At 40.5% G+C, this 144,179-nt stretch overlaps 4 protein-coding genes across 7 annotated transcripts; 1 reads left to right on the top strand and 3 right to left on the bottom strand.

Moving 5' to 3' along the window:
* Positions 1 to 13,878: 13,878 nt before the first annotated feature.
* On the top strand, positions 13,879 to 54,100 carry SLC7A10 (solute carrier family 7 member 10; the record flags this gene model as incomplete). Its single annotated transcript, XM_084294791.1, has 11 exons — positions 13,879 to 13,978; positions 37,437 to 37,641; positions 43,581 to 43,732; positions 44,376 to 44,501; positions 45,690 to 45,843; positions 47,523 to 47,646; positions 47,742 to 47,845; positions 48,961 to 49,057; positions 52,191 to 52,340; positions 52,677 to 52,854; positions 53,910 to 54,100. 11 exons carry the CDS (start codon positions 13,879 to 13,881, stop codon positions 54,035 to 54,037), a joined length of 1,518 nt encoding a protein of 505 aa, XP_084150917.1. The 3' UTR covers positions 54,038 to 54,100.
* Positions 54,101 to 59,436: 5,336 nt separating this feature from the next.
* LRP3 (LDL receptor related protein 3) lies at positions 59,437 to 86,044 on the bottom strand. Of its 4 annotated transcripts, none has more exons than XM_084294933.1 (8): positions 85,688 to 85,815; positions 84,367 to 84,429; positions 80,874 to 80,921; positions 74,911 to 75,049; positions 67,079 to 67,287; positions 65,721 to 66,807; positions 64,680 to 64,812; positions 59,437 to 63,784 (listed from the first exon to the last, which is right to left on the bottom strand). In XM_084294933.1, the coding sequence occupies exons 2-8, from the start codon at positions 84,371 to 84,373 to the stop codon at positions 62,972 to 62,974; spliced, it is 2,436 nt and encodes an 811-aa protein (XP_084151059.1). In that variant the 5' UTR covers positions 84,374 to 84,429; positions 85,688 to 85,815; the 3' UTR covers positions 59,437 to 62,971. The 4 variants fall into 4 exon arrangements, with proteins under 4 accessions (XP_084151059.1, XP_084151060.1, XP_084151062.1 ...); XM_084294934.1 differs by having other exon boundaries at positions 84,351 to 84,429; XM_084294936.1 differs by lacking the exon at positions 84,367 to 84,429 and having other exon boundaries at positions 85,688 to 86,044.
* A 20,147-nt stretch (positions 86,045 to 106,191) lies between these two features.
* Positions 106,192 to 121,939, bottom strand: WDR88 (WD repeat domain 88; the record flags this gene model as incomplete). Its single annotated transcript, XM_084294822.1, has 12 exons — positions 121,820 to 121,939; positions 121,096 to 121,206; positions 119,692 to 119,780; positions 117,822 to 117,885; positions 117,212 to 117,350; positions 116,715 to 116,844; positions 114,325 to 114,509; positions 113,069 to 113,151; positions 110,671 to 110,739; positions 110,168 to 110,260; positions 108,860 to 108,991; positions 106,192 to 106,590 (listed from the first exon to the last, which is right to left on the bottom strand). Exons 1-12 carry the CDS (start codon positions 121,931 to 121,933, stop codon positions 106,192 to 106,194), a joined length of 1,608 nt encoding a protein of 535 aa, XP_084150948.1. The 5' UTR covers positions 121,934 to 121,939.
* Positions 121,940 to 123,028: 1,089 nt separating this feature from the next.
* GPATCH1 (G-patch domain containing 1) lies at positions 123,029 to 138,191 on the bottom strand. The gene is made up of 20 exons (XM_084294552.1): positions 138,084 to 138,191; positions 136,144 to 136,278; positions 135,782 to 135,867; positions 135,166 to 135,326; positions 134,710 to 134,807; positions 134,475 to 134,533; positions 133,902 to 134,144; positions 132,865 to 133,012; positions 132,044 to 132,123; positions 130,822 to 131,026; positions 129,945 to 130,232; positions 128,983 to 129,161; positions 128,542 to 128,669; positions 128,157 to 128,290; positions 127,586 to 127,809; positions 126,778 to 126,982; positions 125,647 to 125,757; positions 125,059 to 125,183; positions 124,531 to 124,676; positions 123,029 to 123,328 (listed from the first exon to the last, which is right to left on the bottom strand). The coding sequence occupies exons 1-20, from the start codon at positions 138,160 to 138,162 to the stop codon at positions 123,307 to 123,309; spliced, it is 2,856 nt and encodes a 951-aa protein (XP_084150678.1). The 5' UTR covers positions 138,163 to 138,191; the 3' UTR covers positions 123,029 to 123,306.
* Between the last annotated feature and the right edge of the window lie 5,988 nt (positions 138,192 to 144,179).

A 144,179-nucleotide genomic window follows, 5' to 3' on the forward strand; every position in this document is an offset into this window, starting at 1 on the left:
CAGTTCATGAGTTTGTTTTGAGACTTTGTTCCCTTGAGTTTGCAGATGAACAAAGGCAAACTAAAGGGGAGAGTCAGAGCACAGACGTTGCTGACTATTAAAACATCTCTTGGGATGCTGTCAGGAGTACAGCAGCACTGGCACTTGTCACCTTACAACACATACCAGGCCACTTCTCTCCCATTTGCTTTGGGGACTGACACACTAGTTAGCTGAGTTGTACCAGCTCTCCTGAGTGACTCCATGGAGGCATGGTGAAAGAGAGGCAAAAAAAGGGTGAGCAACTACAGCTAGTGACCATGTATCTCCACCTCTGGTTCACAATTCACCAACAAGGAAAAAAAATTAGACAGTTGGATAAGACAAACACTGCTGAATCTTTGCTATTAAATGAAACCAACTCTCATTATTTCTGCACCTGCCTTGTAATTGTGACAAGCAGGGTAAATGCAAATGCACTGTGGTTAATTTTAGTTTTCTGAAACCACATAAAAATGAAGCAAAATGTGGATTTGGAATATTATCCATGTTGAAACAAAGCTTTATAACACCTTCTGAGACAGCCATAAAACTACTGCTGCATATCAAAACAATCAAAAGACAGCCCAGTGGATGTTAATGTGGCAGCTTTACAGTACATTACACCTCTTAGCTATTTTAATAGATTTATAAGAACTGAATTTCCCAGTTGTTCTGACTACCCACAGGCACCACTGCCATGGCTATGCACCACTGCCACGGATGTAAGTCATTCACCCACTCATTGTGTACAAAATATTAGATACTGAGTGCCCAGGACCTAGACCGATTGCTCACAGAAACAGAAGGACCATGAACAGCTACTCTGTGAGGCAACACCCAGGTCCAAAAGCTGTCATTTTCTTCCCTTAAAACTACGCTTTTTTTCGGAAATGCAGAAGCTCTGACAAACCACAGAAACAGAAAGAGCACAGCAGACAGTATTTCAGTTTGATAATATATCCTAGTATAATAACTCTAAACCAAAAAGGTGGACATCAGAGACCGCATGAACACTTTCAGAACATCACAGTGAAAGGTGCCTGTAATGAGCTTTACATTGGTACTATGAGCAAATCCATTATCCAATATCCTCAACAGTACTTGTTAGATCTCATGGATTAGGAGCTTTTGTGAAGCCTTTGTAACATGTTTCTCCCCATCTCTATCTCTATCTATCATTAGTTTTCGTTTCCAAGGGAGCTCCCTAGGCATTAGCCTTACAAAAGTCACCTGAATTACTGAGAAACAGGGAATAAAACACCTGCAGGAATTTCACAGCTGTGCCCAGAGGTTTCAACCATTGTATACATTATTTTCAGACGATGCCCAGTTTCCAGGCATTTTGGTCCACATGGGGCTATGCTTTTGATCTATTGTATCTTTCAAGAGCCAGTTTCTTGGTCTATTGGGTTTTTGATTACCTGACAGGAACTTCTATTTATTTCCTAGCAGTGAAGCAGAAAATGTCTGATGATTTAATGAGTCTACAGGTTAAAATCATTTTAAAATACATGCCATCCTCAGAGATCAAGTGGGCTCGCCACATTTTTAGATCCTGTATGTTTTACTAAGCAGAGAATAATAAATGTCACAAAAGACATTCAATAAACCAGAAGAATACTATTTAAATGATTTGTGGATGGTCAGTCAGGGAACATTTATTGCATTTCTGATGTTGGAGGATTATTTAATACATGTCCAGAAACAGACAGAACACAATTTATACAAAAAGACCACAGGGAAGTCATTCACCACCACAACTCAACACTAGACAGTTCTTGGGTGCCCTGTGAACTGCAAATTTGGTGGCATCACAGTTTTATATGACTAGAAGCCCACATCACAAAAATCACCTGTTTGACCAGTGCCTCTATGAGAAGCTTCAGAAGAAAGCTACAGCACATCTGTAATAAAGACTTCAGCACCTTCTCCACACAGAGTAAGTAGGAAGCCAGCTTCTGACTTAATCTGCTCAATCAGGGCTTCAGGCTGTTGTCTCAGAAGCACCTGCTCTTCCAAAAGCCAAAAGACATTCAGATGACCTATAGATGTGTGGCAAGGATGGGAGAAAGTAACCTGCACTGCAATAGAGGAAGGTCTTGAATATCAAACTACTCCTAGAGTTCAGGCTGGGCCACACCAGTATCTGAGACATTTTTTTATTTTTGTTTTTTAAAAAGGGGCCTTTGGAAACTGTAGCCAGAGATGCAGGGAGGGATTGCTTTATTCTGGTATGACACCAGACTCCAGTGTAGCATTGGTCAAGAACTAAGCATGTGTACATTCAGCTGCTTTTTAGGTAGAGAGTAAGTGGCACGGAGCATGTGATCTGTAAGCAAGGAGTAGTGTGGTCAACAAGTATGCCCTAAAAGTAAAGATGAAAAGGGATTTCTCAATCAAGATACAAACTCTTCACTATACTAAGTCCTAGGAAGAAAAGGTGCTCCAGCCATTTTCCAATCTACAGAGCTTAAATATTTATTAAAAACATGGTCTTGCAGATTTTTCCTTTTTCAGTAGGAACAATTTACTTTTCTAATTAGTAGCTATGAACAAGCCTTCCCATCCCTACTTTCTTTTTTCTTTGTTTGTTTGTTTTTTTTCCTCCAATCTCGTCTTCTACCTCTTTGTGAGAAAGGCTTTTCATTTTTTTCTGGGGATAGAGCTGGCATTACAACTGCAGGGCTGAAAACTATTTCATAGTTGTTTGATAAAGGACAGTAGCTCATTTCAGGTGTACTTTAAACAACAGAGGCCATGGGCTAGAGCACTAGGTATGAGACTGTAGAGAACTGGATCTGACCCCCTTTCTGTGAGTCGTCTTCTGCAAACTTGCCTGGTCAACCTCCTCTGTAACACCACCTACCCCAGAGGGCTCCTGTAGGGCAGCTGTGGTAAAGACTGAGGCACGCTGAGGACATGGGAATGGATGCCAGCAAGGAACTGCTCTTCTCCCCAAGCACTGCGCTCCTTTCCCTTTGACTTAACAGGGATTGGAGCAAAGCCTTTTGTAATGAACATAACAAAAGACGATGAGTTGGCCTCAAAGCAGTAATAAAAAAAAATTTAAGAACTCGTATAATAAAAAACACATTCATATAAGTGGGTTTTATTATTTCCCACAGTTTTATTTTAATATGTGACTCAGGGTGTGGAGTCAAGGTGTGATTCAGAGCAGTAATGGAACTTTAAGTTTGTGCCACCAGGTGGGCCAGGCTCTCTGGTTGCCATTTCCAGGAAAGCTCCGGTCAAACAAAACTCCTACCCAGGTCCAGGTATGCTTGGTCAACACATGGTAAAATGGACACGATGTGTGACGGGTACACTGGGAGAAACAGACAGGAGAGGTGTATAGAATACCATGACTAGAGACCAGACAAAGTGAGAGAGCACCAGTCTGTAGCTAGTGTTACGTGTTGGTAATACTTAATATTAAGTACCCAAAAGTATACCTAGACGTTCCTAAGCCTTGCAGAGTATTTAACCATGCCCTTTAGACTTCAGGAGGCTGAGTGCCCTGAAATACATTCACCTAATGGCACCACCAGTAATCAGTGCTGGGTAAGCCAAGAGAAACAGGTACAACAGATGTATTCAGCCGTGGCAGCACACAGGTGTTCATCCAGCACACTTGGCTTTGACTTCCTGCACACATCTGCAATTTCTCTGTTGAGAATCACCAGCGTTTCATCCAATTAGCCTTGCTCTCTTCCTTCAAGAGCTCATCTTAGGAATTGTCAGTGAAGAGAAGCAGATGTTTTTTGTGAATCAGAGGAGTATGTATACCAAGTCTCACAAGGATGTACAGCATTCAGCCATGGCCAAGTTAAACAAGGTTCTCTGATTTGTCACTGGCTTCCCCAAAGCCCCAAAGATTTGCTATGAGCTCAGCTTGAACAGCCAACAACTCAGGTAGAAAAACACCAATTTGTCCAAGCTGTCAGCAGCTCCTTGAGCTATTCCTGAAACACTACAGGACTTGACTCTACAATTTGAGACTTTCCAATTGAAAATAGTCCATGTGCCACAGGCTGACTGTGGTTCCAGTTCAACAAAGCACTTAAGCACATGCTTCATTAAGAGCACTTGCACAACTGTCTGCTGTCCTATAGTTCATAGGTGATACAAGGTCTAGATTATCACTATTTTCGACGCTACAGTCCATGTAGTGCTGAACTTCTGCACCTCACTGCTTTGAAACTCGATGTCTTTAAAAATGTTGCTCTTTTCAGCAAGATTTCCCAAGAACACAAGGTTTTGCAGTCATTCCGTAAGTGTCTGTCCACATCTTTCAAGCTTGAAAGAAGGACGGAGATGTTCCTGAGGTACATAGGCACATACACAGACAGTCAAGAAAGTACATTGTGCAGAGCTCTGAAGGGAGGCAGAAAGAAGCCACCAAAGTTAGGTTGAGCTGCAGGACATGCAGCAACGTTTATTGTGTGAACAGCCAGAACACTACTGGAAGGGAGGTCAGTGGGATTACAGGAGTGAGCTCTAAATGCTGGTCCTCCTCTCTGTTAGACACATGGCCGTTCACTAGCTTACAAATTCCCTTTCCATTTCCTTAATCCTAATGTGCAGACAGCAAGTGAATACCAACACCTGGCTTAAACTGAATCTTTCCAAGAGGTTTGATGTGTTCACATGAAGGATGATCGGCCAAATACACACAAAAGAGAAGAGCCCAGCTGTTTTCCAGCATAATCTCCTTCTTTATTGGCAAGTTGCTCCAGGAGGAAGAAATGCTGCCTTGGAGAATCTTCTGCCTCTAGTTGCATTTGTGCAGGCTGCTCCCTGTCTGCATTGAGGGCCCTTTGCACTCTGGGTAACCCTACAGAGAAGTGCAGCCAGAAAATCACACCGCACCCACCCACCTCCTGAATTTTGTCAGGCAACACCCAAAGAGTCTAGCCCCTTTCTAGGGAAAAGGGCAAGTAGGAGAAAAATCCGATGCTATCATCAGAAATGTTTGGGATGATGCACTGAACAGCAGATCCCCTACTCCTGTGATGATGATATCAAAGCCTAACAAAGAAAAGGCCTCCTGTCCCTCCTCCACTTGAAAAAGTCTACCAGTGATAATACCAAAATATAATACAACACATAAGACTAAGTCTCAAGGCAGATTACAATGGGAAGAAAACATCTGTTTTAGAGATAGGCAGCCAAAGCTAGAGAGGTACAATTGTCCAAGATTACAGTAAGTTTGAGTATCACTCGCTGTTTCCCAGTCTAGGGCACAGAGCAGATGTGAGCAATGGGCTCACTGGCAATCCTGCCTGTGCGTAGCATCCCTGCTCTCAGGAACCTTTTCTCTACACACAAGTTATTTTGACTGGGAACCATCCAGGGCTGGCAGGTTATAAATGATGATCAAGTACTGAAATAAAACTACCAAAAGTGCTGCAGTGCTCATGTAGTCCATGTTCTTCAAGCAGTGTAAGGAAAGAAAGGTTTGGTGTTGCTCAAGTGCACGAGACAGGTGGCACGAGACTCAAGTCCACGAGACAGTGGACACTATCCACACCTCCCTCTTGCTTTGCCTTGTGTGTGAGCAAAGCTCAAAATAACCCAGTCCTTCTGCTGGAGTGCACCTGTACCCTGCAGCAACAGAAAGGAGGGGTGGACGGATGACCCCATGTACTTGCGAGAGCCTGTCATCTCTGTCTCAGCAATTTCTGGGGCCAGAGTTTGTCATTAGTGGGGAAGCCAAGCCCAGAGTTTAACCTCCTTGCAGCTCTGTTTTCCCTGTTTACCAATGAAAATTATTTAATAAAAATTATTCCGGCAGGTTTACAGCGTAGTTTCTGTGAACTCTTTTAATAGGTAAATACTGGAGGGGATGTGTATGAACTTTAAGCACAATGCACTGATTACTGCCGAAACCAAATATACATTTCTGTCTGCAAGACAGCTCTCTATCTTGCGTATAATCTATTTTATTTGTAGTAAGTTTGCTGTGCAAACTTTCACCAGTGTGGTAAATGAAGAGCATGATGCATGTTCCAATTTGTTACTCTCCTCAGAATCAATATTGTACAGATGTTATGAGTTCCTTACTATCACATGATACAATAGAGATGCCAGCTTACTAATAAGGGGAAAAGTGGCTTTTTTGTGTGTTTTTGTTTTGTTGTTGTCATTTTGTTTTTCAGATCTTGAAGGCTGTTAGATAATCTGGTGCGCTGAACTGGCTTCCTCATTCTCTGAAGCAGACAATAAAACAAGGCTCTCTCTACAAACGACTCTGTCCCGAGGTGCTTGCAGCACACCCGCAGAGCAGTGGGTGGGCGCACTCAGGCACAGCAATCCCATCTACAGGCAGGGAACACACCTTTGGAGGATGAGATGCTAGCACTAGCCAGCATCAGAGACTGGCTGGCTTCTTAAATCACCTCTCCATTGACATGGGCCATAGGAGCTCACCTTGTCTCTTTCAGGAAAAGCCAATAGGCTCATGTAATGCCTCTCACCCTGAGTACACAGTTCACAGGCCATTTAAAAGCTGTTCCTTTCTGTTTCTCAGCTGCAGGTTAACACCTTCCAGCTGAGACCCAGTAACTGACTGCGTAAGCACTTCTAGTCTGTTCTAGGGCAAAGTCAAACAAGTTGGTTCAAACCACTGCCAGATGGTGATGGCTCAGCTAACTTGTTTGATTTTGTCCTGGAAGAGTCAAAAGTGCTCACGGGTCAGGGAGAGTTGAGAGAGCTCCAGACTCCTGGATTAATGGAGCTAACTGACACGGTAGGCATTAGCCCCTTACAAGGCAGAGCTAAGGTTAGGCTAGGCACCACTGACTCTGCCTTGAAACAATCAGTTATCAGGGAGAGTATCAAAAAGGTAAGAGGCTGCATCATGTCTCAGTGGGAAGTGTTTGGACTAGCAGCCCTGAGGTTTCCTCTGGCAGTTGACTTACACCCTGCAAGAAGGCAGCTGCCCTGCGTGCAAGCCCACAGCACACTGACACACATCCTCACAGACACAGCTCACTCCCTCAGTGGTGTACTATATCAAATTGTGCTTTGTAGATATACCCAGAAGGATTATTATCTTTTTTTAAGACTATGTTAACCCAAACCCATGTCAACAACACTTTTACTTCAATAGTTAGTTTAATTTTAATACTCCCACAGTAATTTTAATTTCAATCTTAGAGGCCAGACTTTGAGAAACGACTACTTAAAATCATCAGCACGGGGACACTTGTGATCACTTTAAAATACTGAGTTACAGGACCAGAGTGCCATCTACTGGGCTTCACAGAGGATGACAGGGGTGCACAGCATTTCGAGTCACGGTTTTTGTGTCCGATGAGGATGGAATTAGTGTTAGCGAGTAAAGGGGAGAGTGGACACAAACTAATTACCTTTAGAAAGTAGAGCCTTCAACTCTGCCCAAAGTATTATATTCATAAGCAAGATAATAAGAAATAAAAGCCAAGTGAGAATTGTAAGTTACATGTGAAACTAGTTTGTGAAAAAAAAAAAAAAAAAAAAAAAAGCTCTCTCAATTGTTATTCACAATGTACTGACAAATGGGAAAGAAATTTCGAGGTAAGTCCCCTAGAATCTACCCAGGGACAAATATTATTTATTTTGAGTGACCAGAGACCAATAATTTTTGGGTGCACCAAGCAGAGAGCAACTGAACTGAAAGAAGAAACATGGAATGTAATTCTGGATAGTCTCAACTGATACGGAGATATCATAGGGCAATTATATTCAACTAATGGACTGGTCCAAGAAGAACCAAAGGATCTAGCACACAGATGCAGTATAGGGATGGACAGGGTAAGTAGCAATGTAGAGGGAAAAGAACATGGTGGGACTTTTCCTTCTGAAAAGGAAGCGAAACACGCCATGGTTAACCTCAAACCAAAAACCTGAGCCAACAGAACAACACTTGAAATGCCACTTGGAAGAAATGCAGGTGACTATTTCAACCTAGTTAGCAGTTGCAATGCATTAGCTTCAATGCTATGTCCAGCTTAAGCCACCATCTTCAGAAATTGAAGCCAGTCCAGACGAAAGCAGTAAGAACAGGGTTTCGAAACCTTTCTTGATAAATAAATAAATAAATAAATAAATAAACTAAAGCATGCTGTTACAGAAAATGAGTCAATTTCCTCCTGACCACCAAGGAAGAAAAAATAGAATTATGTTCATTACAAAGAAAAAATAAATTGATGGTTGAGAAAAGCTTTTTAGTCATTACAGTTAAAATACTACCGTGCTGCTAGAGATCTTTTAAAAAAAAATCAGAAAACAAATGTTTGATCCAAAATTGATCATCCTCTCAAGTCCCCTACATGACTGCATCCCCATGTACTCCAGCACATGCTAATTGTATGAGCGCTCAACTGAAAGGGGGTTCTTTCAATAACCCTGGCTCTGGAAACCTAATTCATCAACAACCTACAAACAACTCTTTACATAATCTCCTTACACTCATCTACTTATGAGCCATCATGAAATGTCTTTCAAACAGTGATATAATTTAACATACAATGGCCTGTTTTATACAGCTGGATATGTAGAAATACAAAGTCTTGCTAGGTGTCCAGCAGTTCACACTTGATGAATAATTTACCTAAAAGACAACAAATATTCTGGTTACCAGAATCTAAGGGTGAAAGCCTGCTACTCAAAGTGAGCTGATTTTTGGTACATTACTGTCTTTTGCAGGGTCTTTGGCAGGAGTTATTAATGCTAGGTGAGCCTTCACTGAGTACAGTCACATCCCTCCTACAGGAGCTCAAAACACAGTGATATGGCCTGAAGAATCTCCTGAACTTTCTAAATCACTGGATTCAAGTTCCCAGATCTTGCAAAGGACCATGAAAGAGTGAAACTAGTCAGTCCAGTCAGCCTTACCAACTAAGGTGTTCCCAACACTCAAATAATGCAACACGTTGCAGAATTCAGAAGAGAGCTTCACAGACGACCCAGTTCTCAGCTTACTTTTCTGATCATCTTATCCAGATCTCCATTCAGCAAGCCTGGAACACATTCTTAAAGCTCAACCCACTCAAAAGTCCCTGTTGTAAGCCTGAAGACCATGTACTTGCTAACTCCAGCTCTTGGTGACAATCCTGTCCCTTACTGAAGGGGATGTGACTAGTCTCAAAAACTTCAGATGAGAGGAGACAATCAAATGCTTGATTACATGCAGAGACCTCTCACCACCTGCATGCCACAAGATCTTTTTGGCTAACGATGGTTGCTGGATTCCCATGTATAGCTCTGTGTTCTCAGCACCCACACTAACCGTTATGGAGCAGAAAACTCCACTTCTTGGCACACCACATTTGAACTGTTCTGAAGCTCAAGTGTAGGGCAGTGTCTGGTGCGAAGGATCTTCATACTTCTTGGTAAAGAATGCTCCCCACATCCTGGTTACTCAGCCCTCACTTAATCATTTAGGAAGTTACAAAAGTAAAAGGATGTTTCTTTTTTATAAATAAAATTTGCAATGATATGAAATTTGTAACAATCAAGCAAACATGGCAAACCTTACTTTCAAGTTTATTAGCAATTAAGATTCACTTTACAATCCCATTGCTCCCCAAATTGCCTTTTGCTAAATCAGTCAGCCTACTGCTTTGTTTAAAGATTCACTACAAGATACTTTATCCTTCCATGTAACTATTTCCCAGCTGCTGTTTATGGTGACCCCATTAAATTGAAAGTTGAACAACTATTTTCAGCAACAGTCGTAGTATGTTTCAATTTTGAACAGCTGGATATCTTTTAAGAAAATAGAAATTTGTTTGGAAGGATACAAAAAAAAAAAAAGTCAGATTGGAAAGAGTATAATCTCATAGACAATCTGTGCATTGCTTTAACCTAGTTCTCTTCTAATATGCTCCATGTACGTTAAAGACTATATTCATTTGAAAACTCAGAGCATCCCTTCTTAGCTGTCATATTAAATTCCATTATTATTTCTTCCCAAAATACAAACACCAAAATGGCAATGTTTGCCCCTGCTTTTTCTTTTTTCTTTCTTTTTTTTTCTTTTTTTTTTTTTTAAGAGTATAAGTAGCAATGAATGAAGTGACTGGTTCCAACAACTTTAATAATTTCTGTACATTTCAGAACATTGAGAAAAGGAGGACCAAAATAGCAACAAAAGAACACATGCAAGCTTCATTGCATCCTCTCTGTGCAGTTGCTATGCAGCAATTGCCTTCCTACAAAGAACTTTGGCTTTTTTGCTTACTAACATTTCGTCATTCAAGTAGATACAGTACGTTCAGATCCAAAACAATTTAAAAGAAGTCTTTGCACTGAAAGCTGTCTCAGATAACTACTAATTAGAACGTACATGCCCTCTGACTTGCTTATTTTGGAACATTACTAGCCATAGGACAGAATGCACAACTTAAATAAGCAGCCAATACTACCACAAAAAAAGTGATGAGCAAAATCCTCTCTTCACCCTCATGCAGAAAGCACAGTGAAACAGGCAGGCACTCAGCCTAAATAAATAAATAAATAACTCTTTTTTGGCAGCTAATGAGGGCAACCTTTGTCATTGCTGTCTTTTCCAACAGGTTTCTGGACCACTGCTGTTTTACACTCCTGTGTTTTGCTATGGATATTGGCTTATCGAATGCTCATGTCGTAAACTGCCACCTGCTTTCTCCTTCAGCAACAGTAAAACACTTAAACTTTAAAAAGGGAAGTCATTACTTATGCACACACTGGGAAAAGAAACAGTAAATCAAAGTTCTTTATATGGATTTAGGTAAAGAATTTATCTTCTTTCCAAAGACAGAGGAGAAAATGAAGTAGCATACAAGGATCCAAGGCTACACTCCTAAATTAAATTACCCAGATGGGTTTCCTGGCTGTATCCCCTTGCCTATAACCACTTTCCCACACACCATGTGCTCAGCCTCAAACAGCGCAGAGAGACTGCGCCGCTACTGCCCAACAGCCATCCTCAGCCTCCATCACCAGCACAGTTGCATCCAACCTTGTTTGCCTACCATGTTTGTTACCCCCACAACCAGGTAATTAGGCTAAGCTTCTTACAAGCTTATTGTCTGCAGTAGGAAGTACATTCTGGCAGACATCACAAATAAGCACCTACCAAAAAATCCTGTGCATATTGAGAAAAGGACTATCATATACCTTTATCTGTGCAGGTCTCTTCAAATGGATGTTCATAAGATCCTTCTTTGGGTGGGCAGCTGAGGGTTTAGGTCTTTCCCATAGGAGGCTCAGAGAGAGCAGCTGCCCTGGGAACCCACACTGCCCAGCAGCCAAAGGCCTCCTGGTCCTTCTGGGAAGAGGCCCACACAAAGGCAGGGGAGTTTGATGCCCTCAAACATGGAACTCCCAAAACAGGATCTGGTGCTGAACCTGCAAGGTATAGTCCGTGACTTCCTTGCCTTGCTGAGCCACTATCAGATGTGCCCGTTCATTAGCGTTTCTGTTGCAAAGTCTTCCTGGCATGGAGATGAGATTCCACCCTGTGGTTCTCCTGTGCCAGCACTGTTCTTTTAGCCTTGTTCAAAATGCACCCAATATGAAATCGAATGGGAAGAAAGAATGTTCTGAAGGTTCCTCTGCTTTTTTGAGTTTTAATGTTTTTGTTGATTTTTTTGTTGAGTTTTAATGTTTTGTTGCGTGCCTCCCCCAGTGCTTTTCTGTTAGGTTTTTCCAAACTTAATACCAGTAAAATACTTAAAAACATATGAATCAAATCACAGAGATGTGCCTCGTGTCTTTCAGCAAGGAGGAACAGTCATGGAACAAGATATTTATATCAATAAGCAGAGCATACACGTGTATGATTGTTTAATATTTTTATTTTCCTTGGCGGAGTCCCCTAAATTGGTCAGAATGTTAAAGGGTAAGGGTGAGAGGAGTCAAAAAAAAAAAAAAAGAAAAAAGAACTGCAGCTACTGCACAGTAGAGTTAGAGAAGATTATTAGAGTTAATTTAATTCTAGTATTTGTTTTCATCATCCCACAGCCAGCGCACACTGTTTCTTGCTAATCACCATAAGAGGGCTGACTGGGATTTTTATCTTCCGCACAAAACCACAAAGATTATGCACATATTTCAGAGCAAACCAACATTTCTACCACAGCAAAAGAAACTGTGTGTAGTGTTATCCTTCTAAGTGGTCATTCGCTTAACAGATTTTGTGGTTGATCTGTAAAGGTTAAATGGTCTTAAACTTCATCATCAGGCTCTTAGAACTCAGTAATGCAGTTAGTAACTGTTAACAACAGATTCATTCTTTATTTCTTGATTTTTGTACTTTGATGAAGTTCTATCCGATATTCTTTTTATCTTGAACAAAACAATAGACTGTCACAGATAAATTTGCACTGAGTTAATTATAATACCTATATAAGATTAGCATATAGAGACTTTCAGAGGTACTAGAAATAACTTCAGTTGCTGCCAGTGAAAAGCATAGCTCTGAAATGATCATTTAAACCACTTAGGAGAAATACGTAAAAGATCAGGTTGCTTTTGAGCATCTGAACTTTAATTTGTAGCCTTCACGTTTCCCTGTCTTTAAAATGAGAACAGTACTACCATTTATGTAGTTCAGAAAGAAAATCTTCCTGTAAAATGCTTCCTTACAAAAAGTACATAGTAATTCAATAAAAGAGCATTTTAGAAGTAGTTAGTGAGGCAATTCGTTTAGAAACAACAATTCTGTGGAGTGATAGATCAATTTACGAAACAAGTCTCAGTCTCCGAAAAATCAATAAATCTTTCTATAAGAGTGGCGGCATAAAGCAGCTTTATGAAGCAAAATCACTTACGATTATCAGCTTTGTGAGAACAGTCCACTGATTCCCTCAGATGACTCACCAGTTTCCAGGCCATACTTTTCATTCTAAAGTCAAACAAAATCAGACCGATGTCAGCATAGAAACTTGCCACTTTTCTTTGCCAAGGTCTTACAATCCCAGACCTTCCTCCTCCCATCGACACCAGTGCCCCATGACCAATTTCCATCTCTCTCTTGGCCACTCCACTGGCCCATGCCTACCTTCTTCCTACATCTCCTGGAGAGCACATTTTCTTGTGAGGAAATGTTTCTGCCTCTGCACTTTCAGAATAGGTCGCCCCCAGGGGGATACTCCCTTAGGTGCGGAGGGCCCACACGATGAACGCAGAACTGCTCTCAGAGTGGCATTTACCTTGGCTTATATGCAAGGAGCGGGAATTTCCCTCAGTAAACCCTGGGCAGTCACAGCTTGAACAGAAGAGCTCTCAACCTCGGGTTTAACTTTCTGACTTCATCTGAGAGCACAGAAAACGTGAGCCACTGTCACTCTGTGAAGCAGCTTGTTCAGGGAGTGATGTGAGTTACTAAGGGACATTATCTCACCTAAATTTACCTCAGCATTAATTGCTGTCCGAGGGCACGGCGGCAGCAGGTGAGCCCCCAGGACCGAGGCGGTATGGACAGCGGCACACACGGAGCCGCTGTACGGGGCTTTTTGTGCGCTTTTTCCCCTCAGCCCGGAGACCGGGAAGGCAAACAAAGGCAGAAACACTTCGCACCTCCTGCCGCCGCCTCAGTGATGTTACCGATGATGAGGCAGACAGTGCACCGACACGGGTTGTGCCCACAGCGCACCAGCGCGGGTCGGGGCGGCTTTTTCCTTCAAATCACCGCACTGTGTGACTGAAGGAAGGCGGCGGGACAGCGGCTGAGCCGGGGCTGCCCCCTCCCTCTCGCTGCCTGCCGCTAACGCCTCGCCCCGCACCAGCCCCAGCGCCCTGCCCTCAGCCCCCCTCAGCGTCCCCTCAGCGGGGGCGGCGCATGCGCGGCGCGGGGCCGAGCGGGGCAGCGCAGCGCGGCGCGGGGCAGCGATGGCGGGCGGGGAGCAGCGCGGGGAGCGGCCCGGCGGCCCGGCGCGGGTGGCGCTGCAGAAGGAGATCGGGCTGGGCAGCGCCTGTGCCATCATCATCGGTAAGGGCGGGACGGCTCGCCCCCCGGCTCGCCCCCCGGCACCGGTGGCTGCCGCCGAGCGGAGCGGGAGGGAAGGGGAGGCTGGGTTGGGGGTCTCGAGGCGCGAGGCTGCCGGGCGGCTCGCAGGTTCCCTGCCCGCTAAAGGTAGCGCGGGGAGGGTGTGCAGAGGGCTCGGGCACGGCGGCAGCCCCGGGCTCCCGAGCCAGCCCCTGTCCCCGCGTCTGGGGCAAAACCCTTTTTCCCTTCTGGGGTTTAATTATCCAAGCCCGGCGCGTCCCATGGCAAAGGCGGATTGCTTGGAAACCCTGGGAAAATGCCGCCTTTGAGCTAAACCTCTTCTTGCTCTGCGTGGAGTTAGTGCCGTTTCTTTTTCGCTAAATGTTCTGGCAAGTTTTCTTTATGCCAATAGTGTGGAGAGGTGCTGCGGATACAAAAATGTAAGAGGATGGTTTGGCGCTGTGAGATAAAGTTAGTTTGATGCGGTGAGCTGTAAGCTCTCCGCCAAGCGTCCCGTTGTAGCTGACGGCTGCAGTTCCTGCCAGCCACAGGTTGGATGTAGGGAATGAAAATCTTTGCTAATTAGTAAAAGGAAGGGAAAACATGAGGGGGTGTTTGGGAAATACTGTGAATATCAGAGTATAAACGTGATTAATAAGCTTGTGATTGCCAACTGTACACTAATTCTGCTAGTTTAAAATAAAGCATTCTATGACTTGCAATCGAAGGAACAAATCGGATTGATTTCTGAGCGCTCCCCAGCACAATGCTGCAAGGTGAAAGAGAAGGCACTGAGGTGTGAACATCAATACCACTGTGTTTGGGAGCACCCCAGTAACATCAGAGTCTCCCAATACTTCGTAGCCCATTACAACCCCAGGAAGTTTCACAGTCGCACCCGTGGAAATAAGAAGCGTCTCAAGGTACAGGTGCACCGCTTCATCCAGCTCAGGCTTTGCAGGCTTCCAGCTGCTAGAGCCAGCAGCAGCGCCCCAACTGCCCTACGCCACGGGACGCATCCTGGCTCAGGGAGCAGGGGCAGACCCAGCCTGTGCTAACGCCCCGCAAAGAAACTGTTCCTCTTCCATTGTCCTTCTGTATGTTCAATTTTAGGACAATTTTCTTACTACTTTTACAAGTGAGGTATTTGTCAATGTCATGAAAACTGCTATGCCATCTTAGTAGATTTACAAAACAAAATGTTATCCTCTCTTTATAGAGTTCTGAAAAACTTTTTCCTAAAAATACTGGTCTCGTAACGGAAAATATTCCCCCAAAAAATGGCAGAACAAAGTATATCAAGTTAGGAATACAAATATGCCTATTCTATAGCCATCTCATGGCCCCTGACTTCTCCCAGCAGCCTAGCTTTCTCACATCACTTAGGACTTTGTTACTTTAACATCTTTAAGATTTGTGTGCAGACAAGCCTACTCAGAGAAGAAGGCTGTTTCAAATTAAGGCAAAAAACACCTCTTAGGGGTGTCCTTATATAAACACAGGTACTAAATATAAAAACTTGTTGTTTTAATGCTAAAAAGAAACTGATACTTAATGACTGTAAAACTGAGCACTGTGTTTAGTTTAGTAACAAATCCTTCTGGCAATTCATCTCTGCTACAGAATTTTGGAAAGTGCCTGAGACTTGCTGTAGGAGCACCCAAACTGCTTCATCTTAAGTATGGTTACAGACAGTGAAAACAAATCTCTCATGCTATTAATAACCTCCTAACGTACTCAATTACACTGCAAATTAACCTTGCCAATACTCCGATGAAGTGGTGCAGCTTAAAAAGTAGTAGACAATAAAGCATGTTACTAAGTAATAACTTGTAGATACTATCTAATTGCATGAAAACCCAATTACTATTTATTTAGGAGACACACAAATCAATGTCATATTTAATTCAACGGTTATTTTATGCATGTTCTACGTAGCTGGTTATACATTATTTGTAGAGCTCTATGTGGGATTAAGATTATTGCATGCCTTTTCTATGAGCACAGGCACATGAGCTATACAGAGAAATTCTTATCCAGTGCCTTCAATAAGAGTTGTGCCAATGCAGATGAAAACAGGGTAAGAAGTTCCATGACTTGGCTCTGTGTGGCTCCTGCCACATTCCACTGTTCTTTAGAAAAGTACAAGAATTACAAACAGCAGCCTGATTAAGGTCTGATACCAGCCTGATACTTTCGGTCTGAGTTACAAAATTACCATTCTTACATTAGAAATGTACATGAAACTGTATGCACAAGTTGCATACATGAGATGTTTAACTGTTTAATAAGAGATGTATGACTGCTTGTTTTATACAGATTAAGTGGTTTTATACATACACATATATATGTATACCAGTTAAACTTCTCAAAGCATTTGTTTATTGGGCTTGTAAAGCTGCATGCAATTCGGCATAGGGTCACACTCACATTTTGGTGAAGTCTGTTGTATAAATCCATACATCCATATAGCATAAACCAGGCTATATAAGACCCACTAGAAGACCTTCAAATTGAGCCACAATGCAATATGCCAGCTAAAACTAAATACATCTCCTTATATTGCTGAGCATAGGTGGAATTTATCTGCATCAGCCGACTTTCAGTTGGTTGCTTGAACACGTTTGAAGTACTTATTCTGTTCACACCTAAGCTTGGCATAAGATCTCCTATAAACAGCTTCCCAATTCAAGCCCATCCCACAGTGATATTATCAGAACTGTTATCAGATGGCCTGTGAGCAATACGTTCAGCTATTGCTGTTTCTGGAAATAGCTTTCTGGAATTGGTCTGTCAACATCACCCAAAAACCAACACTCACTTTGTCCCACAGGTGATGTTAGCCAGCCACCTTATTGATGGTCTCAGCAGAATATATATGAGCCGAAAAGCCTCCTTACATCGCAGGTGCTTCCTCCTGTCAGGACTGTCATAACACATAATGGAAAATATTATCTGCATGATGCTAATGCATCAAGAAAACCACCAAATAAATGTCCTTGATTGCCACTACACCTGCCTGGCATTGTTCTCATTAACTAACAACGACGCATCCATCTACAGGATCTACAGGAAGTTTACATTTGCATAAATACCACTTCCAAGGACAGCGCTCTGAGACACCAAGAGCTATAATTGCACTGGATGTGATTTTTCCTCCTTGCCCTTCACAGAAAACTCTACTTACCAGCCTTCCTGCGTGCTTTCTGTCATGTTAACATGCCCTAAGTCCCACAGGCTTTTATACAGAAATCTACTACAGGATCCAGCAGGCTGCTCGCTTAACACTAAGCAAGGAGAACATGAAGAGCTAGGAATAGTTTTTATACTTATGTTTTTTAAAAAATACAAGAACTTAAGTGGTAATGGATAGGTATTAATGCCAGCTACTTGGTAATGTTTCATGTGCCATTGTTGCTTGAGGAAACTGCTTGTTGGTCATTGAATCAACCAGCGCTGGTCAGATCCACCTCTTTATCAAGTAGCCTAAGGAATAATTAGGAGATCATTCCTAGACAGGCCAGGTGGACTCTCCTGGAGCAGTATCCAAGTCACAGGACTGTAGCAGAAAGAAACATTATGAGAGAAAGATGACAAACACCCACATCTCGAGGTGATTTCTTTCTACTTCTGTGATCCTACCTGGAATCACAGAAAACAATGGTGTTGCAGCAAGGAGCTTCTCCCTCTCTGAGCCTGTGTGTGAGCAGTGCACTTCCATAGCTAGCTGAAGTTTCAGGACACGCTTTTGTTTGCTGGCTTGTGAGAGCAATACAGATTACCTCAGTGGTTCTGTCTCTCTCTCTCTCTCACACACACACACACAAAGATGTTTCTAAAAAGAAAGAGTCTTCCTTATCTCCGTTACACTTGTTGCTAACTTATATTTTGAGCATTCAGTTCCACGTGGTGCTTGCTGGCATAGCAGACAATGTATTTAAACCTACATGACTACTTTTTTTCAGGACAATAGGACAGACCTAGACTGCATAGAAATGTAATTCATTATCTTGTCCTCTTATAAATGCAAATTATGGTTAAATAAATAGAGTCAGCTTTTGTTCAAGATAAATGGTACATCTTCCCTGGTAATAAGAAACCACAAAGGTACTTTTGAAGTACTTGAGAAGGAATTTTTCCACACAGTCCAGAGTCATAGGCTGAGCTTCCTAACTACTGAAAATTCAACGTCCAGGTTCCATATGTAAAGAAAAGCTGATAGGTGTCCTCAGTTGGGTGATACCCAGTATCAAAAAAGGTGTATGCTACTGAGAAAGATCATATATTACATTTTGAGAGAAAGAAACCTAGAAAGGTCCATCCAGAGTGCTTGTACAAGTTACATTTATAGGATGATATATTTTAAGGGACCATAGTGCGTTCTCATGTTTTTCAAGGTGGTGCCAACATAGTTCTCCATCAGGATCCTTTGGAGTAAGCCTTCATGTGCATTTAGGGAGCTGAAAACATGCTGTTGTTTTTACTTGCAAGTAAATCCATGGCAAAGTGCAAATTCAGCTTGGTAAAATTCCAGGGAGGTCCTGATGCTTCTCAGGGCTAGCCGGCTACCTCGCAGGCTGATTTCACAGAGGGAAGCAAAAAAGAGCTCTAACTAGAAATTCCTGGCATAAACATAAGTTAATTAATTAATACAAACAACTTTATATTTTTCTTAACTGAGTCATGCCAGAAATGGGAAACTGTTTTGTTTGTCCACAGATGTGCCTTTCTGCCGCAGTCTGTATCCATGAGGACTCAGCACATGAAGTCCCCCATGTACAATACCGAGAGCAAGAACAGCAATAAAAAAAAAAAAAAAAAAAAGTTAATATCAGTATGAACAAATCCTTCCAAATCCCTCCATATGATCTTCAGAAACAGCATTAGTAGACAATGAAAACTTTTTCAAAGAATAAAAAATAAAACACACACAAGATTTGTACTTTAGGAAGTTGTCAGTACTTAAGCGAAACTTGCAACGTTTGTAACAGTTCTCCTTGCTAGTTAGTAATTGGCAGATGTTCATTGACTGGTGGTTCGGGTTTGAGTGTTTTTTTTTCCTTCTGTTTTTCTAAAAAATGGAAAATTCTGATTAGGCAGACCACAGCTGCTCTGATCAGAAGGCTGAATTGATGGACTTTGTTACGGACGTCAATACTGCAGATACCCTGCAACAGAAACTCTCCTTCCTTGACAGACAGAAAAACAAAGGTAGCATCTTTTAGTAGTGTCTTACTCCTGATCTGGCAGTACAGTGCCTGCTTTCAGTGGCGCCATAAATCTCCACTCGTGTTCCCTTTTCCTGTGCCTTGCAGCTCATTTCCTTCTAGTATAATGTAGCCTTTTCTGTTGAGAAAGTCTGTTCTGCTTTGGCAGGCTCACAACAAGCAGAAATGGTTTGGTGGAGGTTTAGCTTTTTTGTGTTTGGAGCTTTTTGTGTGCCAAACTTTTCCTTTCAAGACCCCGTTTTTTTGTTGGGCTGCAGGGGGAGTTTCTATTAGCTGCCACGCTTTTTTGTCATCTTGATTGCTGCATGACAAAATGAGAAGGCATTTGTCAGTACCAAAGTGCCCCAAATATAAAATATCCTAACAGTGTTGTTTTTTCTTCTGGTCCTGAAAAACCCAGAAGTCTTCCAAAGACTTCTTTAGCAGATATTCTATGGTGAAGAACCAGCAATCCAGCATGGACTGAGCATCTCGGCATCCTAATTCCATTTTAAATGCCTGTGTCCCTCTCTGTATAGTGAGAAAGCATAGAGAATACGAAAGCCCTGTTCTCCTGCAGAAGAAAGCCATATATAATGGTAAATACATTTTCTTCGCATGCCAGCCTCAAAAAAAAACTCCTTATGCAGTAGTAGTTTATTCTCCTGTCGTGTTCTTCTGGCACTGGCCTCTGGTCGTTGGGGCTGAAAAGCAAGATTAGAGGAATGGTTCTCTACAAATTGTTCCCATCTTCAGGAACTCATACGTTCTATTTTTCTGATTTCGGGGTAATGAATGGCCCACTCTCGTGTTACCATGAGCTGATTGAATTCTTGCTCCTGGACATGCTTCCTCATTCCTTTCAGACAACAGGGACAAATTCCACTGGATTTCAGAGAAAGAAAGGTGGAGAGGCATTTACTGGTGATGTTTAAGTCTGAGGAATGGCTGTATCATTGAGTAATGGAATAACCCCAACAGCTGAATTGCTCCAATTCATTTCCAGCTTTCTTTAGAATAGTACTAAACCTTATGAAGAAATAAACCATTTCGGCATTTGGCAAGTTGATTTTTTTTTACTTGATCCTTAAATACTGTTGTAACTGCACATCAAATATAGGACTTCAAGATCAATAATGTAAAACATAGCATTAGAAATCAGGAAGACTTCAGAAAGGTTACTTCTGACTCCAAGAAATAGGTCAGTGATCTGGATGAGCGGCAGTTTTTCTTCTGTGAAGAACAATAGTTCTTTCATCAGTTTCATGAAGCCACATAATCTAGATCAGGCCAAACATCTTAATATAATAAACCAAAAAATATATATTTAAACAATAAAAAGACCTTATTTAGAGTCACAAAAGCCAGGAAAAATCAACTTAAGAAAGAATCTCATTCTTTGATCAAATACACTAGGTCAGAGAACTAAAATCTACAATGTTATATGATCTATGTCACTTCATGTCATGAGGCTGCCTGTTACATTCACCTGTGACACCAGACAAGTCACAGATGCATTAATAATGCTACATTAAATCTGGACCAGATAATCACACAGGGATGGGCAATACAGCTAGAAAAAGTTGCTTTTCTTTTCTAGATCTCTTTAGTCCCTACAGAGAAGCATTCAGACTGTGGACAACAGAAGTTGAGCTCACATATGGAAGTGCCTTCTCTACAAATTAAGCAGTTTTCCAGGAAACTCCTTGCAGTTGAATATTTGTGCATAACATAATAAGCTAATGGTTCGGCAAAGAAAAGCATCAATAGTTTTCTAGTGTTTTGTAGTTCCTGAGCATTTTCCATCTTTTTGCTGTTACATTGTGCAATTACTGTGAGACAGTGAGAACCAACTATTAGCACACATCATATAAGATGGGTATTTCGTAGTCCCATATACTGCTGTGAGATCATTCACTCCTGCTCACACCCTGTGAGGAAGGTTTATGAATTCAGAGGAGCATTCCTTTCCTCCCTGCCAACCCGTGCCTTGGAAAGGATCAGTATGTGCATCTCCATAAAGTTAAAGATAATGATTTTCAAGGAATACAAGGACTTACGGCTTAAAACTGTATGCTTTCATACCACAAAAAAAATCATCCTTTAGTACAAAACACTCCTGGGATCAGTTTTTGTTAGGGAATAGCAAGGAATGGACTAGAAGGATGAAAACAAGAGGCTGAGTTCCTTCTCTGAATTACTTTCAGAATTCTTTAACAGTTCTCCCGAGAGCTTAATACAACGGGGCTTGCTTGCTTGTTTTCAGGGAGGTCATCTCAAACTATATTTCATTTTCATTTCCTTCTGACTTATTTCTTCTGCTCAGATTTTGTCCTGTTTTTATAGCAGACCTGTCTCCTGGGTAGCTGGAAACCTGGGGGTTCGAACCTTGTTTCATCACTAATTTTAAACAACATAGACAGTTCTGATGTCCTTGAATGGCAGACCAAACCATTTCAGAAACACCGTCCTAGGACTTCATAAATGCAAACTGACAAAATGAACGAGAAATCTTGGAAATAAACAGTGCTACTGATAGCAGATTAACTCTTCTAAATGGTGAGGGGGTGCAGACTGGTTTGGTTTGGCTTTCCAAAGAAGTAGTGCTGAGCTTGAACTCTGGTAAATGCTTATAAGTTTCATTGTTTCCGATTTTCTTAATTTCAGTCTGAAAACTTGAAAAGCCATGCACTTTGGAAACATAAATAATCAGCTCATTTTATTAAGCATCTTGAAAATAGTAATAACATGAGTTAGCATAAACCAGCAAAGTACCCAAGCTTGTTACTTCCAAACACTGTGCTTAGACTCAGCTAAATTAAAAAATAGCTGAATTGATATTTTAAGAAAAGGGAAAGAAATATTTGTTTCTGGGTGGTGTCTTCACATGCCTAGCCTTCAGCTTTGAAGAGATTTCTATTTTTATCACAGAATTAAAATACTTGGAATTAAAAATAAGCCGACAAACTTTTTTTGTACTACTGCTAGTAGATCTTGTTGCATTAAAGCAATTTCTTACAGTAAACTCTGCCAGAGACCAGTAGGATATGTCTGTGTGTTTGTTCACTGTGGACACAGCTAGTTACCAAGCAACACATTAAGATTTAAGCAGACTATTACAAAAGGTACCGAAATCCTGTACATATTTTGAGTACATACAGAAGGAATGCCTCCCCTTAGCGCTCGGGCTCCCAACAGAAGATTAAAGACCTTTTTCTTAACTGGTCCCAAGCCATTGTGCAGTAGTTGTGCCCACCCCGGGAAACATACTTGAATACCATTTTTTGCTTTTAAATTCCACATGAGTTTGTTGACTTTAATGAAACTTAAGGATATCTTTGTATTTGCTAGAACAGAGACAAAGCCATTTAGAGATGTAATGACACTGTGCTAATACAGGTAACGTTAACTACAGCAGAATTTTGCTAGCACAGATTTACAACCAGAATGTAAACTTGAGTGCCTGACTGATTTCTGATCACAGAGCTGTGAAACCTACAAGAGCAGCAAACTTTGTGCATGTCCCGTTTATATCTGCATCCAAAATACAGTTTGTGTAAGAGCACAAGCAATGGCAGTAGAGCTTAAAGGAGATTTCTATTCAACCTCTTCCTCTAACCTGACATATACCACAACAGTTTTTGGGTAGCTTGTTGCTATTCCTTTCATATTTTCTTGTTTTAAATATGCACTGCCAGCTGTCACCCCGAGTCCCTTTGCTGCTACAGAGTCCTGGGGTAAGCACGACTCACTTGCAGGTTCTGGCAGCCACAGCTGAGAGTTGAAAGGGCCCCAATGCATGTAAAGACATTTTGAATTCACAAAATTCACTTTGCTGAATGTACGTGCATTAAAGGAGGAATGTTTTTTGCAGCAAAAAGCTGCAGAATGATCCCAGGCGAGGTGAGCAGGGAGGTGCCACAGCGAGGTGGGGGTCAGGCAGCCAGTGCCAGCTTCCAGGCTGGTCTCTTCCGCTGGCACCATCTCACAAAGAAGTTCCCTCTGTGCCCTTGGACGAGTGTACTGTGCAACTCCTGAAATTGCATACCATTGCATCTTTCTAATTAGGCAACTGGGCAAATGATGATACCTCCATGAAGACTGACAACTTTCAGGAACAGACAGGAAGAGGCTTTCCTGCTGGGCAGCAATTGCTGATAAATTTTCCAGACTGTTCAATAAATCTGTTCACCATGCTCATACACAATGAGCCAGACAAATAGAGATTTAAAAATATATACATTTTTTCCATGACACAAGTTATGCTCGGTGCAAGGGTCCCTGCCACTGGACTGAGCAGGACTGAAGAGCCTGGGCTGGCAAAAAGCTGTATTCGTCATATTGTCCTCGTCTGACCCACAGCATTCCCCAACACAGCTGAACTCTTTGGCTGGTATTAAAGCTAGGCTGGTGAGCTGCAGAGCAGCGTTTTGTAATTGCTTTTCTTCTTGATAAATACTGAAGATTATTGCAGGTGCAGAGGGCACGGGAGAGCTGTCCCAGAGGCACAACTGTCTCTAGTAAGATTTCTCAGCCAAGGAACAAACATTAAACCAGTTGCATGGTCTGGCATCTGCCTCTTGAGCCACAACTGGGATGTCTTGTTCTACTATCAGTTGCTTTTCAGAAAATCAGGAGTTTTCTGCTGGTGATCAGGCAAATGGTGTGCTAGAGAAGACCCCCACCCTACCCCCAGCATGCCTGCAGGGCAGGGCGTTAGGACCTACATCAGATTTAACAACACCTCTGTGCTGCTTTCAGGTAAACTTCCAGGTCTGGATACTGAGGCCCAAAAAGCAGAGAAAACAGACATAAGACAGTCAGATAACAAGGGCTAATACAGCACAAAGCTGCACTATTTATAGTGTGCAGTGCTGCACTTTCTTTCCAGGGCAACCCAGGCATTTTAGAAACAAGAGGGGTTTCCTTTCCATCCCTCTCAGAGCACCACAGTAGGTTTGGGGTTCAGTTTCTCTTTGGAAATTAGAGGACAGTGCAAAGCCTTCTCTTAACACCACATTAGTGTTCTGCTTCAAGCGTCCTTTATATACTAAATGCCCACAGGCAAGGGGCCCCCTTGTCTCATCTGGCAGCACTGCCCTACTGTGAATGCTGCTCTAGGTGCCCAGGACAAGAGCAGAAAGGGAAGGTGGAATGTGAAGCTCCAAGGTGGCTGGTTGTAATCCCTGCATGGCCCCAGCCCTGCCACCACACACGCTGCATGGCAGTGTGCTGGAGCTCACACTGTGTTACTCCTGTGACAAACTCCCCAGGAAAATGCCTCCTACTCCCTAGCAGAAGGCTTTTCCCAGTATTTCTGCCTTATCTGCGGTATTCATTGCAGCACATAGAGGGGGCAAGGCAGGCTGAGGTTTGCTCACCAGGGTAATGAAATGCAGCCCACATATCCCCACACTGGCAAGAGAAGAGGAGAACAAGTCAGAAGTTAAGGAAGTAGAGAAATCAGACCAAGTACAAGAGTCAGAACAGAGGAGCAGAAAATAAAGCAGTGGACTGTGAGCTTGAAAAGAGCAGACAGAGCCTGCAGCCGGTGAAAGGATTAGCAGAATAAAAGGAGTTCTCAATTCAAAACAACAAAAATCCTATCATACAGGCTTTAACTTCTCCTTTGATATAAACACATTGCAGCAGCACTACTCAAATAAAATGGAACAGAACCAAGCACTAGCAGCACGCCCGTCTTCTTTGTTACTTACATGAGGCCGCCTCCCGGCCTCCCCTCACCACGTAAGGACCAAGGACCATAAGGACCGTAGTGCAGGTCTGCCCTCCGCACAGGTCAGTGCAGGAAGGCGCCGTGTGGGTGGGCACAACCAGCTCTCCTTCCCAGTGCTAAACAAGGCTCTGCAGTTTTGAACAATTTGTAATTTTGAGCAATTTGTAAATTAATTGGTCATATCCAGTGTGTGCCCACGTACATACTCAGGACAGTTCCCAAATGATGCTTGTCAGTTACAGAACTGGATCAGGGTGTTTGCAGGGCTGTTTTTGGTTGAGGTAGCATTTGCATTTGCCTGTAAGTACTATACTGATCATAGCCCACATCACATCTTTTGCAGCGAGGTCATTTACAGTCCTGGTGCACCCTTCCTGCAAGTACAGTCAGTACCTGTCAGTGTCGCCTCCTTTGAATGTTATTCAAGTGACAGATTATTTTGTGAAGACTGTTAGCAAAATGGCTTTAAAAGCTTGAAGTTTTTCTTGTTTAACCCTCTTCTGTATAAGAAAAGAAATTGTCACATTATGACTAATTTTACAAGAAGATAAAAGTGCATCCTTTTTCAGAAAGGGATAATTTTAAACTGCCACATTTTCTGTTTTTAAACTATTGGGCAGAGGTTGGACTATTAATGGTTTGAGCGTGGTCAGCCTTGTACAGCAAGCAGCAGCATGCAGGTAAACAGCAAAATCTGCAGCCCCAAAAATGCACCTTGCAGGTTTCACAAACACTCCTTGTCTTTGAGGCTACTAGTGGAGAGTAATTCCAAACTAATCATCTTTATCAAACAATCTGCACAATTTAAGCTAGAGCCGAATGTGCAGCTTGTATCTTTTGAAGAACTTTTCCAGTGGCCCCAGAGCAGCAAGAGGCCTGGGATGCTCCACACTGTGGGTTGTGCCTCCTCCACAAGGCTGAGGGGCTGAGAGCTCCCCGCACCACCAGGCTGCAAAAGCACTCAGCTCAGCGAGAGCTTTTAAAGGCTGAGGATAGAGGTTTTCACAAGTTTGCTCTGACTGCTCCCCTCTAGACCGTGAATTGCAACGCGGCTGCCTACCGCCCACCAAAATCAGCCCCGCGCAGCGCAGGCAGCACCCGAGAAGAGCTCCTTGTGCTCCTCGCTTCCCTCTCGACCCAAGCAGGCGGCCTCGCATCCACCTAAACCCGCGGCGAGCGGAGGGGGGCTGCTCTCGGGGAAGGCTCCGCGCCGCCGCCTTGCGGACGGGGCGAACCCCGGGTAAGCCCGCGGGCAGCCGCAGCGCCCGGCCCGAGATCGCCCGGCCCGGGGCTGCCGGGGCACGGCCGGGCCGCTCCGGCCGCCAGGGGGCACGGGAGGGCCGGCAGCGGGGCTGGCAGCGGGGCTGGGAGCGAGCCCGGGCGGCGGCGCCCTCAGGGCCCGGCTGCTGCTCCAGGAGAGCCTCGAGTCCCGCAGAGCGGAGCCGTATTTTGGTTACTTGGGAGGCGAACAGCTCCCTTACCAGCCCGCGATAGGCTGAGGGGAACGCTTTTGCCGGTGTTTTTGAGCAGCCTGGTTTTAAGGAGCTTTAAAGTTGGGCGTAGGGTAAGCAGATTACGAGTTGGTAACCCAGCCAAATCCACCTGGAATGCTGGAATCAGCTTGTGATCGCTGGTCCTGTTCTTACTTGCTAGGAATTTGAACCAGTCAGGTTTTAAGATCATTTAATTTTGTTAAATACACCGTAGACATTAAATTACCACTGTTATTTTATAGCCATTTTTCATTTTTTTCCAAGTGTATTAGCAGAGGAGCCATAACTCATTTTCCACTGGTACAACAGTTATATCTTTTTCCTCACATATGAAATTAAACAGTTATTAGTTTCATGCCAAGCTCTATAGATTCTTTTATTCTTCAACCATTCTTCATTAAGAGTTTTCCGAATGCTATTTAAAAGCAAAGAAGTTCAAGGCTGTTCCATGAAATCTGTAAAACACTGCCACATCGCCTAACTTCATGCTTGACAAGAGGTCAAGAAAAGGCATGCTGTGCTGTGTTTAATTCAGCAGCATCCCTATACTTAGTAAATTCTTGAGCCTGGATGCTCTGTTGATTCAGAACTTCACCCACCCTTTGTATTTCAGAAGCGGGGGCATTTATGTATTAAAGGCTGCACTGCTGCCAACGTGCTGGAGAGGAGCAGGGCAGAAGCCAAGCAGCCCCCTGTGCACATCCGTAGCACATCCATACCATTACATGGCCTGAGGCCAGCCTCAGTGACCCATCTACCTTGTGCCCAGGGCAGAGTGGCACGGGTATTCCCTGGAACCACAGGAGCCCACAGGACTGCCCGTACCGTGACAACATTTCTGGTTAGCACCACAACTGTGAGCTACGCGTGTCACTTCTTGGCTGGTTGTGTAGGTGTGTCATGTCCTGAGCTCACAGACAGCAATGATGATCCAAACCAGTCACTAATGTCCTCAATTATGAGTGCTTAACTCCTCAGAGCCAATTAGTAGCTAACAATTATCTGGACTGGAGGCTGCTTAGTGTAGTGGTTTTCTGCGAAATAAATAAATAACCCACAGTGAGTTACACCATCACCATTACTGATGCAATCCACGTCATATTTAGATTCAATGTAAATTTGTAAAGCACAATTCCTCTCATCTAAGCCTTTTTTTTCTTTTAAACAGTAATCTCAAATCTTTACAATATTCCTTATTCAGGTAAAACAGGTTTATTAACTCAAAGGAGAAGGCAAAGCTTCAGCACTTGTTCCTAAGAGCTCTCTCAAGCAATGGCAGACGGTCGTCCTGTTGGACTGAGCAATGTCTGCTTCGACCCAGGAGTCCTGAAAGGATGGGCAGGGTTTCAATTATTCTTCTATTCACAGCTGTCAATGAACACTGTCTTAGTCTACCATCAAGGATATAGTATATCAATATATCTAAAGAAAGCTGTAACTGAAACCAGATTGGTTTCAAACATTTTATTTAAAGTCTTTAAAATGTCATTTTCCATGACTCCATATAAAAAAAAGAAGAAACTGATAATTAATGGCTTACATTCCCTACCTCAGCACTGGGAAAGGATGCTGGGTTTGCCCTTCATAGGCGAGACATCCAGACCATCTGTTACAACTATGGCCATGGAGCACCCAATCTACAGTTGGGGAATATAATCCTTAATGATGTTGACTGCAGCGTTTGAGAAGAAATTGCCTCTTCCTAATTCCTGCTCTGATTCAATACCCGTGGGACATGCCTGCACAACAACACCGAGGGAAGCAGGATGCCCAGCTGATGCCAGTTTCCGTCTGTCAGTGCTACCTGCTAGAGGCTGCGTTCGAACGCTGCATCCTCGCCACTTCTTCACCTGCACCACGCTGCTGAGCGCTGCACTACCCGCGCTGAGCTTGGATTATGCTCTCCTGACAACAATAAGCAGCACTCAGTGAAAGCCAGAGTCTGGCACGATTTATGCTTGTGAACCATACACGATTTTTCAGAAATGCTGCCTGCTGCAATCTTTCACTGAAAAACTAGTCACATAGTGATTTACCTGACTGCAGCAAAAAAGCGCAGATTTTTTTCCCCCTTTTTTTTTGGATAATATTTCACTTTTTAGAGGAAAGAACTGCTTATACAAATTTCTAGTTGACTTTACAGACCCATTCAGAATTTCAGATATATAATATAGATCCATAATGAAAAGCACAAGCAGTAAAAATGCACGAGTGATATTTTCTTTGGTAACCACACAGGAAATTGCTTAGTTTTATCAGAAATATGGTCTCTAAATACAATCAGTAAGCTCTTTCCTAAAGAACTGCTGAATACTTTCAACAGGCTGCAAGATCCATTATTTTTACAGCCTGCATGGATTGTGTGCTGCAGATAAATAAAAGATGCCCTAAGGACTTTGCACTCTAAGTAACTGCACAAAGTATCCCAGATCCCTTTATTTCTCACAAGGGCTGTCACATTTAGGGTTTTATTTCAACATGAAGTTCCTGAAGTGTTTTAATGAGAATTCAGCTTTTGTCTAAAAGTTGAGTTTCAGCCCCCATAGTTACATGGGAAAACATCAAAACCCGATCACAAATTGACTCTCGTAGTTCAAAAGCCAGAGGCACAAAAAAAAAAAAAAAGAAAAAACTTGGATTTTCCAGTAGAGTCCCTTGCCTTAATGTCTAACCAGCACCATGGTTCTGGAGCACTGCACATCTGGCACTTTCATTCCTTGTGTGGCACTGCAGCAGCAGCACATAACACATTGCCCAGAAGTCAGTGTTAAACACAGGAAAGATCCCCTCCATGCACTTGGACTAATACTACCTAAAATCACAGACCACCCCTGAAACCATTAACACACCAGTTCAAAACCCAGTTTTAAAGGCAAAGGGGATTGCCTTTCCTAGACTACTAGCAATATCTACCAAGGAGTGATTCCCTTTAGCTGTTTGAAGACCCACAGCATTATCCCATCCCAATGAGCCCCCAAAATGCCAAGCCACAACGTGCACAGCTCACGGCCATGCTACAACAGTTGTTTTGTTTTCAGCAGTACTCCACTGGGCTTGGTGTCACCAGCAGGCCCCCTCGGTCACCGTGACTCTGCCCGCCTGGGCTGTGAATGCCCCTCACAAAGGACAGTCAGAGTTCTGCCATCTCAGACAGAACTCCCCAGCAGCCGCTTACAGCACTGCATTCAAAGTGCAGCTGGGAAAAGACTTTCTCAATATTAAAAAGAAAAAAAAAAATCCTATATTATAGGGCTTATTTTTCCCCTCTATCTGCATCCTATTACATCACTATAGCCAGCTGCAGCAGTATGCATTCTTTCCCATATACAGCATGTCATTTTGTCATCTCTCATATCTAGGTTGTTGCCTTTTTTTTTTCCTTTCACAATAATTCTTGAAGTGATGTTATTCCATAAGAACCGCAGCTTTTGTTTAAGAAGTATGTCCCTAACCCTCATGGGTGTTTTAGAAAATTTCCTTAATCTGAACCATGAAGCCTTAAAAAAAAAATACAAAACCCAGAAGGCAAGTAAAATAGCCTGAAATAAAACTTCTTTAAGATCTTATGATTCAATCCAGTATCACGATGTTTTGTGTTGTGTTGTTTGTTTTTTTTTTAAACAATACTGAGAGTGGTTTCCATATCCTAGAAAAATAGGAAAGAAAAAAAAAAGAAAAGAAAAGTGGGAAGAAATGGCTGTGTTTCTTTACCTCTCCAGTCAAGTTAACGCATCTCAGCAGTGCTGCGCGGGCGAGTGAAAACAGCCCCAGGGCTGAGGGGATGCATGCGGATCAGCAGCACTGCAGCAGATCACCCAAGGTCTCACTGACTTTGGCAGTGCTGCAGGGGTCATTTTTTCACACAAGTGAGCAGCTCCCGGCCAATTTTATGGGCCAATTTCTCTAAGTTAAGAACAGAAAGGCTTTTCTTTAATGTCAAACAGGCGTAGCTGTGAGGTCTACCTTTCTTCTCTCCCCTATCACAGAACATTGTCGTTATGAATAAACAAAAAGTAAATTAATGGAATTTGTCAAGTTCAGAGCTCACAAAATCTCCTTTACAAATTCGCAACTGACTCCAGAAAGAGGATTTTGTTCCAAGGGTTGGTATTTTTGCAGGATGTCCTTTCACGACTCAGTGGTACTACAGAACACAGCACTGGGCTGAAGGCAGTTTCTGTCCTGCAAAAAACTGATGCTTGTTTAAGGTTAGGAATTTGAGAGAGCTGAGCAGGTAACTATCCCTTCTTTTTTTTTTTCCTTTATTATTAGTAGAAATATTTTCACAAATTAGTGTTCTTTTTCTCATTTTTGTTCTTCGTGCCACTTACTCTTTACTTGAGGCTGTAATCATTTTTGGTACACCACCTTCTGTCATGCTTGAGAAGTGGATAATTTCAGTCAAGACTAAAGAACAAGATCTTATGGAACTTCAGCAAATACTTTTTTTTCCCTTGTAAAATAATACAGCAGGAGGAAGCATTTTATTATATGGAAGAGGCCAGAATTGTTCCACTCAGTCCCAGCAAGGCAAGAGGAAGAACAGGCAAGTGCTCAGCCCAGCTGACCCAGATTCACCTCCATCATCTAGTACAAGAGTGGATGTCAAGATAAAAACCCTGGGAAAGCCAAAGCAATTGCCAAACACAGTAACGGGTCTGAGAAGAGACTTCACTTGGTCTGCTGGTTCATACATGAATTATGAACTCTGTTAGCCTCAGTCAGGATTTTAACTTGAGCGAGTTTCAGAGCATGCTTTTGATTTGTGGCCAAGACCAAAAACTTCTGTACTCTTTGCCTTAAGCCACTAGTGCCACTCACAGGGACAACGGAAGGTCAGAGGCCGAGAACATTAACAAAGGCACCCAGGTGTGGTGGCAGGTACCCAAGGCAGAAATGCTGGATGTTATTTATATATTTCTCTGAAGGAGTTTCTACACTTAATGTAAGAACTACAGAAGCAATACAGAATCAGAGCGTTTAGTGCCAGGCAGTCTTTCACTGGTTTGGGTGACAGCAGAAGTATTCCTGTTGCACATGTTGGAATCGTCCTGTATATGCAATATCACACTGCATAATATGAAAAAAGGCTAAAAATATTTCTTCTGCTATTGCCACTGCAGTAACATACATGCCTTACCCTGAACAAAGCAATTAAACAGAAGTGCTACATTGTGATTGTCTTCTGGTATGTTCTTTATCATCATTTGTCCCTTCTCAATAGTCTGCCCCTGCTTCTTCTCACAGCATAGCTCAGCAAGTGCAAAAAAGCCATCATCTCTTGCACTTTTTACTCAAATTTCAGCTCCTGGCAAATCATACCTGCTCAGTCACATCCTACGCTCCTGGACACATTCAGGGGTAAAGTCTTCCTTTCAGACATGTTTGCTGTAAGTCCCAGCCCTTAATTTCCATCACACTTCACCTACCCCACTTCAAATGGCTCAGCCTCTCTCTATCCTCTACTTTTGTAGCTGGTGGAATGCACTGAACACCTGTAGCAAGCGAGAGGTGCACAGCAACACAAGTGTGCATTCACAGGCTTTCTCCAAGGAGTTGTGCTGCGTGAATGCATCAGCCCCTCTGTTGCCTTGATCTGAAGGTGGGGGGCACATTGCCCACATGGGAAGCTCATGATTCAGCCTTGGTAGTTGAGGTGGTGTTTGTTGTGGTTGCTTAGTGCTGGTTTGTGGGAATTGGTCACACAGCTTCCCAGTACCTGGCTGATATCTCCCAGTCAGGATTAAGGCTGTATTACTTCCAATAAGAGTTTATATATATAAACATATATATATATATATCCATGGATCTAAATATCTTATTCTGTATTATAAGATATAGCCAAGACATGAATACATGTGATTTAAGCATTAGTTTCCTTTAGGTTTCAATAGGTAGTTTTGCTGCAAGAAGTTCTAGCAAAGGCCACAAAGGAGTGGAAAGAGTGACTGTTTTACAAGAAGGAATTCCTTTTTTTCACATATTCAGTTCTTAGAAGAAAAATAAATAAATAAATAAATAAATGTAGTGAGTATCAGGAATACCAGCAGTAGTAAAGCTGGAACAAATTATCCCTGACACAGTGAGCTCAGTAATGCCTCTCTCCCGGCACCACACAGCCAGTTTTGTTCTCACCGTGGAATTGCTCTCCAAATTCCCTTCAGTTCTTGCTGACCAGGGTTTGCTTAGAAATACCTATTTGTGGGTAAAGTGTTTGCCTTACTGCTAAATCTACTGGCCTAAGAACAAGGTACCTCCTTAAAATTCTGCTTCTCATCAGGCAGTTTCTGGCATCTCATCTTCTTGAAGCATTTCAGCATCTCCACCGTATCTATTTTTAAACACATCTACACTGAGTGAAGCGAAGGTACTTCCCAGGCACATTGCCACAGCCATGGCACGTTTCCATAAGAACATTTTGTTGTCAGAAGGGGCGTAGCACTTCCACTCCGGCTGATACAACTTTCGCACATGTTGCGTGAGCAAAATAATAGGAAATCCTAATGAGTTTGGAGCAGAGTTTTGCCTTATAACATACTCATTGATGAAGGACATTAGATTTTTAAATATAACTACTTAATTTAACCAAAAAATTCAGTGAATGTTTGCATGAAATGAGCCTCCAGAAGGCTGCCAGTTCCTCCTGTCCTGCTCCTACAGATGGCTATACCTCAAATTAACCTTGACTAAATGACATACTGGCTATTCCTGGTGTAGCGCAGCCTCGTGCACAAGGAGGGCTGTGTTGGAGGTCTTGCCGTAGCAGGAGGGTGTTACTCCAAGATGTGCTGTGTCACAGATCTCTCCTCTCCTCAGCTCTTTGGGTCCAAACCACAGTTTTTTTCTGTCAGCAAGCCCTCTGCCACCCAGTGCTCAGGCTCACGGTGCTGAGCAATGCCCTCTCCTTGGGATGGAAACCCAAAGCACAGAGCGAGTCAGGGCTTTGTCAAGGCCAAGTGCACACATCTAAAAGCACACCGAGCTGCCAACTTTCTGTCTGTGCATTTAGACTGCACTTTATCACTGCTGCCACCTTGTCGCTATGGTTGCACCTCACCAGCACTCAACTCTCCCTCCCTTGGGTTCAGTGTCATGGCCTGATAACACTGCTTCCAGCCACTGATCTCTCCATTTCCCCACTCTTTCCAGCCCACCACAGATTTTCCCATTACAGCCAAAGTACCTGAGCAGGTAGAGAAAACTCAGGCATGAAAACAGCCTGAAAGTGCTCAGGGACCTCCAGAGATGGATACTGCACTACACGTGAGCTTGAAGATTTTCTCAATTTCTTGTCCGTTACCAGTTGGAATACCATGCTGTGGTGGGATTTTCTCCTTTCTACACGTAATGACACAATTATAAGGTGACAAAAATCATACGGAGGTGGAAACACTTGCACACAGCTTACTGAAGGATGGGCATTTGCATTCACTGCTTGCTACCAAAAGGCGCAGGAGCTACCTGAACACGGGAGTGCTGGGCAGGGGCAGGCACAGGGTGGGTCAGGGGCTCAGCTGTGGGGTGTTCAGGCAGTTCAGCACTGGGCTTGCCAGAGCAGGAATGCTGTCCCATCCCAAGCAGGAAGTTAAAACCTACAGGTCTATCGGGGCGAGCAGCAGAATGTCCCCAATTCAATATATTCCCCAAAATACCACTGGCTTCCTCCAAAACTGCATTGTTTCCAGGTGCATTTTGAAAAGTAGAGAAACACTGGCGTTGTGCTGGCAGGTAGGGGATCACTTTTAAGTGTCCTTGTAACTTAAGGTCTTCCTTCATACATATGAGTAGTATGCAGTGCTACAAGGGATTTCATCAGGACAGTTTTTAAGCTCCTAGGCAGTTATTTCTTTTTCAGCTTCAATTCAGGGGTTACTGCAGCTCTTGAACAGGGCACAACTAGTCTTCCAGAAATGCTTATTTGTTTTTAGAGAGTTGTGACACTTCAGTCACCAGTAGAAACTATGACCAAAAAAAAACACATAAAATTTATCAGGTATTATGTATGCTTTAGCAATACATTAACTCTTCATCTGTCTTCTTGAAAGGTTTGCCCACTCCATTCCAGCCATGTAGGTTCCCAGTATGGAAGGCCCAGAACAAATCTGTTAACTCTGAAAATCATGGGGCAACTCAATCGCATCAGGACATTCCTTCAGCACAAGCTGCTGTGATTCCTCATCTGATTTTTTTTAATATTTTTTTTTAATGCATAGAAAGCACTTCTGGTCCCAAAAGCAAACCCAAGCACCCACCAAGGGAGGCTGTTTCCTCATACAGAATCAGGGAGGAGCAGAATTATACAAACCAAGAAAGATGTCCGTTCTAAAACTCGTAGGTCTCAGAGGGAAAGGAAAGGGAAGGGCAGGGCAGATGTGCCCGTACCAGTCCTGGCACTGCTCCTGCCTGCATCCCATCTGAGTGACCTCCAGTTTGTGATTACTCCCTTCCCCCTGTTATTTACACAAGAGTTAAATTTGGACATCCTCCTGCTCAGCCACCGGAGCAGCTCGCTGCAGGAGGAAGCAGCTGGCCTGGCCCCCCACCTTTCTTTCCGCTCCATTACTGGCCGGGCACGTCCTCCTGCCGAAGCCCTCGCTCTCTGGAGGGTAAGGAAGGAAGGAAGAGCATAGACAGGAAGAGGTGGGTGTTGTATTTCCCTCACATAGCTCCCTGCGTCTTCCCAGGTTGTCTTATTTGTTCCCATCTCTCCATACACAATCCGTGGTGCCAGAGGAGGGTCCCTGCAACCCTCCCTGGGGCGGGCTGAGGGGGTTCACACGGCTGCACTTGTTACCCAGTATCAAAAGGACAGTGGTACCCAACAAGTGACAACAGGATTGAGCATCGTTAGCAGGCAGGTGAGCCAGCTAGAGACATGGCTTGCTAAGCCCTTTAACAGTACATCAGCAAATCTTTTCTTCTTTTAACGTGGCTTTCAGGTACCTCATAAGATTTAATGACATCACTTCAAAGGTGTTATCAACATTTTGGTGATATTTAGTGTTTTTCTTCAAAAGACGGCTGTGACTCTCAACTTTCATCTAAAGAGAAAGTGATTGTGGCCTTCCTCTGGCAGCAGAAGGACTCTTTAAAAGGTGAACAGGGGTATCCTTAAAGCTTACTGATTAAAATGAAAACTTGAAAAGAAGTCTGGTCAATGTCATGACTTTTTAAACTGATTTTACAACTTGTGGGGTGTCTGCATCAGTTTATTTAATTTGCACCAGTACTTCCTTTCTACTGAGCAGGGACAACGCTACTTTCAGCTGCTGCACCACAGATGAAGCAGCCTGGGGGCACTTTGTAGCTGGGTTCAGTTGTAATGTTGAAAAGACTGCTTTTATTCCTGACATAGCACCAGTAAGGAGCTGTGCCCTTCCACAAACTGACACATCAGTGAATAGAAAAGGCACAGCAAGCGTCCAGCCACATCATCCCAAGACTGTATCTTTGTTGAATTATATATTATTGCATTTAGTTCGATTCTCTGGTTTGTCATTACAATGCTACACTAACACTTTATTACCCAGGGAATAGTTTCACCCATGGTGAAACCCTCAGGCAACAAGCAGCCTATTGCTTCATGAAGCCTGAAACCCTCTGGGTCCTCCAGCAGGGATCTGCAAGCTACAGAGCTCCCCCATGGCCACTCACCCTCCCTCTTTTTCCAGGAAGCAGCCACCTGCTTATCAGTTGCAGGAGATGTCTATTTTCTACCCTAATTTCATTTTAAACCACAGATAGATTATCTGCCTCAACACACGTGCTGCAAACCCATAGCTACATACAAGCACAACCAGCTGGGTTCTCTGCACTCACAGAAGCTGCTTTCAGAAATGCAAGAACAGAATTGAAGCAAAATGCAGCAAAATTTGGAAAGCCTGGATGCGTTTATGGAACGTGCTATCCGCTGCGAGCTGAGAAGAACTTACAAAGCAGAGGGGAGGAAGCAAACTTAGATTTGCTGACACACAGGTTCAAAGACTGCAGAGAAACTCATTTAGATGCCAATAACTCATTAACGACTGGTATCCAGTTCTTGGTTTGGATTGACTTTTTTTTTTTTTGTAACTGTACTGATAAGAAATGCAGTTCAACAGCATAGGCTGAAAGTCAGTTTTGCAAGTGAGGCTTTTAACACCAACTCATAAAGGAAGAAAAGTCTCAGCTGAGTTCTATGACATAAGGTCTTCACGCCCTTTTGGGAAAGAGTGTTATTTAGATATTGCTCAAAAAATCCCCAGTCTGTCCAACACCAAGAAGTCCCCCTCCATAATCTGAGCAGTTATGAGACCTCGCTTCATGCAGGGCAGCTCCCGCTGCTCCTGGAGGATGACCATGCCCTGACCCCACACACACAAAGAGTGTCTGCGACACCCAGCACCCCCTCGGCTCATGTGCTGACCGAACAAAATCAGAAGGACAAAGTCCACATTGTCCCACATTGCAGTCACACCACAATATCCCCCTAAGATCTAGGGGCAATGACTAAGCAGCATATGTATTGAAAACATTAAATGTTAATAGATTTCTAATATTTCCAGACTTTGAAGTGACTTTTCCAAGCACAACCTTTAATTTGCCCTTGTGACGAGAGCCCCTCTTAGCCCCTACATTATAAATAATCCTACTTACAGAAAAAAAAAAGTGAACTCCCATCCTCAGAAGGAGATGAAAAATCTTTATCAAAAAGACATTTTTAACTCCCTTCAATAAAATATTTGGGCATAGCAGGTGGCAGCAGGCAGTTTTTCAAGCTGCCTGAATTCATGCCACAAAACCTCTAAACACAGATGTTCACCATATCTCTGAAGTGCTTCAGCAGATCTGAGTACGCTCTTACCCTGCCTCATTTCTGATAAACGGCAGCGTTTTCCCCAGAGTTTAATCAGATAAAATAAGCAAGTGAAACCTGGTAAAGAGGTGTTGGGGTGGGAGATGGGGTGCGATGCTTGTTTGCCTTTACAGAATATAAAACAAGTTTCTCACTCACTTATCTCACTGCAAACCCTTGTTCCTTCCAGGTAACATCATTGGTTCTGGGATCTTTATTTCACCCAAAGGGGTTTTGGAGCACACCGGCTCGGTGGGACTCGCTCTCATTATTTGGGTGCTCGGCGGTGGGGTCGCTGCCCTTGGATCACTGTGTTACGCTGAGCTAGGAGTTACAATCCCCAAGTCAGGAGGGGACTATTCCTACGTCACTGAGATTTTTGGTGGGTTAGCTGGGTAAGTACCATATCTCTTCAGTCATTTAAAAACACATTTGCATTAAGTATTTAGTGAGGAAAAGACATCTGATGTGGAAGAAACAGAACATTTGTCAATAACATGCTTTTGTAACGTCATCCTTTCTGTTCTCACTTGAAACACCCCATCGCCCCTATGCAGGGCTCCTGATTCTGTCTTCAGACTGAACGCAATGGATGCTTCCACTTTCCTCTCCGACTTAATCAAATCAATGACAGTGAACAATGCTATAAGCAAAGCTGTGTCCACATGACATTCCTGTGCGCAAGCCAGGAGTGCAAGCACATTGTGTTTGAGGAGCTTCGCACACCAGGGTTACCAGGCTGGAGCTGCTTCCCATAAATCAAAGCCCTCCATTAGCTGGTGGTGAGAAGGCAGCAAATAATGCTATGGCACTACACTGCAAGACCTTCCTGCAGCAGAACACAGAGAGTTCCTCAAGGAGGAATTTGGCCCACAGAAGTGGCCTGGGCACAGATGCCAGCTTGTAGCTCCGCTTCCTCAGCTGCAGCTGCACAAAGCACAAAGCCTTGTAAACGCAAATGGGGGGATGCTAACTCAGGGAATGGCTTCTCTTTGAAAATAGAAAAAGCTAAATGGCTAAAGGAGGAAGGGACAAGTGAAAAGAAGTCATCTTGTATATTTTACTGTACATTTCATTGTGTGTTTAACAAGGAAACTTAAATTGTCTCCCTGTACTGGCAGCTCAGTAAAGGAACACCAAAATGTTGTGGCCAGTTCATTAATTCTTAAGTAATGAGGCCATGCAATGTGTTGGTGTTTCATTTACAAAAAATAAAATAAAATAAAATAAACACAGTAACTGCAAACTAGAGAAAGCAAACCATTAGAAAACAAGCTCACCGCAGTTTGGCTAGCTGCTGAAGATTGGGCCAGGCATAATGCAAGCAGGAAGTCACCCTGTCCCACAAGCTGTATCCTTGTTCATGCCTGCCATGGCGCAGCACCACCTGCACACCCTGCAAAGCCAGCACCTGAAGACCTGCTGGATGACAAGGCATTTTCCTGATGCTTGTCAGACTTGAGCCACTGCCTTATACTGGTTCAGCAGCACTATCACAAGCACTCTGTTTTCTACTCCAGAATCGCACGGGCCCCCAGCACTCATCAGCAGGTCTGAGCTGAAAGCAGGGCTTTGGGAACCTGCACATCACCCCCCAGAAAAAGAAATGCTCCGTTCTCCAAAGTTCATTTTTGTCTTCTGATCCAATCCTCCTATAGCAGAGTAACCAATTTAGCACACACAAGTTTAGTCCATCTGTGGAAGGAATTTCTGAGACTCTCCCCCCCCCAACGACAAGTCTGTCTGGTTTGGTCTATTCAGGCAGAAGACATTTACCACAGGAGCATGAGATGTACCCACCCAGACCCCAACACCTCCTCTCACTTTTCTTGCTTATCCCTAACCTTCCTGCACACAAAATCCACAGCACCACCCCAATCCTGTTTTCCCTCATTAGGTATAAGGAACAAGGAAGAACTGTTTGATCATAGCAGCCTTCAGAGTACTTGGTGCCGCATGTTCTGTGCCTGGCAGTACTGGCGTTTGGTTGTGCAGGGGGCAGGAGGTGGGGATGGAAATTGTAATGCTGCTAAGTGGGATGTAAGAAGATGAAGAGAATTAAAGAGACACAGGCGGGAGAGAGGCACTCCCAAAGTGCAGAAGCTCTGGCTGCATGGCTGGGCTCCACGTCAAAGCACAGTGCATGAAATGCTGTGCAGCGGCAGGGAAACGCATGCGCAGGTTGTTCTGCAGTAGGGACACAGCACCTACCCCAAATGCAGAAGAAAAGGCAATGAGAAAGTCTGGGAGCACATTTGGAAGACCAGATTAAAGACCCAGAGGTCTTTAAAAAGGGTTGGAACACGCACCAGGGCTGCACCCATGAGTTACTGCTAGTACCCCAGCAGCACATGGGAGCCGGGGGCCTTTGGCTGCTCTCACCTCTGCACAAGCTCAGCCTTCCCAGCAGCATGTCCAGGGAGAAGGATGAGACAAGCTCCTCTTGCTCCAGGCTCTGGGCTGGTACCAGAGAACAGACTTTCCACTTTTAGCTTTGTTTGGAAGCATGTTTGGTTTAAATAGCATTTGTACACGGGCAAACTAAGCGCAGGGAACTTGTCACATCCCATGCTGCGGAGCAGTGTAACAGCACAGTTCATTTGCTTGCATAGGTACTTGCACGGTTATGCAGGTCAGAAAACTAACTTTACCCAAAATAGTAAGTAAGTTTAATAGGTGTACTTCCAGAAGAAAACAACAAAGTTCAGCTTTATGAAAAACCCACTAGTGTATTTCTGATAAATACAACTTCCTTTTGGATGCTCAGCAATAGCATTGCAACTAATGTAGCTTTCACCAGCACTGATTGATGACTGAACATACACCCTTACTATAAAATCATTAAGTGTTGAAGTCAGCAGAGAGCTCTAACCCAAAGCTTTGATAAATGTTACTTCAAACCACAAGTAAAACACACTTCAAATGTATTTCTGTATTTCCTTTTTGTTGTTGTTGCACAATCTAAAGTTTCCAAAGACAATAATTCTTTCAGCAACATGGGATAATATGAATAATGTTCAAACTAGCTCAAACTGCCTTGAACTTATTCAGCTTCTCCTACAATAGGCTGATCTGAGCAGCAGTTTCTAACACAAATTGTATTCTTTTGTTAATAACACCCAAGTACCATACACTCTGCCTTTCTGGTTTTATAGGCTGCTCTGACTCTATGATACATCTAATGTGACATCATTTTGGGAGCACAGGCACATCCCAAATATGTATTTGAGAACTGGTTTCACTAACTCCACTGGACTCTATTAGAGATGCAGATCAATCCGTGCTGTTCATTGCTTTCCACGGGTGAGCAAATTAGCATACAGGGGTGTCTGCGTAAAACACACGTCTGGTCCAGGAAGGATTGGCACTTCCAGAGGAATACCACTGCTTCCTAAAAGCAGGAAGCCCCACAACAGATTGTCACTTATTGCAGAGCGTTTCTAAAATGAGGGGGGGTAAAAAACATCTAATTAGAGACATTGTCTAGTACACATCCAAATTGATGGGAGGATAGCCATTAACTTCAATGGACTTTGGACCAGATTCAACACCAAAGAGCACGGCGGAGGCCGTCCAGCTAGCATTTATGCTCATTACGTGAGCAGGGCTTGCTCAGAAGCACGCAGGCAGGAGGCTGCTTTAGCAGCCCTTTGGCCATCAGCACACGCAGCAGCTCAGATTTCCCACGCAAACTGCAACACTCAGACTTCCCGAGCAGGAGAATCACAAGAACAGCTACATCTTCCTTTTTCTGTACATTCAGCTGTCTTGAGCCTTTTTCTAAAGGTCTGGCATCCTCTTAGTCAGAGATGAGGGAAAACAACTTCTCAGGTTCTGGTAGTACTGTAAATTACTGAGTAATTGGGAAAGCTTATCAGAAAGGGCTCAGCCCCAATGCCCTCAGCCACAACTCAGGGGACCACCCTTTCTGTTTGAACAGCCAGGCTGAGCTACCCTGCAGGTGCCAGGACATTTCCCTGCTTCAAACTGGGCTTTGGGCTTCCAGCACCAGGCACGCTACCTTTGCACACCCATCCAGGACTGCCATGGACAGAAAGCACACCCTGAACCATGGGGCTTGCAGCTCAATTTGTCAGCTTGTGCACACTCTGATAGTGAGAACATCTGAAACTTAGGGCTGAGATTTCTTGCAGACATAACTGCGTTACCTTATTTAATTACAGCAGATCTGAAACAGTTGTTCTTCACTAGGGAAATCCTGTTCTCAAGTCTTCCAACACAAGGTAGGAATAAAAGATGGTACTTTAAAAGCAACCATTTCCTAGCAGGCTCCAAGGGTTGGGTATTCACATCCATACTGATTCCTACCCACCAGCCATAGCACGCCCTGGGTCATGCCACCAGCGTAACACCAGGACATACAGCCCCAGACAGACGGGCCAGCCATGGCAGCCTACACCTGGGGCAAACCACAGGAACAAGGCGAGGGCACAGCAGAGTTGCCCAGCTCCAATATCATCTGAGAGACCAGCATTGATAGCTTTTTATCAGAACTAGGCTTTGCTTAAGACTTACCTGACAAAATAAGATAGCATTGGGCTTACATCTTAGACAAGCTTGCTTCTTATTTTAATGCCATCTCTCATCCGAGCTTCCTGTTTGACAGTGCAACTTTGTGACCCTCTGCTAAAATTCTGCATTTACTTTAATTGCTGTTATCAGTCCTGCATGTATTTCAATTCAGCATGAAACAAACTGACTGTCAGAAATCTACTGAATTATTCACATTCTCATTAAACTGTATTCCACCAGATACCAACTTTAATGCACTTTATATTACAACATAGAAGTAAGTGCCAATTTTGGCTGAAATACTGTTTTCAGAATAATTCTTCACACTGAACATTTTTAACTGAATTCAGCTCTCTGTTCTACACAGACTGTACGGGAAGAAGACAAAAGCCATAGGGAGGAACGAGGGGGTTCTACCCCCAAAAAGCCACCACCTGTGTGGCTCTGACAGATCCCAACCAGCTGCAGGTGATGCCTCTGGGGCACGCACAGCTGGGGCTCATTCAAGGGCAATAAGGTCTGAGCTTAAATTCACCCAGCACCACCAGAACACTATCACAAATGATCATTGCAGTCTTTAAGACAACATAGGTAGTCCTCAGTGATGTAACCAAGCAGGTTCCTGTGCTGTCCCCAGCACCCAGGCTCCTGCTGGGTGAGCAGAGTCTGCAGAGCTGCCCCAGCCTGACTTTGTCACCCTTCTCACTACAAGACCAAACTAGTTACCAGAGGAAGCCACTCTGAACCACAATAAGAAGCGTTAAGAATTGAAAAAAGGAGTCTCACGTACACGCACTGGATTTTAAAAACCAGCAGCACCATTTGGGAAGTACTTGCATCATGGCAATTTACCAAATTAACTCTCTGAAGTTAATAAGAAAAGGGAAGTGCCAGCTTGCCCCATACTTCTCAGAAACAACAAGGCAAGGCAAAGGAGAAGTTTGAGAAACACTCACCACCTTAGCCACGAGCACCAGGCACAGCCCTCCCACCAGGTCAGCTGCACCAGCAGTGACCTCCCCAGCTGCACTAGATTGAGGGGGCAGGCAGCAGGCAGGCATGCTGGGAGTGAGCAGCCCTTAAAAGAGCAACACAGCATCATCTAGACATTATGCTATTTTACCTGGAAATGTCATTTCTGATCCTCATTTGTGCCAGACACCCCTGCACACTGTACTGGTGCATGAATAGAATGAATTAATGTGTGTATACATCTGTAGTTACAATTATCTATGTGTATATGGCAAGAAAGAGTTCACTTTCTTGCAATGACCATTTTTCTCTACAGAAATTGTAACACTTCAAATATTTTAAAACACAAACTGGGTCCGCTGCTGCTCCCGGAGTGAGAACAATTTTGTATCTGCCAGGATTCCTCCTGGTTTGGTGCAATCGCCTTCAGCCACAGCTGAGGCCGGGCACCAGGCTGGGTGAACGCAGAGCACTTCTGCATCAAACTGCCCTCACGGTGCGGAGCTGACCTGCCAAGAAAGCAGCCAGTACCTGGCAGGGAGGCGGCAGCAGCCCAAGCCCCTTGGAGATGCCTGAAACGTGGTAACACATCAACCCAGGAGCAACAGAGCCACCTTCACTTCAACATGCAAAGCTAAATCTAAGGGTGCCCAATGATCTTAGTGCTCACTCTTAACACATTTCTAAACTGTGCTTTGCTTAGAAATGCTTCACTTAAAATCTAGATTGTTCTGAGAGCATGGGAAAAGCGATGAGAACCACAAGCAGGTGACTCCAGCTCCTCCAGCACACCCTAGCCCTTTTTTCTTGTGCTTTTTCTTGTTTTCAGGTTTCTGCTGCTCTGGAGCGCTGTGCTTATCATGTACCCTACCAGTCTGGCTGTCATTGCACTGACCTTCTCAAACTATGTCCTGCAGCCTGTGTTCCCTAACTGTATTCCCCCCTATAATGCCTCCAGGATCCTCTCCATGGTGTGTTTACGTGAGTATTTCCTTCTCGCGTACACAAAGCTTGCCTCAGTTTTGCACAAGACCGCTCAAGGGACTGCTCCAGCAGGGCTGGGCATACAGCCCCGCTGTATGGGGGCACAGCTGCAACCCAAAAAGCAGGCGGAAAGGTCCCAGAACAGACACTGTGCCCCATGTGGGACGTTCAGTCCCTCCTCACCTACCTGCAAGGAGCAGGTCCTGGGGAGCTCACCAAATGCAGGTTTCCCACCACCTTTTTTACATTCACAAATACAAGTATGTAAGAAGTGCAGACCGCCACCGGCTCTGCATTAATTACTTACAGTGCTGGCAGGAGTGAGGTGGAGCTTCAGGGAAAGAAGACGTTCACCGGTTCCCGTGAGGAGGCAGAAATCCTGGCGCAGTCGGCACGTTGGGCTCTGACCAGGCACAGTTCATCGAGCTGGGGGAGCCCCAGCAGCAGAGCCCCACAGGGGAAAGCTGCAACAGGTGCTGTCTGCAGCTGGGTGCCCCTTAGGGCAAGACCGTTCCCCTCCTCACAGCCAAGCCAAGCTCCCTGGGGGAACACATGCAGCAGTCGGTGTTTTGCAGTGCTTTGACTGTGTTCTTAAATAAACGTAATTTCGTTTCACTGAATTCAGTCTTTTGCTCTCCAGTACTCCTGACCTGGGTGAACAGCTCCAGCGTTCGATGGGCAACACGCATTCAGGATATATTTACAGCAGGAAAACTCTTAGCCTTGGCCCTTATCATTACTGTGGGCTTCATACAGATCTTTAAAGGTACTCTGTGAGACAGCTCTAACACGGGTATGGTACTGTTGCTAGACTTGATTTTTTCTACCCTCCTTACAGAGCAACCCAAAGGGGTGACAGGTTTTAGCTGAGCAGCAGGGCCTGGTTGCGCCCCTCGGAGCAGCCCCTGTGCTGCAAAGGGCTGTGGTGGCTGCGGATGCTCTCTGGGCTCAATGGAGCTGTTTTCAGGTCAGGGCACCTGGACAAAGACACCCCCATACAGCAGATGTATGTGACCCAGTGGAAAATCATTCATCTCAGGTGCTGCTGAGGGATTTCTTCCAAGCACAGGCACACTGGAGGTATATCCTCTGTATGACAATAGTGTACGGAGTCATGAAAAGATGGCGCAACAGAGAAATCAGCTGTGTCCTTAACCACATTTCTTTCTGCCCTGCGTTGTTGATTTTGACAGAATAAAGGAGTGCATCTGAAGATGTTTTACAGTAGTTACAGAAAATTTATGATCTATTGTATGCTCCTCAAATTTTAGGTTCATAGACTGCTGGGCCCAGCTCAGGAAGACACCTGATTCACTTGGGGCATAAGTCTGATTTCCTACAAAAAGTCTCTTGTAAGATTAAAAACTGGCAAAAAATGTCTTGCTGAATTGCCACCTTAATTGAAAACAGAGAACACAAAAGGCTCATGATGTTTTCATCATGTGTATGATGAGTCACGTAAGGAAAGACGAAACAGGGCACTTACAGAGCAGAAATTGTGTTTTCTCAGTGATAACAGTCCGACAGTCTTGACAAATCTTCCAGCCCCATAGACATTTTATTTTTCCAGTATTTCTACTAAACAACATTAAACTCTTGCAAAAGAAAATTGCATTAAGAATGGACAGGATTCTATCCTGTCAAGGAAGCATCCTCGAACAGTGCAAGTTGACAAAGGGTGCTGTATGTTGCAGAAGCTGGTGCTGTTGCAGAGAGCTGCAGAGCGATGCCTGTGTGTACAGCCCGAGCTGCCTCCCCAGGATGCCGACCCCTAGAAAGCACTGCGAGTGCAGTGTCAGCCCGTGGTGACTTGTATAGAACATGATGAGCATGAAGTCTCAAATCCACTCGAGCAATAAAAAAAGAATAAAAGATCACCCAGTTCCTGGTGGCTCTGGGGGGTAGCACTTCTCTCAGGGGAAGGCTTAACCTCTTGTTTGTGCTTCCTGTGCAGGAAACTATGAAGAGCTGACACCCAGCAAAGCATTCAATTTTTGGATGACTCCATCCGTGGGGCATTTAGCGTTAGCTTTCCTTCAAGGGTCATTTGCATTCAGTGGCTGGAACTTCTTGAACTATGTAACAGAAGAGTTGGTTGATCCCCGCAGGCAAGTATCCATTTCCGTGTCATCCAATTTTTTTTGAAGTGCTGAGACTTTGGGGCCATCTGATAATATCATTCATTTAATAAGCTGCAGCAATGTCGTTATATGTCCACAGGACTGGCGTTTCTAGAGGAGAGATTTGTTGTTTAGAAAGGATAACAGGCAAGTTAAAGAAACACAATGCTGAAAATTAGAAACAGATTGCACAAAGCATCAACTCAATCAAAACAGCTGATGGACAAAGTATTATCATTGTGGTACTGTCAAATCGTACGGTGAATCTGTAACAGAAAATTAACCACTGATGAGATGTCACACATACCTACAGGGAGAGGTATGCTTTTAGAGAAGCTGTCTGCTTTTAGAGAAGCGTTGAATTATTCTGCAAGTTGCTTTGCTTGTTCACCCAAAGGGATCTTGCACAAACACCTGAAAGAGAAGATTGGAAAGTTATTTAGCAGTGCAGGTAGCACTCTCAGCTGTGCACCTGTAGCTGCAGCGCAGCTGCGGGCACCCACCCTCCAGGGTGCCACATGTCATGTCCCTGGGGATCGTGCGTGTGGGAAGGGGCTTTGAAATGATTTATCACCAGCAGGCTGGGAAAGCCAAAGGGAAAGAGATTTTTAGTTTAGTAAAGCAAAGCTCCAAAGTTTCAAAATTTCTGAGATGATAAAGTGGAATGATGAATGCCAAAAGCAGCTCTCGGAGCATCAGTTATTTCTGGGCATTCAATGCACACAGCAATTAAACTAGGAGAAGTTTAAGCTCTCACACAGCCTGGATGAAAATGAATTAAAGCTGCAATCTCACAAGCAGCCCTGCACATGTCTTCACACAACTGAGTGTTAAAGTGCACACCCAGAGATCTTGGCAGGAATAAAGAAAGATCAGTAATGTGTTCCCTCATTAAAATACCAGCATTTTAATGGGCCACCACAATTTCAAAGCTGAACAATGAAAAGTTATGTTTTAAATAAGGCAAATATGGTCTCAGTTGAGAAATAAAAAGGGAGTGGATGGAGTTTTTTTATTATTATCATTATTTTTGCAGCCTCTGGGGGGAAAATAAAATATAAAAGGTTGTTCAGTAACCAAAAATATCTTCCAATTTTTACTAAATCCAATCAAAATCACAAAGGTTAAAGCATTGAAAAATGCCTTTTTTTCCAAATCTGATGGACAGAAGAAAAAATGCATTATTGCATTAGATGCAGAACTATTTAGCTGTACACCTCTAAAGAGGTCTGTGGATTAGCAATTTAGCAAATCTTCACTCTGGTAGGTTACCATTGGCATTGTATGACCAAATAAGCTTTATGGGATGGGATGGGATGGGCCAAGGTAGCTACCTGAATGACAGGATCCAATTCAGTTCCAGAGTAGATGAAGCTAAAGCAAACCAAGGCATTTTATTTTGTAACATGCTGCCTTAATCCAAATAGCCCTATGGAAACATGGGGCATTTTTTAGCACATGAAGCATGACAAAGCTTCATAGAGTTTCAACCTTCTTAAAATCACGATGGGTAGAACAGGAAATAGAGGCGGTGCTCTTTCAGTCACAGCCTGAGAAACAGCAGAAAAAAAACATGTGGCTGGACGAACACCCCAGGCTGTACAAGGCTGTTGTGGTCTCACTGTGTATGACTCAATTCTTATCTACCTTCCTAATTCTTTTATTAGGAACCTACCTCGTGCCATATTCATATCCATCCCATTGGTGACATTTGTGTACACGTTCACCAACATTGCATATTTCACTGCCATGTCACCCCAAGAGCTCTTGTCTTCCAACGCTGTGGCGGTAGTAAGTAAACCATTCCCTGGATGTCTAAAATACACTTTGATTTCAGTTCTGTGCTTTGCAGTGTATTTCAGTTTCTCTGCCTTCTGTTGCTTTAGACATTTGGTGAAAAGTTACTGGGCTATTTTTCCTGGGTTATGCCAGTCTCAGTGGCCCTATCTACATTTGGAGGAATAAATGGATACCTTTTTACCTCATCAAGGTTAGATGGAGTACAATTTTATGAACATTATCTGATTTGGGGAGGGGCTGTTTTAATTTAATTTGCTAAAGAAATGCTAGCTAGACATTTTGGATGTTATAGCACATGAGATCATTGTTGGGCATGTTGGATACATTCAGTTATGAATTGCTCTGTTTCAATCAGCAAATGTAATATTGAATCACAGAATCTCTTGCAAAATAACCCTTATGAGCTACTAAAAGTGTCTGCAGATGTGGAACAACTCACAGTAAGTGCCAAACACAGCTTCAGTACGGAAACAAAGTAATTTTACATCAATAAAGCTCTAGTAGCTACAAGCTAAATTATGCTTAGCTGAAAAAGGAGTTTTCGGGCCTGGTTCTGTTCCCAGTTACAGACATGTCATTCTCGTGATGAAGAAACTCCTTCCAGGCAAGATGCTTTGCATGTACACTGCTGATAGCAGGACCAGAATCTGTAAAGTCTATTTGTATTAATTGACCTGTCTGAACTCAATTTTAAAGTTATAGACAAAATTTGAGGAAACAATCCAACTCTTAAGTACCTCAGGAAAGTTATTTATCTTAGCACTTACACAAGCATAATAAGGTACAAATCTGAGTACATATGTAACAGGTTAAGCATTTAAAAGTGAAATCTTAAGGCACATGAAACCTTATCCAAAACTCTTCTGACACTAGAAACACTATCTGAGAGATTTTTTGTGCCTTAGAGACATATGGCTGCTCACCTCACAATTTGCACTGTATTCACCCTACCCTGGATAAAGAGGCAATGCCACTGGCAGACAGGGACTGAACAGATTTCAGTCGTCATCCTCAGAGGTAATTAGGCATCTCAGACCAATTGGTTTCACAGATGACATTTAGCCACTAAAGGCCTCATATAACAAATGGTCTAGTTTAAACAACTTACGCCAGGTTATGCATGAGTCTCCTGTGAAAGTAAGAAACAAGCTGTGGTCTCCCCAGCCTCAAACCAGCATCAAATGAGAGCAGGTTCCTTCCACTCCAAGACCCATGAGGGCAGTTGAGATTAGAGACCCTGTACAGCTAGATACTGAAAAAGCTGTTGTACATGCAGTGGATTAGTGTTCCTATTCTCATTTTCAGGTTATGTTTCTCTGGTGCCCGAGAAGGCCATTTACCAAGTTTGCTTGCCATGATCCACGTGAAGCACTGCACGCCCATCCCCGCCCTGCTCGTCTGTGTAAGTTTTGCCGCCCCTGCCCTGTCGTCCTGTAACCTGCTTGGACCGGGGCAAGCTCTTAGAAATATTGAATCATGGAAAGGAGAGCTAGAAAAATCCTGGAGAGGTCATTTATATTCCTGAGGAAAAACAAGCTGTCCAGGAGGACTTCTGGTGGGTGCTGCCTGAGGAGCTCTGACAGCTCCAGGGGGAAGCAGCCTTCAGCCTCCTAAATAATGTCACTCACAACTACCCTTGCAGTTTGGAGTGATTCCCTAACATCTAACTTGAGCTGCAATTTAAGCCCATTATCACTTCTCCTACCCACAAGGGTGACAGACTGTGTCTTTGTCTGGAAATGGAGATACCTCATTTAAGAAAATATTAGCTTTCCCCCCCCCCCCTCCAAATTCCTATTTTGCCTGCTTTTTGCAAACATTTAACACAGAGGAAATCCCCGTGCTCACTGCTAACTCCACTCTGGCAGGACTAGTTTAGATCCTGTTGCCAAAGCCATAGACATGGCAGGTCCCAGGGAGAGGACAAAGTGCTCCAAATGTTACACACAATGAGCAAAATGTATTGAGAGGGATGAGACCGCAGTGCTCTGAGGACCTGGAATATTTATTTTCTGTAAAAACAAGCAAGTACAGTCAGGCATTACAGCAGCACTGAATAAAGTATCTGCTGAATGAATACATCAGGCATACAAGAGGGCAATCCACAAAGAGTAGAAAACACCAGTCAGAATGTTGGGAAGCTTTGGGCTTGTTGGGTTGCTGTTTCCCTGAAGGAAGATCTCTCTATTTTGCTTAGACATTGAAAATTTCCATGATGCTAATGACTTATGGAAGTTGTTACTTGAAACAAAGATCTTTATACACTTTTACAAAGAGCTGAGTTAGAATATTTGGTGTTTTTTACTGTGGCAAAGACAACACTAAAGAGGAAGAATAACCCCTGATACTGCACTCCCTGACTTCATAGCCCAAGCAAGGGTATTCTCCCAAGGGCATCTGCTTGAAATCTCAGTGGCATCAAAGTCAACTGCAGATTTGCCACTGATTTCAAAACAATGAGGATTTGACGCAAGATGCACTAAGAAGGCACACATTCACGTGACTCTCCTGGCTCTAACAGCAATTCTGGCACAATACACTGACATAATTTTATCAGATAAGCCTTCTGCACATATACCACTTTTATGACAAAATACCTGTGTAGTTGAGGCTTTATGGCATTCCTGGGGCTTAGTGCTTGACAACAAACATCTCGTGCATTGCCTGTACAGGGTTTTGGGGTAAACCATATAGCCCATCTGTCCTGTCTCAAGCAAACAGAAAGCACTGGCTCCATCCTGGACTCATGCCAGGCAGCTGAACTTGGCTGATGCCGATGAAGCAAAACTTCTTTGCCCTTAGAAATACATCAGCTCAAATAACGTGCTGAGTTTCAGAGGCTGTTTCACTGGGAAATAGCCACAACACGAGCAGGCTGCCTGCACAGAGCAGGGCTGATAAATCAGGCGTATGCCAGCCTCCCAGTCTGCTCCAAACATTTCCCTTAAATTACAGTGCAAATTACAGAACTAACACTGCATATCAATTCATCATTGGAGGGTACTTTAATGCAGCACAGGGTATACCAAATGCTGCTATGAAATACTAATTTCTTAACAAATAAATATAAAAATAATATAGTGTAGGCAGCTACAATAGCAAATTAGGTCAGACTTCAGGCAAATCTAATTAATACATTAGGTTCTCTTTTCTTTTGCAGTGCATAACATCTAGCAGCTTTTTGCACGGAGAAAGGTTTCTTTGTACATAAAGGCCTTTTTAGCATCACCAGTGAGACCTGTATTATTACTAATTCTTTCAAAAATGAACAGTCCAAGCTAAATGCAAAATAAACTGACTTTTTTTTTTTTTTTTTTTTTTGCAAGACAGCAGAGAGTGACAGGCTCTCACGCCTGCTGCGCGAGGCTGTCGTCAGGCATGGTAATCAGGGGAGGAAACAGCACACTCCTCTGCAGCCCAGTACCTCTCAGGAATTACGCCCACGCAGCAAGCAGCTCTGACACATTCATGTCACCTACGCAAGAAACCTCATCGCCCTAAGTGTCTTCAATGCAAAATCTGCTAGGGACAGGAAAGGGTCAGATGTATGTCTGACACTGTCCACCTTTCAGAGGGAAGCAGGAAGCATGTCATGTGACACCAGTGTACAACACTGCCCTATTTAAAATGAATTTTGTGGTGAGACTGCTCAGGATGTTGAAATCCCCTCCACCCCTGCATAGCCTGCAAGGCTTTTAACAGGGGAATGGAGAGACCAACGGGTCATTTGATTATGGTGGTGCGTAATTACTGGTGCCAGTGGTACACAAATCGTCCTTCCCTAGAGGCCTTTGCTATTAAAACAGCCAATTAAGAAAAAAGGACATAAGCAAAAAGAGAGCCTGGAGTGACACAGAACCAAGTCCTGAAAGCTCTCTGGAGGGATTTGGACACTCAGTTTCCCTTAGGTTTTGGCCACCAGCAGACAACATTTACAGGATGGGTCCATGGCATGAGGGGTCTTCATACCATGTGGTACCACTGGGCCGGGGGGACAGGATCTGAGGAGCAACCCTGTGAACCCTGAGTCAGCTCTCCTAACTTTACAGAGTTATTCAGAAATAAAGTACAAACAAGCAAGAGTCTGCATGGAAATTTCCATCATCCATCTGCCAGTTTCCTAACACGAGTAATGTGCAGGAGATTAATGATGGTGGTCATCTGCAGCATGAGCCACGGGACAGCAGGGAGAAAGGGCAAAGCTTTTATTCTTTATAACATACAGGGCACTTGCAACAAAGTCGTGTACTGACAACAAAATATTAGTCTACCAGAAATCCTTTTTTTCCTCATAATAGACAACCTGACCTTTGCCAGAAGTCCCTATTATAGGGTCCAATAGCTTTTAAAATGAAAATTGGTGGAGTGCAGTCATTGAAAGCAGGTACAGAAATGTCCTGTTCTGGCAACACAGCAGGACTGTAAACACAGGAGTTTAACTGCTTTTATTTATTTATTTTTTTTTTGCTTGCCTTTGTTGCTCTTAAGCTACCTTATTAGTTATGAGTCATATAAGACTATCTTTCTCTCTACAGTGTTTGGCCACTCTTATCATCATGCTTGTTGGAGACACATACACACTAATCAACTATGTGTCATTTATTAACTACCTCTGCTATGGAGTGACAATTATAGGCCTGATTGTGTTACGCTGGAAGAAACCCAAAATCTTCAGACCTATCAAGGTAAAAATGTTAAAGCTAAATCCCTTGGCTGCAGTAGCAATGCAAAGGGCAGGACAGGCAAATCAAACCCTCTGTCCCCCAGCTTTGAAGATCAGTTCTTTTGGTGATGTAATGGTAACATTTCAGGGTCCCAAATCATGCCACACAGTGCCATTAGTATAAAAATAGGATACAAAGGCTTCCAGAACTAAACTTGATGGGATGGGCAGAGAGGATGGCAGTGGCAGAAGGAAGGGGGATGAAACCCAGGGGACTCCAGATGCCTTGGCCCCCACTGCCAGCCAGCCACCACTGTCACTCTGCACAGTCATGCTCTGCTCTATTCTCTCCCCACAGGTGAACCTCCTCATCCCTGTCACTTACCTGGCATTTTGGGCATTTCTACTGATCTTCAGCATATACTCTGAGCCAGTTGTCTGTGGAGTCGGACTCATTATCATTTTAACTGGAGTGCCAGTGTTTTTTCTTGGAGTCTACTGGAGAAACAAACCAAAGTGTGTAAATAGGTTAACAGGTAAGCAACACCGCAATGACTTGGTGCACTCCTTGTGGCCAACACTCACAGTGGGGTCTGCAGTGCTCTACACAGCCTCCACGCAGCCAGTGCCAAGTCCTCCAGCAAGCCCAACCATCACTGCCAGTCATGCACACCCCTTAGACTCCTCTACAAAGCAGGCCATGTGCTGCTTGCAGATGGAAATTGGTTTTAAATCAGAAGTAATGACAAGCTGTCGGGCAGTCAGACATGGTGTGGGTGACTCCCCGGACATGAGGAAGCGGTTGTATTTTTGTGGCTGTGCAGCACACTCACGTGGGCAACTGCTTTCCTCACTCCTCAGCATATGTGCCTCCTTTTGTGTCCCTGGGCATCCCCCCATCCACCCAGCTTGTTCACTGCGGCCTCAGCCACAAAGCAGATTCACAAGAATATCACTTTAAGCATGTAAAGCCCAACTGAACTATCACAAAAAGAATGATAAAAAGCCCTGTCTGTCCCTCAATCTGCTTTCCTCCCACCAGCACTACACAGTGCCTGTACAGCATGATGAATTATTTCACGCTCAAAAGATAGGAAGGCCTTACTTTATCACTCGCATAAAACTGCACAAGTCGTTTGGGATTTAGCTGTGCTTGGCTTGAAACTGCTTTGCTCTGAGAAAAAAACTTCCCATGAGGAGAGAAGGGAAAAGGAGCCCTCACCTCAGGTGAGATGCTGCCTGCAGCCGGGCTCTCCTCAGGCTCCTCAGGGACAGCGCAGCGCCAGGCCCGGCCCAGCTCCCCTGCCTCACGTGCTGGCTCCACAAGCCTCTGGGCAGAGTGAAGGACCCCTCACATCAAAGAGTCGTTTCTAAAACAGCCCAATTTTAACCCACCTGTGCTTTGCGAACACTTCTTTGTCACTTCGCTAGAGATAAAAGCTGTTGGAGGGCTGGGGGGCAGCGCAGCAGGGTCAAAGGCCTCAGCCAGGAAAATGGCCGCCACGTCAGGCATTACACCCCTCAGGCGCCACAGCAACGTTGAGGAGCGCTCGAGCTGCCGCGCTAACCGCTGCACACTTGCTCTCTGCAGAGTCGGTGACATGCTGGGGACAGAAGCTGTGTTTTGTGGTCTACCCCCAGGATGGGGTGCCCGAAGAGGACGAGGTGCCCGCTGCCCGCTCCCAGGTGCCGGCCAGCGAGACCTCCCTGAGGAAATAATGGAGCGGCCTCTGGGGCTGAAGGGGCTTCTTGTTTACATGCCGATTTTTGCAAAAAGTTTTTTCTGGAATTAAAAAAAAAAAAAATGTTTTTAGAGATCCAATAGTGAGCTACACCCTTTATGGCATCTGTATCTTTTAGTTTTTCCCTGAGGAAAAAAAATGAAAAAAAGGAAAAAAATAAAATAAAATATAAAATAAGACACCAGTTGTTTTTATTTCTGGTAGCACGCTTGCTCAGCAGGGGAATGCAACACAGCTACAGCCCTGAAATACTTATTTTAGCAGACATAAGGGTCTATCACAGACAGATTTGGGCATTTCAGAAGCAGGTCAGTTTCCTGTTGCAAAATCAAAATGGAAAAATCAAGAGGAAGAGACGCTGGGACAATATGCCAACATAAAAATCCTATTGCTGCCCCTGAGTCAGGTGAATCCCCACAGAGCATGACGTCTGAGGTCTTGAAGTTACAGTCTAAAGATCACACTTGCATATATATACCTGAAAGAGCAAAAGAACAGGTCATTGGAGCATCCATGTGACCAGGGCTGGAAGGGGCAAGGAAATCACGTTGGACAGGAGCTAGCCTGAGTGGACATTGGGAGTAAATTGTACAAAATCAACAGTCAGATTGAGTCCAGACTACATTTGGTGACACAGAGGGAAAAAAAAAAAAAGCAGTAGTGATAAAATCTCAAATATCTACATTTTTGAAGCATTTTGCAAAGAGGTGTCTTGTACCCCAGGCCTGAGGAAGAGCTCAGTGTCCAGCCCCAGGGGGAAGGAGATGTGCAGGGGTTTGCACAGCAGTGGGAGCTCGAGGGAGACCCAGGAACAAAGCCTGGCGTTCTTTGTTACGAACCAGGCGGGTGATGCTCCACATTGATTTGGAGACAAACTCTCCATTTTAACTGTGCTCAGTGAAAGAATGAGCCTAAATCATTCTCACATCAGATGCTCTTTAGAAGGTGTTTTGCATATTTTATTTGTGCCAAACACTTTTTAAAAAAATGTAGTTCATGTATTTAATTAATTTATAGAGATTTGCTGCTGTAGCAATATGGCCCCTTTCACACCAAAGAATCTTTTGAAAATGAATAATGCAAGAATAGCTCTAAGCAACATTCTGAATAGCTACTGTTCTTTTGCAACTTTTGAAAATAAATAGTATCGTATTCAGTAGCCTTGGTAACAGCCATAAGAATTTAATTTTAAAAGTATTAATTTTAAAACTATCTTTCTGTGTGTCACAAGCCTTTTTTCTATGGAAAAATTAGGGGTTCATTAATCCCCCAGTTTGCCAAATACCATATGCTATACAAAGATATAAGAATAGACTCAAAATATTGGGCGAGTTCAAGGAAAGTGTCTTTCCACTATAATTCATTATTTAGTATTTTTGTTTTTAAATATCTATCCATCTCTCTCCAAACTTTTGGATGGTAGACACTAGAAAGAAACTCAGTTTATACTCCTCTTCTGTATAAGGCAATTAATTATAAGAGATTAAAATACGTATTGAGCTAAAGAGAAGTGTGGTTTTGTGTGTACATTTACACACACACAAAGTGATATCACATCTTAAATAACAGTAAGAGTATATGAAGTCTGCTAATAAAAATCATATTTTTAGCTTTTTTTTCTTTACCATTCAGTGTATACCTACCACATTTACACTGGCTAAATAGCATGCAAACAGCCTGTTGTCTGAGGCCCTTGTGACTAAGTCTTATTTTCCGTAGTTCAAAATCCACTGTGACAATTTCTAATGGATTAATATCTGCTTTAACTTTATTATCTAGTGGGCAAATTAAACATACTACAGCACCTTTAACAGTGATTGTTTTCAGAATTGCCAAATTTTGGTGTGGTTTTATTTTTGTTTGTTTAAACAATTAAGCCATGGAAGTCAGCCATCACAGAAACTTTGCAGTTCTTGAGACAAGTCTGTACAGTAAATGAGAAAGGTAATAACAATAATATTCTGTAACCGCTACCCAGGCATTCTTTGAGTTTTGTTTAAGGAAATCAACGAAAATTAAAGGACCAATTGCCTCATAGGTGTTAACTAGTTCTGGCTCAAGTTTTCCCTGATTGTATTTTAATGCTTTAAAACAATCAACATTTGGCCTGAAAATGGAAGGCTGAATTTAGAACAGGATGGTTTAGTAGAACTCATCTTTGAATTACATACCCATTCCCAAATGCTGTTCCAAGATGTCTTATTTCATTTTTAGAAACAGCTTCATCTGTGCTCCCAACATCATGCATATTTTTTAAAGGCTTTGCAAAAGCCACTTCATAGAGCATACAATTTCTAACCACAGAAATCAATGTAGAGAACTAGTAAGACAAATTCATATGCTGAATGAAATTTAGAGGCGTGCGCAACTGTGTGAGTATGATTTTTCCAAAAGATGAAGCAAAAGGCCTGAAGGAGACATAACTGCTATTATTTTAAAGCCCACTGAACAAAAGAAAAATCCCAAGACAGCTGACACTACAAGCACGTCAAGAATATCATGCTACTTGATGCAGAAAAGCAAGTCCCTTCCAAAAGGAAGATTCTGCTTTTTGAGATCCTTGTAATTTTGATATATTTGCTGTAGCAATTACAACTCTTGCTGATTTTTGTTTTCTGCAGCATTTCAACCTTACTTTTACTGACAGGTAAATCACGATAACCTGTGCATTAGCTTTTCTGCTCTGAAGGAGAAACTCCTAAAACAAACAGAACAATGCATAACTCTACCTCAGCTGCAATATGTGCACCTTCTCTCAGTCCAGGTCATTCTCTGAAACGAAGTCACACAATTTTACAGCTATCTTCATACAAAACAGACCAGTGCTACTTTAACTGAATTAAACTGGTATGAACAGTGGTGTTAAAATGAGTTTAAACAAAGCTTTAAAATCAATGTATTGCTATACAAAACTATATTATAAACTATTATATTTATGTATCTGTATATATACATATAAAATAGTAGAGGCTATAATGCAGAAAAATACTCTGAGCTGTTTATTCTTCTAGTGCTGGCAATAATACATCATTCAGAGAACCTCAAAGGGGAAACAGACATAAGGCAAATACTTAAAGAAGCACTACCTGAAATTAGCTTTGGACTGAAGTCAGTAGAAGTTGTATTGGCTTGTTCTTATCCACATTATCACCGTATGATTATCACAGACCATGTCATCATTGTGCTACACACTACTAAACAACAGGAAGACAGTCCCTCTCCTAGATAAGACTGCATTCAATAGGCAATAGGAGCTGTGTGGGCACAGATGAGAAAACACAAGGGTAATGAGCCAAGGCTGCCCAGCACAACCTCTGCTGACCTAGCCACTCTGAAGTCTTTTCTTAAACTTGGTGCAAGAATTGGTTGTTTTCAATCCGTATTAGTACATAAAGCAGACCACCTTGACCTCAGCAGGGTCAAGGTAAGAGACTTATCAGTTCAAAGCTTTCACCCAACTCAGAAAGGATTAATGAGTCATTGTGTATTTAACATTATATGTGCAAGCATATTAGTTGGAAGTATCTTTACTAAAATGCATCAAAAGATAGGCAAACAAGATTTTACCAGCCAAGCTCAATCACATGCTGTCCCAAGCAATTTTCAGATGTCTTCAACAAGGTAACTCTCATTTTTGTCTCCCTTATTTGTGAATTCTTGAAACTTTGAAAATAAAACACATTTGGTTTCTGACTCATTTGCACCAACCACTACATGACAAGAAGCTGGCAATTATTGAGCTGCTGAGGAGTTTTAGAAATACTGAACTATACATCATAAATGAAAACTTCATTACAAAAAAAAATCAGGGTAAACCTTGCTTGGAGTTTTTTTCCTTAATCGTCAGAATCCTGACTGCTGTCACCTTGCTTGGGAGCAGTTACCAGCATGGAGCAGTCTCCTGCTAATAAAAGCAAAGCCTTGTTGTTAGTTTGTTTTTTACACTTTTCATTCCTCAGTGTTTCACACCGGTACTCTAGCTTCAACCATATGAGAACCTTCTGCTCTTGGACAAATGAAAAAGGAAAATACAAGGAAAAGGATCAGAAAGTAGCCAAGCGATGTTGTTTGTATTAGAGACCAAAAAGAAAAGTCTTAAAGTCCTGTGGTAAGAGATAGTAATAGAAGGGAGGGAAACTTGGAAGGCATAACAAGGCAGGAAACATAGAATAAAGAGGGGGGGGAGGGGGGGGGAAAGTAAACTTCCACCACTCACACCAGCCCTCATGACCATTTAATCACTGGAGCCAAGAACACAAGAGACAGCATCTGAAAAGAGAAGGACGGCTTATTTAACAATTTGCTATGTTAACAGGCTAACAAGAGACATAAGATTATGCTTGCTACCTGCAAGGTTCAGGTCACAGATGGAGAGTTTGCTTCTAAATCCTACCTCCTGCTTGGGAGGATTAAAGCTGCTTCCTGTGAAGACCAAAAATCTTAAATAAGCAAAAGCAGTGCACTCTCTCAAAAGTCAGATTAAAAAAATACATAAATCCCTTAAGGCTTTTCAAGTTAACTCCTTGGTTTGTCAGAAGACACATCTGTTGTGCTACACAGGCTGTCAACAAACACTGCTGCAAGTGCATGGGTGTCATTTATTACTTTATTTCCATTTTATGGGCTATATTCATTTCAGCCTTGCTTACCTCAGTTATTAGGTTTGTATTAGTGCTTGTGCCGCTATCATTGCGGCTGAATCAGCACTTCGTGATGAAGCGAAGCAAACACTTCCTACCAGGTGAGGTGGTACTGTTCCTCCAAATCAAGCTGTGTCCTCCCATGCCTTTTGATTATGGATATATCTGAAGGACCATGAAGTCTGTCCAATTCCCTCCCACACAGGTAAAGATTTCTAAGCCTGTAAATTTCTAACAACACAAAAGAACTCAGTCCCAAACCTTCTACCAAAAAAAGCAGCAGGATATAACCAGTGGTTCCCTCCAAAGATGTAAGCAAAAGCTGGTGAGGAGGAAGCATCAGCAAAACAAGCACAGCCCCCAGCTATAGGAAATGAAGTGCTACATTTTAGGAGTGGTTTGGGGTTTTTTGTTATTTTAACCCCTGTAATAACACCTAACCAGTTGTATGCTTCAGGGCTATGTTTTGTTACTTGGGGCATGTGTATATGTGTCTTTTAAAGACAGTTGTATACAACAGGGAATTGCTAGTGGTAAGGTTTCACACATACTAGCTAGAAAAAGCAATGCAGGTCCACAGCTTCAACTACCAGCAAAAAGTACACAGCCAAGAAAAGAAAAAAAAAAAAGATCTTTAGATCTCACACTGAAGGTTCATAACCTACTCAACATACAAGTCTTTGGTAGTGTTTACAGTTTAAGCACCCTCAAGTGACAGTCAGAAACCCACAGTATCTGGACGCATGGAGTTTTATTAAAAATTAAGAGATCAAAAGCAAGAGCAAAGTATGATGATGCCCAGCATCTTACTCAGATAGTATCATTGTCCAGGAGCCAGCAAACACTGGTAACCATGATGCCATACCTGAACCATACACCTGTACATACATTACAGTAAAATGTCATATTTCAGTGAATGTATACAACAACAAAACAAAAAAGCAGAGAACAGAAAAAAACAAGTACATTTAGGGGATGTCACAGAGTCATACACAAGCTGGTGCCAAAATTTCAGACAGAAATACACCCTGGGTTTTAATGTCAGAGAGCATATTTTCCTTTGATGCTGCCTGTGAGCTTTTGTTCTTCTTAGATCAAGGAAAGGCTTAGGTATTCCTGTCTAAATAGAATGGTTTTTTTTAGGAAGTTTTCTTGAGGGAATTTGGATAGGGGAGTTTTGTAGGTTTTTTGTTTTAAAATAAAATCTTAAATATTTTGTTTCCCTTCAATGAAAATCTTTAAAAAACGCAGAAAAGCATTCTTAACATTTAGAAAAGAAAAATAAATGTATTAGTTGATTAGGTTGTATAGTCATTAAAGTATGATGATATTTTCCACTGAGCAAAGAAATGGAACAATGAGATTTTCCTGTTTACATTTCTGGCATAGTAGCAGTTTTCCACATTTTTTTTTTCTTTTAAGTAAATTCTGAACATAAGGAGGCAGCTTACATGAAACAGAAACTGGATGATCTTTGATGATGGTCAGTTCTCTGCTTAATGCTTACAAGCGCTGGAGAAAAGGCAGACTTTGTGGTTTCCTTCATTTCAGGACACTGTGATGCACTTGTTTGTGCTCACAGCACACGTGTGCAGGTTTCTTCTGCAAAATTAACAGCAAATCTGTGGCTCTTGACTCCAAGGAATGAGCTGGGGAAGCCAGGAGAGAATACTGTATTGCAGAATACAAAAGTTAGGTGCTCACAAAAGCACCAGGCTTGTACGTCTCATTTAAGCAAGGCTGTAAGTTTCAATAGTGACGGCTGTGAACATTTCTATACACTTCAAGCATAAAATTATCATTAACCTGGATTTTTGTAAGTTTCTAAAAATAAAACCTTCTCACTGAAATTTCCACTGAGTTACCAAATGGATCAGTATGCAAAATATCCACAATATAGTTAAGAAATTATGTTAAGTTACACATCTTAAAATAAAATACAGTTGTAGCTGTTCAGGGTTGTTCCCAGAATATAGCAGTATTTTGAAGCATATATTTCAGCTCTAAGATTTCAATGTATTTCAATTTTAAGAGCCTTACAGTGGTGATAATTTAAGGCATAGTATGATCAAAATGATTTTATTATAGAAATACATTTCTGTAACACAATTAAATATATACTTATTTTGAAGGTCCTTCATATCATCACAACCTTGAAATATAATCTTCCTCCCCGTTAAAATTAAGCTTCCTACTTTACAAATACAGCTCTATATATTTTAAATTAAAAAAAAAAAAAAAAAGATACTAAAATCTCTAGCCTTTGATGCAAACAATCCTGGCAGTGTGATGGCTACAGTATACAGTACATGGCCTTGCAAAGGTGGAACGCACCTGAAATGTTTACAAATGCTATGTTGTTAAAATATCTTTCAAAGCTTCATTTCCCTTGACGAAATGAATTCTGATCACAAAAGCACTTGGAAAAAAATGAGTTAGCAGTACTTATTTAATGTAACTACAACTCTTACTCATTATGCATTTTGCCACAATCCCTTCTATGCTCTTAAAGACTTTGAATCTTCTGCCTCTGGACACACAGACCAGAAACCAATTTGCAACTGAAGAAAAAAAAATCACTCCAATTTAATTCTCCCACATTACTTTTTGATGAAGCCGAAGTCCTATTCCTTGTTTTAAGGCACTCCCAAGGGGAGTTCTTAGCAAAAGATTCAGGGCAAAATATAGCCCATTTAAAAGAAAAACATCTTTGACATTTCAATGTAAACTGAACTGTTCACAGCAAAAGACTGTGTGTTGCTGCAGCCAGGAGGATCTGTGGACAGCAGAGCCCACTTATTCAGATGCCAAAGTCTACCTCAGCTTTACAAGTTCAGTTATTAATTTTGGGCAACTTGAATTCCTACAGCAATAAACAGGCATCAGAGCACTCATATTTACAGGGGAGCAGCAGCAATAACTTGCTTGTTAATTGCTATATATAGCATTTTAGTTTGTCACTACCTCACCAGGGATTGAAGCAGAGCTCCTGTAAGGGTATGGGGAAGCGTGGCCAACACCAATTCATGGCTGCATCCTATCCATCGCAGAGAGGCCAAACTATCACGCCATAACCAGCTGTCATCCTGTACCAGGTCACTCCTGATTAATCAATGTCACCCTTCTTCCAAGTAAATAATTTGTTTGCTCCTAATTGCACTCTAAAAAAGAAAAAGGCACCAGTTTAAAGAAGCATACAATCCACACAGTGTCAGCTTTGAAACTGGCACTGACCTATTTCAGTTCTTAAAAGAAAAAAAAAAAAGCAAACTTCTAAAATCCTCTTAAAAATATACAGTTGCACCTAGGTAACAGATTTATAAGCAAACTTGTGAAGCAGAATTTATCACAAAATAAAGAGTCTGATGTTGACAGTTACCAAGTGTTCAGTGCTTCCTATTGTGGCCAACAGGAGCTGTGAAGCCTCAGTAACCTTCAGGGTATAACCAAAGTGATATAAATCATAAAAGTCCCTGAAAACAGGACAGAAGAGAGGAGGGGAAAAAGAGCGCAAGGAGAAAGCAAACAATTCTTCAACCTTCACAACATTGCTATGAATGTATGACTACATAAATAAATATTGCTGCAAATGGGGTTCAAAGAACTCCACTTCTACTGAACACTGCTGATTTCTTACTACAGTCATAGCAGATAGGAAACCTGATATTCTGCATACTCTATATAGAAACTTTGGTTTTAGTGGATACTTTAAGGTACATATGGCCATCAAAACATTTTGGAAGGGGGCAAAGGAAACAAACTTCTATGAAGAGGGAGCTACAAAGCATTTTATTACCTTCTAAATATTTTTAATTAAAACTATTAAACTTTAGTTAAATTATGATGTCTAAAAAGACGACGTTATTTCTTGTATAGTACTCAGTCACATCTGGTGCCTGCCCCAGGTTCCAACAGAGCGCTGATTTCAGTAAGACCACTTGAAAAGCAAAGAAACACAAATTCCCTGAATGCAAAGTGAATAAAAACACAGAAGAAATAAGAGGATGGAGATGCCTCCAACCTGCAATGGCACATTCTAGCTCTCCTAGCCCCTGACATCACATACTGGCCTACTTCTGCCCCACTGGAGTTTCAGGAATAGCAACAAAGACAGAAACCTGTCCCATTTAGTCCTGCATTGTACTCCCTGGGGATTAAAGCACACTGGTTTTGACAGGCAAAGTTGAGAGCACTGGCCACCTAAAATCAAAGTGCACTGTCATATAAACAATGAAGTTACAAAGTTTACAGGGCCAAAACAAAAGACTTTATTAGCAAACAAGTAAAGATTCATCATCACTTGTATTGACTTCAGAGAGGGGGGTAGAGGACTCTAACATTGGCACTTCCACAGAATGGCAACAAGCCGCATGAATACCCAAAGGCTCCTCCCGATGAGAATTAGGGCAACACCGGTTTTGTCCTTCCACTTGGATATGAACATTCACAGGGCTGTCTGAATAAGCAGACTCCCACTTTTTTAAGGGTAACCTACATGGCTCTTCACTCAATGGTTGACTTCTACTTAAATTACTGCCCTCAGGGACAGTCCTCCTGGATGCTGACCTGCCATGGATCGTTTCTGTAACACTTTCAGACAAAGGATCTCTGAAAGCCTTTCCTGAATCCACTTTACTGGGCTGCTTAAGCTCACTGCCAGAGGTCTCAGCACCTAAAGATTTATCAGCGTGTCCAGTCTCAGGCTCTGTGTGTACAGCTGTGCAAGTATTAGGTAAGACATTTGAAGGTGATGGCTCTGTGATTTCAGTCTCTGGCTGCAAGCTGCTACATCCAGCTTCTTGTAGGCCCCTGGCATGGCCATGGGCATCTGCCTGTAAATTAGGTCCCTCGGGTGAAGGTGGAGGACTCCTGGTAGTCCCTTCAGCATGGTTAATGATTCCATCACCCAGTGTAGTCTGTGAAGTGCGGGCAGGTGTCAGGAGTGGGATCTGTCCTCTCACCCGAGGTCTGTGGAAGAGTCTGTTCCAGAGTCGGCCAAGGCGCCGCCGAGATGAGCTTCGTCTTGATGAGTGACGTCTCATCTGTCTCCTCATGGCTGTTCGGATGTTCTGCAGCACAGAGGCCTGTAACAAACAGAAACTGATTTCACACACACTCAGAAGACTTCTCCTAAAGCTTGTTCACTAATATCTTACCAGAATTCTCAGGCTTGATCCACATGCATCCTGGTTAAATTTATATTTTAAATGAACCATTAACAGTGCTCTGCCTCTACCAAAACACTCTTCCTTAAAGAGTGTCCATAATGAGTTTAATCTTTACTTGTTTGCCTCAGCAAAATGCTCCACACCTGCTATCAGATCACCACCAAAGAACCAGACTACCGCCACCAAGTCCTCTGTCATCAGCAATAAGCAGAGGATTCTCAAAACCTGATGACAACAACAGAGAAGACAGACTAACTCAAATACTTCTACAACTTAGTAACAAACTACAGGTGCACTAGGAACTGTACTATCTAGGAACTGAATCACAGTGGGTTACTTTTGACAAGGCAAAGAAGATTCTTGAGAAATCAGCAGTGAAATATAATGTAATGGTTTCCCAGTTTAATGTATTTCTAAGTGAAAAATAAGTGCAGAATTTCCCCAAAATACTGCTAGAGACCTACTTTCTTAACACTTCAGACAGTTTTACATTTTCAGCATGGAAAGCCTTTTCTTCTGTTGACTTTCTGACCTCCGTCTCTGGTTCATTCTCGATATACAGCAAAACATCATGTCCTTATCTCACTGCTGTTCCCTAGCAAACACATTTAATGTGTTCAAAACTACCCACAGCACCAAGATATGCAACCGTGATTCTTCACCTCAAAGTAAAACATGCATTTTTGTAAGAGCACTTCCATATAATGAGCATAGCTTCATTCCTATTCAAAGAAAACACTTGCAGGTCAATTCTGTCTAATTTATAGTAGTTTGGCTACTGCTAAATTCTTTGGTACTCATGTCTCCGTACTTGTGATGCATTGTACACGGGGAAGTCTTCAACTGGGGGGATGAGCCCTTGTGCAATCAGCTGCCCATAGGAAGGTGGAGCTTCTCGCCGCACAAACTCTGCTTCGAGTCGTGTCATCTGTGTCTCAAATGCTCTGGAAATGAAAACACAATGGGGAAAAAGAAAGAAGAGCAGTCAGTTTGTCCTGCCTCCCCTCACGTTAATGCACAGAAACAGCGCAGAGTGCTTCAAAATAGCAGCTAAAAGGCAAACCTTTATCTGGGTTCTGTGACAATCTTATCAGGATGATAAAATAAACAAAAGGAATAGTGTTAACACTTCAGTACAGTCCCGGTTTGAAGTCTGTGGTAACTGTAGGTTTTCCATATAGGAAAACATACACCAGTAAAAGAGTTAACTTGTTCAGCTAGGACCCAAAGGTTATTTTTGGAAAATACAACATTTAGCACTGGAACAAGCACACAGAATGGGCAGGCCTGCAGCTGCAGACCTGTGGCTGTCATGCCAGAACTGAGGTCCAGAGGTTCCCAACATAGCATGGTGGCTTTTTCCAGCTCCTTCATCAGGCACATTTGATCAGGAAAGAACAAAAAGCACACTGTGCTGAAAACACTGATGTTGTCAGCAGCATGGCACAAAGCTGGTGCATGTGATGAGAGACAGGCATCAGAAAGCCCCTCACGACTTTCTCCCAAAGGGCAAAACCACTGTTGCACAAACATACAAAACACGGGCACAGGCAGGGGAAGGAAATTTCTCAGAACAGTTTTGATTTGTTTTAGATTCAGGTTCTGCCAGGCTGCACTATGAACACATATTTCCCATAGATGACAAAAGAGCTGATATTCCCCTACTTCTGAAAATCTTGACTACTCTTCCCTAAGCCTAATGTGGTGCCTACTACTTAATTGTCATCAGTTTCTCAGATTGATTTCACAGAATTTTCCTGGTTAACAAGTGACTTTCCTTTCTTTGAAAGTAAAAAAAAAAAAAAAAAAAAAAAACTCAGCTACTAAAGCATCATAAAAACAAGATGCTTACCTGTATTCCCTGGTCCTCAGAGAGTACAATTTAAATGCACAACCCAGTGCTATCACCAGCAGCAGGCCACAAACCAGACTCCCAATCAGAGCAGCTGTGATGACCTTCCTGGGAACGATCACCAGGCAGTTATGTTCGTCACTTCCATCCTGGCAGTCTTCTTGGCCATCACAGCGCCAAGTCTCAAAGATGCACAGATTTGTACCACAATGGAAGTTTCCTGGCTGGCAAGAAAAGCAGTTTTTTTCATCTGAGCCATCTGGGCAGTTCTTTTGGTTATTACAGCGGTCAAGTATTGAGTAGCAAAGCCCACTGTTTCCTTCACATGGGTACTCATTCTTCTGGCAAGCTGGACAGTTCTCCTCATCTTTGCCATTTGGACAGTGCCACCAGCCATCACAATGCTGCTTGTCCGTGAAACACTCCTCATCACTTCCACAGGGGTGTTCCCAAGGGAGGCAATAGCCTTTCACCTGATAGGTTGCATTGAACCCGTGACCAGTGCTCTTGGAGCGGGCATGATACGAGACAGTGAGCTGGCCCTTTGATGACTCCACGCTCACCGAATGCCTGTTGTTGTGATACGAAAATGTTTGCAATAATTTATCACCTCTCTCTCCAATGCCATCATACACCTTTACGTAGTCATTGTAGCCTAACTGTAAGTCAAACTGCAACAAAACATGCCGATTATCTTGTGTGTCCACGTACCATGTGCAACGAAGGTCTGACCTGCTGTGATCAGCACGGAATAAGTCTGGGGAAGCAAAAGATCCATAAAAATTACCCAGCCTTTTGCCACAGGAAAGATCAGGACAATTGTCTTCATCTGAACCGTCACTGCAGTCCTTAACGGAATTACACCTCAGCTCATTCATCAAGCACTTGGTGGAGTGGGCTACGCTGCACTGGAATGTTCCTGAGGGACAGATGCTGGATGGAGGCTCTGTCGGAGGGACAGTGCAGTTCCTCTCATCTGAGTTATCCCCGCACTCATCCATGGAATTACACTTCCAAGTACTGGGAATACACTTTCCGTTTGTGCAGTGGAATTCATCTGACTGGCACACAGCCTGACCGATCTTTCCTGTAAAAGAAGACAAGGAAAAAAAAAGTCAGTATCGAAACTTTTGGTACCATCTGATGTCACTTTTTAAAATCTACACCCATGTGTCACAAATCAGTCGGTCAGGCCAGCAGCTTTTAACAGCGTTCCTGAAGTCTAAGTGGAAAAATTAATGTTTCCTTGCTAACAGTCATCAAGATTGGCACGCAAATCTTGTTAACAAAAAACACTACTGTCTTCAAATTTTACCAGAGGGAGCGTAAGTGAAGCCAACAAAACTGTAAGGTTTTACCTCTAATATAAGAAAGGCGAAATCCCTGAGCCTGTCCTGAGCTTGATGCATCTGAGTGAAAAAATATCCAAACATGATCCCTTGCAGAGATGAAAGATGGAGGGATGGAAGATCCACACACTTTGTACTCCTCTCTCTTGGAAGATGGGCCAATCATCAGCCAGTCTACTGCACATTTCTGAGAGTCTTCCAAATCAAAATTCTTAAAACTGTTGGGAACAAAAGAAAACAAGTAACAAAATTTGGAACAACCTAAACAGAGGAAAAAAAAACAGACAGTAGCAATTGAGTTTCTGCACCAAGCTGACATAAAGAAATCACATTCAAACATAATGAAACACCTACAACATCTTGAGTACATATAAACATAGCACTCAAATTCCCCCAGTTTGGAAAAGCACCCATCTCAATGGCATAAACTGCATGCCACGTGGCTCCAAAAGCTGAAAGGATTAATCCTCTTCCACTCAGAGCCCTTAAACAAAACTGCTTCCTAAAACACCAATCCAAGTAAAAGCAGAAGTCCAAAATACATTGTATGGAAGGCAGACTAAATCATTTCAGTTTTTTTCTGACCTTAAAATCTATTAAACAATGGAATGAAATGGGAAACTACTGTCTTGGAAAAAGAGCAATAGGGAGCAGTACAAAAAACCCTAAAGGGACAAAGAAGTGAGTCAAAAATCATTTTTCCAAGCTGTGGTTAAGCAGGAAGACGACAAGAAGAGATGAGGACAGCAAGCAGCGCAGATGGAACAAAGTCTCTCTAACACTACCATTATTTACAATTATTTCAGACAAAAATATTCCCTTTCTGGGAATGCAAACGCAGAGGGATTGAGCCTATAACCTCTCAGAGTCAAGCATCCACCTCTTCTGCTGACCCAAGCCCAATGGCTAATCAATAGCAGCTTACCTAGGGCAACGAGGTGCCCAACTGTTTGCAGAACACCGAACACAAACAAATAATGCTCCCTAACCTGTAGCTCAGGAACCACACGGGGTATTTGTTCAGTCTGATGGAACAGATTACATTTGCATTCAGTAATCTGCAGTGGCAATAGCTTTGCACAGAGAAGCACAGCTTATTATGAAAGGGCACACTGTTCAGGACACTTAGAAATGTATCTTGTTCCTTTCACCAAACTCAGCTACACACAATTAACTTAGTAGAAGCCTGTGCATACTTGGTACAAACACCTGGACAGAAAATCAGAAAAACTGAAAAGCTACTATGAAATAGGGATCTTCTTCCACAAAGGATTTCTCACAAACATAGAAGAGGAATTATTTGAAAAAGATAAACAGATGATAATTTTCTGTTATCACGGGGTATGTACAAAAGGCTGTATATGCCTCCCAGATCTTGCTCTTTGATGGTGAAAGGGAAAGAACAGCAACTGTGTGATCTAGGCAGTTCATTAATTCATTTAAGCAGGAGTTCCAGCCTACACACACCTGAAGGTTCTGCCAAAACATACCAACTTGAAAACTGCACAAAGAAAAGTTATCAGGATTAGAATGCCAAGTAAGAGAGCCCTGAAAGTGTTAAATTAAAAGATGTCCCAACAGCTTGTCAGACACAGATCTGTCCTTCCTCTTTGCTAACTCTTTTTCTTCCATCATGCTCTATGTACATTCCCAACTTGGAAGAAATATTGCTTATAGCAAAGTATTAAGTACTGTGGGAATCTCATCAAGCTTTTGAAATCAGCAGATTTTGCAAGGAAGTTTTACATGACAACAGTCAGAATAAAAAGATTGAATTATTCAACCACGTAAAGGTAAACTAAAGAACACCTCTGTCCCAGGCGTTCTGCAAAAGCTTCTTAATGATCAAGTGTACAAACTGGCACCACAGCATGAAAAGGAGTTACACAAAGCAGCTGTGAAACTACTGCTTTGCACTTCAAGTCTTTTGCAAGAGATTTGAGACAGCATTAATGAGCTACCACAGTGGTTTCACTTTCTTTAACTTATTTCGTTATCAAGAAGGGTTTCTATCATTCACTTGGAGAATTATTTGTAGGGTTTTCTTCTCATAAAGACTTCTTTGGCGAGTATTAGAAATATCTATCTTCCCAACAAAATTTGGAAGTAAAGGGAACAGTCAGTCACTCACCAAATCAAGTAATGGAAACTCACAACTGGGTGGGTGGGGGAATAACCAGAAAAACTCATGCTTGTGCAAGACAAATAAGATCATTTACTACATCTTTTGATCTTCTATAGAGATTTCAAATGTACCAGGAACAACCTTACAGAGCTAAACAATTTGTTCTCCTACCCTGCCCAGCTCCCAGCACTCCTGCCAGGTCTCACAGCTCACTCATTTTCACCACTCTGCTGAAAAGAGCTACTTTTACTTTTTGCAGGTAAGTATCCATCAAACCCAGAGGAGAATTTGCCTATATAAGAAGTTGTTTGCATCTTAAAATGTGGGCCTTTTTCCTAGAACAAAAAGAAAAGGATTAGCACTTCTAAGATTCACGATAAGGAAGAAAAAAAAGTCAGCTACACTGGCATGCCTTGTTCACAATCTCTTTTGCAAATGAGCAATATATCTGAAGAGCTTGTATTTGTAAATAATTAACAATACATCTGTTTGCACCTTGAGAACATCGTATTGTACACTGCTAATAAAGGAGAAGGACAGTTTATTACGAAGGGTAAGGAAGAGGTGAGGACGAAGAATAAACTTTCTAAAGTAAAAGCACAAGCATATAGAGGATAACTGATTTTCCTGAGCATCAGCTGTGGATCTGAGATTCAGAACAGAATCCCAAACTTCTCCACTCAGAAATCCAAGCTTTAGCCACAAAACCACCTGAGTACATGGGTGATGAGGCAGAATATACATGCAAGAAGGTAACACCTTTAACAGCCTCTCTGAAAACACCAACACAGAGCAATGCATGAGTTACTGAAACAAATGTCTTGGTATTCAAAAAAACGGTGATACAAATTATTCACAAGAATGACCTTTTCCTAAAAGTTTCTAAAAGCACTTTTCTAAGGTGCTTACCTTAAACACAATGGTGCCTAGAAGTTAGAAACACCATTGAATAAATGCAATTTCTCTGAAATATGTTCTAGTTTCGATGTAAAGTTTTATATACAATAGATGCCATAGCAGTTACAAAATTTCTGAGGGCAAAAGCAAAGTCAAAACAATTGTTCTACTTCACACAGACTATAATCAAGAGACTTATTTGAACAACTTGTTCTTTGATTAAGGCATTGTGACTCTATAACAATTTTGCACCAGCATCCTTTTAAGTTATATTGTTGTCAATGGAAGTCAATTTTGCCCCGTCTAAATTGATGGTGATTTCATGCAAGTCCAAAAACATAATATATTTGAATGAGCCATCAACCAACCTCCCAAGAAAAAACACTCCTTTATGACAAAATATGAAACAACATGTATACAAATGAGTGCATGTAGAAATATAGCAAATTGGTTTTCACTTTATAACCCATTTGCAACAAGGTTTTGTGTCAGAAGTTTCTCCCATATTAATCTGACATTAAATAGCTCACTGATTTATTTTACCTAAGAGTTCTGAATCATGCATTCAACCTCTGCTACTCCACTTCTTTCATCATCTGTAATTAGATCTAGTGCTGCTGTTACAGTCTCCTGAAGAATAATTTAATTCTGCTACCCACAAAATAGAGCACGGGAACATTTACTTATTCAGTTGAACTTTCTCAAACTGTAATGCAAATTTTTCTGCCAAAAGGATCAGCCCAGCAGTTGAATGATTGATGGTGTAGAGTAGAAGTAAGGGAGAAAATCTCTTCTGTACCTAATTCCTTAAAAAAAAAAAAAAAAAATGTATACAGAAGTACAAGAATAGTCCATTAAACATTGGGATTATTCAAACCCTGAGTATCAGAACAACTCAATGTGAACTGACAAATAGCACGATCTGCTTTTACAGAGTGGCAGAAATAGGTAAAATCACCTCATTTCTCTTTCAGTAGTATGTTACTGAAAAAAGGTTACCTCCCACACTGAGCAGGACTCAGGAACTTACAGTGAATTACAGGACTGGTTGCTTATCAGATCCGGCCTACAAATATACTCAAATGCAGCAACAGTAGCCTACAATTATATTTTCCTATTAACTGTCAAGTATTTGTACATTTCTGAAAAGAATTTCACTAAACCAACTTATCATAAATAGTCATTTATGCTCTGTAAGAAAGAAAAAAAACACGTCACCTGCAAAACTAATGCTAAACAAAGCTAAGCTTTTTTTGCCATCTACACTAAAAGGAGCAATAGCAGCTAGAAAAAGGAAAGTACTTCTATAAATAATGCAAGGAATTTCCTACAACTCTTAGTAATTTAAGCATGAGCAACTACAGATTAAAGCTGGGAAAAAAAGTACTCTTAACTGTAAAAAGACACGCATGGGATGACCATAAATATGAACAAAAAACTGTAAACTGCTGAAGGCTCAGCAGCTGTAAAATCTGAATGAAAGTAGAAACAAGAAAGAAGTCCGATTTGGCCCTCTGAACTCATTAAAAAATTGGAGAATAAATATTATGGGTAGATCAGTACAGCACAGTCCCAAAATAAAACAGACTGGCCAATTAAGCAAGAAAAGTTACTTCTATTTGCCAACCTCTCACAGCAAGTGCAGACTGTGAACAACTGATGACTTAATTGGCTCATTAAAAACTTCTGCTTAACCACTGAAGCACAAGGCCCTGGAAGTCAGGAAAGCTCTATTCTGCTCCCCACTCCCAAGCACCAATCGTGTAACCTCGGGCAGGAGACACAGGCTGTTTTTCTTCAAAAAGCTGAGCCCATGCAACTTAATTAAATACATGGCTGTCATGAGTTTTTCCCACTAATGTCAAACTCTGAAACACTGTGGGTTCAGTAAGTAAAACACAAAGCAGTCCCTTGAATTCATCGCATAAATACAGACCATCAAGCCTTTACAAGTACAGGCCCTGGTTTTACTCAGAATCTGAAGCTCAGATGGTATTTTTTCCAAAGCCAATGATGCAAATCACTGAATTGAAAGCAGCAAAGGTGATCTCCCCCCTCAATTACTAAGAAACAGCTTGAGTGGGTCACTAAGTAGATCACTTCTCATTACTCTTACCCTGAATTCTGAACACGGAGCACATTTTACTCTCAGTCCCATAAATTTCTATAATAAAAAGCAATTCACTTATACTGTGCCCACATCTGTGCTAATTGCAAGAATCAAATGCTAAACAAAAACAATCCTTTTCTCAGATGTGAGGAAACGTACACATATAAAGCCTGTAAAGGACGGTCCGAAAAGGTAGTTACTGCATATGGTATCTTTGTCTCATCTTACATGATTTTATGTAGTCCCCTGTGAAAATAAGACCTAAAACTAGAGAAAATTAGATAAAAATTGAGTAGTTTCCAAAACAGTAACTAGTAGACTGTTTACCTGAATATAAAGTGACACAATATAATGCTAAAAATAGTAGCTACACGCTAATTCTCTGATTTCTACAGCATGATTCCATCAAACACACACACTTGGAAGAAAGTAGGGAAATGTGCAGAATTAACAGAGATAAAAACAAGAGAAAACATATTTCCTGTTCCTGTGAAGACTCTCACAAGGATTCAAAAAAAGTAAACTATAAAGCAAAACAGTAAGCATGGAAATGTGAGGATATGAAGAAAATCAATACAAACATGAAAGGCAGATATTAACTAAGCTTCTAAAGGACACATGTCCGCAGATGACAGCATCTTACATCCACATCTAGATCTGGGTACTGTTCTATTAAAAGCTGCTGAATAACAGGTTTATAAAAAATGACCACTGACTGCAAATGTTTTAGAAATCACAACTACTTTCAGCTGCAATTTTATCTCTTAGTGACTCCTGCTGTATCCCAAATATGCTGCTTATATAACATTGCTGTCTTACCGTCAATGAGAATTCAAGATCAAGGGAAATGCATTCAGTATAACACAACACAAAAGGCGGTAGCTTGCTTTTTTTGCTTTTTTATTATTTTTAAACAACCTGTCAAAATGCAGATCTTATCACATAAAATGTGTTTGATTTTCCTAGGAAAATTAGAAAAGCTACTCTTTTATGCTCCTATCAGCACACTGCTGTGACAAGAAGCATAGCATTCCCCAAGAGGAAAAAAATGTTTGCATTTGAACCCTGCTTCCCAGTTTGCCTGTATCATGCTAGCTTAGGGAAGTCAGCTCCTGCTTTTACGTCCTTGGCGTTATGAGGGCTATATCCTTCTAAAGAAATCCTCAGATGCTCTAACGTTTTGCATTTCATATACTGGAGTGAGTCATTCCAAGTACATTTATAGACAGAAACGTAGCACTACAACACGTCTGCTACCCACAAGGCAAACTACTCCCTAGGATGTAAACACATAGCTCCCATTGTTTGCGTGTGCATATGAGGGCAGGATATGGCTGTGTATCCACTGACAGAAAACAAACCCATTAAAAAGAAATCTTTCAAAACTATATTGCTGCTGCACACATTCAAACTGTGTATGCTTTATTACCAGTTTCCTCATCTTGCTTTCCTTCAATTTTTTAGCTTCTACCACATCCACACTTGCAGAAGAGAATCCTAATTCTAACTGGGAGCTATGAGACGTTTTCATAGCATAAAATGCAGTACTATTCTCCAGAGCCAAGTCCTGTGTCTCATTTGTATGCTTCCTCAGAGCTTCCAACAATCTCTGCTTTGAAACAAATTCCCCAAGTCCAATACAATTTAATGGGGTTTAAAAGCGTGTTTCTATTTATGGATCTCAAATGCTGGCAGGTATCTACTTCCTTACTTTTGATGAGTAGTTCCTATTTTGAACTACGGATGGTGGAGCCCTCCTATTATTCCATCTGTGGCAGATTTGTTTTTAATTGCTGAGCATCTGCAGTTGAAGAGGTTTGCAGTCCTTTTAAGCAGCTGAGCAAAGAATGAGCAGATGGTGTCAAATACAACAGTACTAAAAAAAATCAAACAAAAAACCTTTCCTAGTTTTTTTTTTTTTTTAATAAGCCATTCTTGGTTTGAGAAGGATACTACAATTAGTCCAATGAAACTAAACAAATTCACACTATGCTTATATTATAGCCTAAAAATTCTTAACAAACCATTTGTAATACATTCTAATCTTTTCTGAACAGCATTTTTATAGAAAGGGCTAAAATTGTGCCACCAATGTTAACTATTATTTAATTCTGCTGGAAATAAATATTAAGCAAAAAAGCATGTGTCTCCTGGTTAACAAGTAACAATACGTAATGATCATCTTCATCTGACAATTAAATACAGTGGCATTTCAAGACATTACAGAAAAGGCCATTTTTTGCTCTAAGAATCTTAAATAACCCACTGAACTAAGATTCTTAATACCACACCCCGCTGAGGCTGCTCCAGATTTCATATCCTTCACCTATTCCTATTTATAGGCAATGAAGAGAAAGGTGACTACTTAATGTGAGTAAATATATCACTGTTTCCCATCTCCTCATCTATCAGAGGTGGATGAAATCTCACACAGGTATTGTGCAGATAAATAAATTAGAAGACTACGAATGATTTGCATATATAATAATGGATGTCAGGAGTAACCTACAGAAACAAGATAGTGGAGCATTTCTGAAATGGAGGTGCTCAATGTGCAACCATGCTCCAGTGTGATCAAGTACAGCTTCCATCCTTCAAGCATTCAGTAGCTCTGACAAACACTCTGATATTGGTGTATCAGATAAGAACTCACGCTCTTTCATTTCAGCAAAGCAATCTGTTATCCATACAGAATATCACAAAACATACCTGATTGTTATCATGTCTCCTCGATCTCCTTGAATGTACCAGCTGCAGTTTACACCTGGAGGATAGTTTAGTGGCCAGGAAGGACTATAAATGACTCCCCGTCTCTCTGTGTGCTGTTCAAGTTCTCCACTGCAAGCAGCTGTTAATAAGGAGGAAAAAATATTATTAATGCTTCACCTAATCAACAACTCCCAACAAGAGCTTTCATCAATTTCTGGGGATTGCAGACAAATGAGAGTCAATAGTTTCATCCTTTTACTACTTTCTTCCCTGCCCCAATTTTTAATTAAGACACCCACTTGAAGCACAGGTAAGCATAACCTGCATTTCAATGCAAGATCAATCAATAACCTTGTGTGAATCTACCAAAGGCTAAAATCAATATTACTGCATGGATCTGCCAAGAGGATGTAACACAGAAATCCTTCTAACCAGCTCCCAAAAGCCTGGGTATGACACTCACCGACTGGAGAAGATCCACAGTCGGTGTAAATACCTAGAAGCTCCTTTTCCTATACCCTGTTCCTGGCAGCATCATTCATTCTCCTAGCAGACAGACCCAAAGACTTTGTAATGGTTAAAAAAATCCCCAGCAAAAGAAGAAAAAGTGTAAACTCAACTCTGACGTCAAATGTTTTCATTGAGAATTCCTCAGTACTCTAAATTCTTTCTGAACTCCCACAGATAGCAGAAGTTTTCCAGACAGGGAAAGTAGCAAAAAGGGCTAAATAAAGCTCTATATTTTCAAAGTCCTTTCAGATCCTCCTATGGAAAAGAGCAGACCAATTAAAGCTACATCAAATACTAATAATTTGTAATTAAGCAATTCAAAAATGAAAGTGAAATGTTCCAAGGACAAGAGGGAAAGCTCTTCTGCTGGGAAGATGTACTCTCAGTAGACTACAAGCGGGGAAATTCTGTGTAATGCAATAGCTATTCTGAACCTTCTCCAAATATATTTTTAAAACTATTTTTAAATCAAATGACTATCTAGAGCATGACTTGTGGATTGCAGCATAATATTCCAATTTTTGACAAGTTCCATTTCTCACAGATGTAAAAGGTGCCAACAAAGAAAAGGATGCCTACACCTAAAGTTCCCTCAGGCACACACACATGGTGTTTGAGGACACACAACACAGAGAACACACCACGCCACAAATCAGAGACTCACAGCATTGCTAAAAATTCAGCCACAAACACATCATTTTTGATCCACAGCCAGGACCAGGATCAGCTGCCCTGAAGGGATGGGGTGAAGCTGTGCTGGCAGAGCCGCTCGGCTGCAGTGGAGGCAGGTGCAGGGCTGCCTGCAGAGCGCCCAGCTGGGGATGGGGCCAGGGCCCGGCTGCAGCATCCCCCCTGGTAAAGCCGTGCTTGGCACTATTCTGTTTGTTCACAGTAAGCACTTTTGAAGTGAGAGCCACAGGAATATAAAAAGCATGAGGTGAGTAATCTACCTGAGGCAAAAGATATGAAAAGCCATTATTTTCACCCTCCAAGCAGGGCATTCCACTGAAACGTATGTACATAATTCCTCCTAGTTTCAAAGACCACAGAAACTTACAGAATACATAGACACAAGTAAACAGCTATTTTCCAAACAAATATTTTGCAGTAAAGCACTTACAAAAAAAATACAAGAAAATCTTTGTTAGCACATTTCTAAAACCAGAGAGGCTCCACACTAGACACTGACAAAATACCAAGATGCAATTACAGAATTATAAAAGCAAATCTAAGATCCACGGGATTTTTCAACTACCATTCTTGATCTGTTTCATTACACACACCACATCAGCCTACTCAGGCCTTTAAATGTGCTCCTCCACACACTTGTCACTGCATAAACATATCGTAGCAGCATGCGAGGACCTAGAGCTAGCAACCACATAAAGGAGCTGGAAGACTGCATTTCATAACTGCCAGCTTACCAGAACTTCTCAATGGGAAGGAGACGGTATGCACAAAGCCAAGAGAACAAACACACCACGCAGCACTATATCCAAAGGCTTCCAGCACAGCTTTGCAAATATTTCTGTTCCCCTTGTACCAACCACTGCTCTGGATTAATAGCCTGTGCTGACAGTGTATGCATCAGAGCAGAGAACAAAAACCAAGAGCTACACAAAGCTCATTTTAGCTTCTATCTGAGGAGGTGCCATCGACACACTGGTGACTCCACACAAGCACCTTCACTCACATTCATCACTGCAGTTTAGCAGAGCCTTTATTTCCTAAATACTTGCTCCTCGGCTCTAGAAGGCATTTACAAAGACCAACAGTTATTTGACACATCCCAGATTTTCTTAAGGAATGTCATGAGCAGCTTTTTCTTTTGCAGCAATGTACAGTTCCCTAATTCCTAAGTGGTGGATCTGATGCAACATGACAGTTTCTCAGTGAGAAACACTTTTTCTTACTAACTCTGCACATCTGCTACAAACATGGGACATGAAAAGAAGAACAGATAAAGCAAAAAGATTTTCCATTTTAACAGCAGCGTTGTAGCTGTGAAAATCTACAGCCATGAGCATGGTGAGGGCTGCACTCACACCACTTCGGGCGGTTCATCCGGCAGTGGTTGTTGTTGCTCAATATCTTCTCATGCTTTTACCCTTCCGACACACAAGCATTTCAGACTCACCCTGCACAAAATTAAAAGGACAACTGTTTTGCTCCCACGAAGACTCCTCATTTGAATGGACCACTAACCTTAATTCACACTGCCAAAGCATACTCACACTACTTTAAGGATGTGTGCATAGTCCCCTGAACCTACTGGGACAAACCGGGGAGGGGAAACACACAGAGAACTACTATTCTGTCTACGCAAACCTCACTTCATTTGCCATATGCCTTTGATGCCTCTCATTTCCCATCAATGCTCATCACTACGGCATTTGCAATAGATCAATAGATCTCCTTCCTAACGAGTTGTCCCTGCCTCTTTCCTCCTTGTGTGCAGACTGCTGTGTGGTAGACATGGTGAAGCATTCGCACGCTGCTTTAGAGCAGCTGTTCTTTCACCTACGTAAGTGACAAGTTTATTTTGAAAGAAAAACCTGCACTAAACAAAGCCTTCAGTGCCGGCACGAAAACAGAAAAACCACAAGGGCACGTTTTCATACTGTTGGGGTTTCAGTGTCAATGCAGGAGCCTCAATTCCCTTCTCAGTTCCTGGCCACGAAGCACAGAGAACCACATACCTGCGTGAACTATTGTGTTAGTACGCTGGGCTTCAGCATGACAGTGGGATACCTTAAGGGAACTGAACAAAAGTCTTTTCAAACTGCCAAAACATCTAAAGGAAAAGGGAAGTCTCTAAATAGAAAGGCACTCTCCTGGATTCGGAAGGTCTTATCAGTGGCAATGCACAACAAGAACAGTGACAACTTTTTTGCAACAAATGTTTGTGTCTTTATGCACAAACCTAGAAACAAACTGAAAACCCAGATTACAGAAAGCCCAAAACAGCTCATGTTTTCCACGTTCTGGAGTATTGAAAAAGCGTAATGCAAGAAAATACCAATCCCTGGACACACAAACCAACTCACCAAAATCCTACTGAGGTGGTTTTTAAAAATATATGTATTCTGAAGACAAACAATAATGAATCTTTTATAGATTTAAAAAAAAAAAAAAACAACAAACACAACCTTTCAATGCCAGAAGAGGTTTGAGTTCAGAGTTTCCGTCAGGCAGACATAAATCTTAATGAGGCTCTTTCTGTAATGATTAAATGGATTTCTTATACTGTAAACAGCAGTAAATTCCCCCTGCTAGTTAAATATGCCACTAATTCTTGCTACTAAAAACTTCCAAGAAAGTTTCCATAACATTACATGAATAACATCGCTCTTATTTTTTGCAAAAGCAACTATAACAGAACAGACGTTGAACTGCACCAGAGGACAGCACAGTTTGTGCTGGGGTTACTAAGCTGAGCAGGAATAAATTTTCAGATGACCCCAGCAGAAAATAAATCCTGCCGTTTTGCACCCTTCTGTGATGGCCCAGGGTCTGCCCCAGTCACAGATGACACAGCCCAACCATCTGCTCCAGGATAAGGGATGGTTTGCACCTGCCACAAGGAACCTTCTCTGGAAAATTAACATTTGGCAACAAACGCCTCCTTGGTAGCTGCCTCAAGGCTGGCAGAAAACACTCCCCAAGTTCTCTGAGTCCTCCCTCAAGGAGTGTTTGCACGTGATGCTTAACACAGCCCCCTTTCACCTGTGGACAGAAAGGCCTGAAGGAAGACTCCCCTTCGTTCATCCAGTCTCACAGCCGGCTGCTGCTGGCCCCGGGCCCAGAACCAGCGAAGGCAAAGCCCGAGGGTTCAACTCGCTGGTCTGACAAAACCCGAGCAGGCGCTCCGCTGGTCCTACAGGCTCAGCTGGCTCACCTTGAGCTCGGGGAGGGGGACGCAGTGGGAGGGCTGCTCCCTTCCAGCAGCAGCAGCGGCTTTAATGGCTTGAAGTCATTGTACAATGCAGCTGAGATGGTGGCTCGGCCCGTGCTCTGCAGAACTCATTACTGCTGCTATTACTAGCTTTCTGAAGAGAAACGTTGCTATGCCTTACTCTAGAGATCAAATCTGTAATAGCTGCTTCGTCAGGGCACGTTTAGGACAGCAAATATCCCTCCCCACTTTTATCAGGGCTCCTGAGGAACACCCCCTGCAAGAGGATTCCCAACAGGGTTATCTGCCTTACAGCTGTACCATCCTAACCCGTTATCCTCCACTGCACAGGTAAGAGAAGCTGGACATGAATCATCACATCACACTGTTGCAATGACCTTTTATGATCATTTTTCACCCTGCTCCAGTTACACTGCCAAGAGACAGAGTAACTCAAAGCTGTATCAGGACAAGAAAACATGAAGGCTACAGTACTCTAAGGTTTTCCTATACTTAAAAGAATAAAAGGGAAACGTTACAACTCTGTTTCTAGCAAAAAAACAACATTAGAAAGCATTAGTGCCCACTGAGTGAAGTGTTACAGATTTCAGGTTGAGGTAGGATCACCAGCCTAGGTCAGACACTGTGTAATTACTCAAGTTACACTTCATAAACCCATATACCATGCAGCCAAGGGATGCCAAACTCCATGCAAAGCAAAGAACAATTCAGGCAGAATGGACTGGGACACAGGTCACATTCTGGACTCCTTCCAATGAAGGAATGGAAATACAGTGTTGTAAACAATAAATGTCCTATGTGGTGCATCAAGCTCCCCCCAAGCTAAGCCTAAGGAAGTCACCTACTCACAAAATTACTACCCTTTCCCGATTTAAATCTTCTCTCAAACCCCCATGTTGACTGGCATGCTCCAATTCCCACATCAATCAAACCACTGCCTTACAATTATTTTTGTTTTCCCATTTCCTTTCCTCCTATTTCCCATATTTGGTTATTCTGTTTTAATTTAAGTCACAACCTCTTTGGGTATAAAGTACATCTAACAACGTGACTCTGGATTGACAGGCACAAGAGGGCCCTTATCACTAAGAGGACCCTGACTGTAATGCAGCAGTTATGTCAGCAAGCCCCAGTACTGCTATGGAGAAGAAAATTACACTCAGTGCCATGATTCTGGCTGAATTTCCACTCCGAGATGAGACATTTTTAACATTCTGGTTTTAGCTCCTCAGGGAATGGGCCACTGTCCCCAGCTTGATATTCTCAGGCATGTTTCCTAAACACAGATTTTTCCCTATACAAATCAGCACGTACTGTGACCTTAGCCTCAAGCTTAAGTTTTTTCTAGCATGGTGACACCGATGGAGTCCAATAACCAGTCCAGCAAGACTTCAAAGTTCTGAGCTTCCTAAAATGTCACTGTTACTCTCTCTCAAACAAAGGTCATACTGTTTTGTTTAAAGGCCTCTTAACATGCCAAAGAAACAGTTACAACTTCAAAAGAACAATAAACACAAATAAGAAAAGTATGTCTTACCTAATGAGGTAACAGCACTCTCTATTTTCCCAGTCAAGAAGAGATTCACTGTGTAAAGACAGAAAAATAATGTTTATACAGGTTCCAGTGGCACAGGGTGGCAGTTAGTAGTCAACCATTTCTAAGTGTTTGCTGCATCGTTAATACAAATATATTGCAGTCTTCCAAAAAGAACATAGCTTATCTACACGGAGAATTCACATAAATCAACTCCTATCCTTCACTGTGGCTATAAAAAGGCAACACACAATGTTAGTTTAGTACCCGTCAAATATGTTACCAACAGAAACAACTGCCAATCTTCTCTCTTGTCTTCTGTGGAATTGTTTTGTTTTTTATGAATTGGGGAAGACAGAAGAACAATTACACTAAAACATTCATAATCACAGCTAGTTGCTTTACCTGCTTAAATGCTGGAAAATAATTAACGAGCTTGTTATCTTTAAATACATCCCCTCTGAATAAAGCAAAGTTTGTTCCTCTTAGGTAAATGTCACCTTGAAAATAAGCTGAAAAAGCTAATATGATTAACTTGTCTAATCAACAGCAATGAAGTTTTCCAAAAGGTCCACTGGCAAAATCAAAATAGGATAAGGTGGTGCTTACAGTGCACATCTGACTTACAAATTAGTCTCTAAATACTCTTTCCTCTGATGTCTCCTCTCACAATATATATATATCATCAGAGTGATCTGATAAGAGGGGCTATTGCCAATTTTTTTTTTCCGTATTAAGATGTACTTCCATAGAGTTTCCCCATATATTCTTCAAGGCACTTCTCTAATGATTACAGTGCACTTCACTAACTGCTCTCATCGCAGCAGCGTTCCGTAATCTACACAGACAGCTTATTAATAACATGACAAACGTTAAAGCAAATTAGAAAGGTTTAAAAGGTTACCAAAACTTAATTCACAACATCTCAGCCAGGCACACCCTTTGGCTTTATTTTGCATGTGTTAAGTCCTAAATCCTTCTATAGCTGATCTGTCAGCAAGCATTTAGGAAAAAAAAATCATTAAAAAATGAACAATAGGAGAAACTAGGAACAGAAACTGGCCCTGTTTCCAACAGTCAATGGGAAGCTACTGGCAATTAATACTATTTATGTACCAGAGCAGCATGCCTGAATACAGGCCTCATTGTCTTAGACACTGCCCAAACATCACAAGACAATGAGCCTTGCTCCGACCACCTTCTGGTAGGACTTAAACCAGCATGGGAGAAAGGCAGTACCTAGCGCTCAAGGGCTGGAAGTGGAAAAGCTAAAACCAACCCTCAGCTTGCCACTGCGAGTTGTCCTGGCGCAGCTTTCACTCACTTGTGGACTTGATCTGTTAGCAAATTCCAGCAGCTGAGATGCCTACAGCACTTGTGCCATGGCTTACACCTGGATGTCCACAATTTTTCCTTTCCAAAGCCAGAGCTCCAAGAGCCCCATGCAGGCAGGGACTTCCCAGGCATGCAGACTGCTGCACACCTCAGCCGAGGTCAGGCCCTACAGAGCAGAGAACAACTGCTCCCAGCACCGCCCTTCACAGAGGAACAACGTTACTGACAAGGGGGCATCACCACATATGCAAGGGGAGCTCCTTCTAAACAGCTGCAGGATGGAGGAGCTTTTTAGCAGCACACAAGGGAAGGACAGCAGCTGAACAACAGCATGTGTATGCTGTGGCTTGAGAAGAACCAGGCTCAAGCTGCAGATTTGTGCTAATAAGCATTAACACTATGTTCAAAGGACCTTAATAGCACTGATTTTATTGCATAATTAATGCACAGCAACATTTGTTACACGATCATGACAACGTGCTATGTAATTATTTCCTTTATTTCGCAGCGCCAGCTCGCTCCGGCAGGTCAGCGAGCGCACCTAGGAGCGATCCCCGGCCCTGTCCCGGGTTCCTGCTCCGTGACAAAGCTGCAAGTCTGCACGTGACAGACCTGGGATCGCAGCAGTAACAGCAACACACGGCTTCCTCACGCGGTATTAAAGCGCCGCTACTCCTGTAACCATAGTAATTTAGTCATAAAGGCTGAGAATAAATTAACCAGTGGTTAAGTCGCTAATTTGATTTTATGAAAATTAAAATATTTTGCTCCAAAGAAGGTAAAGGAATACACTCGGCAGAACTGTTAACAGCCAGGACTGAAGGGACTGTGTGAGAGGCATGGGAATGCCAGGGGCTGTTAGTGGCACTCTGCAGCCTTTCCACGTTTCCTACCCGAACCTCCCCAAGGTAACAGAACACGAGCTCCCAAGCAGAGACTCCCTCACAAGCCTGACCAAGGCCGCCACTGCCCTTTAAATGGAAATAAGCAGCATGAAGACAAGGGCCTGACAGAGCGGAACCAGATGACTCAGAGCCATGGTACTTTCTTCTGAGCACCGTTAAACAAGCAGCTCTGGTTTACCACCAGCAAGACAGAGTTACAGACAGCACTGCACACCAGGCCCGGCACACAACTAAAAAAAGACACCCCCCAGAAACGCTCTTTCACCTATGCAAATACAAAACATCTACTGGCTGTCACTGCAAGTTTCCTTCCATTTTCAAGTTCCTTTACACTAAGGAGCCAGCAGTCAAGAACAGTTCTTCAGAATAAAGGTCTTTCACATCAGGTACTTTCCCCAACATCTGCTTTCCTCGCTCTCAGTCTCACTCAAGACCATCTATGCAAATTGCACAAGCACTGTAACCAGCATCTTCTGAAACTCTCAGAGGCCCAAAAGAAAGAACAGCCATTCCCTGCTGGTTTTCTCACCTCTTGTCAAATCAAAATCCCATCAATACAAAGCCAGTGAGAGATCAGGGGTATGCCAGAAAGTTTTCTAGGTGCTCTTTTTCATAACAGTTTGGTAGAATTACGGGAAAGCCAGAAAAGAACAAAAGCACTTCAGCTGGCTTGAGCTCCACATAGGAAACTAACTGTGCCATTCATTTGGATTGCTAAGTAATTGTCAGGGCGAAGTTTTCAGCTGGGAAAGCAGTTAATTTGTACCAGAAGAGAAATTTGCATCTTGGCGCCTCTGAACAAAATGTCAGCTACCTGTCTTTTCCCACAAGCAGAAGGAGAGACATTGACGTTGGTGTTTTGATCATTTCCCTGTTAGGTAACTTTCTATGCCCTCCAGAATTTCTCAAGAATGAGAAATGAAATGGCCTTACGGAAGAACAGTTGCAACAAACCCAGTTCCTGTGTCTGGAGCAGCGGTGAACAGCTGAGGTCACACATAGCAATGGTCAGTGGCAGCGCATTTATGCAGACACCAAACAGCACATAAAGCCTCCGGGAGAACAAAAAGTAAAAGTAAAGTGGGGCTGAAGAAGCAAGAAGGCAGGAACTGAAAGTAAAGTAAAAAAAAAAAAAAAAAGTAAAAAAGTAAAGATGACTGGAAGGGACAGACAAGCAGGAAGTAAAACACAACATAGTTAAAGCGGCAGCATTATATTCTAAGGTTTGGCTGAAGAATACCTGACAAGCTTCCCACCTCTCATGTTTCTCAACTTCCACTACTGTCAGTTGTGCAAGGAATAGGAATAAAGCATTCCAGCTGAAAAGAAGAGCCAGACAGTGAAATTCTAGAAGTCATAGAAAGCAGAAATCTAGCAAACTTTCAACTGCACATTACCCACTGCTAACTACAAGAAGCGCTCTCTCACTCGAACTCTAGAATTCACATGATCTTCAATAATCATATCTTACTCATTTTTAGAACAATTGTGCTATTCCTGTTAAATAACAAAAGCTTTAACAAAGGTCTGACCGAGCCACAAGAAAGAAATGCCACACAAGACATTCAGAGAACTGGCTGAAACTTTTATCTTTCCTTTAACTTTGCATAAACAGTACAGCAGGCGTTACCCTCATGCTGCACACACTTCTGACATCCCTTTAAGCCTCTGCAGAAAAGTAACAGCAGCTACAGCCCCTGTTCAAACTTAGTAGTTCATATAGCTTTTTAGGTTGTACTTCCGTTAGTCAAAATAGACATATTTGAAGTAACCAGAGCAGCTTTTAACTTTCTGCTTTTTCCGAGGCAAGCACTGATGTCAAAGAGAACTTGTACAAGACCAGAGTGAGCAGCCCAGCCACGGACACCCATTTCTGATAGTTTACATAAGGGACACCACCACCTATCCTGGGGATTATCACAAAGGAACTTTATCCGCTTTCTTAGCAAACAGCAGCGGGTTTCTCACATCTTTCTCCACGAGCCGTGGCAGTTTGTCGGAGCCAGCAGCCGGCAGAGCCGCGGGCAGCCCCGGCCCCGCTGCGCTTCAGCAGAACCTGGGGCAGGAGCGGAGCGCTTCAGCAGCTCCCGCTTCGTGCCCGGCCCTGGTGCCTCCGGGCGGCCTCTCGGCTGCTTCCAGCCGCAGGCTTCAACGCTTCCAGCCTAGGACCGACCCCCCCGGGTGCCGGCAGGGGCTGCCAGCCCGGGAGCCGTCTGCCCGCGCCGCCGCTCGCCACCTGCTCGGCGGGGAGCGCTGCGAGCGGCCGGGAGGGCAGGAGGGGAGCGGAGCGCGGCAGGGGGCGAGGGCAACACCGCCTTGCTGCGGTTCCAGCCTGCGGGAGGCACCGGCGCAGCCTAAACTTTTTGGGTATTTTTTTCTGAAGCGCCGCGCGGGGCTCCGCGGCCGAGGGCACGGCGGGAGGGACCCGAGTCCCTGCGGGGAGCGGGGACACGGGGAGGGGGACACACGCTGACGCGACCCCCTGTGCTGCCCGCACCCCGCAGGTGCCGCCTGCCCCCAGCGCCCCGCTGCCGGCCCTGCCCCGCCGCTGACTCCCTCCCTCCCTCCCTCACTCACCCAGGCAGATGGCGGTGAGCGGCACCAGCGCGCCCTGCCGGAGCTCCGCGGCCGCTGCCTTCTCCATGGCGGGTCGCCGCCTGCCTGCCTGCCCTTCAGCGCGGCGGGGAGCGGGGAGAGGGAGGGGGGGGGGGGGGGAACCGCGGCAGCTCCGCTCCCTCCTCTCCTCTCCTCTACGCCGAGCCGCCGGCGGGGCCGGCCCGCCGCGCCGCCCGGGGAGCCGGCAGTGGGGCGGGCGCCTCCCGCCGCAGCCCCATGGCCGCGGCCGGCGCTGCGGGGCAGGTGGAGGAGGACGGACCGCAGCGGCAGCGCCGCCGCCCCACGTGACGGGCCCGCCGGGAGGCGGCGGCGGTAACGGCGGCCGGGCCGGAGGGCTCGGGGAGCGCCGCGCTGAGCTGCACCGCCCCGCCCCGCCCCGCTCCGCTCCGCTCTGCCCCGCTCCGCGCCGCGCACACCTGAGGGGCCGCCGGCAGGCGGAGCGCGGCCCGCGGCGGAAGGGAAGGCGAGGGCCGAGCCCGCCCGCGCAGCGCCGGGTTTCCTGTCAGCCACCCGCGGCCCCCGCCTCAGCCCGCTCCGCGCCGCCGAGGCGCCCGGGGGCATGGCGAGCCCCCCCCCGGCTCACGGGGGGCTGTGAGGCAGCGCCCCGCCGGGCCCCCCCTGCCGGGGGAGCGGCCCCGAGCCGCGCTGAGGCGGCGCGGCCCGGCCTTGCCTCGCCGAGCTGCCCCCGGGGCGGCAGTGCCCCGCTCGGAGGGGGCTGGCCCCGGCCTGCCGGGGGCGAAACTGAGGGGAGCTGGGCGTACAGCGAGCCGAGCGAGGCTCCGCAGCACGCCGGGGTAGCGCTGTAAGGCCACGGGGCTCCCCTGAGAACGGACAAAGGCACGGGGAAAGTCTCACAAGTTCACGAGGAGCAGCAGGACCACAAAGTTAACGGGGAGATTCATGAGCTGAGTAGGAAAATAATAATAGATGAAGGAATCTTGTCCAGGCCAATTACAGAAATGAACCACCTCTGCCTCAGACATTCCCTCAACTTCACAGTTTTCCAAGTGGCAGGTGCTCACCGCCCTCCCCAGAGCCCTGGCAACAGCTCGCATCTTCCCACAGAGCTGCTCCCTTGGCAGGAGCAAAGCCCCACCAGCCCTGCCCTGCCACGAGCTGTGTGTGCAGCCTGCTGAGCAGCGCCTTACCTCAGCCCACAGCTACCAACAATGCAGGACTCCGTGACAGCACCATTCCTTAACCTGCACAAACGAGGGCTCTGCCATATATCACAGTGTACTACTCCTCCAGGGCAAAGGTGAGGTCTTGCAGTATTTCACTACAAACACAGGAAGTTTTCCCTATGCTTGAAAAAAATTGCATCTTTGCATCCTGCGGCTGTACCACACTAGAGACAGCAGGCATACAGTCTATGGGGATACTATTTACAACAGAAACTCTCCCATTGTATTAAAAATTGATCAATATAATCAGCAACACAAAACAATAACATCTATTTTTTACCCAGCTTCCCCCTAAAATGATGCAATAAGTAAAATTCACATTTAAGGGTTGTCTGCTTGACATTAGGCTCTGATGGCACTAATGATAGACGTGTGAAGTCACAAGCACTGGCTGGAGCTCCCTACCATTCAAGCAGCGTCAGGCACTGTGCAGTCACAGAAACACACTCAGTTATTCGGCTGTCTTGGGGCCTGGGTTCAGCTCTTTGTTCTGGTGAGACGTGGCAGAGTGAGCCTATCAAAAGCACCACAGTCTGAGGAAGGACATGAAAAGCAACAAACATTTGTAAGAGGAAACAGGATGGTGAGATAAAGCCCAGGCATTTGCTATCAGCTAGCATCGATGTGTAGCAGCACCCACACCACGAACAAGATTCTCACAAAAAAGATGCAACAAAATAAATTACAGGTGCTACCCCACAGCAAAAGCTTTGTGCCATTTCAATTGTCATCTGAGTCAGGTTTCAATCAGGTACTGCCCAAGTCAGCTTAAAGATAAGGCAATGTGAAAGAGTGCTAATGATCCTGCATAATAACGGAACTGAGCACGGCGAGGGAAGCAAGTGGCTGTGTAGAGGGCTGGGTTTCCCAAGCCCTGCCCCAGGTATTCCCTCAGGCGTGTAAAAGATGACGCTTCTCACACACAACGCCTGTCTGATGCACGCCCAGGTACCCATTCAGATATTTCAGTTATTTGTTAATTATGCACGCCTCACCTAGGAAAACAGCTGTACAACTCTAAATGTTTATATGATTAAAAGAGGAGAGAAAAGCATATTTAAGTTGCCTGGGGTGCTGTACAGTTTAAAAATATTAATTAGAACTATGATCTTCATTTGCCCATAAGCTCTTGAGTGCAATTTTAAACACACATCTCAGTTATACAAATTCTTTTAAACGTGCCTACAATAAAACCACTCCACAGAGCTACTCTCATGGCACTGTATCTTGTTTAAAATTAATCCACTCAGCAGAAAGCTTTGGCCAGGGAAAGAAAGAAAAAGATCAAATTAAAAATCGGGAAAGGAAACACCAGATAAGAAAGAAAAGGCAGCAATGGATGAGAAAACAGCAGGCCTGGCTGAAACTATTTCAGGGCTGGTGGTGACAGCTACTTTCTGGAGAGTCTACGGGAAGCAGATCGTGTTGGCTGCAGAAAGCACATTAAAGTCAAAGCACAGGCTCCAGTTTCCTTTCGCTGATTCTTATTTGATAGTGGAAAAACTCTGGCAGAGTGGTTAAATGGAGGAGCTAAGGGCTTTAATGCCTGAAAGCACCAGGGTTCACCACAGGACATCTCTCAGCACACTGAGATATTGCTTTAGACCTTTTTATTTCAACAATATAAAGTGTGGCTACAGTAATATCTCAGGGGTTCAGGTGATCCTTATCCTCACTGAGCTGTAGACTTGGGCCTTATCTCAGCAACCCTTTGATGGAATTATAATAATTGTAATTCACATTTGTCTATCACTCTGGATCTTAATGGATGCCTAATGGATGACTGGCCTGAGGATCAATAATATCACGTCTTGTCTACTTGGGATGAGAGAACTGAATGTTAAAATAAATACGTCCACTATGCTAAAGATGCAGAAATAATAAGCGGATCGATGCAAACAAAGTTTATCGGGAGGTGAGAAGGCCCCGCACGCAGCACAGAGAGGACCTGGCTGTTCTGCCCATTCAGGCTGGTTTACAAGCACATGTGTTGTGCACTTTTTAAGTAGCATAATAAATCACACAGTGTTTTCTACAACTAAATTCTTCCTAATCTAACCAGACAATTCTTAAACCTTTAATGGGCCTATGATTGTAAAATCATTTCTGTCTGGGTTTTTGAGCAGTAATCTTCAAATTATGGGTTTGAAACAGCAATAATGGAATGTGTCATAAAAGAGTTTTTCCTCAGTAAGTCTATTATTGTAATAAAATAATGTATCTAGTCACCTCTACATTCCACATTAACCCTTTTTATGATAATTACGAGTAAAGTGCATCTCTCATTTCCATTAAATAGTATCTTTGCATATCACTTAAACAGAAGACTTATATAGGGCTGAAAGCAAAGCAATGTGCATGTTCTTTTTTTAACCATGCCAATAACTTGTTAAGATAAAATCCAGTCAGTTTAAGATTTATCCTTATACTTGGCCTTCACATAAGACTAACTTAAAATTTAAGTCCTAGTTTTCAGTCATAACATTTTGTCTTCACAGAAATATATTAGAAAAGTATATATGAAATTACATATCCATATGCTCCTGTATCTATTGGTTACAGTGGGATTCATGATCTCACTACAACATCCACACACCTTTAAAATATAATCAGTAGAACCCATTCTAGGTGTTCCACTGCAGGATGATTCGCAGATTATTTTAAAATCATTTTAAAAGTGTTGTAAGTTAAACCATAGCTGGAGCTGTTTCAAGACTTCATATCCAGTGTCAGAACATGTGGCTGTACGAAACTCATTAGAAGAAGTTACACATTACACATGCTACTGCATTTGACAGAATTGGATCACACAAAGTCTTGATTATAACACCAACAAAATAGTTCTGATAAAATTTTACTGAGTGCGTTCAACAGATATTACAAATTATTTGTAAAAAATATGCAGTGAAGATGAAGACATCATAAAATAATTAGCAATGTTGACTAAGATTATGGATTTCATTGATATTAGTACTAAAAATGTTAAAATAATCTGGAACCTTAACTTGTCCATGAGTAATCTCTGTCTCAGTCTGCCAACATCCAGTTTTATTACATTTTCCATGTCAGTTCCCTCTGCATCTGATTTTTGTAGCTCATGTTTGTGCTTGTTTCTTTGCATTAATTTGGTTGAGATTTCTTTAAAGTAAAACCTCAATTTTACCTGTTCCAAAAGTTCTTTCTAAGCGTTTCTCTCTCTTCCTCCATAAATCAGTTTCAAATAAAAGGTAGCATGTATAGAGATGTGTAGATAAACAAGCCTGAAATCCCATCTATTCTCATCACCTCTGTTCTTTTTTGAAATCTGGCATTAAAGAAAAATTGGTTAGAAAACATTAGGTGTAGTAACATATGCTATTTGTCTCAAGCTCGCTTAGTTTACAGTTAGCTTTATTTTTTACAAGAGTTCATACTGCACCACCACAAAACACTATCGGGCTGGATTTAACAGGGTTTACGTTTAGTGACAAATGCACTTTCCCTGAAAGGGAAGAAAATCCTCAAGGGTACTTTGCTGCACTGACCTTAACACTACTCCTGTCTTGATCTATCATAGATGGTTACTAAACTTCAGAGTGAGCTATTTTCCTTACTCTTCCTTAGAAATTTGTTATGCATGTATTCTATGAAGAGCTGAAGAAATCCATTGTAATTCACATTCAGTTTATTAAATGTGACAGGAACAAATATAGGCAACTTGGTATTACAGTAAAGCGAATCCAGGTATTTTTTTGATGGAGAACTACTATAGCATGATCACCAATGTGTAGGCATTTTTCCAAAGAAAGTGCAAAGCTGTGATATTCCTCCACGATACTCTGAACGTTTAATAAAAGTTCGTATTTGTATCAAGCAGACCAGATTATGAGTAGCAATTACATTAGGGTAATTGCTTGAAAAATAAAATCATTCTCTCTTGAAAGGGTCGTCTTTGTAACTATTATCAAGGCAGCATTAATTGCCTTTTTTTTTTTTTTTTTAATAGTTATAACTTAACTCTCTTAACAAAACTGAGCGGTCTACATAACCTGCTCCATTAAGTAAATTAGGTCTCGTTTTTATTTAACGGTGTTATTGACAGAGTTTTTAATCTTGCAGGACAATTACAGAACAGAATCAGAATATCCTCATTTTTTAATCCTTACAGAAATAATTTGAGGAAGTTAATCAGGATTTCTTATCAAATTTATAAAGTGCAGTTTAACAATTAAGTTCCTTTGGACAACAAGTCATTCTGAACAATTAAAACAGGAAAAAACAAACAGGCCAAGAGCAGAAGATCTGTTTAATTTCTCTCTCCTTCTTGCCTTTAAATATTTTCAGCATGATTCAGTTTTAAAAGTGTAATCTCGTAGCACTGTTTTATGCCAGCAATTCTATCAATTGTTCCGCGAGGTTCTCGACTGTCACCTGCCAACAGACGTGGCTGTGCCTGCAGCGCGCTCCTGAGTCCTAGCTCCTGGTGTCCTTCGAGCTGCTTCCCAGTCCCATGATGCTGCCCAGCCGCTCTGCAGCTTACACAGGCAGGATCAGTTCCTCCAATTTTATTTCACTCGTGACTCCACAGTTAAAGGCTATTTTGACACCACACCACACCTCCTACCTCTCCCGGCAGCTTTATCATTTACTATGTATGGACTGATTTAAGCTGTAGTGATGCTAGTTTTCAGTATCCATGTAGTGGAAAAACACTGCATGCCACTGATCCACTAAGATGGCTAAACTGATTCCTTTTTTTGCCTGTTACTTCATATCTACTGATGAGCAGAGTTTGGACAATTTAATTTAGGTTATGATAAATCCTTTTATGCTTTGCTTGTGTTAGAGACTTACTCTCTCTACCAGAGCTGGAGTCATTAAAGGATTTACTATTCTTCTTGACATTAAATATATATAGATATGTGGTAAATCAAGGCTGAAATAACTCAGAAGTGTTTCTTCTGTTTGTAAATGATAAAAGAGCAATGCCAAATTATGTCTGAATCACATTTCAGATGTATGAATGTTTTCAGATTCCTCTTCACATACAGAAATTCAGGGAAATGATGGTCTCAGTAGGACCTGAAGTTGTGTTTATTTACTTATTTCCTACCAAAGAAAATGTCACCGTCACAAACTATCAGTACATTCCTAGCCAAACATGCAGTAGCTGCATCAGTTACTACAAACTTATTTTAGCATTTAAGTGGGAGATCAAACAACTTGGAATTAGAAACATGAAAACCCCTCTAAGTCACATGTGCACTAAAATCAACTCCTTGGGAAAGAACAAATATTTTCTTTGCTCTGTACACATATTGTTATCAGAGCAAATGAAAGTAGCCACATGAAGTGGCTCAGCAGTGTTTCCAGCCCCCAATATCATTTAATTTTTAAAAAATAACAACAGAAATTTTGAAAAGGTGTTGCATGCAGTCAGGCATCTATAAAATCTTTAATTAGGACTGAACAGACACCTTTCAAATAAGTTCAGTGACTGACACTTGTACTGGGTGGGGAAGTGCTGAACACAACTACAACATGGATGGAGAGGCTGCAGAGTAGCTTCCCCATACTGTTCCCACTGCTGGCCTTGAAACTGATCTGTGGTGTAACATTACCCATAGGCTGGGAATACCAATAATTTTTAGAGCTGTCTTCCATCCCCTCTTATGACTAAGAAACTTATGCAAAGATTCTAGACTGATATAAGTCAGCTGGACTGTGTGCTTCAGCAAGCTGACAGCTGAGGAGCGGTGCAGCAAGGAGCTCGGAGCCGGTGCTCTGCCAGCGCCACCCGCAAGCGCCGGGATAAGTCACAGCAACACCCACGAGTGCGACTCCGGCTTGGACTCTGAGCACTGCATCAACTTCACTGTAAAGTGAATAAAATGGTCATCTGTACTATCCAGTATGCTTACTACAGACTGCCATTTTACTTACATCCATCTCCTGGTTCAGCAGGAAAAGTACAACAGAGGCTGAGGATAATCACGCTCCTCATGCCTTACTGACAACTAAGTAAGTTTGCAGATTTTTTACTACTCCTCATTGTGTTACTGACGCCTTAAAATTAACTGTTGTGGCTACTCGTTTTCATTAAAATTTGGCCCAAACCCTTCCTTTAGATGCTAAACTCAGTCCTAGAGAACATAGCTTATGTCCCAGTTTACCTGGGGATTGTCCCTAACACTGGTTTATGGTTTCTTTGCCTTGATTTGTCAACTACAGTTACATTTTCTGAAATTCCAGTGGCATGTTTCCAAGTGTCAAGTTCTATTAGGCCCATGCTGCACGAAGTGTTGCATTTCTCATTCATTGCAATACTCTACTGTTTTAAGAGTCTTACTGATTTTACACTACAAGCATGTCCTTGGAATCATCTAAGATCATTACTAACAAATTTCTTCTGCATTTTTTGTATAAGTTCTCAATACATATTCATAACACAGTGATTTGGGGTTCATAAAAGAGCAAATTACATCTTATTTCCCAAATGATTGCAAAGCTCTTCTTAACATGCACAGATAAATAGCACAGCGAAAATTTGGAACCATGCATGAGTGAGGCTGTTCCACAGAAAGAATGAAAAAGGATGTCAAGGAATGCATGAACTTGCCTAGAAAATTTTCTCTATTTTTTGCAGGGATAATACAGCCAGATTCATAGTACATATAATGTATTAACAAGGACATAAGGATCACAATGTACTGGCTCATCAAAACAATAGTCTGTTAGCTAATTTCACTAAAAGTAAAAGCCATTTTAAAGCACCAAGAGAGAAATACCAACACATGCTTAGATGTGAATGTTCAATCATTATGCAGACTGTGTGCCAATACTTGTAACGGAAGGGATGCAGGACATGTTGAGTCCGTAGCTACTAAGTCATGAGGTATGTTTCCATGATAGAAAAAGCTCTGGCATCTTTGCTGTGTCACACTGAATGAACGAACACTTCTCTCTGGCACATTAGTGATTCAACCAACTGTTAACAGCAGCAGTGGTAAGTATTTATAGTGTAAGCACTCAGTGTCCCAAACAAAAACTGGAAGCACATTGTCAGGTATGGTGGGCTGGTAGCTACAGATAGGAAATCATGTCTGCCCTGAAGGTGCAATGATTTCATCTCTGTTCCTTGTTGCATAGGCTGGTTTTTAATATTAGTGTACAAAATGTCAAAAATATAAAAGCTGAAGTGTGCAAGCGAACTCTACAATGATTAATATAAAAATGGGTAACATTATGACAAATCAACATGCTAATTCAGACCACAGTCCTGAAAGAGCTGAAGAAAACAAAAAACAAAGGATAAGGATAAACCATGGAACAAAACTAAATGTCAGAGATTTGCAGAAGAATCAAAGCTGCTTCACCCTTCAGTGAAGCTTATAAGCATGAAAAGTCAGATTTTCTTTTGCATAAAGGGAACCAAGTAATCCAATATAGCCTTTAACTATGACTCATTACACACAGCAGAGCTACAGATGCCAGTTGTACATTCTGACCAAAGCATGTAAATAAAGAGACTGTGGTAAATGAGCTGAAGAATGTGAAGGAAAAATCATTGCAACAGTTGTGTAATAACCACACCATAAGAAAGCAGCTGAATGAACAAGATAGCAGCCCTGCAAATTCATATGCACAGTCTATAAATGTGCTTGTAGGAAAAAAAAAAAAAAAAAAAAAAAAGAAAGAGTACCTAGTGATACAGAGATCAAAACTCTTTTAAGAGAGCACAGGTACTCGTTTTCACAAAACTTTTAAGCGTTCATATGACTCAAATCCTTCATATGACTCGAGACTTGGACTATATATCTGTATATATTGCCATAACACAACATCATACGTAAATATGATGCCAAAAAGAGGAGGTAAAATATTTGTCAAAATATGAAAAACAAAGTCAAGAGAAATGCAAGAAAAATTCTTGCCCTCATACTTTCCTTTTTCTGAAGGTAGAGTCAACCGAGATCCTCTTTCATATGCATCAACTCCATACACAGGATCAATGGTACGCCTCTGAGCTGACATTTGTTTATTTATCCTTGAGGGCAACAGTAGCATGGCTGCGCACTGCTGCCCAGAGATGTCATCCCTTCCCAGAATATTTATGAGGCTGTCAAAACATTCCAGTTATTCCCTTAATTGAGTGGGAGATGAAGGTGCCAGATAGAGAAGCCAACCAAATGAAGGAAAAGTAGAACAACAAAAAAAAGGAAAAAAAAAAAAAAAAAAGAAAAAAAAAATTTACAGTAGATCAATTTACAAAAATATCCACCAGTACCTAGAATAGTGAGCAGATGAATGAGAATCTTACAAAATGTTGCCTACTTAGAATTATGCACAGGTAATTTTGCCTTTCCTAAATATATAATTCCTGTACAGAGTTATCAGTCTGGGAAATCTCAAAAGCAAACAGATGTTCCAAAGGAAAAGAGAAGGAAAAAAATAAAAGGAAATGCAAAAAGCAACAATAACACTGAAACAATTTATATATAAGGTTTCTCTATATTTATACTTTACATGCTTATGAATTCTCTTAAACAGAAAGCAGTCAAGCTGGTAGATGGAACCAGAAGAGTCACAAATGCTAAATTAAAAGTAGCTAACAGAAACATACTTTGATCTTAGTACAGATTTCAGAGTTCAGGGTAATGTAATATACATACCACAGAAATTCCCATGATACCCAGCTTGGCATATGCATTTATAGCTATCAGTGTTCAAACATCCTTTGTTATAGCCCTTTTTTCCCATGGCAACACATTCTTTGGTTTGCCAGTGTCTGGGGTGGTGCTGTGAAGATTAAACCAGTTTTAAAACTTATTTGACTAAAAGAATAAATACTTATTTATACTTACATTTGTATTTATTTTGTTGGAATCATTTGTAGACAGGTTGCAGTGATTTTTCAGTTACTAACTCAACCAACCAGTTGCTTTGGGTGTTCACTGTATACTAGCTTTTATGAATTTATCATCATCCAGAGATCATCTTGGAACAAATGAACAACAGTATTTTATGCTTCCATGCCTATGTTGTTGAGTTCTTAAAATATAGCAGCTTATATGTAATTTTCATGCAAGTTAGGAAAACCTATGCATTTTAAACTATTATTGTTATAGTAACTTGACAATCTTCAATAGTGAAAGCAATTACAATAATCGTTAATTTATCTTACTTATTCAATACTCTTCTGCTCTAGATATTAAAAAAACAGAACTAGTTATGTCCATAAAAATGGCATTGTACTAGGCTTAAAGAAACAGTTATCCAAAGAGATAATATTTAATGCCATTGTTTCATTAGGCAATATGACCTGGATCCACTTCCACAGCCAAAGGTGTAACAATCGCAAATTCAATTCTTCTCGTTCCACTTACTGCAGAGAACTTTGATACTGTGTGATTAGCTCATTTGTTCTCAATCCTGCTGTCACTGGACATTGTGGCAGAGCAGTGCCCATTGATTGTACCGATATGGAGGTATGAATCACAGAGGTTTCCTATTTCTCAAAAGTGAGGCACACTAGCAAAAATATTTAACTGTCAAGCAATTTTAAATATTTCATCCCATGTCTATAGATTTGCTGAAAGTACAGTAATCCCAGCTGGACATGATTACAATTACTCACTGCAGCCACATTTAGCTCAGCACAATTCTAGCTGTATTTGTGGGCAATTTACTTGATGCATTCCAGTACAGAAGGGCTCCTTAGGTTTTCTGCAAAGCTCTGTAATGTCCAGAGCTCAGGTGACAAAAAGGTAATGCAAAAAACATTAGCAAGACACAAATCCTGATGTGCAAGCATTCACAATTTTAATGCTGCTGCAAAGTAATTTAATTTCAGAAATATTTGTATTTACTGAATAAAGTATACTCTTTTCCTACAGAGGATTTTCACTCCAGAGATCATTAATGAACGTTCTTGCTGAAGTTCTTCACAGGGAAGAACAGATACACAGCAAAGACCCGGATGAATTTTAGATTGTACAGTACCAGCTGGGGGCTCTGCAGCCAAATTAGCTCTGATCAGTGTCAGGCAGGCCTAAAGCCAGTGGTGCCAAGACAGCCCTAAATCTATTTTTAAGCTCTCCTGAGGGTCCCATGTTCAGAGTTGCTCAAATACAGAAACCAGCAGCAGCTGCATAATCAATTTATGTGAAATCATTTGGAAATTAAGTCAGAGATTCAACAAGCTGGTATCAAAAGAAATTTCTAAGTCCTTCTCTTACTTGCCATCATATTAAACTGAATATGGACCACTGCATCTAGCTATATTGTGAGTCTCACTAGCACCTTTACAAGAGATGTGCCAACTCAGAGCAGTTCTTGGCTCTAATCATTCCAAATTTGTCTTTACAGTCACTAATTCATTAATTCTCCTCTAATCTACCAGGTTATATTTCCACAGACCACAGTCAGACAGACTGCCAGAAGAAATGGCAATTGACCTCATGGATAACAGTATTAAAGGAGCACATCTATCCTTGCCATCTTAAAAAAAAATTAAAAAAATTAAAAAAAAAAAAAGCAGATTTTGGCCATGGCAACCAAGGGAATATACTCCTTTTGAGCTACTGTTCTGAGTTGACTATTCCCCAAATGGTTTTCCTGTGTAGTCAAAAAATTGCATGACAGAGACCTGTGTACCTTTTCAGCTGCTTAGAGCCTTTGACTTCCTGAATTTCTATCAGTTTACACCTCAAGTTTTTTTCTTCTTGAGTATCTTTGAAGTATTATCAAGAAGTACTTACTTCTTGAGTATTCTTCTTCCATTCGATATGCAAACATTGCACACTGTAGTTTCACCTAATGCATTTGCTAGAAATATCTTGGCTAAATTTTCTCAGCCTAAAGAAAAGGATGTCATGTGATAATGGTAGCTGTACAGTCTGCACAATCCCAGCCTTCATCACACGTGTGCAGTTATTGTGATTAAGGACACACGATTCTTACACTTTAAAGGACATTCTATTAAGAAAATAAAAAGAAAACTTCAGATAACAGTACACAAAAACCGAGTCTCGGTAGCTTTAAAGTTAAGGAAATAATAGTATGCTGCTCGACTAAGATAATGTGTATCTGTTATGTAAAGATAACCCAAATGACCATGAGAAGCACCACATAAAAGAGCATAACCCATATCAGAGGAGAAAAAATGATCATTTGTGTGATTAATTCTGTTCTGCATAAAAATGACATGCAAATTTAAATGTTAATTAAGGAAAAAAAGCACAACAAAAAGTGTAGTACTGAAAACAACAGCCACTTAGGGCTGGCCAAACAGAACTGACTTACCATGTTATTTGACAATTTCTATGTTACTGACAATAAATATTTATTCTAACAGAAAAGCACTATATAGAGTCATATAATTTGTCAAAAATAAGCACCAAAAATTAACTGAACAGCTTCTATGAGACTTTATTTCCCAAATATTAATCAATAATTAGAGAAACTATTATTATGTCTGGACTATGGCATTTTAGTATATTCATTCAGAGAGAAACACCACATGAAATTATAGGTACAAACGGTCATATTTGCTATTGGCACAATTTCAACCATTACATTTTGCTACTACAGGAGAAAAATAGAGAACAATATTTTTACGAATATCGTATAGATATTAAAAGGAACATTTGTTTAAAAAATCATCCAGAAATGATACCTAATCGACATTTATGTCATTAAAAAAAATGTATTCCAGTTAAGGATCTTAAAAACACTTCTGTTCAAATATTATCAAGAGATTTTTAGAAAGCTCTGTACTCAATAGTTTCCATTGACTACAATGAGAGCTCAGCACACACTTTGGCAGGAATCCTGTGAGGGCTAATTGTGTTTAGTCATATGTAAGTAAAGAATAATCACAAATACTACAGCAAATAAAGACAGACCTCGTTGTTTTGATGCCACTGCACAGTTAATAACAGGAAAAACTCTACCCACACAGCCTGGGTTGATTCATCTTTTCCTCCCTTCATTATGAATCAGATTCTTTATTATCTTTTTATTGAATGAAAACCTGACTACAGCACAGTCAGTGGGAGTTTTGCCATTGACGTCAGTGAGGTCAATTCTTGATTACCTCACCAACTAATATTAAAAATATCCTTTTATATTTAAACCTTAATCACAGCTCAAGTACAGTTGCTTGAAGGAAAGAAAAGACCTGTTGCAACAAGGAATCAAAGATGCTTCCCTGTTTCATATGCCTCAGGCATTACCTTTCAAATGACTTAAACCAGGGGTAAGATGTTGGCTCTTCTGTTGTTGCTGAATGCATTATGACTTCCACACTAGCCTTTCCAATGCTGTGAAACAGAAGTTTCCACAACCCCATTAGTAATACGTGTGAGCCCATGAAATGTTATGTCTCCAGGATAAGAAAGGCCATGTCTTAGAACAGGACTCACACAGATAAACCACAGCAAAGCCAGAACAAAGCACTCACCTGCAGTGATTGCATTGCAGGTTTCACTGGTCTGTCCACAACATTTGCAACCTCATCTTCTTAATCATAATGATGCACAGAGACTGAGAAAGAACACAGGCATTAGCAAATACCCTATAATAAATTTCAACTTATTTGACTGAAAGACTCTGTGCCCTAAAAGGAGCGTTACATACAGGAGGTGTTAGCACTGTGGATTTTAGTTCATAGTTGTTAACAACACTTGCCCTTTGCTCCAGGTAATTCTTTTTAAGCTACTCCTCAAAGTGAACAACAAGGCTACATACATGTAATAGATTTAGACACTTTTTTACAGGCATGCAAAAAGCGTCCATCTTCAAAGCCCATATTCTTAATCACACTTTGGACATGGGTATCCAGTGAGGTGAGTACTGGTTTGAAACCTATGCAACCTATTCCTATGCAAAACGAGATATAAAAACTACCTTTTTTAATCCATGTTAGGTTATATCCCTTTGGAACAGAAATAGAAGGTTAAGCTGAAAATAAACTGAATTGCAATGGTTTCACAATCTAATAAAACAAATGTAAATTGCCAAAATAGCAATGTGCATTTAAAACATGAGAAGGAAGAGGCCAGGTTCCATGACAAATAAACCTTTCAATCATGGGCCAATTATAACTGATGAAATACCATTTTTCAGAACAGCCACATATGGCCAAAACTGCTTTATTCATCTCCTTGGTCCTACAGATCCCCAAGTTTTGTTGCTATAGATTGCAGCCTTTTGAATGAAAAAATTCCACTTTGCAGCAGTTGAGCACACCATTTAGATTTTTCTAGCTAACCCATCTCCCTGCTTGGAGAATCTTGATTTTCACTCTGAAGCACAATCAAGCTTTCAAAAATTTAAATATATTTTCTATTCATGTGTACATAATTACAAGCTGAATTACTGGAGAATGGAGCAACAGCACAGGTCCTCACTGGCAAGAATATAAATTGCTCAGTGCCTGCCTCTTACTTCTCTGCTACTGCCCTCTGTTGTGTTTTCTGACATTTAAGCAATACTCTGTGGAATATCTACCTGCAAAGTTCCAGGCCAGTTTTACCTCCACAAAGGTCCAAACTGTGAATATCACTGGCAGAACGAATACATGTGAGGAGCTGATCTGCAAAGTGGTGGGGGCAAGACACTCTCTTCTCAGTAAGACACTTCAATGTAATTACTTCCTTTGTAAGAATAGGCAAAGGAAATCTTAGAGCAATCCTACAAGTAGCACATATCGTTTCTGCAAATTACTTACAAACTAAGAAAACATCCATCCCAACATTTCTACAAAGAAGCAAAGCAGTATTAGCAGAGAATGTCTTTGTTTTCTAATACACAGACTACAGTATCCCGAACGGTTTCCCCCGACCCCAAAGTTCAGAGATGATGTATTACACTCTGGCAAATCCTTTCATGACAGAAGCATCACATCACATTATAGAGGCATGACACAGCAACAGGACATGCCTGTCAAAGCACAACACATTACAAAACAGTATGTCAGGGAACAGGAAAGGGCAGTCTTGCAAACTGAGGTTAACAGGCGATGTGGCTTCACTCAGTGTTTTCATCAAACATTTTCATCCAAATCTTTGTGAATAATGTGCAGGCAGCAATGCCAGCCCTTGCCAACGAATTGGAAAATATCTTCCCCTAAGCCTATAGTCACTGCTACAATAAACAGCCACTAAACATTTGACTGCCTCTAATATTTCCCTTCTTTAGACAACTGTCCCTGTGATGAAGATGTCTCCAATATGCACATCTGCCTGCAGGAGTCCCTTCACTTCTTCCTTCCCACAAACACGGAGAAATGAAAAATTAAATTTGATCACATCTGTATGTGAGAGTTCAAGACCCCGAGCTGGAAATCACCAAAGGCTGGTAGAGTATTCTGGCAAAATATCACTGTATGTTTGCCCCGTGCATATGTCCTGCCTTAGACATGTGCTGCTGGCTGCAGCTATGGAGAGACACTAGGCTAGATGCACCTTTGGTCCGATTCAGTAAGAGTACATTTATTTTCTTGTGCTAAGTGATACTTAATATACTTAACTTCATTGAGTCAGTAGCACAGAATCACCATGACTGTGATAAACTCTGTGTACAATTTCACAGAAATTGTTATAAAAGTCTTGGGAAAATTATTGTTCACAACAGCACGGGAGCTAAAGATTTTCTGGAGCAATTCCTGCCACTTTGAGAATTCTTAAAAATATCAGACACTGACTTTATTTCATTATTTCACTTTCTTTTTTAAAATACAAGGGATAAGCTGTTGAGAAGTTCCTGTGTTCAGGTGTGTATTCTTTTATAGTAAGTACCTTGCCAAAATTTCACTATTTTTTTCTGAGCTACTACTAGAAAACAAGAAGAAACACTTTATTTTAGAATACACAAGCAATCGAATTCCTTGTTTCTCTCTTCTTCATCTCAGTGAATTATCCACAACAGGTGTAAAACATCATTTTTTTTTTTGACATAACATTCTCTCCCAAATACATAGATAAAAAGACACTACATTTATTCACGCACAGTTATTTTTTAAGGCCTTTATAAAAAAGCTCTGCATTATGGTCATTTCTACTCCAGATGGAAAGTATTTTATTAGACTAGATGAAGGTAAGGCTTTACTTTCACCTCAGAACACATGAGAATGTCACATGAAAACTAGTAACAGGTTCAGGCCAGAGCAGCCAGAGCTCTAGTGTAGTTTGTGCTGGAGTCACCTGGCCACGTTCTTTTGGTATGTATTTTGCATGCTTTGCATTTAAACTGTACAAGAGTAAGGTGTCCCATAAACACCCATAGAATATATAAAAGCAACATATTTCATTGAGAATATCTGCCTTATTAGAGCCAGAATCTTTTTGCCAAGATTTAGACTGTTCTGTGCTACTTCCATAGGCCTGTTTACAGGCTGTGTGTCAACATCCAGAGTCTTGTGACTGTCCCTGTATTCACGGCTCAATAGATTTTGTCCTTAGTTACCAAGCTAGAAGATCAAGGTGAATCTGAGCAGCAAGTAAAGACACACAGTTCTTTTTAGGAACTGTTAGAGAAAATCATGGTTAAACCACTTAAGTGCAATGTCCACAGAGAGAATACAGTTACTGCTCTAAAACTTATACCATTTACCCCATCCCAAATTTTCTAAGACAGGTGGCATTGCTCCTCCAGACTAAAAAAAAAAAAAAAAAAAAAAACAACAATATAATTGGTATTGGTAATTAAATTATTCTTTGGTTCCACCTTAATATGATTAGAGAGATTCATTATAGCTCTAAAAATACACACTGTGTGCTCTGTAATAGATGTCTTGCCCAGACACAATCTCTTTTCTGATTTTTATTTGGCCTTTTTCTTACCCTAATGTACACTTAAAAAGACCATAGCACAAGACACAAATCGCTAGCGTTGTTAATATCACATGAATTGTTCAGAGTCATATATGAGCTTCTATAATAACCTTTTACAGAGTTTATAATTTATCACACCTAATTTGCAAAGATCCCCTGTCTTTACCAAATGTTAATTTGCATCCTGTGACTTTAAACACATTTGTTTTGGGATTGCCATCAAAAAACAGTAATTTTTACAAATGATAAAAATTTAAAAAAAAATCTTCCAAATTTTAGTAAGTACTTATTATAAACTACCTATTATATAGGTATTATAAACTACACTAAACTCTTCTCAGGCAATATCAGTCATATACTGATATAATTACATACCTGCAAGTCAAATGCAGCTTTGAACCCTGCCAGCACTGTTGAAAAGTCTCACCATCAGCATGACCAAACTGAGAGCTCACTGAGAAGAAAAACAAAAACATAGATTGAATAATATTGATTTTATCCAAAAGCTCAAAGTGTTTTATACAACATTAATTAACTCTCACAGCATCTTTGTGAGGTCAGTAATACCGTTATAATTTTGCAGATGGCAAAAGAGGTCAAAAGTTAAAATCACCGTGTCCAGAGCCAAGCAGCAGCTGAGGAGCCAAGAAGAGGTCTTTGATTTACAAGGCCAGGCTGACTGTGCTCTCTCTTGCTGGTTGGAAATTATGCAGATCATACTTGAGTATGCATGTATTTTCAAACACAAAATTGCAAATACCAGTAGAGTAAGGGTGAGGGGGGTCTATGAGCACCACTTGCTGTAATTTAGAGCAGTTGATGATGATTATATAGAGCTGCTTTACTTCACTGGTTATTGACAGGATGGTGTGACATTTGGGTGGGGAGAAGGAAGCTTATTCAGATCACACCATGAATAAAAATGCAAATACTTATGTGAAAACAGCTGCTACTACCTGCTACCTGGCAGAGCATGTAGAAACTTCAATGCAGTGTTAACACTGCTGAAGAATCTGTAATTACAGTTTTGTTTTAGATTTAAGTGGCCTTTATCTGGCCTATTCCACCACATGTACGTAAAAAAATAAAAAGACACTAAACATGCAAATTTAGCTTAAATGTTAGTGATTTCAAACTACCTCAGAAACCTATCGTGTGGAACTTTACATGATAAATAATATAGAATCTTTTAACACGACTAGTATTCTGACATTTTAATACATTTTTTTTAATCACATGCATTAAAACACTTTTCACAATCACAGTGATGAGTATTCTTGGGTTTCATGCTCCAACTCTCAAGATTTTATCTACATATAACCCATAACAGAACAACTAAGGCCCTTAATCCCACAAAAATGTTTGTATGGGAATAGTTTCACCGAGGTCAGTGGGCCTAACAGAATAGTCCAGCTGGCTGTTCCTGCTAGGAAAACGAGTGAGATTGTTTACTGATCAGCCAAAATTGAAGCCAGTTTCAACAGGCCAAATACCACTTCTGTTTATGAACCAGAATGTCTCTGTGCGTCCTCTTTGAGAACGATCAAAAATGTAGCCTTTCTGGAGACAGGGAACTTTTGCATGCTCTACAGACAGCACTCACACTTCTTCCCTGCAAGCTTACATGACATACAAAAGGTAGCACACAGAATGGGAAGAAGTAAAGGCAGAAAGCAGATGGACTTGGACCTTTCCAGGCTGGGGTATTAGACTGAAGGTGTTCAAGGCCCTTGTGCAATGAAAAAGGCTGGTGGCAAATCTTGGGAGCAAACCGAACCCTGAGATACTGCTACTGTAACCAAAGCAAGCACATCCAAATCACTTTCACATTGTTTCTTGATTTTTTTTTTATGAATGTTATAACATAAATAAGAAATGTAACAAGCTGTCCAGCACAGCAGGCCATTCACAGATACCCTCTGGGCAGCCAGTGAAAGCCCAGTGCTCAGATGAAGGGATTTACCGAATACATATTTAAAATGTGAGTAAGAACCAAAACAAGCAACCTGTATGATGTATTTATATATCATTACATATGTGTAAAAAATATGCCATAATTCAATCAATTTGCTTAAATATTGGTTCCCTGTAAGTATGCAAATCATCCTCATAATACAAAAATGCAGAGTCCCTCTTACAGCAGCCAGAAGAAACAGTTACATGCTTGGAGGAACAAAAATATCCACACGAGATTTTTATTTTCAAAATTGTTTCCTGCAGAATCCAAACAGACCCTGCTTGAGGAGCAGCAGATGACCTGGCTGACACTCAACATGGCTTGCTCTTCCCCAGTCTTCTTTGTAACACAAATCAATGAGTTACTGAAGAATGTGATGAAAACAGCCTTAATCTGCATACTCCTAATTGTTAAGAAACATTTTGAAATTTGCACTTATTATTTGCTTATACTTATCATGTATTGAATACCTATGTTGCATTTTTACAGAAAACACTGCTCAAAGAAAGATTCCTGCAGACAGATGCTATAACTAGATGCTGATCCTGGACATTAGGCTCGGGTATTGCATTAGGGGCTAGGGAAAGCTCTTTTCCAGCCCCTGTGATTTGGCTGTAGATCTACACCCTGACAACTTGACCCTCCAAACATGCCAGACTCCACTGACTCCCATCAGCTGCTGTGTGGGCCAAAAAATGCCTAAGCACACAGCTGCAAGGCCGAGACTTGCTGTATTAATGGGTTTTAAGGCTTTTGACTTCAGATCTGAGGATGAATTCCCATTTGTTTACAGTCACATTTGGCATAAGTTCAGTAAACCTAATTCACAAGCCTAATGGGGGAGGATTTAGCCTTTGACTTCTAAAGATGTCCTGGAAAGCTCCGTCCCCCTCCTGCGTCACTAACGGCAGGGAAATGATCACAGTGCTCGTCATGACTGTCACTTGGAGAAGCCAGACTACACAAACAAGGGTGACAAATGCCTCAGTGTTGGACATCTAGCCAACGTTCACACAAACTAGAGGAAAAAGAGAAAAAAGGGAAGAGAACCTGAGAGACTTCTGAAGATCTACAGACAGGAAGCAAAGACGTTTGAGAGAGAGGAATTTTCTTGGCTCTGCACAGTTAAAAAACTCGGGGAAAAAACAAATCCTCTGCTTTAAAACTGGAACTTTTTGTTCCTTGTTCCCTTTCCCCAGGCATGTCGGCAGCCGACCAACACACACAGGCAGCTTCTGCTGGGCCTGCCGGGAGCGCGGCCACCACAGGCCCTGAGGCCGGACAGCAGGAGCACGGCTGTGGTACAGCCATCCCCCTCCATCTAGGTACACCACACACACCGGACTCCACACGCACACAGCTCTTGCCGCCCACCAGCCGCCCGTCCCCGCCGCGCCCCGGGCGGCGCTAAAACAGCGGCCGCAGGCAAAAGGCGGGAACCGAGCCGCGCAGGCACCGCTGGGATTCGAACCCAGGATCTCCTGTTTACTAGACAGGCGCTTTAACCAACTAAGCCACGGCGCCGGGCGATAGGCTCCTGCTCCGCGCGGCCCCAATACAGCGGCCGGCGGCTCCTGGGCAGTGCCTCAGAGGTTGCTGAGGGGATCCCGCCGGGCCTCCGCCGCCCGCGGTCCGGCGAGGCGGCCAGCGCGGCCCCCGAGCTGCCCTCACAGGCCGGCAGGCTCGAGCAGGGGCTCGCCCAGATGTCAGCCCCCGCAGAGGTCCGGCCTCACAGCGCGGCTCAAGGGGGCCGGGCAGTTCTGGTGTGGCAGCCGTGATCAGCGCAGAGACTGCCAGGCTTGGCTCTGTCACGCGGTTGTTTTTGGCACAAGGCACGTAGCGACTGAAGATAATTCGGCAAGGTTTAGGCTCGCGTTTAGGCTCCAGTCCTGTCTCGTCCCAAGCCCACTGTCTCAAGCACCCAAGGTTCACAACCGAGGATAGGAGGGAATAGTAGCCCTCACACTGCCATCACCTCTGTAACAACACAGAAATTAAACCACGATGTGCATGGGCACACACTGCTTATCTGCTGTAGGATTTGTGCCCGTAACAATAGTTCCTGACTGAACGCATGCGCGCACACACCTTTATGCAAGCTAAATAATTAGAGAAGAAAATGATTTAGGCTGCAGTTTTCTATATAACAAATCTGAGTTCTTCACACAGAATTGACGCTGCCACCAGTAAAACGTCCTGCAGAGCCTCAGCCCTTGGACTGTTACCTCCGCAGGGCAGCGAGGATGTGCCACAGCAGGAAGACTGATGGTATAAGCACGTCGCAATGAGGCACAAATGAACACGCAGCCTGGCCCACAACCAAAGGTTATCAGAGAAAGAAACCTCATGAATAGATCTGATTACAGGCCTGGAGTATAATCAGAATCTGCAAAATGCAGAGATTGCCTCAGCAATTTAACAGTCACCTAAGGCATATTTAGAGCCAAATTATAGATGCTATTTTTCAAGTAATCACTACAGAACGACAGCCACGCTTAGTTGGTCTAAAACAGTCTTCTCTCTTAACTTTGTCAACAGGTAAAAATCAGCCTGAATGAATTAGTCAAACTGCAGGGTACAAAACCCACAATAAATGCAGACAAAAAGTCACCCTGTGAATTATCGATAGCTATCACATTCTCCACAAAACCTACTCTGCATACAAACACAATCCTACTGCTGCAGGTGAGATCAGCTCAGGGCTGAAGCTGACTCTCATGGCACCCAAGCAGGACACAAGTGATGGCAGTGGACAGGTAACAGCAACAAATAATAAAACTTACATTCTGGTTTAATTTAATTCAGTAAGAATTCTTTTTTCCTTGTTTTTCTAACGTTGGGAAATAAAAAGAGGAATCATTTAAATTGCAACATATTCATATTACTAATGCAAAATAAACCAAACCTCTATAGAGCAATTGTTTTTTTCCTGTTTCAGTGGGGAAAAAATAATGAGCATTGATTTTTTCCAGCTGAAAAGGGTAAAAAAAAAAAAAAAAAAAGAACACTTTCAATGTTAATATAACAACATCAATGACTAATCTTTTCTAACATACAGAAATTAGTTCAGTATTACTAACTACATTCAAGCCAAATTACTTCAGCTATAATACATGCATACTTCCTGTAATCTGTTAAAAAAAAATAACATCAGGGGCATGGACACAGCATTTTCTTTTAGCTGCTCTATCAACAAAAAGTATTATTTAATTTAGAAGTACAGTACAGAAAAGAATGTTAGAAATTAATGCATTTTTATCACCTCATGTTTATTCAAAGCCATAAAGCTATACAAAATGTATCCCAGAAGTATTTTCTTTTAACCTTGGATTCTGTGATTGTTGCTACACATTTCATATAATTTAAAAAAAGAAAAAATAATCTACCTACTCAAACGTGTTTTTATTCCACAGTTTAACTGTGTTCCAGGCTGCCACATGCCCAGTTCTATTCTCATTTCTGTTCCTTTAGGAAAGAAATGCTGAAAAGCTTGAAAATGCTATTCACGGGAACAAGGCTTCCAAACATTCTGAAACACTGAAACTTTTAGCAATTGACATTCTCACGCTCCTAAGAGTAGTAAAAATACTATGCTCCTTGGCGGATGGCACAAAACTAGCTTGTGCTGCATCAAGTCTGCCATGATGCAACCTACAACTTACTCTCATGGCTGAAAGTTCATTTGCAAAATTTTTTCTAAGAAGTATGGCAACAGGTTAAAAAAACATTGATGGTCTTCTTCATGGTTTTACTCACAAAACTTTCTGATATCCACTGAAAGCAACTGTGTGTGCCATAGTAAAGAACAGTTTAACTAAAGAAAGGAAGGAAACCTGTCATGATTTATACATTCACATGTATTCTTTACTAAGCTGAGACTGGAGTTATAGTATTAATTTACAATTGTTTAAAATTTACCACAGGACAAGTAAGTAATTTTGTTTTCTACTACCACGCAACATAGATTTCAACTCCTGGGCAGTTGCATTCTTTACATGACAAGTCACAGCTATTCAATGGATTTGTACAGCAGTTTATTATTCTCCATACAAAATACCACAGTAGCGCAAGGTTAGAGGAAGCCCTTACCTTTGTATGTGCAGTACATAAAGATGTACAGACACTCCATTTATACTTAGATATGTTAACACCCAAAGACTGCTAGATGAATTTAAACATCAGGAGAGACAGAAGGTGGCAATGGCAAAATACATGTCACTGGAGAAGACAGACGACAGAATACACACTTGGATATCATTTCAAAGTCACTACACTGCAGGCTTAAGAAAGGTTTTTCGCATTCTTCACACTGGTATAAATATGAAAACAATGGTATTTTAGTAAATTTTGCAATAGATGTGCATTATTTCAGTCATAAAAATATGTCTCCATATAGACACATATCTAGGCCTGATTTTTGAGATGCACTAGGTGCGCATAGCTGTTATAACTTTACACAGATAGTGCTGCTGAAAAAAACTTTGCTGACCACACATAGGAACAGAGTAAACTTCATGAGCAAACTTCATGAGCACATACAGCATTAATTCAAAATTTAATGCTTATGAAAATATTTATTTAAAAAGTTAATATTATTTTTTTCTAATTGTTTGATATACTTTAAATATTGCTAAAAATGAACCAAAAGTCCTGTTTAGTACCAATTTTAACTGTATTCTCAAAATTCTATCAATGGTTATTTTTTTAGGAGTGCACACATTTTCACTGCTGGTGCATTTATAAAACTTATGTAAAAGCTTAAAAAGCTGTACATTGCTTTTGAACCAATGATGTTCAACAGGAAAGCCTGGTTAAAAAAAAATAATATATATATATATATATATATATATATATATATATAAATAATAAGTTTCTTTTTTCCATGCAATTTCACTTCATAGTTATTGATAAGAAGAAAAATATACAAGAGAATTTGCAAATACACCATCAAAACCAACTGTGGAACTATAAAGAAAAGCACATCTCAACAGCATTAAGCTTGTTAATGTTCCACTTTCCTAACACTTATCTGCTTATAATTCGTGTTTCAGAGGTCAGAACACATATAGTCTCCATTTTAAAAAGCATCTAATTAGAATGCCTATAAGCTGATTTGTGTTCAGAACATTTTTATTACCTGCCCTGTCTTTTTAAGTTTGCAACTCTTATATAAGCAGGTAGTTACTCTGCAGAAGCATCAAGCATGGAAAAACAAAATATATTTATTTTTAGAGTTACACATAAATGTCTGTTTTCTAAAAATGAAAATGCACCTGTACATGCAAATTGGTGTCCTTACCACAATCAATTAAAAGAAAGAACTACTACATTCCACTCCCCAAAAATGATTTGAAAATCTTCACACAGAGAAAAGAAGCACAATCAATTTGTGTTTTCAGTCAGCAATTCTTACAGCTTTCCTCTAAAATTCAAATTATTTTTTGAATAAATTATGAGGCGGCATTAGAAAATAAAATGATAGAACCTGAGAGATTTTTGAGCCTTTTTCTTTTCTGCTTTCTATCACTGAAGGTATATGATCCATCTTCTCAATATTCCACAATCTCAAAGTAGAATCCTGAGAAACAGAAGCAATTGTTTTGATGTGTTTGTATATTGCCAAAGCAGTGACCTTCATCATTTTCAGGAAGATGAATTCTCATTTTATCAGATGAGCTCTCACCCTGAGAGTGCTGAACTATTTCACATTTAAGTATCACATCTTTGGAAACCTTAGCAATCTTAAAACTGCATGCACATTTTAAAATAATAACACATATCAATGTGTTATAAAAAATAAAAACATGTATCAAATTCTTAAGATTTTTTTCTAATTACTTGAGGAAAATACTGCTTAGAACTTATAATTTTTATAAGCAACTTTACCAGTGTTAATTTTCATCAAACCAAAGCTGAAAACAAGGGATGAAATCTTCACATCCATTTGTAAATTGGCTCCTTAAACCACATCAGGAAATTAGCGATTACCTTTGAGGCTGAAAGAATCCATTTCTTGTTTTCACTAATTGCAACATCTGTCACCCAGTCACAATGACCCTACAGCAGAGCAAAAGTTAACTTTAAGACAAGTAAAAAAATACTTTTCTAAAAGTATTTTTAGAAAATACTACAATCATTTACAAAATCATCTACAAAATTTACAACAATCTGTACCATGTATTTATTTTGAAATGCAGAGCGAAAGTTTTCGTCTAAACTTCTCACGTCAAGTCAGGAAAAAACGCTGCTATGAAGCTCATGTTTTCCTACCTATACCTGAAAACAATGGCTGTTATAATCTCTGGAAAGCAGACCACCGGTTGTAGCAATCAGAAGCACTGCATCTACACAGTTAGCATGGGCTTAAGCTCTATTTAAGGACTTTTTTTTCCTACTTTTTTTAAACAGATTACTAAAGAACTGTAAAGAGAGAGAATTGATTCCTCATACTCATTACCTTAAAAAAGGGGAAGGGAGGAGGACTTGAGGCTGTTTTGCATGTGAAAGGGGAGGGAAGAGGTCTGGGAACAGGCAGCAGCTCTCCCCATTTCAAGGGAAGGAAACCGGTGCTGGAAGCAGGCCAAGTCAAGCAGCTGTATCGGATATCCTCGTTTTGACAACAGCAGCACTGCTGATTTGAGGTTAACAGCATTGAGTTGGCATAAGAATAGAGACAGGTTAAAATCTAAAATGATGTGTTTACTCCAGTGAAGGACGTTATTCAGACATGAATGGAATTAACAGATAAAATTCCTAGAGTTTAGGAAGGCATTGTGTCATTTTGATAGACTAATGCCACACCTAAGAATTAAATTACAATAGAGGAACAAGTGTATATTTTTCAAGCACAAAGTAAAACATCCATACATACATGTAAAATGTAAGTGCTATTTTACTGCAGAATCTTTAAAACATGTTTTTAAATTTAGTTATGAGCACAGAATATATTTATACCAAGGCACAGATACTAAACTGCAATTCTCCATAGTTACAAAGACATTAGCATTTAAACAGATGCCTTCTCATTTTATGGGAAACTGAGTTACTTACAGAGATTGCTGTGAACTGGGAATTTGCAGTAGTTGTACTAGGTAAAGCACCTTTGCTGTGGCGAATGCGTGCTGTTACTGTTCAAAAGGTTTAATCACTACAGTTCTAACTCAGGAGGGTATGTAAGCTTACATTTAAGGTATCAGGTGAGGCACAAGCTTTTAAGATCTCCCATACAAAGATGTTATCTTGGATGCAAAGAGCAGTTGAAATTTATTTTTAAACTCAAAAGACTTTGAAGGAAAGCTGTCTTTTCTGAGATATGCCAGGTGGGTTTGTTCATGAGTGTTAACTCATTTAACTCATGTTAACATGAGACTTAACTAAGCCTCGAACAGTGTATGTAGTAAGTTTAAAAAAAAAAAAAAAGTCTGTTGAAATCAGATTTTCACAAGACAGGAAAGAGGCAAGGTTGCAAATCTGAACTCTGATGTTATTGCCTGACTTCTATGAAATTAACATTTGCAAAATGCGTACATAAGGTTAGGAACACTGTTAATCCTTTTCTTTGACTCATATGTGATAATTAATTGGAGTCTTGTGGATTGTTTCCACTAAAATAAGAAATGAATGAAAGGTAATATAATACAATATGATGTTTGCAAAAAATAAACTCATGATGGCACAAAAAAAGAAATGAAGGTAAGGTGCTCTTTTTTTCATGCAGGTATTACTTATATCCTCAAATTTTGGGTAGTATTACCATAGATCTGGAAGAAAAGAGCAGTCCTAGCTCTAAGGAGGGATAGCTAAATATTGAATAGCTACCTCATTTACAGAATTGATCATCCTATAAAGGACCGTAACATGGCAGACCACGTCCAAGTCAATACAGGTAGTAATATAAAGTGCGTAACCTAGGGACTGAACTAAGCCTGACAACCTCAACATTAGTATTCACAGTTTTTGGAATGCTTCCCTTCTAATGTACTATTTTCTGTGAACATATGCAAGCATGTAAACATAAAGCCATAGACAGTATGGCATTTTACAATTAATATATGCACTATCCAGACTCCTGTTACTTGCTGGAAGAATCTCCTAAAACATAAGCACAACTCCATTCATATAATGATTAAATAAATTTGTTCTTAAAAATAAATAAATAAAGTAATAGCGTATTAATAACTGACTTGACAAAGGTAGTGTCTTTGTAGGTAATTGCGTAAAAATATATTGTTCTGGCAAATTAAATCACAGAAATCTACAATATATTCCTGCCTATATCTGGAAAGGATGGGCAAGGGTATCTGGTATCAAAATACACAATGCTTTTAAAAGAGTGACACATTTTAAACCTCCTCATTAAACTACTGATCAAGTAAGACCTCAGTACCTTTAAGCTTAGCTTTTTATAGCCTGCATCTGTTTCCCATATAGCTATAGTTTTGTCATATCCGCCAGACACAACAAGCGATGCTGAAATATAAAATCAGAATACTATATTATATCTTTGCTTTGTCACTACAGACTAATAGAAGAGACTCAGTCTAGCAGTGAGTCAGACTTTGTTAATAAAATTTAAATAATGAGCTATTAGTCATGCTTAAACAAGATATTAAAAGTTCCTTTTGGCTATTTGTTGCGAATGTTCTTGGTTTTGTAAATAGTAAAACAAATTTAGTAAACACACAAATGAGTGGAAATAGCACACGAAATTTTTATTGTCTTAGAAAATCAAGAAGATACTTGGTTTAAAAGTTTAAATATAGAGAATATTTTCAAAATTGTTTGGTCAACTCTGAGTAAAAACAAAATACTAAGGAGTTCAGCATGGAAAGCACGTTTTTAAATTCCACAATTCATAGGCCTATTTGCATTTGCATGTCTTCAAAACACAGGTATTTTTTCCCAATACACGGTTGCTATTTATTTATATGAGAAGTCTAGCTGAGAAGCCACTGTTTGGTTATGCCTGCAGATTGATCAGACGTCAGCAGTTCAGGAGTTATCTTTACCAAGTACTCAGACATGAAGTTGCAAAAAGAAACAGCCAATTAGATTACAATGTACAGAAACTGGTATTAGTCCACTGCAGTGAAAAGAAGAAAATCTGGAAATAGCAGTTTGCAATAACACAAATTTAATATTTGTGGAGGTACTAGCAATGGACTGTGATCTAGTGAAAGGAAGGGAACAAGTGCAGTAGGAAATTGCTCTCCACTACCTCCACTCAGATACAGGCATATGTTGTTTGCACTATGAAGTAACTTTAGGAGGTACTTCATTACACATCAGTACAGTATTCACTCAACATGGTGTTTACTAGCTAATATTAGGAGAATATCAGCAAGTGCTAAGTTAATCTTGTAGTAGTATTGTGCTTTTATTCCTTTACGGCCTTTTATTATACCTCTCGATGGGTACATCAATTAAGCAGTGTTCCAGTGCCTAAAGTCTATTTTCTGTCTTAACCACTACTTTCAACTTCAATTTACTCATTTACGTAGACATTGTTTTCTCATAATTAAACATGTTATCTTGGAAATCGCAAACGACTTACATGATTAGAGTGGTCACTCGTGGTTCATCTGTTATAGTGACATACATACATACTGAGATACACCACGTACTGGTATGAAGACAACTCACCATCCTGGCTAAAAACGCAGGAACTAACAGAACCCTCATGTCCTTGGTTCAGGGAAAGAGGTTCACGACATCGGAATTCTCCTGTCTTTATATCCCATATTTTTAAGCTCTTGTCCCAGGATGCTGTGCACAAGTAACGACCATCAGAGGTAAAGCAGCAATCTGAGATAGCATTGCTGTGTCCCCTGAAATACAGATAAAAATATCACAACAGTGAGGTTTTGTAACCATTACAAACCATTATAAAGTGAATTTTAATTATATGAATAGTTTTGTAAAGTTTCCAGAGCTGCTTACAATCCCACAGCCAGCATGCATTTAAATCCCTTATTTGATTAAGTCATTTCACAGGCTCGAACCCTGTTTGTTCAGCACCAAATGATCAGTTTTGTTGTTGTTGCTGAACACAGATTAACAGAAAACTGTTTAGCAATTACAACACAAATACACTTTATTAAAAGCAAGTAACCAAAAAAGCCACTCATTACTCATTAAAAAAATACAGCATGCAACAAACTCTGCATGTAAATTTACACTCAAATACTCATAGGAAAAGGATGAATCAATTCTATATTGAAATCTAATTTTGGAAGCAGTGATACCCATAGGAAAAGAAGTCTGGAAGTTCCAGAACTGGATAAGAATTCTAGGGCTTTCTGAAATCTACAGTGGGGACAGGATTATGAGCATCTTTTACAGGAAACAGTGCTGTTGTCATTTTGATTTAAAATAAATATTATTACAAAGTTCCATATTGAATTTCCCGTCCAAAGTAATTCCTAATCTCTCAAAAGACGATTTTATTACTGTTTAATGGCACTTTGTTTATTGTTTTTATAATTCAAAGCTAAATTAGTTGAGTTTATTTAAAGACTGATAATTTTAACAGCTGATTTGATATCTGTTGTTGCATGCTTTCTTCATAAAACGATAATACCTTATATTGACATCATTTTTTGATATAATACTAATTTCAGTGAGAGATATAAGGGTTTAGCATGGGAAGGCTCAGGAGCTCATACTAAGCATAATTGCTGGTACTGGGCATGACATTCTCCAAAAGTAAATAGGGACAAATAATCTGGAAAAGCAGTATCAAAACTCAGAGAATGGCTATAATTCATTCACTGTGAAAATGTAAGTATATATTGATAGGGTCCACAGCATCTGTTTTGAATTCAGTCCTATTTCATACTTCCATTAACAATGTAGATAATGAGATAAAGAGATATGGAAGGAAGCCAAGGGCCTGCAATTACAGGAGAAAATACTAAAATTCAAAGTGACCTTCACAAATTGAAGAAATGATGGGGAAAATAAAGGGTTATAATGGTCTGTATAGGAAACAATGCTGTAGTCACCGCAATTTGTGAGAGTGTTACAATGTTTTAATCCATTATCTAGTCTAAGGACTTGTCTGACCATGTCAGTTTGGTCAAGTCTGGCATTTAGAGTAACATACAAATAATGAACTGCACAGATAAAGGGTGGGAACAATAGCCTCTCTATTACAGTTCTGCAAAAATGATGTGGCAAATATTGACTCATCTTCATCATCATGTTTTCAAAAAGCAACAGTAAATCACATCCAATATGTATGAGGAACATACATATATGAGGTATACTCTACGAACAGTAATACTTTTTCTCTTCTAGTTAGAAGGAATACTGTTCGCATTATTCAAAAAAAATGTGGGCCCACTGGAAAGATATCTGAGATGAACAGCAAAAACAATTAGAAAACTAGGAAAGAAAAATATTAAATGAACAAGGATGGTTCTGTCGTCTGAAAACATGAGTCGGTAGATATAACAAAAGTTCTTGTACATGTATTCAGAAAACAAGGGAATAATCTGTTCTCCATGTCTGAAGTAGTTCTAAAAAGAAGCATGGGAGTTTAAGCTGCAGCCAAAATAATCCAATTTAGGAAAATTCTCTGTATTAGTTTTGCTTCACTCCATTACGTTTTTTAAAGACTTCATTAGTCAACAATTATATATATTTCCTAATTAGTAGAAATCACAACCAGAAGTTTATACTTTGCATTATATTGCATATGCTTATTCCACTATATGTACTTGAGAACACAGAAGCACTAAAATATTGCACTAGAAATGCTTGTAGACATCAGAATACAATTATTTTTGTTCAATTATTTACATCAGGAAGCTGGAATGGTACGTTTTATTCATGATTTCCATGTCAAATGATATTTTCTATGTCATTTGCTTATATATTACTTTAGTTCAAGAATTACTGTTCATTTTCTCTATACTTAATATTTTTACTTAAATTTACTTAAAAAAAAATATTGTTAAAATAAATCTCACTGATAATTGTCAAAGATGCAAATAATACCATACATAATTAATAACAGTATTGTTTCTTACTCATTAATGGTAATTGAGGTGGATCGAGTTGTCATATCCCATAGCTTTATGGTCTTATCGTATGATACTGAAGTCACCCGTTGATTATCAGGATCAAAACAGCATCTTGTGATCGTACTTCTGTGATGACCTACGCAAAGACACCCAGTGGGACGATTACTTCTAAGGACTGCATGTAGCATTAGGAGCTGATTCTGGAGTGGTACAGTCCCTGTGACCTGCAGTCCTGAGTGGAAGCCTCATGGGACTGAGCTCTTACTAGTTAAATTACCTCCAAAGGGAAATTATGCTTCAACAAAATAATCACTGTTAGTCTAATTTTGGCCCTATTATCTCATATTATAAATCTACTGTGAAAAATAGTGGGCTTATTATCTTGCAGATAAGTTTATTTTGCCCTTCTCACGCAAGGGTATTTGAACTGAGCTAATTATTTTTTCTTGTAAGAAATAGAAAAAAGTCATGCATAAACAAGATATAAAAGCATTAAGTCTTACCTTGGACATGTGCTACCAGTGTTGCACTTACTGCGTCAAAAACAAATATGGCATTACCTTTGTCTGAGCCAGATACCACATATTTACCATCACAAGAAATATTGCATGAAGTTACAATGCCTTCATGTTCCATTGTCCACTGAAGAGAAAATAAAAGGTTTTAGAATTATGCTGGAGGGTTAGAGATAAAACTGTTTAACGGCAGATAATCTGTAAGTAGGCTTGGAAAGAAGGGCTTTGATATTACTTTATTTTGGTGAAAAGTGATCGAAGCATTTATATCCAATTTTTACATTAGTAATTAACTTAAAATTAGATATGTATACCCTGTTCAAATCCTAAAAGTTGATTTAATCAATCTTAAATATATCTTCTGAGACAGGTTATTATCATTATACCCATTTTTATCTGCAATAACTGAGACATATTCAATGAATTAATCAGTGTCAAAACTAGGACTAAAAATCAAGCCTATCTACCCTACCCTAACCATACTGCATTGTGCTAACAAATGTTTATTTTTTATTTACCAAAAAAAAAAAAAAAAAAAGAACTATAACCAAATTATACAGTTATATCTTCTGCAGGATGTATTCAAAAGGATACCTACAAGCATTTTCCCCGTTTCCATATCCCAAGCCTTAACAGTGTTATCATAGGATGATGTCACCACTCTAAAAATGACAATGAAAACAGCACTCAGTGTTTTCATTTAAAGGAAGTTATTTAGAAATAAATGACAACATTTAATTCTGATAATGATTTAACATACATTCACTAGCTTAAAATAAGTTTTTAACACAGCAGCAAAAATTATTGCATACGTTAGTGTTCGCTTTTTAAAAGGATTATTTATACTTCAGATAGAAACTGATAATAATGCTATCTATGCATTTTTCAGTGCAAGCAGTCAACTCAATTTCATTTAATGCATTACAAGATATTTAATTATTTCTAACTTTAGGAAAAAAAATAAAGCCATTATGATGTCTTTCTTTAATGAATGTGAGGTGCTCTTGTCCCTAGATAGTTGGGGCTTTTTTTGGATTTTCAGTAGTTATGTTGCTGGGTAACCCTCTACCAAAGACACTGCTTTGCACAAACACAAAGCCACATTATACAACAAAGCTATTCAATGAAGTTTACTGAAAGAGACAGATTTCCATGAAATGGGAGGTCAAGAATTTTTCCCTCACACAGTTTTATTAGAAAGATGTCCAAATACCTGAAATAACCTTTATAATTAATTTCATTAGATAGGACAAATTTTTTGAGTACCATTGTGGCATTTTAAGTCAACATCACTTCTATATATTTCACCCAAGAAACTTTACATTCTCACAACTAAAAACACAATTATGTTAGGAAGCCTATTTTTTTCAATATGTGCATTTTTCCTGCAATCTGCACAAACTCTGCTCCTAAATGGAAATGCTTAACACAAAAGACCACATGAAGGTTACGAATGGGTAGCATTTTCAACTGGAAGGTGGTTTCCGAGACAATGGTATTTCACTTGCTGTTTAGCAGTATTCAAGGATGTAGACAATGGCAACAGGCAGTGTAGCACTTACACTGTTCAGTGATCAAAAAGATGATTAGTCAACGCTCTAACCTGATAAAAATTGATATAAAGTACAACTTAATGATAAAATATGCCAGAAATAGTACCCCTGGAGGCAATGCATAACCTATTTAACCAAGTATTAATATATGTTGCAGTTGTCTTAATTATTATGCCCGTAGATTGACACTGGATATGATGCATTTCTTCTGGAATTAACTTGACAGGCTTAATGGAAAGCTCATAGATTATTAATAAACAATACACATAGAAAATACCTTTTATGACCATATAATACTCACCGACAGATGAACCCCTGATCCTTGGCTAGTTCAATGCTGTTCTTTTATACAAATAATACATGTTTACATACCCCTTTCAGAACATATGGCATAGACTTCCAGCCCCATATAACTCAAAACCAGTATTAGATAAGTTTTTTGCCCTAAAAGAAGTCACGATCTATCGGACTTTTCCACCATACATTTAAGACACTGAAAGATTCCCATTTACTCCAGTGGACACCAAAGGAAAACAAAAGATTTCAGAGCTTCTGTACAAATTGTAGGTGAGATCAAGGTGAGATTTACGGCAGTTTGAGTGGATGAAGGAGTATGGCAGTCAACTGACTGCTACTAGAGTCCGGGCAGCATAAGGCAAAGTGCAAGGATAGAGAACTAGGAGGAATATATGAAGGAAGAGAGATGTAAGACAAAGTGGTAATGGAGCAGAAAATTAAGCAAAAAAAGTTTGACTTGGATGTAATAAAATTTATGAAACCATAGGAAGGATTGAAAAAATAACTGATTTGTTTTACATCTTGTATAAAGTGTTTCCACGTGCAGTGAAATCTAACCTTGAAAACCACACAAATTGTCACGCTATATTTGTATAAATTGTGATAGCAAATAGTCACCTTCTGTCATCAGGACTCAAGTTGCACTCAGAAATTGGGGCTGTGTGCTCTTCTTCAAAAACTTGAATAGGAAAACCTTTGACAACATCCTTGAATAAATCCGAAGTAGTTTGATTAGAAAGTGCTTGCTAAGATTAAGATTATGAAAAAATACAAAGCACCACAAAAAAAAAAAAAGCTTATGAAATAAGCAAGGTTAGTCTTACTTGTATCGTCTAATCTGAAAATACAAATGATAATTTATTCTTGCAATATATTTCCCAAAAGTCAGTCATGAGTATCATTGTGTTCAGCCACTGACAGTCATTCTCATCAGTACTGGCACACCAAGCATTGTCTTGCATTTCACCACTCTGCCTGTGTCTATTTGTTTCTTCATCAGCCTTGTCAAGGTGTTGGTGTCAAGACTGTCTTTTTGTTCTGTTTGTACTGAACCAACCAGAAATCCCTTGCTGAACTACCACAATACAAAGAAAGGATTAGACTGCAAAGATTACAGAAACAATGAAAAGTTAGCTGAAGTAATGATGAATATTGTCTCAAACCCTAACAGCAGTTTCGTCTGCTCCTACTGATAACTCCAGCTCTGGTTAAAATCCTATGATCGGCCTGGCTTCCTCCACCTCAAATCATTCCCCTCCCTTCACATATGGCATCTTCCTAGGTCAACTATATTTCTCTAAAGAAATCTGTCTCTCTCACACCAACAGTAAGAATTACCTACTTATCAACTTTATTCTTTGCTTTTTTTTTTTTTTTAACCTTCCTTGTTCACAAGAAAGTTGATGTGTGATTTATTTACTTATTTATTTGTAATGAAGGCCCACTTCATTGTCCTCCATCTTAAAAACAAATAAAAAAACCTTGTGTTCAGTCTTCCAGTTGAATGTACTGGGAAAATATTCAAAAATCGTTCATTTTGAACACTTCCTTATACAGTGGTGGTGATGTTCAAACACATAAAAACTGGTTTTATTTCCTGTAACTCTCTTAACTCTTTTCCTACTTGCCTAACTGCCACTTAAGAACGTCCTTAAGGCATTCACTAAATTTCTCTACCATAGCCATGGTGACAGCTCAGAGATCTACCTTTCTACTTACAGCCCAGTTCCTTCTGTCCATGTAAAAATCTCAGACTCAGACCACAGGCAAATAATAAACTCCCTTCATTGCATATGTGTTGTTACATTCATCTTCAATATGTGAATTAAATTTGGCAATTCTGACTACCCCTCTCTTTCTTAAATATGAGCTGTCAAGTCTAAGAGCTAGAGCTGCTTCCTTACAGGGACTTTCACTTGAAGGAGCTATTTCACCTATCAGTAGTAATACCATTTTTCAGAATTACCAGAACTGAACATGTGTTCTGTTTTTTAATTTGTCATTTTTGCATTCATAACATACCCAGAGCTTCACTGTTCTGTCATAAGAGCATGAAAGTATTTTTGTGTCTTCAGAGCAAAAATGGCAGGAGCTCACAGTATCGCTGTGTCCTTTTAGAATTTTGAATTGTATCTGTAAACGAATAGAGCAAAGTTTAGGAATACTTTTCTTTGAAATCATTTTTGACAGCTTCCTCCACAAGAGGGCGCATGAAAACAACGACAGGAGCAGAATTTTTAGGCTCCACTTGAGTGAGGAGTTCGCATCCTTGTCCTGGCACTGGGCAGCAGCTGCTTTCACAATCACCTGGTTGAAAAGAAAGGTTGCTGGATTTGATTGTTCTGGAGGGAAAGAAGCTGGTTTTGGTGTTGCTGGTTTATTTTCCCCAATTCCTCTCTCATGCAAAGCGAGATTTATTTTTAAAACTTGTTAAGTCTCTCTCAAGTCTTTCAAAACCCCTGAAGTGTTTCGTTGATCTTGGCCCACCAAGCGGCAGGACTAAATGTCTCAGGCTGCGCTGTTTAGCCAAAATCACTAAAAATGTCACGTAAGACATATTTTGAAAAGGCTTTTCTTCAGTCGCTTGAGACTACAATTGTCTGGCACGTGTCTGCATGCGCTAAACCATCCCCAAACCACCTGCCCTAAGGGTTAACCACTCGTGAAGCAGCGCAGAGCTCTCCAGCCCTCAGTTTATACGATCCCCGGCTATCCAGGGACGCGGAATCTGCCTGCCCCGACCCACCTGCGCCGCAGACTCCTGGTCGCCCCAGCGCCCCTCGGCCGGGGTCGGCTCCGGCTCCGGCTCGGGCTCGGGCCCCAGGGCCAAGGGGTCCCCGCGGCTGCCCCCCGCCGCCATGAGGCCCCGCGCGCCGCCTCAGCGGCCCCGTGAGGGGAGCCCGCGCCCAGGCCCGGCCCCGCGGCCGCCTCCGCGCGTCAGTCACCGAGCCTTTTCTCGCGTTTCCTTCCTTCCTGAGGTGTTCTTTTTGACTTTACTTTTAAAACTACACGGGCTGAGCCAACGCAAGACTACTAACCACCTTGTTTTCATGAAGAGCTGCCAGAAAGCTGTGGATAATAAATAATTCTTATTAAGTCAGTCACCAAAGAACTATTATCTCCAACTGTGAATTTCAGTTTTTGTTCATACTTTCGGCAGGAATGTTGGTTTGGTTTCCTGTACACCTGGAAGGAGAGGTTCTGTGTGTCTGCTTTTTCATAGGTTGTATTAAAATAACTCTGAGATAACAAGCATTTTTTAAATGTACTGTATTAAACAAAAAAAGTGATGTTTTAATTGTAATTACATAACGTTGCCAAATAATGCAGATTATAATTAAGAGTACTAATCTAGTACCAAGGTATTAAGGCTAATGGAACCTTAATTTTTGTCAATGTGACAACTTATTAGTTTAGACCTGCTATAGCAAATACAATACATAATTAGGAGACATAAAAATAACTTCAAGTACAGCCAGATACTGGAAAACTGCAATCTGAATTTCTACATTAGACTCAAAAAACAGAAAAAAGAAAAACAAAAGGCATACCCAATGCAAATTTTACATTTAATTAAGTTAGGACATTAACAACTAAGGCAGACAAAAATTACCCTCCAGCATTAGAATAAAATATAACAGTTCAGTTGGAAGGGACATTCAAAGATCAAATCCAGCTGCCTGCCCACGTCAGGACTACCCAAAAGTTAAAACATATTACTGAGCACATTGTACAAATCTCTCTTGAACACTGACAGGCATTGGGCATCAACTGCTTCTCTAGGAAACCTGTTCCAGTGTTTGACCATCCTCACAGTAAAGAAATTTTTCCTCATGCCCCCTCTGAACCTCCCCTGGCACAGCTTCATGCCATTCCCACACATCCTGAAAGATCTAATTTAGAGGTCTTAGGCAATGACTTACTGTACAAAAATGATTTGTAATAATTAGTTTATTAAAATATCATGTTTTATGTTAATTAAAACAGAGCCTGCAATATTTCAGACTATGCTTTACAGAAGGAGTCTTTTTCAACATTCCACAATCCTTGCATTTCAATCCTATGAAGCATCACAAAATAAACATATACACGTTTACTCTCAGACAAATTCAATATGAATACAGTATCTACAATGCTTCAAAGTATACAATACGTAACTGATCTACCATCATGGAGGAGATCAAAAATTTGAGATTAAAAGTCATGCAGCACTGAAGAAAACAAGCTACTTCTTCAATACTGAAGTTGTTTCAATCTAAGAGAGAAAGATAAAGAAAACAGTTAGACTGAATAGTAACATGCAACATTCAGAGTATTTAATTACCTGAGCCATTTCTTAAACCTTAAGAAATATATGAGAAAAACATTTTGCCTCAGTGTTGAAACAAAAAAGCAAAGGCTATGAAGTATCAGCTTGTACAACAAAGTCAAACCGTTCTGTGCAAAACGCACACAAACATATTTTGGCTATTTAGAAATAAAAAGGAAAAGTACCTTGGCTTTTTAATACAAAAATACAAATACACAACTGAATCTCAATTCCAAAGAAATGGAAGGCAGAGACCTTTGCAATGCTGCCTTTTGCCCTTTGTACATGCCCATTCCACTTAACAGCTAGACCACAATAATTTTGCCAGGATATCCAGATGCGATACTTCAAAAAATGTGTAGAGACCTGTCTTTCAGCTAATAGGAGAAGTTCAAGAGAATCCAATGTGGTGACTGTTCCACATGGGATGCTTTTTAATTTGACTATGATCTGAACCAGACGCAGTTACTTTTGTTTGTAGTTTACTTCAGCACTGAGCAAAATTAAGTTACAAACTGTTATTTTCCTATTTTCACATATCTGCTTGCACTATGTTCAAGTCTCTAGTTTATAAAAATCTAACAGCAGAGTTTCGATTTACAAGACATACACAAGTCAAACATTCTGCTTGCTTCACTGTTCCTTGCTGAAGCACAGAATTATTAACTATCAATGCCACACAGCAGATCTATTTGAATTGGTTCTTTTGCTGATTATCAACAAACTAAAGCAGACTCAAAACATTCTGAAGCAGATATTGGTTCTAATGTTTCCAAGTAAAGATAGTAGACAATGTAATGGAATATGACTCACCATCTGTACTAGTTCGATTTTTAACTCATTCAAAATTAATTCCACAATATCAGTTATATGTAACTGTAAATTCCATTAACTCGCACAGAACTGTTTATTTAGTGCCCTTTATCTCAAGAGGCTTCCATCCTAAAATTGATTATTCTCTAGCTTAAGATACCTAATACTTGTTTAATAAAGAAAGCAAACATTACAAACTAGCAGGCTTTAAAACATAGAGAGACTGGCTAATCCATATTTGCTACAAACAGCTTTACTAAAATGACACCTCATAAATTGAGGTTTTAGTTATCCACTGGAAAGCTTGTAAATGTTTCAGTCAGTTTTCTGTTTACCTTTTTAGAAGTTCTTTGGGAGACAAGCCTGTGGTATCTATATCGCTAAGGCTATCACTGCTGTCTGTAGTATCTGAGCTGCTGTCTTTTTCTGATTTTTTATTTTTGTGTTTTCCTTTGGTTTTGTGTTTCCTATGTTTCTTCTTCTGTAAAAAGGAAAAACAAACCCGTATTACGCTACAGTTTCATTTTGAAACAGTTGGTTCTGTTGCCTTCTGAAAGGCAACAAAAACAAAAAAGCAAACATCTCTAAAAGTTGATTTCAGCATAGGCTCCAAGCTTAATTGAAACAGGACGTTTACACAACATTAAACTACCCATAGTATTATCTGCAGTCACATTGTATATATGGAAAAAGCATCACCCTACTAAGACAATTTACTATTCTAAAGTTCCAGTCTCAAAACACCTGAGAAAACACTTAAGTTGCTTCAGTCCCAGCATGTTTTCCTAGAATCTAGAAGAAATCATGAGAAAATTCAAGAGGCAGATCAAAGAATCAGTGAACTGTTTAGTTAAATTAAATACCTTTTCCTTTTTATGTTTGCGTTCCCTCTTAGACTTCTGTTTCTCTCTGTTCTTTTTATGTTTTTCTTTCCTACTAGGCCCCGGAAAACTTGCTGGCACAGCTGTTTCTTGTTGCCAAGTAGAACCTAAAGCACAAAGCACATGCAGAAACAAAAAGCATGAACAAAAAAGGTTAATTTCATTATTACTTTCTATATTAATCTAATAAGCTGCTTTAAAATAAAAAAATTAAGCTTTCAAATGGATGTGAAATGTATAAAAAATTTAACTGTAAACTTCTTATTGTAATTAAAGGACTTTGAAATCTATCAATAAATGAATTACAATTCTCACCCTGTATCTTCATTACATTTTTTTTTTTAACACTGCCTCTATGGAATTACAACAAAGTTGGTACAGGCAGAAAAGTTCCTGTTTGTCTGTCACAGCACGACTACAAAGTGTTTGTCGATGACAGTTTGACATAGTTCAGGCATTTAAGAGGTAAAGTAGCTATTCACAAACATTTATTAAAGAGAAATATCATACATCAAATACCTTACATCTTCAACATGCAGAATTCATATACAAGAAATATATAGAACCTACCAAAAGGAAAAGCTGGGGGCAACTTTGGCCCAAATTCCTCTGCTGCATCCAGTTCCTGCTTTGAAGCAGGCAACAAAGAAACACCAGGCTCCGCTTTAGCAGACACATTGTCTATGAAAATAAAACAAAACAAAGACTTCTTTATTCAAAAGCAAGAAACATTTTCGTCAAGATATGCTGAAAAAAAGTTAAAGCAGACTTTCTAAAAAACTCTAAGAAAGCAAACTGATTGGCATCTTATATCTCTGTGGATTTTCTTGGCTAACTGCATAGTTGACATCCTGAAAGATTGCAACATATAAATACATATTTCTAACTCAAAATTAACCTATTATACAATTATAATTTACTTACTATCAGTACGTTTGCTCTTATTTAACAAGGTAGTATGACTTTTACACTACTTGGCACAAAAAACAGACTCTACATGATCTACAAAGTTCATAAAAACTGGAAGTTAGATGTTAACAGAACCAACTGTGAAAGAATGTGGAAGTTTTCTCACTGAAAGCTAAGTATATTGTGCATTTTGTTAATTTAATGATATTCTGAAAATATAGAAACATTTTACAACCCACTTATTGAATTTTAGTAACATAAAAGATTGGTCTTCTCCCTCTCTTGTAGAATTATAGTGACAACTTTTATAACTAGAATATAAATAAAATGCAACCTTCTGATGTCCTAGTAAAATTATTTTTAACATTACATTTTACAGGAATGTCAGTATTTAGAAAGCGACTTTATTAAATAAATGCATACTATTTATTTCTGAACTTGTAAAATATCCACCATATGATAGGAATAACTTATTAGCTTATCTTATGACTTATTATAGGTATAAGTTTCCCTTTATGTCCGCCCTTACCTTAGATGTTTTTTCTGCCCTCACTGTTTAAAAAAAACGTTTTATAGGTCAGTTTGCTTGTAAAATCTATGCAAGACACATGGCAACATGAATAACACTAACATAAAAGGTCTTATTCAGAACTGTACTATTCACATTTTCTTCATGCCTAGATAGACCAATACCAGATGCGCTGCACAAGAGTATAGCACTGTCCGAGCAGTCCCAGAGTACTTGATTCATACAGGAATTTTTTTATAAGATGTTTTTAAAAATAAAGATACCTTGTGAATTAGATGAGGAACTATCTGGTAGATTAACTTGCTTAGTGGTTTCTGAATCTGTTACTGAAGTAGTTGGTTGCTGCTCTTCTTCACTCTCTTCATCAGAGGAAGAAGATTTTTCATCAGAGGAACTCACAAAAATGGCCTTAAATAAGTCCATGGATGGTCTGTTTTCTTCTTCTTGATCTTTATCTTCATCAGCTACCTGCAAAACAGCATAACAAACCATATATAAACACTAAAGAAACTAAAAATCAGCTAAGTTGAGCAATACTCATTACTCTATATTACTCAATACTCATGAGCTAAACTCATGTCCTCTTAAGGGTACTGCAATTTGTGCTCTACACAGTTGAAAATAGATCCCAAGATATTAGAAATTCTTATTCATTAGTTCAAACTTCTCTTATATGCTACTCAAAGTAAATTTATTCAAAGGAAAAACATCACCTTTCTCCACAATGCATGCACCCTCCTCTGCTCAAAGCAGAAAAAAAATACATATACCCTGTGTCTGTGAGCAAAGTGGGTATAAGTGACTGAATTTAACCCCCTAGTTGGGAGCTAAATTTTATCTTTTCTTAAGCTGCTACTTCAAGTACAGATAGTCATACTTGCTGTCCTTGTATGTTGTGGAAGTTTTACCTCTGAGTTATAAACTCAAAATTTTTCCAAAGGTAATCTCACTTCCTCTTTGCTTATCCTGAGTGGGCCTTTCAGCAAACTGATCTGTGTTAAACCAATTCATATACTACACGAAATTATTTCAGGGTTGCCTTTATGTTCCTAAACACCATTGTGAACCCACCTCACTGGGAAGAGTTTCACTTGCCCTAGTTCCACATTCTTCTGTTGTTGGCTCTGGTGGCTTCTGCTGAAGATCAGCTTTTGATTTAGATTCTTCTGTTGTTGGCACTGGTGGCTTCTGCTGAAGATCAGCTTTTGATCTAGCAAGACTAATGAATTCACTGATAGAATCTTTTTTCTCCTTTTCTTTATCTGATACATCCCATCTAGAAGGTTTCTTTGGTTCTAAAAAAGTCCCAAACATTCAAATCAGTTGCATGCTAAATTATATTACATTTTATGACCTACTTGATTTTAAAATAACCTGTTTCTTCAGTATGGTTTGGTACTTTTAAAATCTTTTTAATGAATATGACCTATAAAGGTCTTCTAGGTGCAAAAAAAACATCATAATCATACTGACGTTTGTTTTTATGTCTGAACCGAATTTATTGCATTTATTTTCAAATTTCATGTCTTTCTCTTTAATTCAAAAATACTGAATTTATAGATAAATTCATTCTCCATAACAAAGATAGGCATTTCTATACCATTACCTCATAACTAAATGAATAAAACAACAACCAACTTACTGCTAAAACTGCTATTCTGTTGGTTTTTTTCATTTGTTTCTTGAGTTACAGATGTGGTAGGCTCAGGCAGAGTTAAAAAGTTAAATACAGAATACTTGTCTCTCTTCACTTTTGGTAAACCAACGATGGAAGAACTATAGGGAAATTAAAAAAAAATGAATTGATTATTGTTTTCGACATAGAAAAATAAGGCCTCAAATTATCTACAACAAGCTACAGTAGTCCTTAAAATGCATACTATTTTCTCAGAAGTGATTTCACCATGTTTAATGAGGCCAATTAAAACACTGTAAGGTTTTAAAACATCAAGCCACATTTTTCAAAATCATATGACAAAATGTCAAAATTTTTTAAAGTGTTAAAAATATTTTATCAATCATCTCACTTGGGATATGGATCAGGAACGTTAAATCTTTTGCACAACAACTTTTCAGGGTGCCATTCAAACTTGTCTCTGGTGAGTTTGCCAAACATCTTCATCTTCACAGCAGTTTCCTTATCGTCAGTATCATTCTGAAAAAGTCAAAACATTATCTCATACATAACTAACAACTTACTAAATTAACTTTTTAATTAACTTACTGAATTAACTGAATTAACAAGACAACTGTCCTGTTGTCACACTAACAAATAAATATTTCAATGTAGATTAACAAATCACTGCTTTGTTTGCAGCAAATATTCTCAAAGGTTTACCTAACAGAAGAGCAAAAAACTATTATTGACGTGGTATCTACAAAAGTTTTAGAGAAAAATAATTTTGCAAGTCGGGACAAAGGCAACAAACATAACTTCTATATACTAAAAAGACAGTAACAGCATATACCTCCTGGTCCCGAGGAACTTCGACTTTGTCAACATCATCTTCATATTTGGCCCGCGTAAACCTGGATGACAGGGTTGAGTTTGAGGACTTATAGAACATTGCTGCACGGAAGAATTCCTCTTGTTCTCTTCCTCGTTCCCATTCTGTCATAGTTGGGTCTAAATGACGTTCTAACGTATCTAGTATAAGTTAAGGAGAGAAGTAATTAGCAAAAATTAAAGCTTACTTAAATTTGCTGCTTTTCAAGAAAAAAAAAAAAAAAAAAAAAAGATAAGCAAGCATCCCTGCAAGTATTTAATATGCATTTGGTTTAAAGACAGTATTAATCTCAACTGTATTATTAAAAATTACTGTATGCTATCATTTTACAGCCACAGATTCTTCTAGGAAGAGTAATTCTAAATGTAATTGACAGTAGTGTCTGTCAGAATATCCAAAGAACATGCAGAACAAGCTCTGACAAGTGTAAACTACTTCACTCACTTTACAATTCCTATCTCCTCCAGAAGCGTATGGTTTGGCTTTTCTTTTGATTTTTCCTCTCTTATTTGAGAAAAAGGTGAAAGGAGTCAAAAATTGCTATTCTGCTGTGACAACTGCTTTCTTTCTGCCTTTATAGGATCTGTCAGTTTTACTCCTCACAAAGAAGCAAACTAAATGAAACTCCTTATTCCATGCATAAGAGTTTACAGCACTGGCAAAAACTGAAGTCTACTTTGCCAAATGAAAAAAAAAAAAAGCTGTTTCCTAACCAAAACATCCTTTACAATTTCACTTGTGCCACAGCAAAGTATGAAATGCAATGCCTAAAATCAAGTCTTGCTAACACTTAAACTCCTGAGCAGTTTCACTGAAGTCAATACAATTAAATGTCATGAAAAATTTCTTAAGCATTGCAATAGTTGTTGGGCTTATTTTGGCCATAGAAAACTAAAAATTTCAGGATTTCTTTCCTTGGTTACCTTTTTCTCCTTGTTTAAGACTTCTCACAAAACTTTCATATCTTTTTTGCTTTTCTGGATCTTTTGCAAATGGCTTGAAGTCACTAGAACCAGCATTTGCAATCTGCCCCCCCAACAACATTTGCCATTTTTGAAAAGCATCATCTGCAGAGGCTGGCTGGAATCTGCTATTCCGTGATGGCTGAGGTAACGTTTTGGCTTTCATTTGTTGTTCAGATGCTTGCTTCACTTCTTTGAGTCTCTCTCTATCTTTCTCAGACAGATATTCCATAACAGAACAAGCTGGACCTAAAATCAAAAGAAGAAGTTAAAATAAAAATTAATACAATTATTTCTGACCCTTCAGTGGAGAAAAAAGCCTACACATACACACATTCAGAGAAAATACTCTAAAGCTAGAACACAGTATAACGGCAGAAATGGCATATGAGAACTGTTGGTCACTATTGCATCTTTTATGCTATTTGCCACATGTTTACATATTACCTTGTAAAATTTACTATTGTAGATATAAATGCCATATTTACAAGATAATTTTTAGTGGATTTACATGTATTTCAGTGATGCCTCATTTTTACAGAGAAAAATGTCAAAACTCACAACTTACTACATAATGAATTCATAAGGCCACTACAAAGAAACATCTAATCCTATGCATGCTTTTCTTCTTTAAGACTTAAGTGCATGAAAATGCAGACAGACATCAATAGCTCATCTGTAGAAATGGAAATGGATAATGACAAGGTATTTTGGCTAATCAACTTGATTTACTATTTTTACATTAGAAAATAGTGTTCAAGACTAAATCAAATTTTTATTGTTATATAAACAATTTGGGGACCTAAAAAACAAGCAAAGGTGTGATATCCATCAATACCTTTCAGAACAGCCTCTCCTAGTTGTTCCCTCCTCTGAGACGCGTTCAGTGCATGCCTGCTTTGCTGTGTCATGTTGCTGCCAAGTTTTCCAGTTGATTCCTCTAATGCCTTCTGTAAATTGTAGTTTTCATTCCCAGCAGCTATTACAGGTCGAAAGTAATGAACTGGTCTGTAATTTCGTGGCAGATCAGGTGGTAGATAAATCTTTACAGAGAAGTGGGAAAAAAAAACACAACACAACAACCAAAAGCAAGATACAACTTTGTATTTAACCCTTAGAAATGTTTCAGAAAGGTCACTTCAATCTAAAAATTCCTCAATTTACAACTAGCAGCAGAAAGAGACATCACAAGCTATTGATTATTTTAGACTGAGTCAGTAAGTGGCACTGTAATACAAACTTTTGGAACAAATTGTTCTATTGTTAGTAGATAACAGTTACACAATATAGGAAAACACATCAAGAAGCAGCAAATATAAACCAGTCTTAATACACATTGCTCTCATTTGAGAAAATGCTCTTGATAATGCTCATAAATTACTCTTTTAAAAACAGAATTCACATATGATTTAGTCAGTTAATTGAATAATTGAGTACTTCTGTGCTTTCTATTTTTCATGTCTTTCAAATTCCTTTTCCCCTACATTCTGCATGCAAGCTTCAAAAGGTTACCTCTCTGCCTCTTATACAATTCAATTTTATATACCGTGCAAACTTTCTTCATTCACAAAAGTACCTTATCACAAAACTCCATTCTTCACTCCAATTTATGCAATCATACATGGAATAAAAGATACAAAGCTAAGAATAAAGCTAACAAACTAACTTGTCACCAAAACAGTGAAGTGGACGAAGTCTGGGGACTATTTTTTTACATGATAAACATCCATTTACATGATAAATGGATGTTAGTTATATTTGAAGGATATAAAAGTAGATGTGTATTATTTATTGCAAAGTTAAATCAAATCACTCCTCCAACTTTATTCAAAATAACAGTAAGTAGTGTACAATGTATTTGCTCAAGGGTTGTATATGGGCAAAGTTTAAATTAATCCATTAGTTTGGCAGCTTCCACATACCCAGCAGTCTATACTACTTACCAGAACTTTCATTTCTAAGAAAATAAAAAAACATTGAGCAACAGTAAAATCCATATAGCACAGGTCAGTTTTGCTTTGGATGTTATTCTTATTGCAAAAATGTCAGTATCTGCTTACCTTGTTTGGAGCTGATGATTTTGATGCCAAGGAAAAGCCATCCAAGATTTTTCCTATATATTTAACTTCTGTGTCAGACCCTACAAATGACCATAGAGTTGGTCAATATTTAAAATGTGTATGTTTGACAAAAAGCATTTTTTCCTGAAAATTTTATATTTTGCAGTACATTTGATAGAATATGATTGGAGTTGTTTGTTCTCTTTGCCTTTCATTTAAATTCAATGACTATGAATCTGGCTATAGCATTACACAGCTAAAATACTAGAAATACAGGAAGAATCCTATAAAATGAACATGGCTACTGGTACAGCATCAGTACCACTAGATGCACATCTAACATCCTAAGTGCATTAATTGCATACAACTTAATATCAAGAAGTTGTCTAGAAAATGCTGAGTATTCCATGCACTTAGAAGTTGCACTAAAAATACAGCAGTATCAAGACAAAACTTGCAAATGTTATCATTTGAAAATAAGCAAATCTAAAAAAAAAAATCTTTGAAAGTATTAGGTCATATTTTGCAGCTATAGTTCATAATCATCTTTACTTTGGTGGAATTGAATGCTATATTTCACAAAGAAGCGCATACTGTCCTTTTAAAATGCAATTTTTAGTCTAAACTAGGATTCGTGTAGGACTTCAAAATTATTTCCAGAACTGAAACACATGAATCTTGCAGTAAGACCAGACAAAGCTTCAGATATCATAGCTAGGAGATACCAATCCCTTTAAAATATTTGGAAAAGAGAGACTACACTTATGTGATGCTTTGAATACAAATCACACTAACTCTTTAGTTAGAACTACAGTTCTTACTTTTTTTGGATTTATACTGCTTAGGTGCTGTCCAGCCATACAAGCCATCTCCAGGTTCTTCATCTTTTAGAACTGTATCGTATTTTGACAATGTTTCAGTTGCATAAATATCATCATCTTCCTCCTCTAAAGCTCCTACACCAAAAGCCTGTAACATATTTTAAATAAAAGTAATAGGAATTTAAAAATGTGAAAATTATATTTTTGGTTTAAGTCACATGATAGAACACATCTACATCTGTATCTATCCATCTACAGTATGTAAGGTGCCCTATAAACAACAATATATATAGATGCATACTAGGAAAAAAAATGTACTACAACATAAGAAAAACAAGAGGTAAAAACTGGAGGGGTGACAGGAGACAGGGGAGAACCAAACATATTCCACTTATTCCACTCCCTTAGCAGTAAGGGACGTTAAGTTTGGTCACAGGGTGAGGACAGCATAGACTTACAGTCTATGTGCAGGTTAAGCACTCAAAGCAAAATAAACAACAACAAAACAACAACAAAAACATTAAACAGCACAAAAAATAAATTCTAAAAGTATATAAATCGACAGCACTCCTACATAAGAACTACAAATAAAATGGAAGGAAGCAAAACCCCTCTAACTCTAAAAAGTTTAAACTAAAACTCTAAAACTTTAAAACTCTAAAAGTTTAAACTAAGCTTTAGTTTAAACTAAAAACATACTGAACATCAACTTTCTCTAATCAAGTAACAAGCGTTTTCTCAATCCAATCATTCATTGAGTTCTTTTTATATTTCTCTTTAACACTATCAATAAATGAAAGCAGTAAGAGTTACAAGGATTTGCTCACATGTTCACATTAAAGAGGTTAACAAACAGAAACAAGGTATTCCTAATGCTGTTTTCAAACCATACTTCAGGTTTCTTACAATACAGTGTCTACAGTGACTATGTTAGTGTCTACAGTGACTATGTGCCTTCCACAAAGGAAAAAAAAAAATAAAATCAAAAATTTAGATTTTATTACACTACTAATAAAATGCATTAAGCAACATCTTACTTGGCCTGTGATACCTAGTTTTCTTCCTCTATTGTGTCGCAGATCACCAAGTGAATTACTTGGGTCTTCAGAACCCGCAAAAAGATTAACGTGTTCTCTTCCAGATACACCAAACAAAGCTTGTGTGGGGTCCAAACCCTTATAACCAAGTCCATGGACATTCTCCTTTGGAGTCAAATCTACAGGCATTACATCTTTCGGTGCAAACGTCACATTCTCTGGCTGGTATTCATCTTCTTCGTCCTTGTACAATAAAAGTATACAATTACAACTATGAATAAAAGAGTTTGGTACATTTAGCTTTTACAATATTTAGTTAATGTAAAACTAGGCAAGCTTGATTTTCCTTAACTATATATGAAACTATTTTTGAACTACACCTGCTTAGCTAGCAAAAGAATAAATTTTGTTACATTCAATCTTTTTCATAATAAGCGTAATAAATATTTACAAACAACAAAATTTGAAATTGCACACTGAAGTGCTGGTTAAAAAGCATCTTTTTGTTTAATGCGTGTTAACACACAAGTTATTTTTATGTAAGTCAACGAAAAGCTTTTGCCTGCACAATACCTCAGAACCTTCTGACAGTCCAGGTGGTAATGCACAACCATATATTTTCACTTCAGGGTCTGTAAGAGACGTAACAGCATCCTTATTAAATTTCTCTAAGATTAAAGAAGCATATTAAATAAAATGATATCTTAAAATGAGCTTCTTAATGGTCTAACTATCTAGTTAGATTAATATTGGTCTAACTTGAATGCTAACTTTCTATTACTGAGTTCAGGAACTTCATTGAACTTACCAGGTTTCTGCCTACGTGGCTTTCTTTTGACTCGCGGTCCTATGCCTTGTCCATCTTTCCAACCCATTTTTCGCAACAGTTCAACACCAATTGTTATTCTAAGAAGAAAACCAAAGAAAACAAAAATAAATAAAAAAACTCAGACCACAATTTTAGTATTCCTTGAAATATAATATATAACAACACCATTTGAAAATGTTTTTACACCATACTTTCAAACCAAATCTGAACACATCAACATTTTGAGTATATGCTGTATCCATCTCTAAATTCTCACCTAGCACAAGTCTGCACATGCAAAACGAAAATCCAGATGGAGGCCACTTTGAAAATGCAAAACTGAAGAGCTTTCGTTCTCCTTCATGAGTTATTTTAATCAAACATTACTTGCCTTAGCAATAAAACACTTGTAAGTGAATGAAATTGCTTGATTAACTTTTATTTAAATTTACTTACTTTGATGGTCCTATTAAATCATCAAATGCAGTAGTTCCTGGAATGGCAGCAACTACTCCTGCAATCTGTCTAGCTTTTTCTTTGATTCTGTCTTTAGCTTTGGATGCAAAATCATCTGTGGTTGTAATATCTTTTGGTGCTATCCCAAATTCACTAAGATCCTAGAAAATATAGACAAAAGAGAAAAAAATATATTAAAAAAATATTTTAAAAATATTTTTAAAAAATATTTTTCCTGTTTTTTTCTTAAAGGTTAACTTACTATAATAGTAAAGGAAACAAAACAGGATGTGACCCTTATATTGGCAACATTTTTCAAGCCATTTTTTCATATCTTTGATTTTTGAGTAACCTGAATGGTCGTATTTCAGTTTCAAAAGCATTTATATCTTCTCAAAGTGAAAGGTTTGAAGTTTTGTTTTGTTTTTAATATTGAGATTACAGGAGTTTTCCTAGGTGTATCAGCGAAACATCCTAAAAATCTAGAAGTATAACACCGTATACATGAAGTAATTTTGAAGTTAGTTTTGCTATTTAAGTTCTTTTTTCACGGCCTGAAAAAACTTACAGTCATGGCAACTACTTCCAAAAGAGATGTATGTATTTCTAAATGTACCTCTTCATCCATGAAGTCTTCTGGTCCAAGAACGGTTCTGTCTGCTCTTTTCTGCCGTGATGATATAAAAGCTGAAGGAGTCCATCCTTAAAAGTAAACCATTTAAAGTAAGGTATTGTAAACTACAATCTAGTATTTAAAAATAAATCAAACATTTCAACCTTACATTTTAAGGATACATCACTAGAACATCTATAAAACTGCAGTGTAAGAACTGAAGGGGAAATACCTTCAAAAATATTGTTCCAACTACTTACAGAATAACAAACAGTAGGAAAAAAAATGCTGCATGACAGTTAATTTATTTTCACTAATGTTATATTACAATAAACATATTCCCAGATGACAGAAAGATATCTGACCTTCCTTTGTGCCAACAGTGTTAAAGTAACCAGCAGAGAAACCACCAGTAAATGCTCCATGAAAACGTTGATATCGTCCCTTTGCATCTTTAACAGTCTGTTCTTGAAGAGGAACTGGCTTTTTGAGTCGTTCACCTACAATCAGATAAACCACAAAACTAAGTCACAACACTGCATAAAGAATGGAATCTCTACTTAGTCCAGAAACCATTTCTTCCCTTGCAATTAAGAACTAGACTGAACGGCAGCCACCCTAAAGTAAAAAGCATCAGCAGTTTACACTTATTCCACCCTATTTAAAATATTTGTATACATTGTTAATATACACTGCCAGAACAAAAGCATGAAGTGTTCAAATAGAAATTCTTACTAGTTCTGAAAACACTTATTTTCCTGCAGTCAGATTAATAAATTACCTGTCCACTTAATAACCCCTCTAGACTGTAAATATTTCCCCTATACATCACAGGCACTTAGAACTATTCACAAAGCACTAGAAAGGTTTGAAATGCTAAATACTTACCACTCGGATTCTCCTTAATATTGGTTGATATGGTTAATATATGCAACTTTTTTATATAACTTTTTACATACTGAGAGTAAAAAAAATCCTACCACCATAAACTTTCAACAGAATCTTTTATTTGACTCACAAAAGACAATATGCAAAATAAATAACATCCATAAAGAGAAGCTAATGATGCTTCTTACATACACGTTAGTCCACACTAGAAGCTTCTGAAGGAACAAAGGATTCAAATGTATTTTATGGTGATAAGAAACTCACAGGTTCACAAGGCCTAGTCAATTTCCCTTTTGTACAAACTCATTCATGCACATAATACCATTATTACTATTTACTGAGGACAGAAGAGTTCCAGGCTTGGCAGAAAATAATATGCAATATTACAGTTTCTCTAAGGATTAACCCACTGAAACTATTAGACCACTATTTGTCAGAGATTTCTTAAAGAAGCACTTTTGTTGACTTAAACCAAGCTACCCCCAATATTACAAATTAATATTAAAGATGGGTCATTTGAGCCTGATTTCTTCAGGCACAACTCCTAGCTAAATATTCTACAGAAGATACATAAAAACACACACCTATGATCACCACTGAACCCTGTAAAACTTCAGTTTCTAAAAACTGAACTTTTATTTGCAGCTACCTGTTGTGACAATTATAGGAAAAAATGTTTTTTCACTTTAACAGGAAATAAATTATTAAAAACTGCTAATGTCATGTTTAACCCTTGAACAGGGCTATCTTCAAAGACAGGGAGGAGTACTATGAAGCGCGTCTTTAACGTCAATAGAATGGCTATGCTACTTCAACTCTAATCTGATTTGGAAATCACAAGGGTATTTTACTATTTTCATTTTTTTGCTGTCATTGATGGTAACAAGAAAAACAAAGGATGGTGGTTCCTGAGAAACAACAGCGATCTTCTACCTTGACAGGGCATCCTGGTGCTTTCAAACCTCGGCCAGGCAACAAAACTTCCATCTTTATTATCAGGCGGCCAGCCCCGAGAATAACAACCACTGCCCGCTGACTTGAAAATTTTGCAACTAACACCAGCCGGGACGTTACAGAAATACCAGAACCACGAAACTCAGCTAAAGGGTTTTAAAAACACACGGAATGCCAGTCCTGCTCGGTAAGTGTGTTACAACACCGGGGCCGGCAGCCTCCGGGGGCCGTGTGGGGCGCCCCCAGGGCGGCGGGCAGGGGGAGGCGGCTCTGCCCTGTGCCCACAGACCCCAACGCCCCCGGCTCTGAGGGGACGGGAGCCGGGGCCGAACCAAACAGGACCGGGCCGCTCCTCCCGGGCCGCTCGGCCGCAAGGGCCGCGGTACGTGCCCCTGGGCCGCCTCCCGGCCCGCGGACCCCACAGCGCGGGGAGAGGCGCGGGGCGCCCCGCCGGGTCCCTTACCCTCCTGCAGGGGCTGCAGCGCGGTGCCGTAGCTCACCAGATCCTCCTCCTCGCTGTCGCTCGAATCCGCAGCCGCCATCTTGGCAGCACGGCGGCCCGCGAGGGCCACGGCGGCGCCACGGGAGGCGGCGGGGCCGGGGCCGGGCCCGCCTCACCTCGCCCCGCGCCTCCCCACAGGCGGGGCCCGGGTGTCGGAGCCGGCCGCGACCGCTCGAGGTCCCCCCAGAGCCACCCGGGTGTTTCAGCGAGGCTGTTTTCAGCCGAGGCTACCGACCCGGGGAAGGCTGTGGGGAAAGGGAGAAAAGGCTGCAGTGTCGTCTGTCCAGATCGACGGGCTGAAATGCCGCTTGGTGTCTTTGGCAACTAATCAAGCTAAAAAAGAGTCAAACGCTTAACATAATAGCCACTCAGCTACATCCTGCAAACATCCTATGCACCAGATAAGACCTGTTATCAAAATACCTTTGGTCTAAGGGCTAGGAAAAGGATAGCAAAAGCTCCATGACACGGAACTGCCTAAAATGAAGGTGCAAAGCAAGCTCCCTGAATCCAGATGAACAAAGGAGATAGGGATTTTATCAAATTGCAGTTTGGAGCCGATAAACAGCCAAATCTGTTTGACCACGTTGCTTTTAAGAGCACTGGAATACATGTAGGCTCCCCAGGGACGTAGTCATGGCACCAAGCCTGTCGGAGTTTAAGAAGCATTTGGACTATGCTCTCAGTCATACGGTCTGAATTTTAGGGTACACCTGTGTGGAGCCAGGAGCTGGACTCGATGATCCTCGTGGATCCCTTCCAGTACAGGATATTCTATGATTCTATTAAAAAGAACATGCAACAGGAATCAGTGCAGTAGTTTTTGGGTTCAAAGTCCCAGAGCAAAGAACTATCCCTTTTACAGATACCCATTTACAGGTATCTGCATCTCTTTGGGGAGGTTTGTATAAAGAGGAAAGCTTTTACTAAACATATTTTATATAAAGACCACATAAGAACAAATAAGTATCCATCGATAACAATCTCAGTGCTGAAACTATAAATTTTAAGTTTGTCTTTTCCCAGTGTTACCCATCAGAAACCCAAATGTCAGTTTTGATTCATTTGATTTCTCAACCTTGCAGTTTTTCTTAATACTGAGATTTGCTAGAACCTCAACATACTATAAAAAAAAAAAAGTGTTGCATTCCATTTATCTGGAACTTTTGCAAACAAGGATCACCAGTTTCTTGAAATCCTTGAAAATAAATCACAATGCAGGCTTGGGAGACTCCTGCACTTAACAGATAAGACATCTGCAAGTTTAGTGGTGTACTCTCTAATCCAGCCTTTGTGTTTGTATACACAGAACTGGTTTCTTTCAAAGTCAAACTACCTGAGTTTCATGTGGTTTCAGGTTTCCACAGGAAATATTTACACAATTCTATGCAAATAGGGATTATTCGGTTTTATTTGGGTCTCTAATTCACTTAAAAACAATACAATAGAAGTCACAGACATTTATCTGCATGCGTTATCTTTTCTCATCATTAGTAATTAGTAAGCAGTTATGTAGAACATATAGTAGAAAAATAAGTTGTTAGCGCAGCTGTTGTTTCTCTTTGTTTAGGAAATAATTGTCCATGAATAGTCAAGTCTCTGTGACTTTGATTCAACACACATGCTTAAATAAACCCTTTTTGAACAATGTTAACAGAAAATCTTTTGCTTGTCTTGTCTGTTATGTTCAAAGTGATGGGGTAATCAAATCTTGAAGTGCTTTTTTCCCCCGTTAAGTCTCTTATCAGATTAGAATTACTTTTGTATCACAGTGGTATTGCCTTGTCCATAGTAAACTCTATCTCCTATTTACAATTGTTACACCTAGTGAAAATTGCTTTCTGTAGCTGTTTAACCAGACAATGATTCCAACGTCTTTTGATAATGGTAATAAAACTAAAACACTTGGAACTCCAGATAGTTTGTGTTTGAATACATTTTTTACAATGTGAAATAAAGAAAAAAACAACACAGCATTTTAAAATGAAAGCTCAAATACTTGTCAGTACATATGAAACTGAAACAGGGCCCCAAAACCATACATGGACTTCAGGCATTAGTTTTCAATACATTTTCAACATCTGGTTTTGAATTAGTGCATCAAGGTGGTAAAAAAAGCAGCATAATCTATATACAAAAGAAGGAAACAAAAATTTGATTCATTCACAAGTTTTAAAAGCATTTTAAAGAAAAAAATATATATAAGAACAAAAAGTATAACATACAATAATACACTAACATTTTATTATCAAAAACACAACGAAGGAGACAAACATGACTTAACCCCTTACTTATCTTGGGTTCAATGGGAATTTTCATCTTAATATTCTTCCTAACAACACGTGGTTACAGTATCAGTTGAGGAAACACAAGTGGAGTACAGACCCTGAGGCACTGTTTAAGCCAAAGTGCTCATTTTCATTTTCTAAACAATGAACAAAGAAAGAGATAATGCCTATGGTCCTTAAGTACACAGATTTTTATCTATGGGTTTCAGTTAAACGCAAAGCATTACTGAAACAAGTGATGATTTTGCCCATGTCTGGCTTTACATTCTTAAATCCCACTGAAACTGCATCACCCTGAAACTGCAATGTCTTGTTTCAAATATAGTCTTGTAGTAGAATAGGCAAAGCATACTAGTTATTCAATACTAAATTGGAGATTTTTTTCAGTGATCATAAAGCTCCAGTTAACTGTGCAACACAGTTAACTTAAAGAAACACTGAAATGCTGCATCTGTAGCCAAACATATTATTACTATAGTCATCCAAAGGCTTTCTACTGAGTTTGTGTAGCACTTTTTACACCATTTGGTATTACTCAGTAAATTTCTTGTTTAGGAAACCTTCTGGCACTACTTGCTTGCAATTCCTGTCTGGTCACTTTTCAATTCATCTGTCATAAAATGCAGAAGGATTTCTTTTGTTTACGAGAAGACCTCCCATTCTTTAGTCTCAATGCTTTCTGATTAAAAAAAAACCTCCTACATCTTGTAAACTTTTAACAGCCTTAAAGGAGACTCACAACACTATTGATATTGTGCCCCCACGACCCATTTTGGCCATTCTTTTTTTTTTTTTAATTTATTTTATTTTTTTCTCCAATATATATTTGTAGACCGTTAGGAAAGAAAAGGAGAGAAAAAAATAAACTATGAACCCTTTTCCTCTCTCCTCACCTAAAACTTCTCTATGGTAACCAGACATTTCCTCATTAAAGAACTGCAATCTTCAGAAATAAAAGATGACAACTAGCTGGCAGCTGAACTCACCAACTGTAAAGTTACAGCTTGTCAGGGATGCTGACAAAATCTTCTCTTTTCTCTCAGAATCAAAGTTTAATAATCAAAGCCAACAACAACTGGAGGAGAAATAAGTAACTATGTGTCTTGTCAAGAATTCAAGTATGTACCTTGAAAAACAGCATTCATTTGATGCATACTTCTCTCTTCATACAGTTCTGATGTGCTTTTGCTGATAAGCCTCTGTGCCTGTCTGGAATAAAACATGTCTTTGAAGCACCTGTTACCATCCCATAGCCACAATGTCTATAGTCAAAAAAATAAACATTGGCTTCTCACAGAGGAGCACCTGTCCTAACTAAGTAAAACCAGATTTGAATCTTCCAAGTCCCAACAGGAAATTAATTTCCCAAAGCAAGACTATTTTATACTGGCCAAAGAGAAGAATGAAGACTGGAATTTCCTATGCCCACGTATTTTTTCAGGATGGGGGAGGGCAAGAAGGACAGGACTGACTGAGAAAGCAGTTATGCATACAAAACAGAAACATGCCATATAATGTGTATGAGTACACATGTATCATACATACTATCATGTGTCTGTGGTAAGGCCACCCAAATTCTAGTCCCTCTTACCTTGACTTTTGTGGGACAATTTTTGGGACAACTCAAGCTCTGCTATTCTGTGCCTATTTTCAGTGCGGTCATTGTATGCATCACCTGGCAGGTTTATCTGTGAAAATGCACAAGTCTGATAACACAGAGTTCTGTAAAACAAAGAAGAGAGATTTGATGCAGAGATAAGATTCCTTGCTTTGAATTTCAGTATTTTAGCCACAACATTCTGATTTTCATTGGATGCAAATCCTTAAACGTCTGATAAGAGATGTTTTCTCAGATATAGTGCAATGTCCTGTGCACCTGGTCACGGAATTTACTGTCTCCTGAAGTTAAGGATATCAACCAAACATCTGCATCTGTACATGCCTTTTTCTGAGCGCATGAGCTCCCAGTTCCTAGCCTGTTATTACTTGATCTTTACAATGCAGGAAACCAAACCCTGATTAATACAATTGTGAGAAACTGAGAAAGTCTGTGGTATGAACCCACCTCAATATAGGAATTCTAACAGCAACCAAAAAGCTACTGGAGACAAGATGTTTAACCAACTGGTTAGAAGAACAAGAGCATGTTTTCTAAGGGTAAATCAGTTTTTGGAATGTTCTAAGCTGCAATTTACATTCCAGGGTCATGGAGCACTCCTACCCCGTCATTACATAGCTCAGTCCTAGCTACCGAGACCATGCAATCAACATGTCTTCTCCAAAAAAGCATATTCACTAAGAAGGAGCACTCTGTAGGCAGACAAAACCTATTGCAACTTACTTAAAAAACAGGAGATCAACCCTAACACAGTTGTGATGAAGTAACCTTTATCAAAGCAAGGGAAAGGCACAGTCTAATCTGGCAGTTCTGAGAGTGTTGGAAGATATTCTCAGGACACTCAGCATGGGGGAGGAAGCCTGTTAGAGCTATCTCAGACTCTTGAATTTGCTGGAGAGGTTTGCTGTGTGTACCACAGCTGACTTTGCTTCAATCAAAGTAGCCACCAGCCACTGAGAAAAGCTGCAGTTTATATGCAAGATATGCTAAAAGTAAATTATATTTGGTATCGTTCTCTGCAGAAACTTAAGCAAATTTGTGCTCTGCACACACCATAATAATAGCCACTTGTCCTGTTGTTAACCGCCTGACCCTTTTGCCAGGCTAACAAGCCCTTATGACTTTTTTTTTTGGAGTAATAGCCGTACCCTTTCAATTAGGTCCAGTTTCAATAAATGCAGTGAAAGCGGTGCAAACTTCTGAGATGGTTGCATTACTACTAGCTTTGACTGCCAGATTGTACAAGCATAGCCTATGCTGACAAATTGCTTATTTATCTCTCATTGATACTAACTTAAACTACGTATTGTATGGGAGATTTACAGTGATTTTGCAAAGTTCAATTTTTCAAATACTTTTTGAAGGTCAATATATTTTCTAATAGAAAAAATAATTTAAAACACTTTATAACCTCCAAAGAGAAACTGAAGGAAGTTGAACTACTCCATTTTTACCTATTTCTACTTGTTTTTAATTATTACTTATTATTTTTATTATTTCTTCTTGCATCATTTCTCCTTACATCCTTTGATGTGTTCATCCAGTACCTTTATCACTACTGAAAAAAAGGAAAAGGTACTGGGGTGAGAGTGAACATAATCTGGAAGAACAAAATTTAACTGACTTCAAGAGAGGCGACATCAGATCCTTGGGTCCCAGTTTCTGAGTTGCTGACTCCAGCGTTCTTCCTTAAAACCATGCAGGAGACACAGCTTAACCAGACCACTCTGCATAACTCTCTGGAGACACCCTGGTTTTCAAATAAAGTTTCAGTTAAGGATGTAATTCCAAAGACATTTTTCGTTGATAAAGTTATCTTTGCAGATTTTTTCCTGACTCCTGAAGATTACCACAACACTGTGCTGATCAGAAAGATGAAAAACTGAGAAGGAAGGGGGATAAGATATGTTCAGTAATAAGCTTTAAGTATTTTGCCTTTAAGTGCTAAAAGCCCACATAACTCGGAAGGTTAGACCTGGGTAGTGTCAGCAACCAATATTGGCCATTTCCTTACTTGAGCATCCAGTACAAACATTTGCAGAGCCGGTTGCTCAATGGAAGATTTCGGAGACACGCTCTTTTCCCTGCGAACACCACACATTTTTGCAGTTCTGAGGTTGATTCCCCAGCGGTTTCCCAGCTTCGAGGCCA

The sequence above is a fragment of the Netta rufina genome (assembly GCF_964035555.1).
Source record: "Netta rufina genome assembly, chromosome: 13".
Taxonomy (NCBI): Eukaryota; Metazoa; Chordata; class Aves; order Anseriformes; family Anatidae; genus Netta; species Netta rufina.

Coding starts and splice junctions, on each gene's coding strand:
- GPATCH1 (XM_084294552.1), bottom strand. CDS start 138,162: ATGGCGGCTGCGGATTCGAGCGACAGCGAGGAGGAGGATCTGGTGAGC. Junction 136,279..138,083: donor GCTGCAGCCCCTGCAGGAGG/GTAAGGGACCCG, acceptor ATCTGATTGTAG/GTGAACGACTCAAAAAGCCA. Junction 133,013..133,901: donor AACTAGGTATCACAGGCCAA/GTAAGATGTTGC, acceptor AATATGTTACAG/GCTTTTGGTGTAGGAGCTTT.
- LRP3 (XM_084294936.1), bottom strand. CDS start 85,754: ATGGAGAAGGCAGCGGCCGCGGAGCTCCGGCAGGGCGCGCTGGTGCCG. Junction 75,050..80,873: donor GAGTGCTGTTACCTCATTAG/GTAAGACATACT, acceptor CCTTATTAACAG/CTGCTTGCAGTGGAGAACTT. Junction 63,785..64,679: donor CCGTGTACAATGCATCACAA/GTACGGAGACAT, acceptor TGTTTGTTACAG/GCCTCTGTGCTGCAGAACAT.